Source organism: Cyprinodon tularosa, unplaced genomic scaffold (genome assembly GCF_016077235.1).
Source record: "Cyprinodon tularosa strain WSP-4 unplaced genomic scaffold, ASM1607723v1 ctg210, whole genome shotgun sequence".
Taxonomy (NCBI): Eukaryota; Metazoa; Chordata; class Actinopteri; order Cyprinodontiformes; family Cyprinodontidae; genus Cyprinodon; species Cyprinodon tularosa.
The window spans coordinates 1,770,900-1,915,078 of NW_024038779.1; the positions used below are offsets into that span (position 1 = coordinate 1,770,900).

Genomic DNA, 144,179 nt, shown 5'->3' on the forward strand with positions numbered 1-144,179 from the left:
AACACAAGGTGAATATTGACAACGAAATGTCGATTACTTGGCTACCAGTGTAATAGAGCTAAGACCTTAGTCCTGCACAATAAATATGTTTTCTAAGCATAGAAAATAAGCATTCCTCTTGCAATTCTAAACCACATATCAGATTTTTGTGGTGCAACTTCTCTAAAAGTTTATTGCTGATGTTGGACAAAAGTTTTAAAAATTAAAGAAAGAAGGGACATATAGCACCTATAACATCTGATAATGTCAGAAAAAACTCACAATGAAAGACACTATTTGCAACAAACACTCTCTTAGGGTGATACTAATGCTTTTTAAGTGAATATATTTGCGTTTACAAATTAGTCTAAATAATACTAATATTTGTTTTATTGCAAAATACAGTCCCAACTGTGTTTTAATGCGCATTCTTTAAGCATTGAGGTAAAAAGGCTGTCTCTTCTTCCTTCCTATTCCTAGAGTCCCATATTTTTAAAGTTTTGTATGAAAATTCCAAACAAGTTAGGCACAAAGTTGTCTCTTGGTGAGTTACAAGTCATGGTGGTGTTATCAAAAATATGCAAATCTGAATGTGGCCTTAGAGCATCACTAGTCAAGAGAGGGCTACCCACCAAAACCCAAAGTGGAAAAAGAGGGCATTAATCAGAAATACAGCAGAGAGATCAGAGGTAACCCAGAAAGAGTTGTAGAGACTGGAGAACCTGACCTCAAAAAGCCCTTCATAGAGGTGGACTTAATGGAAGGATGGCCAAAAAACCATCGGCGTGGTGATTAAAATATGACTGCCCGTTTTAATTTTTTAAAAGGCATCTAAATTACACCCCAAATGGATGAAGAATGGTGCTCTGGTCACGTGAGACTAAAATATTGGTTTTTGGCCACCAAGAAAAATGCTACAATATGTCCCATCCCCACAGTGAAACATGGTGGTTGCAGAGTCATCCTGTAGGAATGTTTGAATCATACTTGTGTCAATCTCCCTGTGATTTGAGAATGGGAAACAGAATGATCTTCCAGCAAGATGACAACCTGAAGCACACTGCTAAAATAACACTGAAGTGATTTAAGAGGGTATTTTTGCAGGCCACTGTATAACATAGGATTCTTTGCTTTGTCTGGCACAATGTTACATTGCCTTAAAACCAACAGAGCATAATGGTTTAGATTGCTGTCATCATCATACCAGCATTAAAACGTAGTGGTAGTGGTGTGATGATCTGAAATAGCTTTTTTTTCAGGACCAGGATGACTGACTGTACCTGGTGAAACCATTGATTCTGTTTTCTCCCAAAAAAAAATCAATGAAAAAATCCATCCATCAGTTAACAGAGTTAACAGCAAAATGATGCAAACCACACCAACAAAACCCCTATCCTATCTGTATTTTCCCTCAAAATAGAAAATGTAGGTTTGGGATGAGCTTTGCAGAAGTAAATGTACACAATCAGAAAAGCTTTATGGCAGTTGTTGCCAGGAAGTGTGATACAAACAGCAATAACATTTCTGGGGCATGTATGTATGGTTATCTATCTTTTTCCATGAATAAATTACAATATCATCTGCTGATTAAGATTCTCAGTCATCCAGGTCATTCCGTAAAAGTTCAAAAAATATCCACTGGACTTGACCAGGAAGCTTTCTCAAATCAAATGAATTGAGAAAGCTTCCTGGAGAGGTGGCGAAACATCTTCAAATCTGGGAAACCAAGTCCAGTGGATATTTTTTTAACTTTTACGGAAATACAATATCATTAGAAAAATATAGATTTTTTGTATTTACTCAGCCTATGAACAATTTTTCTATGATCTATAGAAAAAAAAGTAATGATGTATCAGATTGATATGAGAAAAAAATAAACAGCACTGCAATCATTAACCTTTATATGCATAATAATCAGTTTTTAGCCTAATATGAGAAACTTTTAGAAAAAATAAATCCTACATAGACATAGACTATAGACTAAATGTTGCACCTGTTCTTCTTGCTCCTAAATCTATTTACTGTTTCTCTCCATGCCAGCACCATGGACAGAGTTTGCTCCCCGAGGCACATGGAGGCCATATTTCGTGACACTGGATGACAAACACCTTTTATGAGATTCATATCTTATTCAACCTCATAAGATATTATACAACACGATCAGGTCTACTGATAGTGTTATCACTGTGACCGGCTCTTGACAACTGTGATAAAAAAGGAAAAGAAAACCACAACAGTGTGAACCTCCCAGATAGCATAGGAAAAAAATCAGCTTTATTTACAGAAGAAAAAGACCGTGATTGTGATTTTGAGCATTCTCATTGCTATTTAAAGCATTGCAGTGCATCATCTGCGTGCAAAACTAATTGTATTCCACGCTGGAGGCAGGCTGCCTGTGGCTTTGTTCAGGCCTGTCAGGGAAGGGTGGCTGCAGGGGGTCTCTATGAAGAAAAGCCCAAGTATGTAAAGAATGGCCTGAAATACAGTCAGCCCACTACTTCAAACTAGATGCAAATTAACAGATAGCTGCTGTTGTTTGTCTGTACTGCCTGATTAGCCAGAAAAATAGTTTATGTTGCTGTTTTTGTTTTGTGCAGACTTTCACTGACCTCCTTGCGTATTCAGGTGTGCTTGCACTGTGTTTGAGTTGCAAGCAAAGAAAAACACAGGGTGACAAGGAATGTTGTGCCTCCCTGTTAAAAAACACTGCATTCTTTTCACAGATCCCAGTGATAACATGGTTCTTGCCGTCTCTGAATAGCAGGTAAACTCATTATTGATGTGAAGCGGTGAATTCCTGAGCCATTCATCCATACAAGGCCTCCTTTTGAAGCCAGAACTGTGTTTGCTTGACACACAATTGAATCACACATGTTCCTCTAATGGGATTTTGCGTTCCTTTGAATTCTTCTTTTTTTTTTTATTAGTTACTTTATGTATTTTTTTTCTTTTTAGAATATTGTTTTTGAATTAAAATTTGTAATACAAGATTTAGGAATTCTGAAGAAGATCAAACTTAAATAAATCTTATTTTTATTCATTTTTTATGATCTCTTGCATTTTCCATAACAAAAACAATACAAAATAGTCATATGGTTACTGAAGTAATAATTCTGATATATAATCTTTATTTAAAAAAAAGAAAAAAAAGAAATTGGTTATATGAAAGCAAACATAGCATGCATCTCCCATATATATCCATGCATGTACAGTCTTTCTTTCAAAGCTGTGAGTCAGTCGCCTCTGCTCCCACACACTCCACATCCAGATTTAAATATAATCCGGTAGCATCTCCATCATCTCCGATCCTCCACATCTGTTTCCTCTGGGTACCTGCAGAGCTGGGGCATGTTGTTTTTTTTCCAGCTTTCTATTTGCAGGAACAAACAGAATATGTGGCCTTCCCTGATCGGACACATCTCTTAGCAACCCCTTTCTGCTGAAGGAGTTTCATTTGTTCAGGTGCTCGCCTTCTGCTCCCTCTTTCTTTCCCCCTCACTATCACTACTTCAGGCGTTCTCCTCCTCAGCCTGTGGCAACTGACCTCCGCCTGAGTGCCCTGCAGCCAGTGCTTGCTTTGAATTATTGGCTGCAGCTCTGAGAGAGAGAGAGAGAGAGAGAGAGAGAGAGAGAGAGAGAGAGAGAGAGAGAGAGAGAGAGAGAGAGAGAGAGAGAGAGAGAGAGAGAGAGAGAGAGAGAGAAAGACTGAATGTCAGAGGGTCAAAGTACGAATTAACAAAGTAAAAAAACATGTGACTGTTTCTTTTTCCTTTTTTACGTATACTTTCTTAAACTCACCTCAAGATGTTGAGCATGTCAAGACGAGGCCTTTTCTCAGACTGGATTTCAGGGCTGAAGAGAAGGAAACAGAAAAGTCATCCAAAAATTAATTGATTAAATTCATTAATTAATTATGAATGAGCATGATCACACTAGATGACACCAAATCCAACTTGCATGGTTTCAGGCAAAAAAAATTTATTTGTAGGGTAAAAGCTAACACTACACATTGTCGTTAACAACCTCCCCATGACGAAACATAGTGGTGGCGGCATCATGATGTGGGGTTCTGGTCTTTAACCAGAAAAAAGAAGATAAATTAAGAAAATCAAACTTGTCAGAGGCTTAAAACCAGGGACAGGGGTTAATTTTCAATCCAGCAGGAAAATGACTATATTTTCAAAAAAGGGGGTTCTACTGACATATGGGGGATGGGATACAGCTGCATTTTTCCCTTTAAAGTTTTTAGATGTGAAAACTATAGACTATTTTCTCATCTTGTCTGGAACTACTGCATAGAATCCCCAGAAAATACACTCAAGTTTGCAGATGCAACATGACAAAACTGGTAAACGTTTAAAGGATGCATGATTCTTCAGCTCACTGTCTACTTGGCTTTAAGGTGCTGACGATACAGCACCTTTTGGGGGAATGTGACAGAAGGTTTCAGTGCTACCAACACACAAACGTCCTCAGGGCAAATTGAATCAACCTTTGCAGACTTTGCGTCTGCCGCTAGTCCTTCAGGCCTCAGCAGGACTGTTTTGATGCTCACACCTGTAGACATGCAGGACGTGTGAGGCACGTTTGGGCTAAATATAGAACAAGCTGCTGTCTCACACCCCACCACTCCCTGTGCTTCTTACTGTAACTACCTGAACAAACTGTTTCTTTCTGGGTGATGCTCAGTAATGAATGCTTTAGATCCCAAACTCACCGGAGTTGGCAGAAACTGGTGCAGGTCTTGTCATCGAGCCTGGCACAGGTGCAGCGCCCGGCAAACCTTTTACGCCGCCGCAAACCCCCACCTAGGCCATAAATCGTTGTCTTACTGTGGAATAAAATGCAACCTCAGTGGCATAAACATACCGCAGACTTTGCTCTCTGTCATCCAGCAGCTGCATGTTAAATGACAAGGCAATAATGATAGGAGGGTCATTCAGAGGTTTTCAGAGAAGCAATAGACTGTAGAGGCATTTTATTCATTCTAGACAAGCTAAGTCACCGCAAAGAGTTCCGGGGTTGCTCTGAATTATTGCAAAGTATAGCAATCTATTTTAACATATAATATAAAACTGCATTAGGTATTTAATGTACCCACCTGGGTGTATTGACCCAGATGATGTCTAGGTGGCAGAAGTAGTGGCATTCAGAATCCAACAGGTTGCTGCAGGCGCAGCGCTTGGCCCTCACCGGGTGAGTCCCTAGACTGTCAACAGCTTCTGGCTCTGGCTGCCTCAGCACTGGGAAACCAAAACCTGAATGGTCCAGAAAAAAAATAAAAATAACAGACTTTGCAAATACAGCTTCATCCCCAAATTGCACTTCCATTATATGCATGTTTATTTTTTTTTACATTCAATTTCATTTTATTACAAGTGCTATGAAAAGCAATTTGGGATTTGATGCAAAATAAAAATAAAAAAGATTAGACACTAGAAATACTGAGTGTGAATTTTATAAAATAAAAATATCAGCTTGAATTAAATCCTGCCAACATAACAAAATAAAAATCAGAAACCAGGAATAAAAATGGAAATTTAGAACTTATGTTTGTTTCTTAGGCATGTATTTAAATTTCCTGAAGAGGCTGTCATATTTTGCCTAGGAGTAAAAATTGATTCACATATTGATCGAGAAAGTTTTGACTTTTAAAGGAGTGGCAGAAATAAAATAAATTAACAGAAAAAAGCAGAATCATAATAGATCATTTTCATGTGAGGATTTTTTAAGTTTAACTGCTGCTCTTTAGCTCTGAGGAAAGTGTGGTTAATTGTTAATAAGATTGATGCCTATTTACGTCAAACCACATACATAAAAACTAAATTGCTTTCAAATATATTTTTTTATGAAATATTTTCTAAACTTAAAAATAGAATTTAAGGCTGAAAACTTACCTTCCTGAACTGAGGCCCAAAGAGTAACCAGAAGGAGAAGGTTACTATGAGTAGGCATGGTTGATACGATGTAGGTGAGGCTCATCAGAGACTTGTTGCTTCTGCTCCTGCTCTGCTTGTTTAGCAGCTGATATCTGAACTTTATGCCTCTCCTCTTTAGTGATGTCACAACAAATTCTCCCTCCCTTGCCTGTCTGTGGTAGTAAGGCAATGTGGTGACCCAGGGGCATTGAAACCTGTAAAAAATTCCAGAAATGTCTGCTCTATTAAAGCCTTTGTGAGGCACAGGTTAATGTCAATTGCCTGGTGACATTTCAGGCTGTAGGCTGCCTCTGATTAAGGAATTATCAGGCTGGAGGGAAACGTGGGAAAAATATGAGATTAGAGTCCACTGATATGATCTGAAAGTGATGTGGAAGCACCACAAGGAAAGATACCAGTGACCAGTGGAACCGGGTGTGGGAAGAGATTAGAGCAAAGAAGTAGGACTTGCTGGAACAGAAAAATTTCAAATTAGGGACTTTCTGGGACAGGAGGACCAAATAATGGAAAAATAACGAGACCTTATTGGTAAAATGTAATCAAGTTAATATTACTCGAACTTTTTAATTTAGCACGAGACAATAGAAGAAATGTAAACATTCTAAAACTATAAAAAATAATGTAGTCATTTCAGCTTTATTTTATAGTACCTTAAAAACTATGAGAATTTTTTTAAATTGTAAAAAAAAGAAAAAAACATATATTAAAATAATAAAATAATAAATTTTATAATATATTTCTTGGAACAACTGAAAACAAATATATCCTTATAATATTAGAACAATTATATGCTCTATTTTAGGGAAAAAGGGCAAATTTTACTTTTGTAACCAGCTTCAATATTAACTCTATATCATTTACTGAAGAACATTACATGTATACAGCAGTTATATACTGAGCTAATGTTTAACTACTTACTTAACTATTTACATTGGTTCTTGTTGGATAACAGCTAATTTAATGGTGATTTAAATGTTAGAAAGTGCTTCAAAGACCCATTTGTCACAATTAACTGCTTCAATCAACTGTTTTAATTCATCAAACATGAAAAACAAAAATCCGGACTGTTTTGCTTTGGCGCCACTGTAAGGCAAGTAGCCTGTTTACGTCACCCCATATTACCTCATACTTGTATGTTGCTCATAAGTAGAGAACAACATTTGTGCTTTACACACTTGAGGCATGATTATTTTCTACACTGCATAGAAACACACGCACACACACAAAACACAACAAGTCTCCGTGTGAGGTCCAGGCATTTGGCCTCACAATGAGCAGTCGGTTCCCACTGCTTACCATTTCACCTGAAAACGGGCTCCACAATATAAGAGCACACATCCAAACACACAGTTATGTTGTTCCTGAAAGTTTAGATAAAAAAATATCAGCTCTCAGTCAAATAAAAATGAATAAGAAAAAAGCAATGATAAATAAAACAAAAAATAATGAAAATCATGACATAGATTTTCTGTAAAAAACAAAAAAACAAAAAAAACTCTACCTCACCCACTGCGGGCAGTCTCTCTTTTTTGATGTACTTATGGATCATGGATGTTTCATCCTGGACAGTGACTCTCACTCTCACTAGTCCTCGGCCTCCTTTCTTGCGGCTGCCGTACAGTCTCAGGGTGCTGGATTTGGGGGGCTGAATGTGGCTTGTATCTCATCCTTTGGCCAGCTTATTATTCCTGCAGGGCATCTGATTACTGGTAGAGCATAGCTAATTATTACCCAAGACTAATTCTTGCCATTGAGCTGGCTTTTTAGGACCTGCCTCACTCATTGGAGGTATTTGGCCATAAGCGCTTTCCTTGTCACACACACACACACACACACCCACATATATATATATATATATATATATATATATATATATATATATATATATATATATAAATTTTGTTGAGCAACACTTTAATTTACTCACTGAAATAAAGTGTAAAATTCATGAAATGTTCAGTCAGATTTCTGCACCTGTTTCTTATTTTATATACATTTTTTTCAAAGTAAATTTCAAAATCAATGTTTTATTTAGTAAAAATATAAGTTATGATTCATTTTCTATGATTACGATTTTTGTTTTTTTTTGTTATTTTATCATTTTCTTCAAGAACAGAGTATAGATCTATCTATCTATCTATGGCTGGAACCTGGTGTAGGAAGATAAAGGAAAAACGCAGGACATGCTGAAGGCATAAATGGAAAAAAAGCATGCATGTTGCATGTGTTGTGTGCTGAATTGTAGACACAAATTACTCAGGGCCCTCTTTAAAGATCTGATCCGCACGTACAAATATGTTCACACCTGTTCTAAGACACAAACCTTCAGAAGATAAGGACCTTGGTGGATTTTAAGAGAGAATGTACAAGCTGCAAAGTAAAGGAGGCCTGATTGGCAGTTAATGTGCAAGAACAATCCGGTGTCTGCCTCAGGGAGTCTGCTACTCTTTAAGCTCCTCCTGATTGGACTTGAGCTCCAGCTGTGACGAGGCACCCGCTGGTCACAGGCAAAAACAAATACACAAACATCTCAGAGCTTTACTGTCTCTATGAGGACTTTGCATGACATCCATTCATTTCTATGGCCTGACCCAGACCCTAATGCTAACTCGACCCATTAGTATGAAAAGAGCTCAATGACCCCACTTTTCCCAAATGACTTTACTTTGCTGGTAAAATAAAAAATATGGTTCTCTCTCAAGGATCATGTGTTACTTCCCATAGACTTTAACTGATTTTCAGTCATTTTTAACCATTTCTATGCACTAACCCTGACAATAAACCTCACCATTACAAGGGCAGACGTACCTCACCCAAAACGTAACCTGATTTACACATTAGCAATAAACCTAACAGCAAAATATCTCATGAGGACCAGTCAAAATGTTCTAACTATGTAAAAATGTCCTCACTACAAAGGTCAAAAACAGACACAGGTATTTACTTTTATTCTATAACAAGAGCACACATTTAACCACATGCACATATCCCTGTGGATGACAAGTTGTGGAAATCTTAAATTTACATTTTATTGATCAGTCTCTTCCAAGTAGATCTTAGTGAAAATTAAACAAAAAAATTATGAAAATGTCTGAAAACATAATATTATTTACTTTGTGTCACTATGAGTTTTTCAATTTTAACTTAAAAAATAAAGTGTTGATAAGTATATTACTTTTAAACTCTGTAAATTAAGAGCTTACAAATCACAATATAATAAGGAATTTTGCTATACAAACTGAAACCAGTTGACCCATACAGAGTAACCAGAAAAGCTGACTAATCCTTGCAGGCATCAGATAGGCTGGTCAGGTTCCACCCACATCACCTGCCAAGAGAGTGCAGCCACAGCGTATGGATGCAGATAGGCAAAAAATAGCCTTCATACACGGAAATACTGTACATACCTGTGCAGATGTAACATTTAGATTTAGATTTGAGAATGGATGAAAAGATGGTCATGCAACTAAAATCAAAATGAATTTGTTTTCTGTAGGGGGAGAGAACATTTTTCATAAAACCTGACACCTCTAAAGAAAAAGTGAAGCTCTGAAATGAACAAAGAAAAACAAAAATGATTTTGACCAAAATGCTGCATTTTCTCATATTTTTCTTAGTAGGTTATGCTGTCACTAGGCTTTACATTCAGAAATATGCCTATGTTCAGCTTAACAACGCTTTGAATTGTTTCCCGTATTAAATATATAAGCCTTCTGAGAGTCTCTTTTGTCTCTCTTATGTAATATTGTGTAAAGTTGTTGGTTTTACACAATTCTTGGTCCTCTGTCAAAAATAAATGCGTATATTAAAAGGCACGCTGGTATGAAATGAATAGTTATAGACTTTTAATTAACGCCCCCCAATAAATCATTGTTTCATTGATATTAGTAATGTAATCCTTGTTTTAAAATACTCTGTTGAGATAATGAAACATTGAACTGGTTCATACATTTATGCCAAAGTCGAGACTCTAAATGCTGGTATTGATCCCACTGTTCCATGAAATCGACATGAGGCTATGGTACAGTTGGTTTCAGGGGTCAAGCTGTTCAATGAGTAAATAAAGACTGAATACATCCTTAGAAAGCTTTAGAGGATCTTAAAGTTCTTCTGAGTGTAGGGGAACAGGCTGCACTGCCCCCTATTGCACAGAGAGAGTGCAATTAGTCTTTTTTCCTGGCAATTATTAAATTCAATTCAGTTTATTTATATAATGCCAGTTCACAACACATCTCAACACAACACAAGTCATCTTAAGGTACCTTACAGTTCACCAGATCATACAGCACAATCATACTGTATGATTATACTGATCATACAGTAGATAATACAATTATGGAAATCTGGCCTGTACAAACAGGACAAACGTTGACACAATTTTCTAGCATTAATTATCCCCGTTATTACAATAAACATTTTTATAAGTAAATGGTATCAATATAGTAACAATCTATATAACATAATTAACCATTAAATTGTTTGTCACGTCGTGCATGCAAAAAACAAAGTGCTCTTCCGATTCTAAATATTACACTATGACACATTATATATATAAAACAAATTCATTCATTGAATACTCTATTTGAATATAAGGCTGTTCTTTGCTGTTCCTGTATCATGTTCCTTCATCATTCGTGGGTTTGACAATAAGAACACTATCATGGGTAGAAAATAAAGCTCAACTACTGTGCCAAATGTTTTCAGTTTTAGCCCTCTGATGTCATTATACAACAGAAATGCAAGTCAAACAGCCTATCAAAAGAAACACTTCAATTAAAAACAAAGTGAGAATATATAGCAAAGAGCTAACTACATAAAAAAAAACATATAAAGTGTGTATATTTTCATGCACCACACAGCACATGTAAGGCAATTTTTTTTGGTCATTTATTTGAGGTGGTCTGTGCTTGTACAGTAGCTAAAGTCACGCAAAGGATTGTGCGATTTTTTATAGCTCCTTAGCACCAGATAGCAACATCACAATGTTACTTTGAAAAAGGACCTATTATAGGAAAGTTTTTTTTTTTCTACCTCCTTCCTTACTAACAGAACTATTTGGAATGTACTTATGATGGCGACCGCTGACACATTTCTTCTTTAGCTAAAGAATCCTTATATGTTTTCAGATCAGGCCAAAAAAAACCAAAAAAAAAAACAGAACCAACCAGAACAACCAGAGACGTTTAAACAGTTTATTGGAACGTGAAACAGCCGCAGGTCGGAAGGGATTCACCCGAGTCAGCAACCTGACCTTCTGGAAGTAGATTGAACAGTTGAGTGACCAGACAGAAACAGAGGGTATTCTCTCTGGTGTTGGACAGACGATGGAGGATTATCCATCATGGTGCAGCAACGTGAACTCAGTGGCAGTTCCTGCACTGACTAAATGTAATTTTGTGCAACAGACATCAAAATGCAAAGATTACACTATGAAGCAGAGCAGGTTAAGATCATTCTGAACCTGCTCCATTAAAAGTTTAGCACCTATTTTATTACATTACATGCTCACTTCATAGTTCTAGAGATGAATTTCAATAATATTTCTGTAACAAATACATTTTATATAATTCAGGACCTGATGATGCCATGTGTCTTATTGGGAAACAGTTATTCTATCTCATACGATTAGATTCTATTTCAATAGTAATGATTAACCTTTTAAAATTTAATTTACTATGACATTTTGTAGAGCTTTTTATTTGAGTCCAGTTAATTGCAGCAGGTCAAGGACTTTGCACCCGTCTCTCATGTTGGACAAGCACATGGTGACAGTAAGATATACCTGTCTGTTTTAACAGGAAAATTCAAGCAGATCCAGCCATACCTGACTGGGGTTCAACAGGATAAAGCAGATACAGAAAAATGAATGTCTTCATCCAAGAGAAAAGCAGTTTTGCTGCCATGAATAGGAAACACATACGTTATTGGCAAAGGTAACTCTTTCATTGACTGCGCTGGTGCAGATGATATTAAATATATTTGGAAAACAGTCCATATGTATGAATCATAGTGCAGCAATGTACACATTTAAACACAAGTACACTTCCATGGGACAGAATTAATGAGCACTTGGTTACCATGGAGACTCTAAAGGCATGACAGTGAAGAGACAAGCCTGACCAAGGAGTCAAAATAGAGAAGAAGAAGAAGAAAGAATATTTTTTTCTGCCTCAAGGAACACAGATGAGACAGCAGCTATTGGATTTTCAGCATTTAATGGGAGATATTACTTCATAAAAAATTTAAAAATCAGTGAATCATAGTACAATTTCTTACAGTCCCAATATTGTTAATAAATTACCTGTTTTTCTATTTGAACATTCATGCAAAAAAACTGGCTTAAATATGTGGTCCATACAGAAAAATTAGCATATCATTTTTAAAATCCTTCATAAGCCAGTAATAACCAGTTATAAGACAATTACAAACAAGTTTTATGTTATTACAGGCCTACAACTTGGAAGTGTTCTGGTTCTTTTAACTTATCTCTTGGCAATGAGATAAGTCACTTGTACACTCTGTTAATGTTTTTTAGATTAGTTTTGCTTAAAAACTAATTACTTAATTGTTTATAAATCATTTATGAAGGGTGTGTTATTATAAAATGGTATCTAAACTTTTCATTGTATTGACTACTATCAGCCTCTCCATAACACACCATTATAAACATGTGATCTCTGTACTCTAGTTTACTTTGGATGATTTGAATGAATTGGTCATTAGAACATCTTTTGACCTTTCATCAATGAACTTGAATAATATGCCCATGTAAGCTTTATATAACCCCAGTCCTTCTGTGCATTAAATATTATTTCTTATGACGCTTGTGAATCAAGTATGCTGCTGATTATGTGCAAATTGTACTGATTGTTGAACCTCTTTTACATAATGCTGAATGCATGCAGAGTTAAACTCATATGAGTCAGCAAGACAAAGATAGTTTTACATGGTAGGGTGTGGCCATGCTGATTTTCTTAAACAATCCCTTTCGATATGTGCAATATAAATCTGACATGGATTGAAAATGATTTACAGAGGAAACCAACAGCTGACCCACTTGTCCAGTGTTTATACACTCTTAGTTTTATGAAGGGTTATTTAACTTGGTGCGGGCTCTGATTTGATAAGGGAAATACTTTGGAAAGGATGTGTCAATAGTTTATCCATATCAAAACTAAAACTAAGGTAACTGAAGCGCAGCATAGTGAGTCTGAAACTGTCTATCCAAAAGCATTAGGTAGTCTGCTTTAGTACTGTAAACGACTATAATTCACAAGCGGTAAGATTAGTTTCTTATTTTGCTTTTGTAAGTGGTATTTATATTTATTTACATGCTAAAGTGGTGATGGGTGCTTTGTACTGCGGCTAACAACCCACACCTGCCTCTGCACCCACAGGACCTAGTGACCAACTCTGTCTTTGTTTTAGTTAGAATTTTAAGCTTTAAATATTCTAAAATGTCACTAAATTTCTGCATATAAGGTAAACAAAGTATTAAAATAATAGTATTATGAAAGGGTCTTTAAGGCAACATAAAGTGCGAGATAGGCCGTGGGGCAACAAGAGGGTGGCCACGGCCAACCTGTGCAATTCCCTGCCCCCCCCACTGGTCATGCTACTCACAGTGTAAGTTCTAGTAGCATCAGTTAGCATTTCATCCCATTATGCACGGCCAGCGACGTAACATTAAAAATCACACAAATAACCAAGATATGAATAGGTGTTTAATTAAGTCTTTATGATTTCTACAGGCAGGTTTACCACAATAATCAATTCAAACCCTAAAATTATGGCTTTTAGTGTGCTACCCCAAGATTTTAAGTGGTCTCATCTGGCCACACCTATGAAAAAATTTGTGGAGGCGCCACTGGAGATAGTAACAAAGAGCATCAGAAATAACTACTGCAAATTTTTTAGCAATACAAACACTAGCCCAAATGCATTTCTGTATAAATATATATATGTGGAAAACCAAGACAACATAGGTCATAAATGTTAATTCTGAAGAAAATTATGTGCAGTTTAAAGTAACATAAAAAACTCTTAATAATATTGTCCTTTTTTGATTCTGATACTGTCATTATCGGGACAGATGGACCCAGTATTCAAGGTGAGACAGTCAGTAGGAAAGTTCAAAACGTTTATTAAAAAAAAAACTTAACAGAAATGGGCTACTGTGGATCTATGGACCTGCAGCAACTGCGGGAAAAAGGGGTGCACCATCTAATAGCTGACACTCTCCGTAGCGAAAAACACAGGTAAGTGACCATGGTAATCTGACAGGAGATGATTATTAGTGTGAGTCACTAACCTGGTTAGACAGTTCAGTCCGAACTTTTTGAAAGAGGTGAGATCCAGCTGATGGGCTGGCGCCGCCCAGAGTGTCCCAGATGATGCAGCCTCAGAGAACATACAGGAAGCCAATCCAGGTCAGGGGAAAACAGAGCAGGCCGGAACAGTCCAGGAAGTCCACAGCTGATCCGAAGTTTCGACCCAAACAGGAATACAAGGATCCAGACCTCGAGGAATCCACAGAGCGTTCAGGCAGTTTCAGAGTCCACAGTCAGACCACTGCAGAAGCGTGCACACATAGACACGCACAGATGCAGACATGCAGGCTCAGTGGGAGAGAGAATAGAGACAAGACGTTGGATCAGAATTTCTGCAGGAAACTTTAAACTGGTCTCCTTCCAGGATTACAGGAATAAAACTGACCTTCTCTACATTCCGAGCCAAAACCCTGAGGGTGCCACCGAGAAGGACCAGTAACAGTAAAACAATAAAACACATGGAATAAAACTAAAATTACCAAACAGACAAACGGAAGTCAAATAATGATCTGTCCCCGATCGCTCAGGCCGAACCGAATATTCAGCATAGACACAGGTGGAAAAAGGAGTGAAAATTAGGAACCAGGCAGAACTAGGCAGGTGAGAGAAATTAACAATTAAGGTAAAGCTATCAGGCCAGATCATGAAAGATACTCCCTGATGAAATTCTACCAATTACTTCAGTCATGTAGCAAACAGAGCTTACATTGTTTAGCTAAACCACGGTATAAACACTGCCCTATGAAGGCTTCAAAGGTTTTATGTAAAACAGTGGCAAACGAGCTGCATCACGGAGACCAGGATACACAGTAGATACGTAGGTCAGGGACAAACATTAGCATGACAAACCTTGAACATTTTACACGGTCTATTGAAACTCCATGCAGTCTGCAGGAAAATGTAAAGCAAGGCTGCAAATTTGCCTAGACACGTCTATTTAAATTAACAGCGTATATAAAAGAATGATAATCAAAGTAGACAAGGGGTGGCCTATAATTCATGAGGAGCTGCAGAAATCCATGGCTCAGGTGTGGTGAAAGATTGACAGAATAACTGCTTGAATCTTGGCCTTGTAGAGGCCAACATAAAGATGAAACAACAGGAACTCACAGATTGCTCCTCCCTATAACTCTTAATGGTAAAACAAAATTTAATTTACAGCAATCAATAGTGTTTTTTTTTCTTTGAGGGAAAAACTAGATTTGAAGTTATAATTTATGAAAAAAAATGAAGTTATTTGAGGTTAAAAAAAAAGTTCTTAACTTTATTGGAAACTTTATCAGTGGTGGTTCATTTGCAAGTAAGTTTAACTATTGCTATCTCTCTAGTTAAAGAAAGTGGCAGATTTCAGTCTTAGACCTGATTGACAACTTGGCATTGACCTAAGAAAAGATGCTGCATAAGGAAATGGCTCCCAATATAAACAGAGGGAAACCTTTTTCTCTGTATTAAAGCAATTACCCCCATGCTTATTACCTTTAATTATCACATTTTCAGTTCATTCTCCCCGAAGATTTCAAAAAGCAAATCATTACGCATAGATCTAAAAGAATTGTATAACAGATTACAATGCTAATGACTTGTTTAACTCTGGAACACGTTAAAAGTCAATTCCCTAACTTTGGAAGAGGCACAGTGAGAGGCATTTTCAACAAAGAGAGAAAAGATGCAGCATGTTGTACTGTCCCAAAAGTGGTCTGCTTACAAAATCTACTCCAAGAGTGCAGTAACAACTCATAAGTTGAGTCTTAAAATAATTTGTAGGGCAGAATTAGATGCAGGGATTAGCCACTTTTTCACACAGCAGCTTGTTGGTTGTTTTTTTCCCCTCCGTAATTAATCAGAACATCATTTGAAAACTGCTTTTTATATTCACTCAGGATTTCTTTAATCTGATAACATCATTTGTTTGTCACAATATCTGTGTGTGACAAAAATGCAAAAGCAGAAAGCAGTTAGGGGGTAACTCATTTTTCATTGCATGTTTTTAACTAAAGTAATTAAAGCACAACCCGGTTCAGTTGAGTTAACATGTTATACAAGCACAAATGAATAAAACACATTAGAACATTGTCCACAGATTGTCCAATCCTTTATTTTTATCTTGAAAAACCTGTTGACTGGAGTTTGCAGCAAAATTCATCAGATAATGACTTTTGTCCAGTCTTCTTGCTGTGTTGAAACAGGATTTTGATTGTTAAAAAAAGGCACAACCTCATCAAAACCTGGTGGATTTCTTTTTATTATTATTTATTTTGCGACTAGAAATTTTGCTGTCTGAAATCTATAGGGCACTTGATCCTCTGGTACCAGCCAAATATATTCATTTATCATCTTTGCCACCAGTTCAAGTCATAAGACATCATGAAAAAGACAAATAGATGTAACAAAATAAAAAAATCCCCATCCCTACCCCAAAAAAGGATCAATGTCATAAATAAGGAGCAATTTCCCTTGTAAAGACATAAACTCTGAAAAAAACTAAATCTGAAGCATTTAGTTAAAGAATAAAAATAAAAAATGTCAGTGCATTTTCCTGCCATGTAATTTAATCACCCTTGCAATAAAGCAATGGCCTGAAGAACAAAAACACCAAATACCAACCCTCCATAGAAAAAAAAAAATTTTAAAATTAAACTGAATTCACAGCCTTCTCTTTGTGTATGTTTACATTTAAAATAACACAAAAATAGACAGAAAAGGCACAAAGAACTACAACTTGAGTAATACTAAGGGAATTTCTTTTTATGATGAAACATTTTGGTCATTTACAGATTTATTCATACTCCTTTTTTTTTTACATATATTCAAACAGACATTGAGATTAGCAGTATCCAATCAGATACTATATATATTTGTATATGCATATACATTTATATAGAGATTTACAGGAACGACAGAAAAAAGTGCATTTTTATAACAAACCTGAATATTTCCAAAGAACAAACATTTAAGTTAACGATTGTATTGAAATCTGTATAAAAAACAAAGCAATAAAAAAAAAAAAAAACAAGACTAGTGTAGCAACCAATAAACCAAAACTGGATGTCAGACACATCAAGGTGTCAACAATGTTAAGTGCTCTGTTCTGTGTCTCCTTTAGCGTCTCCCTCCACCACGTCCTCCCGCTCTGGTGGCGCTCCAGCCGCACAGCAGGCTACAGAGGCTGCTATACCGAGGGTAGTTTCTGAAGTCTTTGTGTCTCTGGCAGAGCCTTCGGTGGTCTCTGTGGTAGACCCTTGGGGGTGGACGAAGCTGTGTGAGCTGCCATATTGCTTTGAGTCTGTGGTCTCCAACTTGGGTTTGGAAAAAGTAGGGTCTGTGCTGAGAGAATGGCGGCTGGCTCCTGCTGCCTGAAAATCTGACCAGGTGTCTCCAGGAGTCCTTAGCCCTTGAGTCCTGGGGGTCCCGCCCCAGTGTGTCTCAAATCGGGACATCGATGGCCCCTCTAGTGGAGGAGATGTTGGAGATGAGGGAGTAGTTGGGTGGGACCTTGGTCTGGCCTGTACCATTTGGATCCCACCGATGGGTATCATCAGGCAGGGGACCTTTGCTTGCTGGGAGTGCATGGGAAGATGACTGAAAATGTGGTCTGTTGCTTGCAGGCCAGGATAGGCCTCGCAAGTAGAGAGACGGAAAGCTGATGGGAAAAGTCTGGTTTCTGAAAGTGTTGGCCTCTCTCTTGCTGCACCACTTTTCTCCTGCAGGGGGAGCACACACATTAATTTTAAAGGAGGCTCTAACTTTAAGACAATGATTATTTCCTCGTTTTAAAATTGAAATCTAATTATCACCATAATAACAAACTTTATTTAAAGTAAAGCTCCTTTTTAGACTTTTCAATCTCCGGCTTTATAATTCTTGCCTGTAGAGCCTTGTAAAAACAGCCATATTTGCTTAATCTTAAAAGGTTGGTTCTTACCACAACACAATTCAATGGTTTTTTAAGGGCTTAATAAGTCATAGATAATCTAAAAGTAGCAAAAAGTGTGAAAAACGAGGGATATATTTGTATTTGGTCCCCCAAGAGCAAACTTTACCATCATAAACTTTAAGATGAGCAGAATAGCTTGAATTAGATTAAGGGCTGGAGTTGTACCTGCCTATTACATATGATTATGCATTTATCTACACCAGCACTGTAGCCCAGGCTGTATGTTTGGAGTGTTTAAAATCTTCTACAGCCCATCTTTAGCTCCGTCCATCGTCCAATCCACTTTGAGTAGCTTCCCCATCCCTACCACCACTGTGCTTCACTGCACATTCAGCATCATGTGGAGATTTTTTTTACACCAAATAAATTATCAATCTCCAGTAAAACTAATGTAAGGCAAGGCAAGGCAAGGGATGTTTATTTGTATAGCACAATTCAGTACATGGACAATTCATAGTGCTTTACATTGATTAGATAATAAAATAGAAGGGGGGAAAAAAAGCATAATAAAAGCAAATAAAGAAAAGAAATGTAGGTTCTTTTCTGACAAAACGCCTTTTACCATGTTTGGTATATCCACTACATGACTATAAACCATTATTTTCCCCACTAGGGTGCAGTTGTTTTAGCTTTCTTCTACTTATTATGCTTTTTCAGGTTAACAGGGAACCTTGTTAGCTGAGGTACAACTACATGTAAGACTTCTCAAAGTAATATTTTTACTTTTTTTCTTTCATTCTTGATATCTTTAGCATGTCCTCTCCTTGCACTTAACACAAATAGCATGACTGTACTTTTAAGTTTTTTTAAAAACGTAATCTTCGGATATGTGGTGGGTACTACGACTGTATTAGCTGTCCTGTTAAAAGATGTGTTTTTGTTCACCATTGTTCACCTTCATTGAACAGATATATTTATGCTGAGATTAATGTAGAGTGAGCTATTTAGGTTAAGTTCATGCTACATTTACTTGAACAAAAGTAAGACATTTCTAATTATTTCCTTCCACTACATAATTATGCAATACTTTTTCTTGGTGTGTCACATGAAATATCAGTAAAATACATAAATATTTGTGGAATGTGACAAAAATGCAAACCTGTTTAATGCGGATAAAATATGGCCTTGATCGGATGAAACAACTAGATAGATACATTTGTGAATAAGCATCCAGAGCCTTAAGAAACCTTAGAAAATAAGCAACAATTTGTAATCTAGGTAACTTTTATAGAGTCTAAGAGAATATGGATGCTAGATTTGTGTTCAGTGCTGTACACATGGTATAATAAAAAAGAGACTTACTGGTTTAACATGTTCTCCCTTTGTGCCTGGGCTCTCCCAGGGAAGGTATCCAGGCGTTCTGTAAAGTGCCCCCAGTGGTGATGGAGGGGTCCCAATTGTAGATGGCCGGTAGCAGCTGGATGAAATGGGATGAAGAGGAGAATGCGCTCTGACAGGAGATGGTCTTCTCTCTGGAGAGGGTGAGACGTGTCTGCTAGGCGAGGACAAATCAGTCCTGGGGGACAGGCTGTGGATTGGTGAGGAAAGCTCCAGGCGGGGCGAGAGGCTACGGCTAGGGGAGCAGCTCTCATTGCTGGGGGAGAATGCTCTTGGGGAGCCCTTCCAGCCTCGCCTGGAATAAAGGGCCCTCCTCCTGCCTGGGGAAGCTGTCCGTCTGCCAGGCCACACTCCCCGCGGAGCAGGCTCCTGAGGGGGACCTGGATCCGGATCAGAGGTGCCCCGCTCTGAGCGCCTCCCACCACTGGTGTGGCCTCCTGTTGATGGATTAGTGTCCGATGAACAGGAGGATGGAGGGTCTTCATGGGATGTCGACTCCTCTTCCTCTTCCTCCTCGTCCTCCTCCTCCTCCTCATCTTCATCATCATCTTCCTCTTCATCAGATTCCTCAACATCTGAGAACTGATGCTCCTCCTGCTCTTCTGAGCCAAAAACACGCTCTTCACTGCCTGCTGTTGGAGCAGATAAGAGAAAAAAAGCAACTTTCAATCATTTCCTCTTACATTCATAGGAAATCAAAAAATCCTATTCAGAAAATCAAAAAAGACTTTACAGAACAACTTCCAATGAAAAACCCAAAGGCTGTCACGAAGGCTCGGCTCACCTTCCACCAAACAAACCTCTGCTTTAAATAGACTGAGAATGAAAAGGATGGAATTCAATTGAATAGGTCTTTTCAAAAACTATCTCTGCAGCCTTGTGAATGGAGGTATCGGTTCGTCCTTGGCTGAGCTCAGCTCGGTCTGTCACCGAGAGGAAGTGCAGAAGACAAAGCCACGGAGGAGACAGTGAGATGCTTGACTGGAAGACAAATGGAAGCGGCCGCCTCGGTTCAGCTATACTCCATTCTTAAGAAGAAGTTTTAGGAGCCAGGCTCCTGCAACAACTACACTGGAAGAATGGGACTCAGACCTTATTCTTTGATTTATTTATCTCACCCTTCTCCATATCCCTTATGCAACATCATCAGGCCGGAGAATAGAACATGCTGTTGCATAAGATGTCAGGCCCGAGCAGCTTCTATGCTTCACATGCAGGAGTTCACACAGCTGTGTCCCACCGGAGTGGAAGCAGAAACGCGTGATGTGCCTTCCCATTCTGACTGAAGTACCTGTTTCCTCGCTCTCTGGATCGTCCAGCGACGCCTCAGACACCCCTACTGCCTGGCATTTTTTCCCGTGAGCCTTTGACTTCATGTGTTTTGTAAGGTTCCCTGGAAAAGAGTTTGAAAGCTACTTTTAACTCACAGCGTTTGAGGAAAATATTTCTAACAGCTGAGCTAAAATATGCTCAGCTGAACAAAGCTCAATTCACAGAGCACTCATTTTTGGCTTACCTTTGGTTTTGAAGGCAAAGTTGCAGTGTTTACAGATGTATGGGCGGACATCGGTGTGCGTTCTGATGTGCTTTTTCAGCATGCTGGGCTTCTTGCAGCGAATGCCGCACTCTCCACATATGTACTTTCCTCGGCCACGACCTCTCACATAGACGTAGTCATCATTGGATTTGTAGCTAAAGCAAGAAGAAGAGAAACAAAAGATAAGAAAAAAAAGAAAAAGTTCCATTGCTTTGAAAAGTTCCATTGTGTTGAACTATTTATTCAGATAGTTGGTTACTCAGTCCCTGCTTTCCTAACTGATATGCACAGCAATGGCAGAAGTCCAGTTCAGTTATACTAAAATCTAATCATAACTGGGATAAATAAAGAAACAGCAAAAATATGTCAGAAAGAAATCAATTGTTTGTAGATACTTTTTTAGTTTGAGGAATCAAAACTCCCATTAAGCTAAAAGCCAAATATCTTTGAGAACCCAAATATTGGATTATAAAGTATACAGTATGATAATTTCTAACAAATGTATTCTTAGATTATTAGTATTTGAGTCACTAATTACTGTTTTGTGTGCAGGGCTTACCAGTGTTGTAATCAAGACCACACCAAACAAGAGCAAGGAGTACCGAGAGAAAACCATTTTGAGGCCAAGACCAATACATATAAGACACATAAGATCTTGGTCAGGTTTCAGCCTCTAAATGTCTTTGCTTTGTCTCGGTACTCCTTTTCTTGGTTGGTGTTGTCTTGATTACAACAGTAGGGCTTGCAACTTGTGTATGCATGTCATTTTGTTGGTTTAATTAATCTGGGTTTAGTTTAAAACACTGTATATTTATCATTTCAAAGGGAAAAAAATGATTATAATAATGCAGCAAGGGACAAAACAACCCACTGGGATAATTAAAGGCTCCACCAGACAGAATTAAAAAAAAGAAATCCCCAAAATGAAATAATTGTCTACGTTTGTCTGAACAATCTGCTTTTTATTTAAAAATGCTGTCCTTAGTGAAACAGAGAAAGGCTGCTATTGCTTTCTATCTGTTGTAAACTGTTATGTCTTCTGTCCTCGGGTACGCCCAGACAGCTTTGTGTATAAGAAAGCTTTACAGAGAAAAGCTGGAACTCCTGTCCTCACAATACACAGCAAAGAATGAAGCATGAAAAGTATTTTTTGTTTTTCTCAAAATAATAAAAAAAAAATCTTGAACTGAGCAGGAAAGTCAGATACTTTGCCAATGGAATAAGACAATATAAATTTAAAATAAGCAAAAAAAAAACAACAACAGAATTTTTTTTTTTCCAGCTGCATAAGAGCTATTGGCCTTACTTTAGGTGAAAAAATACTAATTCCAATGAAAAATTTACTTACTCATATTAAGGACAAACACACTTATTTAAGAAATCGTTTGCTTAATTTTAGATCATTTTTGAAGTTTATCATATGTTCAATTGAAAAATCTTTTGTAGGAAATAAACTTGATCCTGTCTGGCATGCAAAGTTAGGGACAATTACCAGTAAACTACATGTAAAACATGTTGCCTTAAATACAGCTGAAACCAAATGTTTTTATAGAATCCATTGAAAGATCCTCAAAAAATTAACTTTTTTTTATTTCCAATATACCAAAAATACTGAGAATTATACATTTTTACTGAGAGTTCATAATTTAACACCATCATGGGTTTATAATAAAGAAATGGCCCAACATATGGATCCTTAAGTAACCGTGCTTCAGTTACCATCCTATGGCATCAAGAGGGCACATTTTTGCAAAACAAATTCAAATCTGAGTGAGGAGCCCAGATGTGTCAGCCTAATGAACGCTCTGCTCAGAACGATATGTTGGACCAATACCCCTACTAATTGCTTGCCAAGATAAAAATGAAAATATGACTGCAGTATGACTATAAGTTTTCTTAAAGTTAAGATTTAAAACTCCAATAGTATCTCTAAAGTCACTTCGTTAAATCAAATAGGATTTGATTAATAGGTGTGTTTATGGCTCTTTCATTTATCTGAGTTTAAAGGTCCCTCTGTGTCAGTTTTATTCTGTACATTCAAAGTAAAAAAAACTATGATGTTCACCATTAAGTGCACATTTGGTTGTGATATTCACAGAATGAAAATCCCAAATCTGACCTAAACGTTATCTCAAAAGCCCAGTGAGTGTTCTCTTTTGCTCCAATAAAAAAAATGTATCACAGCAGCTATAACAACAATGATGGATGTGGACGCCACATGAATGCAGAACACACATTCACTGGAACTAAAAAAACAAAGCTTTCTTTGTCGAGGTGGGTTGGGGAAGCCCCACCAAATGCCCAGAAGCACAGACTCCCTTGGCCTTACCCTCCACTACACTTAGGGAGCACAAAGAATACCAGCTATTCTGCTGGAGATCGGCTCAACCCTGCCAACAACAGCAGCAACATCAGAGAGGGAAGGGAAGCCTGGCTTCAGCCAACAACCTAAAATAGACACTACATAATAAAAAAATCAAGCAACATATTTGTGTCGAGGCTATAAAAAGATGTTTATGCACAATCTCGATGTTTACCAAGAGACTATTTGCAGACCCGGCGGACCACATATCTTCTATATCTGAATGAATTGTCGTCTATGAAAAACTCCTGTGCCCGTCTGGCTGCACAAGAAGAGATGTACAATTCATTCTAAGCTGTAAACACCCAGTGTGTACCGACTGTGTTTAATTACAGGATACGCACCACAGCTACAAAACTCTCCGTTGTTCGACAGAACTGGCAAGACGAAAAAACAACAAACTGTTGCACAACTGTAATAGACTCTAAGCAGCGACACTGAGCTGGATAAATTCAGGACCTGGTTGCTGCAGAAGTAGCGCAACTTTCTTATAATACAGTTAAAAGTAACTGCTGGCAGGAGGGTGATTTAAATACTCTGCACCTCTGATAGATTCAAGTGACACTCAGGTTTTGTAGACCTAAGATCCATTTTTAATAGAATATTTTAGCTATATATTCAGTAGGATTTAAATAAACTTAAGTTAAATTATCCATGGATACTGCACAGTGTTTAGCCAAAATGTCTTTAATCTTTAAAATTTTTTATTTTGTTTTTTTATATTACAACCACAGACCCCAATATATTTGTTCGTTTTTTTTTTTTTTTTTTTTTTTTATTTATCCCCACCGAAAGGGTCGCTAGAAGAGCGAGACTTGGTTACAACTCAGTGTCCAAATGTTGTTTGTTTATTTTCTTTCTTGATTTCACACTTGAAACACAGCAGGTTATAAACCTGTGGAAAACACCAAAGTTGTGCTATACATTAGATGCCATGTTCAGATATCCATATAAATACACATAAATGTATCCATAAGCTATAAACTCTTATTTAGACACACACCATAAAGCGTCAGTAACTACCGTATAAAGATGTGCAGCTTGTATAAATAATTCATATAAATACAATTCCTCATTAAAACATAGCCAACAATATCTATAAATATAAACAATAGAATGCACAACAGCAGACACTACACTTAATCCATTTCATTACATACAAACACCAGAGCTACCACTGCAAAAAGCAGCTTAAAATAACAACAGGAGCCCATTTACAAATGCTAGGTGAGTGAACCACATCTCCCATCATGCATTACAGGAAACGACTACGACTTCTGCCCGACTACAACATCCAGAGTGCACCGCGAATCAGGAAGTAAGCGCATAGCGTCAAACGCGCTTCGTTTCAAAAGTTTGTACCATCAACTCAGACTAATAAACTTTAACAGTAATCGGCGGATTAAAACAATGCACTCGCCAAGCGACCACAGTGAAAAAGTTATAAACATCCTACCAGTTAAAGGGCAACAACAGTCGATCAAGCAGTTTAAAACAACCAGCGAGAGAATATTAAAACCCAGCACCTTACCGGTGATGTGCGTCGCTCTTCCAGCCATGCAATTGGATTCTGTCTCTGTGCGTGCACGCTCCTGTTTATCTACGCATCACTAGGAACACTACATCCAACGGCAAGCCAGCACACCAAACCAGGTAAGTGCCACCTCCCACCTAATCAGCTGTGCTGCGTTACACCTGATCAGGGGCGGATCTAGGATTCTAGGAGATCAGGGGCTTAGCCCTGAGGGTGCAGATGTTGACTCCTTTTTTCCATCTTTTTTTTTTTTGCCGCCTCGCACACAAAACCATAATTTGTGTGTACTTTAATTTACGCAAGCAGAGAGGCGCTGAGAACCGTCTCATCCAACCCAATCAACTTTATTTATATAGTACATTTAAAACAGAAACATGTTGACCAAGTGTTGCACATATAAAATACATAATAAAATAAAAAAATCATAAAATAATATAAGAGAACAATTAAAAAATATAATAAATACAATGAAATGAAATGGGGAAAATCAGCTAAAACATTAAACAGCACACAGTTCCTTAACTGTGCTTATTCCTCTCTTCACCAACAACAAATCATGTGGATTTGTTGACATGTGTGCATTATTTGCCAAAATTAAAGGAGGGGAACCATATATTTTAGCTGACTGAAATAATCTGTTCCCCCTTTTATGATCTTTATCAAATGTATTTTCTGTTATTTATTTATCTAAAAATTTACAAAAAAAAGTTGAAACTAAAACCACTGGACTATGTTTTCCTCCAGACATTTTAAATTAAGAATTAAAAATACATTTCATAAAGATCATCAAACCAACAGTGAGATTTATTTGAACTATTTTGGATTTCAAAATATTAAGTAATAAATGTTTCAAACATAATATATGAAAAATAATGGAGGATTTGTTTCTTTTTTTCCCATGGGGGAATGGATTATATCAGGTGGCTAAAATATTTAATTCCCCTCTCATAACTCTGGCAAAAAATGATCAAATGTATTCCAAATCCACAGAGTTTGTTGTTGATGAAGAGAGGAATAAACACAGTTAAAGTGTTGCAGGTGAATTAACACCCCCCCCCCCCAATAAATAAAGAGCAACTGTTTCCAAATTCCCAAAAATTGTTATGTGTGATATCATGTCAAATACTAAAAATTCCCTTAATCCAGTAATCTCTCATATTTCACATTGCCCTTTAAAAACAAAACGGCGTAAGAAGACCTCGTCTACTTATTTATTTTACAATTTTTTAAACAACAGCTGTCGTTTAAACTTGATGCTACAACCTTTACATGATTGTGAGTTATTTTTTACCAAGAAATGGATCAGAAGCGCAGATCCGCAAGATGCGCCTATCTGGCTTCAATGCGCGCTCCCAATACAGGGAGGACAGATTTAGGGGAACATAGGGGAACAGAATTTCACAGCAGACCGGGAGAAAAAAACGCTCTGATTCAGTCAAAGCTTCACATACCTGGGACATCAGTCTGTTTAGCAACAACTGGTGGTGGTGCTGGTAGTCCAGCTGTTTGCTTTTTAAAAAGGCTTCTGATATCCATTGATATCCGCCACTGGCCTATCCCTGTTTAAATTTGCTGCGCGGAGGTGCACGACTCCTGAAGCTGGCAAAGACGAGAGGGAAACACTTCTTCTTCAGCGTGGCAATGCTACAGGCTGCTTTCCTGCACATGCTGCCACCATCTGGTGAATTCCAGTACTTCACATTTTACTCAGATCAGCTCAAAAGCGAGGATCCGGGGCTTTTGGGGAAACATCAGGGGCTGAAGCCCAAGTAGCCACCCCCTAGATCCGCCTCTGCACCTGATCACCCGTGAGTTGACGTTGTTTACCCACCACCAAATGACAGTGCACAAAACACCTCCCACTTGACTGAATGATCGCAAGATCCAATGAAGTCACAAATCTTACAATTAATTAATTTCTCTTTCAGAGTCCTTCAAAGCTCTTTCAAGGGGTGTTTTTTTTTTTTTTTTTTTTTTTTTTTTCTTCCCGGGCATGATGCATGTTTGCGGCTCTTCATGACGTACAACTTTGATGGCATAGTGGCAGCGTTCGGCGTTCACCACTACGTCAGATTGAGGCTGAGGACAGAGGGTTTTGATCCTCCACCGGAAAAAGGACCACAAGTCTCCTTACATCCCTCTTGATCACAGTCGTGGGCAAAGGAGAGCAGCTCTTCTTGCGGCTGCCCGACTGTGATGCAGGGATGCCAGTGCAAGTCGTGATGTCAGCATCCCGGACGATCCCCTTGTTGTCAGGGTAGACAGACAGAATTCTGCCCAGGCGGAACTGACCTCTCAGAGCATTTGGGTCAGCTACCCAGACGAGATCGCCGACTCTGATGTTTCTCTCTGACCGGTGCCACTTCTGACGAACGACGAGATTTGGGCCAGCAAGCTCCCTCCATTTGGCCCAGAAGCGATCTACCCCGATTTGGATAGCTCGCAACCGCCGCCAGGAATGAGTCTCCAGGTCGAGACCGGTGGTATCTCCCCCCAGCGATGCTCGACCCAGGATGAGGGAGTTTGGTGTCAAGTACTCGATGGAGTCCTCCTGCTCTTGAGCTCTGGCGTCAATTGGCCGTTCGTTGGTTAAGTTGGCTGCCTGGTAGAGGAGGGTTTGTAGTTCTCCCCATGTGAAGGACCCTGTGAACCCACCAAGGTTCGTGAGCGCCCTCTTCAGAAGCTTCACGGCAGCCTCTGCAGCTCCATTCCTGTGTGGCGCATCTGCCGGGTGGAACTCCCACTTCCACTCGGTTCCATGTTTTGCAGCCACATTTTCCATGGATAGAGTCTGCAGGCACTCCAGGCGCTTGTAGAACTGCTGTAGGGCTGGTTTGGCGCCGGTGAAGTTTGTTCCCCGGTCAGACCAGAGTTTCCTTGGATGCCCCCTCAGGGCGACAAAGCGAGTGTATGCCAGGAGGAAGCTTTCTGCTGACTGGTCATCAGTGAGGTCCGCATGGACCGCTCTGGAGACCATGCAGCAGTAAACAATCCCCCACACTTTCTTGGAAGTCCTTCTTTTCACACTATCCTTAACCTCGAAGGGGCCAAAGAGGTCAAGGGTGGTGAACTCGAAAGGGCAAGCTCTCTGGGTGCGTTCTAGGGGTAGGTCGCTCATGACTTGCTGGCATAGTTTGGCTCTTTGCTTTGCGCAGGTTATGCAATTGTTAAGCACCTTTTTGACGAGTTTTCGTCCCTGTGTGATCCAGGCTTTTCTTCGTGTTCGAAGTAGGGTTGGAGCGATGCCTTCGTGATTTTCTTCATGGGCCTCCTTGACCAGTAGGGATGCGAGCCATGACTGGCATGGGACCAGTGGTACGACCACTTTATCCTCTTCCAAACACTGGACTCTCCCTCCACAGACAAGAAGACCCATGGTTGGTTCTTTTTGAACGACTAGACGATCAAGCGTTGTGTCTTGGAACTTGACGCCGTGTTGGGCCTCAAGGGCTAAGAAGTTGAAGGCAGCAGCCCTTTCTCCAGCTGAGAGGTAAGTTTTGGCCTCCCACTTTAAGGCTCCAGGGGTCTGGGTGCGTCTGCTTAGCCAGATGTCAACTGCTCTCTTCAGCCAGCCAAGAGCCCCACACAGACGTGTCAGAGAGCTGAATCTTTTTGGTTCGACTAGTTCCACGAGAGCGATGATATTTTGGGCAGACCATTCCCAGGGCGGAGCTGCAGCTGACATGACTGTAGCAGAGAACGCCTTCCTTTGGAGTGCTGCAATATCTCCAGTGACAGAGGAGATGACTTCTCCAGCAGTTTTCACAGGCCATTCTTCAAAGAGGAGTTTGAGGAATGCAGGGCCTTCCTGCCAAGCTGAGCCTTCATCAAGGTCCTCAGGAGGTGCTCCCCTTGTGATGAGGTCAGCAATGTTTGCTTTCCCTTCGACCCATCTCCAATTGTCGACATGCCTGGCCTTTTGGATTTCCCCTACCCGATTGGCAAAGAAGGACTGATAACCATAGCTATCCTTCTGGATGGCTCCAAGAATGGTCTGGCTATCGACTATGTGGACCCACTTGTCGACTTGGATATGGTAGTGCTTTTCAAAGTAGGACCTCAGGCAAGTTGCGAAGACAGCCCCGCACAGCTCTGCTTTGATGGCATCACCCTTTTGGTCTAGTGGGGTGAGTTTGGCCTTGGACTCAACGAGTCTGACAATGACTCCATCCACGGTCTCCCAGCGGAGGTAGAGCACTGCTCCACATGAAGCTTCACTGCCGTCTGAGAAGGTGACGCCCATGGGGCAGCCTATGGCTCCAGGGGGAGTAAGGCTTCTGGGGAACCTCACCTTGCCGAGTCGTACGCACTGCTCAAAGAGGGTTATTGCAGCCTCTCTGAGATGCTTTGAGAGGGGGTCGTCCCAGGTGTCTTTAACAGGACAGTCTTTTCCGGCCTCCTGAAAGGACTCTCTCACAAGTATCACACCCTTTTGCTTGACGGGTGAGGCTAGGCCAATTGGGTCATAAAACCCTGCGACTTGGCTTAGCAAAACTCGGCGGGTGAGAGGGTCAGGGGTTTTTGCACGAACCTCTTCCTCTTGTAGGTCCAACCCAGTTCTCATCTTTCCTCTCCGTTTTGAGAAGTTCACTGAGGTGAGCAGGCGGAGTTTGTCAAAGTCTGGCTCGTAGCCTAGACCGAGTGCCTTATTTTCTTCGTCCCGCATTTGATTTGGGAGTACCAGGGTCTTGGGTTCTGTTGCTCTGGAACAGTCAGGTTCTTTACCCCTCCCACTTTGGCCAGTGAGGACCCACAATTTGAGTGAGAAGCCGCCTGCTTTGAGTATCTCTTCGACTCCCTCAGTCATCCTGGTTAGAGCTTGGAGATCATTGTGGGAGGTCAATATATCATCGACATAGCAGTCTTCTGTCACAATGTGACGCTCTGGGATCATGGATTTGAACTGGGGCAGGTTGGCAGTCTCCCTCATGGCCACCTGGGCAATGCAACCGGCAGGCTTGTCACCGATGTTGACCCTGACAACAGCAAACTCTTCGATTTCTTCCTTGGGGTCATCCCTCCAAAGGAATCGGTGGAGGTGTACTTCCTCATCTTTAAGCCACACTGAGTTATACATTTTTTTGACGTCTCCGAGGGCCGCATACAGACCACTCCTGAATCTCAAGAGGACACCTCGGATAGGGTTGAGAACGTCAGGGCCTTTATGGAGCAGATTGTTCAAGCTCATCCCTTTAAACTCCTGGCTGCTGTTCCAGACTATTCTCACTGGCGTCGAGCTGGAGTGAGGATTGGGAGCGACCAGGTGGCTAATATACCACACCGGCCCGTTCCAGTCTTTGAGCTGCTCCTTGGTGAACTTGACAGCAGCTCCTCTTGCCACCATGTCATTGATTTGCTCTCTGTATGCAGTCTTCCACAGTGGTTCTTTAGCTAGCCGGGCTTTAGTGTTTCGGAAAGTAGCTTCCACAGCTTGGCGGTTGTTTGGCAGACTTTCAGGGTTCACTTTCCAAGGGTAAGCTGCATCCCAGTGAGGAGTATCGCTGTGTTTTTCTGCCAAAACATACGAGAGACAGCCTTTTATTTTCTCGAGTTCCCTTTCTTCTCCAAGGGTCATTTCCTGGCCACCCGGAGAGCATTTGCCGCACTTGCAGCTCCCGCATTTCGGGCTGCACGCTGCCCCGATGCTATCCCACTTGAACCATTCGAACACTTCTTTGTTCGTGACAGTGGTATTGCTGAGAGCGGTCAGTGGAAGCTTTTTGGCTGGGACGAGAATCTCTTTGTAGAGGCTTGACGAGGTCCTCATAGTCCGCGCAAAGTGGGTTTCGGACTGGTGGAGAGTCAAGTCCACAGACTCGAAAAGGTCAGGGTGAGTGCCACCGACTGTTTTGCCGAGCGGTCCATCCCACAAGACGAGATCACCCTCCCTCTTTAATGGTTGAGGGACCAGTCGACCCTCCCTGTGGCTAATTAGGAGATCGATGGCCTCAGGCCGGGCAAGCTCTGCAGCAGCGACACCAGGAAAGATTTTCTGAAGCTGTGCTGGAGTGACTGGGTGGCTAACCTCGGCAATGCTCTCTAACCCATAACAGAGTAGCCTATGTTCAGCCACTGTTCCCTTAGCGGTCTTCACTCGCAGGCGAAGGGAGTATCTCTTGGTTTTGACCGTTTTGGTCATCCCTCCGACACCATGCACCATCAATTGAATGCTCTCACCATTCAGTCCAAGCCGCTGGGCGGCGCAATGGGTGATGTAATTGGTGTCGGAGGCGAGGTCTATCAAGGTTCCAATGAGCTGGCCAGAGTTGCTTGTTACTTCCAGGAGCATCATCACTACTGGGTACTCGTCTGGTGTTTTCCCAGCAGTACAGGTTAAGGCGGAAGTCTTATTAGAAAAGGCCTTCCTAAATTCTTCTCTGAGCTCAGGGGCAACTTTGTCCAGGAGCTCCTCCTGCTGGCTAGTGAGACCTAGGCCTTTGCTATTTACTTTTCTCTTGGTACTTGCCAGAGGTGTGGATCTGGGGCACAGCAGGTAGTGATGGGGCTCTTCTGTTCTGCAGTCTGCTTTGGTGCAGACAAACTTTTTGTTGCTGCAGACGTTCTGCAAGTGAGGACCAAGACACTGAGAGCACAGCCTGTTTGCATGGAGATGGCTTTTCTTGCCCTGAAGATCCATTCCTCGGAATATAGTGCATGCAAAAAGCCTACCTGCATGGGCCGTCTCAGAGCAGGCAGAGCAAACAGCAGCCAGTGGCTTTGCCTGGGATCCCCTTTGGCCCGAGGTGGCTTTGGAGTACGCCTTCTTGGCTGCCTTGACTACTGGCAATTTTGCAGAGGGGATTGCCTCTCTGAGGCCTTCATCCAGCTAGTCTAGCTCCTCCAGCATAGCCTCTTGCTTCTGGAGGTAAAGCAGCAGGCAATCGAAGTGGGTTTGTGGGCTGAATCCATGCAAAGGTTCCGCTTTGTACTCGATCCACTTTTCTTTTAGTGAGCTTGGTAGTTTTCGCTCCAGTGACTGCGCAACAAGCCTGTTCTTTAAGATGTCCTCCTCTCCTAATATGACCAGGTTGCTCAGGGCCCTCTCCACGGCCTGGATTAATTAAATTGTCTTCCGGGGACTATTCTCCTTCACAGGAGGTAGGCTTTCAATGTCCTCGGTTTCTCAATTCTTGCCTTGTTTCCAAAACGATTGTCGAGGCGCTTGAACATCTCCTCTGGGCTTGAGCAGCTGGACAGAACCAAGTCTTTTTTCACCCTTTCACTCAGGCTTGCCAGCAAGTGGAACCGGGTGACTCCAATGGTTCTCATCGGGTTTCCTAACTGTTCCAACTCTACCCACTCGGCCCTCCAACGGTAATAGTCGGTCATATCTCCTGAGAAAACAGGCAGTCGGGTTCTTTCAAGGCTGATCTGTGGCTTTGAGAAGGGTTGCAGGCTAGGTGATAGAGAGGGCCCTGGGACACTGGTTGGTAGACCGTTTGGTGAACGCTAGCAGCAAAAGAGACGCTGGGTTGGTCAGCACTAGCTGAAATGGGCTATGCTATAACCTTCTGCTCTAATTCATGGATCCCTTCCAACAGGCCATCACGAAGGGCTTCAAATTCATGCTCTGGCATGTCTGCAACATTTGTATTTTCCACTTCCTTGTATTTTTCTTCTGTTCCCTCAATGTGGAGCAGAATCTCAGGCATTGCAAACTTTTTGTACAAGGTTTCTCTGGTGAGCAGGAGAGTGTCACTGTAGACGATGACACACTGCTCAACTTTTGCTTTAGTCCTCCTTGCCTCTTCTTCACCGTCCTCCACATCTTCCAGAGCCTCCAAGACAGCTAGCGCAGCGTCGTGCATCCTGTTGAAGTCAGCACTGAGTGCGCGCATTTCATCAGCAAGGGCTCCTTTTTCCAAGATGTCAGTAGTGAGAGAAAGCTTGTTAGCTCTCCTGGTGAATGCAGCTTGTGCAGTGGACCGTTTCACTTGTAGGTCTGTTATTTCGGTGGAATCCATTTTCCTTGTTTTGTTTTGAAATTTGATGAGGTGATTCGTTTAGAGGGATTTTGTTTTGTTTTGTTTCCTCTTTGTTGATGGCACCTCGGTTTATAACTGTTCGTTTTTTTTTTTTTTTTTATCCCCACCGAAAGGGTCGCTAGAAGAGCGAGACTTGGTTACAACTCAGTGTCCAAATGTTGTTTGTTTATTTTCTTTCTTGATTTCACACTTGAAACACAGCAGGTTATAAACCTGTGGAAAACACCAAAGTTGTGCTATACATTAGATGCCATGTTCAGATATTTACATAAATAACCAATACAAATTCACTGCAATATCAATGAGAAATCCATATAAATACACATAAATGCATCCATAAGCTATAAACTCTTATTTAGACACACACCATAAAGCGTCAGTAACTACCGTATAAAGATGTGCAGCTTGTATAAATAATTCATATAAATACAATTCCTCATTAAAACATAGCCAACAATATCTATAAATATAAACAATAGAATGCACAACAGCAGACACTACACTTAATCCATTTCATTACATACAAACACCAGAGCTACCACTGCAAAAAGCAGCTTAAAATAACAACAGGAGCCCATTTACAAATGCTAGGTGAGTGAACCACATCTCCCATCATGCATTACAGGAAACAACTACGACTTCGGCCCGACTACAACATCCAGAGTGCACCGCGAATCAGGAAGTAAGCGCATAGCGTCAAACGCGCTTCGTTTCAAAAGTCTGTACCGTCAACTCAGACTAATAAACTTTAACAGTAATCGGCGGATTAAAACAATGCACTCGCCAAGCGACCACAGTGAAAAAGTTATAAACATCCGACCAGTTAAAGGGCAACAACAGTCGATCAAGCAGTTTAAAACAACCAGCGAGAGAATATTAAAACCCAGCACCTTACCGGTGATGTGCGTCGCTCTTCCAGCCATGCAATTGGATTCTGTCTCTGTGCGTGCACGCTCCTGTTTATCTACGCATCACTAGGAACACTACATCCAACGGCAAGCCAGCACACCAAACCAGGTAAGTGCCACCTCCCACCTAATCAGCTGTGCTGCGTTACACCTGATCACCCGTGAGTTGACGTTGTTTACCCACCACCAAATGACAGTGCACAAAACAATATTTGAATTAGACTTTTTGCATTAAAAAAAAAGTCTTATAAGAAAATCACAGAATTGTGAAGTGAAGCATACATTTTGAATCTCCCAAATAAAATCCAGAAAAACCAACTGCTTTTAAAGGTCGACAAGTTAGTGAATAGAGTCCAGCTCTGTGTAGTTTATTCGCAGTGTAAATAACGTTTTTTTTTTTTTTTTTTAAAGCCTAAAATGTTTTTTAGAGAACATCAGTAAACAAATTGAGGGCTATATTAAGAATACATCTTACTTTTCTGATTATTGGACAGTTAAAGAACAAATTATGTAACAGTGACAGGGGTGCAATTAAAAAGAAACAGTAATTAAATATTAAAATCTTGGAAATAGTTGAATATTTAGCGTATTGTCCAAACAGCTACTACCAAAGACACCTTTTCAAGTAGAAGTACTTAACTAGTTCCACTTTTCATTAAGGAAGACTTCTTAGAAGTTGTACAACTTTGACAAGCCACTGCAACCCAAATATGACTAAAATATACTGTAAATAATTATACTCTCAGACTTTGCACACAGGAAGAAATTCAAAGTGTAGAGTTTAGGGAGAAAGAAATAATTGGTCCTAACAGAGTAGGGAAGAAAAGCGCTCTGCTGCGTTCACAACTATAGCAGCTGTGGGTTTTGTTTTGTTTTGCATGCATGCATGGGGAAATGAAAGGACATCAAGCGCTGAAAATGCTTGGAGACCACTAAGGAAAAAGGTTGGAAAAGCCAATAAAGCTTTCAGTTAGGAAGAATGAAAGGGGGACCAACATTATGTTGCAAGGAGTATAAGCAGAGAGGGAAGTGGCATGCAATGCGGACAGACAAAAAGAAGAGGGAAGAAAACAGTGATGGCTTTATGGCAGAAAATTAGCTTCCTTTATGTGTGTAAAGTGTGGCTGCGAATCTTGAATAATGGGAATTAGTGTCTTATCTTCTGTCAAGCAGACAACTGCTTCACTCTCAATCTGTTGTGTGTAAACAAAAAATAGAAGCCATAAAGGCTGTGCACAAAACTGCGTCAACATCCAGCACTAATTTTGTAGCTGAATATATTTTCATACCTACGTAAATCATTACCAGAAAATCAAATCACATGGGTACAATTTAAATCTCTTTGCCACTCGTGTATTTCCCTGTTTCCCTTTTTTCTGGATCATAAACCTGCCTTTGCTTAGTGTGAACGGTCTGTATATGATCAGCTGCTAGTACCTAAACTTAAAGCTTAAACACACTGAGGAAGCAAACAAACGGTTCTAGAAGAATTCGTATTAAGATTTATGCACCAATCTATTATTCACAGCTGCATATCTGAATCTTTTTTCTGGTATAGTTTGTTGTTTTGTTGTATTAATTAAATCTGTCAGCTTTTTAGATGCTAATGTCCACTTTTTGTTTCTCTGGGAGTGTTTGTACAATTATGCATGAAGCACGGTTTTGCCTTTTATATATTTCTGTGAGTAGATTGCTGTCTTCAGTCTTTCTGACTCGAATGCATTTTTACATGAATAAATCGAAATATTGATTAATAACTTCACTTTCTAGTAAGACCTTTCTCTTCTGCTTTACTGCTTAACCACCCTCTCCACTATAAAAAAAAATGCACATGCACAACCCTACACCCGCGACCAAGAGGCAACGCTAATTAAACGCGTGTGCGAGCATGGATGAGCCCATTTCTCCCCGTGCATGCTCTGTTTCTCATTCAAGCTTACTTTCCCCCAAAAAAACCAACTATTTTTCCACTATGTCAGACTCGCCACCGGTATGTGGAAATGGGGACGAGCACATAGGACGGCCTTACGTAAAAATATCACCAGAATGATTGACAATTAGGAGGATTACTTATTTTGATGACCAACCCAGAAAACGAACATCCTCCACTGTACCTTTAACTTTTTAGTTAGCTTTTCGTACACTTAATTTACACTGTTATCTAAGTCCAGTTTCTCCTGTCTATGAAGTTTTGAAACTGTCACATAAAAATTCCCACATTGTCAGGCAATAAAGGTTTTTCTATTCTATTATGTTATATTCATTTTTATTCTATTCTTTTTTATTTTATACTACCGTATTCTTTTTTTTGCATAGATTGCTACACCCTTCACAAAAACAGGTGAAGCGAAATAGGAACAGCATACATGAAAGAGATGCACACCAGAAATATTCTGTTTCATGCTGATATTTTCAGAGAAAAGCTGTTTTTGTTTATGTGACAACAGAGACTAAAAGGAGGGTGGAAAGTCAAAAATTTTAAGTTTGCTTTCCAGTTTGATTGGCTGAGTCGTATCCATCATACTTAGGGTCTTGTCGCTTTCCAACAGCCCACGTTTTGGACAAAAATCTGAAATCTGAATGGCACATAGAGCAGTCGAAAGGTGAAACCATGGGGACCAAGGTAGACAAACGACTGCACCTGTAAAAGGTTAATATCCACTGACGGTGTTTCGTGATGAACTACAACTGTTTCTTTTTATAGATTGGAATGAGGATACAACAACTTCAATGAATAACAAAAACTTAGCCACTCCTATTATGAGAAACAACAACGTTTATTTTAACTTAAGAATTTAAGCATAGGACATTCAAGATACTTAATGTTGTCTCGAATGGCCTTTTGTAACGTCCCTAACAAACACTATATTTGTTAGGGACATATACATTTAAAATATATGCATTCAAAGGCATTAGTAACACTGGCAGATTTACAACAAATACAATGGTTGTTTTTTCCAGATAAAAGTATATATAAAAAAAAGCTTGATCTAATTTTGCACTGTAAAAATTTAAATCTAAATAAGTAATTTTTCCTAAAATAACTTTATCTTGTCTTGAATTTGAGAGGTAAATGAGACATTTTGCAAATGGAACAAGAAAATTTACATTAAAATTAAGAAAAAGGAATTGCATTGTCTCTGACTGTATGATCTGGTGAACTGTAAAGTGCGTTAAAATGACATGTGTAGTTAATTGGCTCTATATACCGTAAATAAACTGAATTGAACTAAATTTCAAGTGCATATTATCTTATTATTATGCCCTATCTAATTTTAAGAGTAAATATACCCATTCCATTGGTAAATCATATTTACCTACTCAAATTAAGGGTAAATACACTTAATGTAAGAAATGTTTACTTATTTCTAGATATTTTTTGGAGCGATGAATTAAAAAAATCATGAAAAATTTGTTCATATCCTTTACAAGATTTTATTTACTAGCGTTATAACATTTATATATATCTATATATATATATATATCTATATATATATATATATCTATATATATATATCTATCTATATAGATATCTATATATATATATATATCTATATCTATATATATATCTATATCTATATATATCTATATATATATCTATATCTATATATATCTATATATATATAGATATAGATATATATCTATATCTATATATATATCTATATCTATATATAGATATATATCTATATCTATATATATATCTATATCTATATCTATATATATATATCTATATCTATATCTATATATCTATATCTATATCTATATCTATATATCTATATCTATATCTATATCTATATCTATATCTATATATATATATATATATATATATATATATATATATATATCAGTGACGTGCGGTGAGGTTCATAGCTGGTGAGGCACTGACGTCATCAGAATCAGATTTGCAAATAGATGCATAGATTGACAGCAGTTTACAGGTTATGTTTCACTTCTGCATCCTTACACATACAAACTGTAGCTCACAAAACACACATTTCCTTAAAAAACAAAACAAAATAAATGTTATTACTGTCTTACCTTTACTTATAAATGAATAGAAGTCCTCCTTATCTTCCTTCAGTTTTAAAAGTCTCTCTGTCTCAATGGAGATCACTGCCAGGGAAGAAAGCCTTCCTTGATCCGTCCTGTTCCTGCCTTATGTTTTCAGTCTCTTGAGCACCCCCTGCCATGAGGCAAGAGAACTGCCTGCCTCACCTCGAACTTGTTCTCTGCCGTTTATAATCGCTCATTACACGAAACACGTTACACAAACACAGTTGGTGACAAAAAGCTCTGTACATTATATACATAAGCCAAATTATTAGAAATAAGTTCACATATTACATTTGTTTAAACTATTTTATTGACGCCGTACAGCAACATGCTCTCTCCGCTTTGCAGCCAGCGCAGAGCCAGGGGTTGCGCAATCCAAGGTGAGGCAGAGCTCGCTGCTGCCTCACCGGCATCGCTTCCAAGCATTTGAATGGGAAAATAAGAAAATTCAGTGATTTTGAACAAATAAAAATCGAAATTGGTGAAGCTACATGAAAAATGAATATTTTTTAGTACAAACCACCGGATGAATATAACAATTTAAATTACTTTATGATTATATATTTTCTTTCTTTCCATGATGGCTGGTGAGGCACTGCCTCACCTGCCTCCCCTGACCGCACGTCACTGATATATATATATATATATATATATATATATATATATATATATATATATATATATATATATATATATATATATATATATATATATATATATATAACTGCTGAGCAGCGTTTTGCATGTTGCTACTGGTATTTTTTGTCATTCGTCAATGGTAATAAGCTCTAAGTCTTGCCTCCCAGCCATTGCCATAATCTTCAGTTCCCTACACATTTTCTCCACCAGATTAAAGACTGAACTCTGGCTTGGTCACTCCAATAGGTAAACAATGTTTTCAGTCAGAAGAGGCATGTTAAAAGATCAGTTTTAAAACCAAGTCAGCCAGGCGTATGAATGGTTTTGGGATTATCACTGAATACTGAATTTATAAGCCTACATTCAACATTTCATTGCCCTCTATGGATAAAAATATCATGGACTCTAAACAATCCCACACATACACACTCAAACGCAGCTGTCACTGCAAATGACACCAACATTCATGCCAGCAGTTAGAGGAAAAAGCTTGGCTACAGGTACAAGCAAAGTCCTCTGGGCCCGAGCGCCTCCCATCTGCTACGCTACTTTTCAACTTAGTTTAAGCTTTCTTGCCTTCATCAGGAAGAAGAAAGTTTGTCCTCAGACATGTTTCTGAGGACATGTTTGAGCCTACCCTCCTTCAAAGATCCGGACCCAGCTTGGTTCGCCTTGCTTGGAGGTGGAAGGAGCTTCCTCTTCTCTCTTCTCTTTTCTATTCTCCTTTTCATGAGTCTCCTCATCCTTCACCTCAGGGAGGGTACTGGGTGTGGTGGCTTGGACCTACACTCGAGACAAGTAACTTTAAATGTTACAAGTTTTTATTTTAAAGTCAAACACTTCTTTAATAGCTTGTTGTAAATCAATATCACACTTTAAGCTTTTTATCATATTTGCAGATATGATGAATCACTCAAGTGTTGAGATTTATCATCTTCGTGACTTATATTATCAAGTCTTTCTTTCCATATTCAACAAGTTTCAGAACAAGTTTTTTCTACAGTCTGCAGAAGTTTAAGTTCAAGTATTTTAACAACTAAAATACTTTGATTTTTATTAAGTCCATTACATTTCGGTCAAATCAATTACACACTCATCCTCAGGCCTAAATTATTAAATGAACATTTAATAGATATATTAGAAATAATAATTTTTCATAAGCAGTTATGTCATATTCTTCAAAAAAAAAATATTCCAGCTCGCAAAAAAACTGCCTAAGCTGCTTTATATTACAGAAAAAGCTCAATAGATAAAAAGCTATTCATTTTCACACTCAGAAAAAAATAAAAAGGAAGTTCAAATAAAATTTTAAATTTGAACAGGCCAACGACTGTTTATCCCATCCTTAATATTGTCCGTTCCTTCAATGTTTTACTTTAAACAGAGTTTGAAGGGGTTTCTTCTCATTTCTAACTTAATCATTTTTAATAATATTGGGAAACTATTTTTAAAAATGTCTTTTAAAACCTCTGTTCCTAATCCAAAGTAGTACAGATGTTCAGAGCACAGTTAAGCAAGTAAGTGAATGCATGTTGAAGGTTTGAGCAAACTAAACCAGAATAGCCTTTTTTCACCATTTCTATTGAGAAATAAACTTGCAATGGTAAAGTTAGCAAGTTATGTGTATTTTGCTCTACAGTTTTCCAATAAATTTTGTACAAAATTCAGCTGGATATACTTTAATATGGTCATTAATATGAGAATAAATTTAACATGAACAGATTGTTATGAGCCGTAAACAGCCCCAAATCCACAGTCACTAGTTAAAAAACAAACACATCCTTTTAAAGTAAGACATAGCTGTTTCGGTCTTTAGCTCTCAAGCTGTCTTCCTTTCAGTTTTCACTGCAAAAGATTAAACCTTTTACTAAGACTTGGATCTTAAGTCCAAGTTATGTTTGGTTGTCTTTAGATTCTTTAGTCTTTTATTTTTGGGATTTTGCAACAGCAAACTCCAATACAAATTACCATCTCTGTTTTACACTCGACTCTAATGTATTTTAAGGGGACTTTATGAAACACAGAACCACAAAGTAGTACCGGTATATAATTTTAAGAAAGAACAAATTAATTTGCATTGCTGAGTGCATTCACATATAACTCTGGTGATTTCTTTATAGAACCCCTGTTTACCCCAACTGTATCTGCAGAACAGCTGTACTTATATGAAGATTAAGAGGATTAAATAATTTTTTATTTCTTTAAATAAGTTATATCAGAAGACAATTAATTATATGCTATTCAGAGTTTTATAGAAATTAGAGTAAAAGAGTTGATAAGAATAGATGCAAAAATAAAAACAACTTTAAACCATATTAAAGTTTTCTACCTCTATTCTGCATTGCTCTGTCACATGAAGTCCAAATGCAAGATCTAGCTTGCTATCGTAAAATTACTAAATATGAAAAAGTTTAAGTGTTATGAATATGTTTGTATAAGGGCTGAGTTTTGTGTGTTAATGTTTACCTCTGATATATTTGGATTTGTGCTGCTTTCAAGGGCTGATTCACTGGCTGGTGTTGAGGCTGTAGCCATGGTGTATGTCTCAGAGCTATGTTTCTGTTTAGAGCACAGCAGAGACAGAGCCAGCTTAGTGCTGAGGCCTGGCAGGTTGGGGTTGTGTGCACTGACGCTCCATGTAGAATAAACCGAGGTACGAGGATCTCTCTCTGCAGATGGGTTTGGTTTCACATACTTCAGATAGCACCAGTTTACTGACGTGGAAGTATGGAGGCTGGGGTAAGCATGAGGACTTGGCTTCTCGACTCCCACTTTTGAAGTTGGTACCTCTTCCTTTTTTTGACTTTTCTTCTCATTTGATTTCTCATTTCCTTCTTTTTCTTCATTGTTATTTTTCCATGGAAGTTGTTTCTGCGCCTCCTCTAATTTGACTCCTGTCCTCTCTGTTCCTTCTGTATGCTGTTTCTCCCCCTCTCCCTGTGTTTTCTCTGTGTTATTGCTTTCTTCTTCTTCTTGGCATACCTTGGGTTCTACACCTTCTTCCTCTTCAAGGCTTTTGAATTGCTCCTCCTCCTCTTCTTTTACTCTTTTCTGGTGACGCATAGCTTCAGTGCTGAGTTCAAGACTAGCTGCAGGAGAAAGCATTCGTTTGCTTCCTCCAGGTCCCAGAGCACTATATTCTTCCACAGACACTGAGGACAGCTCCTTTGACAGGGAAAGGGGAGGAAAGTTCTTGATTGACTGAGATGGAACTTTCAGATATGATCTTTGCAATTTCTCCTGTTCTGTTTGTGCCATTATGATCATAGCTGTACAAGGGGTTGAGTTCTGTGAGCGTGTGGAAGCCAAAATCTGGGAGAGGGTAGTATATATAGCATTGGCAAAGGTTGGTCTATGGGTTTGGAGGCGCACTGGTACCATAAGTGATACCACTGGTGTAAGCTGTGAAAGACATGTGGCAATGACCGGTTGCTGTTTGTGATAAGATATGGTTACCAGAGAATGTTGGGTTAGAGTAGAAGACAGGGAGGAGATAGATGATCTAGTCTCTGTGGAGGACTGAAAAGGAATTTGTGTGCCAAGTCTTGGTGGAAAGGGACAGTACAGAGACTGACTACTTCTAACCCCTGGGGAGCTTGGAAGAGGAGCAAGGGGTGGTAGATGATGCAGGGGATTTCTCAAACGTTCTGGTACTTGGATCTGCCCTGGGTGGGATTGAATGAGACCTCCAGATTGCGATTGTAAGAAGGCTCTGTGAATGACTTGGGGTGAAAGAACTTCAGTTATGGCTGTGGTTATGGGAAGTAGCTGTGAAAGCGGCCCTCTTTGAAAAGCACGCTCATCTCTGAATTGCACGTCATGGGCAGTTGAGAACATTTCAGAATGTATTAGCTGTGTGGGCTTCTCTGTGGCATCCAGAAAGAAGTGAGGGTAAAGATAAGGGATGTTAGGGTGAGAAGGACCAGGAATTGGACTTTGACTAATACTGCCCACCATCTCCTGTTCAGGTTCACCTAGAGTGGCTTGTTTTAAAAGAAACTTTCTCTTCTCCTTCCAGGAGGATGTGGACTGCTGAGAGGAAAGGGACCCATAATCAAATGATTTACTTCTTGTCTCCGAGATCTCTTCAGTTTGTTGGGGCCTGGGAGGGGCCTGTTCTGAGGCTGAACGCCTCATCTCCTTGTGGCTTTGGTGGTGTTGTTGAGAAGCAGAGGGCACCATCAGCATTTGAGAGCTTTGGCTCCCAATGGCCCAAGAAACAGACTCTGAACGTCCTGTGTCCTCAAAAGAAGCCGAAAGGCTTGAGACATTGCTTTCTTGACTGGGACTGCGAGGCAGTGACATAGACTCAAAGCTTGACTCCCCAGAGGACTGAGCTGCTTCAGCTAAGCGGAGTCTTTTCTTCTTTGGTGGCAGCTTCTCTGCAGGTAGTTGAGCCAGAGTCTGGCTACGCGGAGGCCACTGAAACTCCTCCGGCTTCTCGAGTTCCTGCAAAAGAACAATACATTAACAAAATCTCCCAGGTAAGCAAAGAATTGCTAAATATTTAAAAAGTACAATGCAACACATGTCATTACATCTCATTTACAGGATACCTTGGACGAGGATGCTCTCACTGGTGGTGAAACCGACGGCATGTCAGCATCAAGCTCTAAAGTAACAAGGATCTCTGGCACCTGGATGTTTGGCTGGCGGATGAGGCGAGATGTGGAAGGTGAGGGTTTTGGCTCAGGCTGTTTTTGCTGCTGATTCTCTCTGAGGTCTGGCTCTTGGCTTTCCATAGAAACACTCTCTTGTTTCTCAAAGGAACTAGTGTGTTGGATGACAGAAACACCCTTTCGGTCCTGTTGTTGCTGTTGTTTGTTTGGCTCTGTGTTTGAAGTAACACCTAGAGGCAATGACCAGACAAAAAATAAAAACAAGTTGGCATCATATTGATTAGCTACAGGGTTTTAGATTTAAAAGGTTTTGCTTCTACAATACCGTGTAGCCTAACATAACCCTCTATCATTGTTCTCACAAGTATAAATTTAGCTTGTACCTCTAGACATTAAAAGGCTATATTTGAGGGGGTTGTTAAAATTTTCAGAAAATGTCAAATATTTAAATAAATATAAGATCCCCTACTCTTTTTAGGTACAGATAGCCTGTCAAAGTCAAGTAAAGACCTAAGCAATTCCACCTCCAAAGAGGAGGTGCTTAGCATCATATAAATTCCCCCAAATTGAACTGTTGAATCTTAATTTCTGAATAATGAATATATATACATATATATATTTGGGCAAAAAATGGTTCAGTGATTGTGACGAAATTATTGTTTTAATTTTTTTACTGATAAACGCTAAATTAATTAAATCATCACAAATGTATGGAGGTAGATAATTCTCAATTTTCCCAAATACACATATGTGATTGATACATGCACAGGACAAGATCCACACATGCATGGAACCATTCACACAAGCACAGAAAAAAATACACGCACACACACAATGGACAAGATCTACAGACACACAGTACGATTCACACAAGCACACAAGATCCACACATGCACAGCACAAGATTCAACAAAGTATTTCTGGTCCATAAACAATTATAAATTAAATTACAAAGTACCAGTGGTCTTTGGTCTGTGGGACCAAAATAGGCCACCTGTTGTCTAGTAAAAGTCTATATACAAACCTGAGAAGGCCTGGCTGTGCTCTGGTCTGCTTAGTACTGAAGTGAGACTTGCAAAGCTGCCTGACACAGGGACAGTTCCAGGACTGGGGGGATCCTCCTCCAGGCTCTCCTCTTTCCGCCTCTTTCTCACAGCCATTGCCAGTGCTCGGAACTTTGAGTGCATCAGTGGAGGTCGGTTCTCTCTGCACAGGCTGCTTGTACTCCCACCTTCCTCTTGTTTTGGTCCTTGACACATGCCTATGTGACTCTCATAACCTTCACTGTGTTGAAAACGGGCCCTACAAGATTTACATTCAAACATACTTTGACTCTTTAGAAGCTGATGTGGCTGCTTGCCTGAATTTGTTCCTCCTGTTGAGGAGGATGGGGATGCAGGACTGCCCTCTTCTAACATTGATTCAGCACCCAGAGGTACCTCTATGGCAGGCTGCCGTCTAAGCATGCGTTGAATGCCTCTCATTTCTGCAACAACCGCTTGCTGCTCGTCAAATGACTGGCTAAGGCGGTAACCTCTTGGAGACATGGTACCAGAAGGGAAGGGCTCTAGTTGGCTTGTAGCTGACGGTAATGAGTGACTTCTAAGAAGAGGCACAGCTGAAAGTTCCTGTGTACTCAATGGATCTGACTCAGAGTTCTGTGAGTGCCTTAAACTACTGGGGCCTGCAGCTTCTGTTTTTGGGTCAAAAGCATAGGGATCTTTAGGGGCGATAAATTTGGGTGTCTCCATGCTACTTTTCCTGGATAGGGAGGAGCGTCGAGGTTTCACACTGTCAATCTCACTTGTGTCCACCACTGCCTCATTGATAGTAATGAGCTTTGATATATGTTCTATCACTTGGGTTTTGGGTACAGCGAAGGGAACACTTTTTTCCTCAGTTCCTGTCGATGAGGAGTGTGAAGTAGGAAGCTGGTGCTGGTGAGGACTGCGCTGTTGCCCTCCGATTCTTCCATATTTTCCCAGAATAATTTCTGCATAGGTTTTGGCACTGGAATTTGGGGGGCTAACTTGTGAAAGGTCAGTACTTCCTGAGCCAGAGAAATATCCAGACTCTGTGCTTCCCTTACTACCAGGGCCTAAAGAAGAAGATGAGGTGGAGAGAGAGGAGGAGGAAGAGGAAGGGTTATCTGGTGAAGTCATGGGGCCACGTTTTCTAAGCCTTAATGCCAATCTTTGCCTGACAGCCTGAGAGTCCTCAGGTCTTTGGCTCTCCTCAGAGCCTCCAGGTCGCTCCTTTCCTCCTTTCCTTTGCTGTCCAAGCATCTCCTTAGAGGAAGATTTTTTGCACTCGCCTGTCTCATCTTCAGATTCAGTGCTTTCTCCCTCTGTGTGCTCTTCACGGTCTTCTCCAATACTGCTATCCTTTGGTCCACCAAAACTGGGCTGATCTCGACTGGATGCCAGACCTACTTTAATTCGATGTGCATGAGACTTGCGATGCTTGTACAGATTGCTCTTGGTCTTAAAAGAAAAGCCACAAGGAGCACAAGGGTAGGGTCTTTCTCCAGTGTGTGAGCGAATATGTTTCTCAAGAACACTTGGCTTGGCACACGGACGGCCACAATATGAGCACACATATTTCCCTGGCTTTTGGGGTTTCTTCTCCCCCTTTTTGGGAGAGCTTACCCCTTCTAGAACCTCTTGACTGGAGTGAGATGGCCCCCCATGACCATGCTCACCCTGGGTGGAGGGCATAGTGGTGGTGGATGAGGTGGAAGATGCAGAGAAAAAGCTGCCTCCAGAGGTACCTGGGGTGTCTGAATGCTGCCATGCTGCTGCTTGCTGCTGCTGTAACCGAAGCAGGTCAGTACGTTTTGGTTGACGATTTTGTAGACGGCCCAAAGCTTTATGTACAGGACGAGGATTGGGAGGCTGCTGGGGCTGCTGAGGTGGACAAGACCCTAATGAAGACTCAGATGTTTCATGCTGTGATTCTTGCCTTCCAGAGCGGTCCTCATTGGCCAGACGGCTGGGCTCAGCCTCCATAGAGTGAGGAGGATACCTCACAGATACTAAATAAATGGCTCTATGAGCCTCATTGGTTCAATAGCATGGCAACAAAAAGGTCAGAGCTGATGGAACATTGATAAGTGAGGACCTTTTTCAGTGTTGGCCGAGAGTTATTCAAAAGAGTCAACTGAGGCATCATTAAAATGTGCCCCAAAGCTGCACTGATGCAGGTAAACATGAAAGCCTCCTCTGTGCAAGGCAGCTAGGCCTTTGACTAGCCACGGCCATTCTAACAGTCCTCCCAAATTGTTTTCGACATCTCCTTTGTTGATTGTAAAGAGCTGCAGCTCTTTAGCTTCTGTGTGAATCTAAAGAAAAACAAAAACAAATAAAAGAGAGTCAACAAAGAGATATAAAGTATGAATGTTTTGCATTTGTTAGATGTACTAAAATATTTTTTCTAGCCTTTCTGGAGTCAAAACTTATCTTGACCCTATTCAGTATGTACTTAACCTCATTGACCGCAGGAGTTAGGCACCAAATGGTAAGATGCTAAACATGGATGGATGAATGGATGGACCATCCATCCATCTTCACTGGGGCTAGTGCCTACCTCCAGCAATGTATGGGTGAAAGGTGGGGTACACCCGTGACAGGTTGACAGCCTGTTGCTGGTCAACAAAGCAACACACAGAGATATACAATGATGCACACACTCACACATAAGGACAATTAAAAGACACTAACTAACCTAATAGTAAATTTTTTGGACTGTTGGAGGAAACCAGACTACCTACAGAGAACTTACACATGCACAGAGAGAATAGACAATAGACCTTAGTTAAAGAATCTCATTCTCAGCAACCCAGAGAGGGACTGATGTATATATCAAGCATTGAATATATGAACACCCTTACTGGACAACAGGGAAAAACAGAAAATAAACAAAACAATGTAGACACACACTGATAACTTAAGGCAAGTAAGAGACTCCTAACACACATTTCTGGAATCAGAGGAAGATAGGATGGGATTCATGGATGGGATTGAAACCAAGGATCTTCATACTGCAAGGCAACAATCCTAAAAACATTGGATGAGGGCTGGAACTGTTTTAGGAAAAAGGTATAATTGCACCTAATTCAAGGACCAAGGATCTACACCAACGGCAGGGCTTGATTCCCTTCAGCTCATTATCAGGGAACTGCACATAACAGTGGCTTCAGCAAGAATGAATATGAATAAATAAATTTGATCAAATGAACATTGATCTTATGAAAATTACAAACTGTTATTTGGTAGGGAAGTCAGAGAAGAACAAAACTATATATATATAATGATTCTACTACACACATACCGGTACATAGAATTCTAAGCTAGTTAGGAGTTAGGTTTGTTACAATAAAAAAGAGCCTGTAAATGTAAGCATCCCCATTGTTAAACATGTTGGGGTTACCAATATCCTGTGGGCCTCTTAATAGAAAAATGTGCTAAAACTCTGTTAGTGTGCAAGTCATACGTTTTTTGAAGTATCAGGACATTCTAAATCAGAATTAGGTAGCATCTGCTAGAAACTGAAAATGTGTTATCAAAAGGCTGAAGATCCAAAACCATGACCAAAACAACACGGGAAATTTTAACAAAACAATTTTTTAAAACAGAGATGTAAGCTTGAGGAGAAGAATGTTTAATCCTAAAGGCTATACTCTTTTCAAAGGTATATGTTTTGACAAAACTGGCTAATCAGAATGAAAATTCTGATATTAAAGATGAGATGTGCTGTCTTACAGCACTTAAAATAGAAAGTCATTTCTCAGCAGCAATATATGGGTTAATCAGCTCAAACCTTTATTTTCAAAACAGCTTTAGGAAGCACCACTTCATTTGTCAAAACAAAACAAAACAAAAGTAACATTAAACCAATAAAGAACTTTTATATTTTAAGACCTATGATCTTGACTTAGAAATAAAAATGCACAGGACCCGTGTGCATATCTCTAGACTTCCATAACAGTTAATAGTTAAAGAGCTTTTAAGTTAAAAGTATCATGTTTGACTAATGAGCAGGCCAATGTGTAGGAGTCATGGAAGCCTAAGACCAGCCAGGCAAAATCTACAATATGGGGGCCAAAAGCAAGGTCCCCAGTAGGATGGCGAAGAGTCAAAACAAATGTTGCAAATACTGTCTATGCTTATCTGATCTGGCAGCAAAGCAGAGGGAGGTAAATGGTCTGGGCTGCTGCCTAGATTTAGAGCTGCTGAGCACCACCTCCTTTCTCACACTACTGCAGCCAGACTGTGTTAGGATCCCTGGAAAATCTTTTAACAAGATGGATCTATTGTAATATTTCCCACTTAGACACTACTAGAGAGCTGTGTTTACGAGGAGCTAAGAATAGCTGATCACAGGGACTCAGAGATGAGGCTGGAGAGAAATCTCATTCTTTATCAAGATCTATGTGTTGTAATATTTCCTAAATTGCGACAAAGGCTGCACACAGACTCAACTATGAACAACGGATTCTTGAACTATGGCCAAAAAAGAATATTGAGGGGAACGGACAGAGCCAAACATAACATTTTTAGTTAGCAGCTATACTTGACTGCTGAAAGACTCTCAACAGGGGCTCATCCAGAATATCATTCGCTTACTGTGACACACTTCAGCTCTCTAACCCTTTCAGACATTGTAGATTATCGCTTGGTAAAAGGAGGATGCCTTGTGTGTTCCTTTTATAGTTGCAGATCTCTGCAGTGAGGGAATATTTACACGGGACGAATGGCGTCAAAAACATGCAGAGCTTTCTTGGAAAATTTTACAGTGATGTGTATGGCAGAGGAAAAGAAGAAAAGAAAGAGATGCAAATGATGAGATAGTGCCTAAATAATCAGAACCAAGAGATGACTGCAGCTTACAGTGCCGGCAGTAATGACAGCTTTTACAATGAGAAAAACACAACACAGTCAGCCTTCATTAAAGCCTGTGGAAAAAATGAATAAATAAGAAAAAGAATCACCTTTCCTCTTGACAACAATTTGACAGATTCTTGCCTCAGTCTCTACATTTTTCCCACAATCCTGATGAGGGCCAATCAACTGTCCAGCTTGTGTTTCTTTAAAGCAGGGCAGCCTTTCATTACAGCAGATTTTCAGCAACAACACTGGGCCATTACGCAGTACAACAAACCGAAACACCATTAAATTTCACTTCTGTGTTTTCTTTTTCCCTCCTACACAGTTTGATGGCTCCCACAGCTGTTTTTATCTTGGGGTATTTGAATGAGGGCCACGTTATTCTCCTGGACTAGAAAACCTGCATCAGTAAAAAAAAGTCAGAAAGACAGAGAATAGTTAAATAGGACTATTAATTATGCATCTCAAATAAGGAAAAACAACAGATAAACTGTAGCAAAATGGACAAACTGGGGTGTAGCCATGGTAGTAGTCTGTTTTTGAAGGTGGGCCAACTCTATTAACTTCCTACAATTGAGTCACACCCAATAAGTATATATATTCCACACATAAATGAGACACTCTATAGATGTCTATAGGTACTTTGTTAGCGAACCCGCCAGTCCGCCATATTTTTCCACGAGGAACAGTCTACATACGGTAGTTACAGTTCAGATATGCTGACGAATCTGCATAAACGGTCCGTACAAAGAGCAGCCAATATCCGTCTTTCCAGCATGCATGACCTTCTGCGCAGCTGTTGCGCATCCTGATTATTCCACACAGCGCTTCTAGAAAAATTTAATAACTAGCAGACAATTCCGTGCTGAAAACCATCAAGTAAAAGCAAAAGCTCCTTCCGGAGTGGGTTCACATATATAAGCGTCAATTAAAATGTTAGGATTTGGACAAAAAGAATCACTGTGATTAACAGATTTAACATCTCCTAAAAAGGAATTACTATTACATTTGGATGTCATAAATAGCCACTGAAAACATACAGTAGAAAACAATTGCCTTTTCCTCGTCAACATGTATGTGGTGTTGTAGCTCTTGCTTTAGCTCGCTCTCCTAGAGTGCGACAGAATATAATGTACTGTGGGAGAAAGCTAAACAGAGAATAAAATGCTGCAAACTTTGTTGTTGCCAACTTTGTGCAATGAAACATTATGCATGTTTCATTGCGCAATGTTGCAATAAGCATAAACTAGCTTTTACAAATTTTTGGAGGCGGGGGAAAATCAGGTTGCACAAAAGCCATGTGGAGGGATATAGATGCTTATACGACATAATTCTGCAACGCGGCACCGTACGGACTTCTGGGACAGGTCAAGCATAAACGAGAATTTACCAAAGTAAAGTTAACTGCTTATTGGCAGCAATACAATCTGTTGTGTTGTGTGGCTTTAAAACATAGTAGACATGCGAAAACACCGAAACACATTATTGGATAATAGTTGTAAATAGTTATATTGAAAGTGATGAGGAATTGTAGACTGCTTTCACCACTGTAGGTTGCATAATAGAGAAATTGTGTTTTCCAAAAAGTTCTGACATTAACATGATTGCTGGTGCCTTTTTTACTGCTTCTTCATGCACAATTTACTGTTGTTTTGCAGCTTTACTGCATTTATTTTTCTAAACAGTACAAATCGCTAAAAGAAAATATGCCTGTAATTAAAAGTGAGAGTAGAATAAGAATCTAGAGAAGGTGCACTGCCCATAATATCAATCTGATAAGAGCTTCTATTTCTGTATATTAATCTATGTAAAATAAAAAAAAAAAATTGAGCAAATATCTGCTCTTATGTACAAACTGGGCTAAGAATAAACCGTCCTACTGCTCTTTATCAGTGATAGCCGCTTACCAGCTAAAATGACAGCGAACCACCTGTCACCTGTTAACCACCTTAGAGGTTGCACATTTGATTTAAGACATCTAAAGTGGTAGGAATATGTAAAATTGCCATGTAGTTTAGAAACTTAAAGTAGTTTTTCCCCTTTTGCTTGCTTTAATTAATCTCATTTCAATGCAGTTCATGGGTAGACTGTACTCGTATGTCAGAGTTGTCAGCTGGATAATTTTTCTAGCTTTAACTAGCCCAATCTTATTATAATTGTTAACCTCCAAGGTCAACTAAATATTCACCGGGTTGATAAAACGTTTGGAACCTTGAATGTGAAACCAGAGACATGAATACATATATGCCTCTTTGGGCACTGGCCTGAACGCAGACGTAACCACCATATTGAATGTGGCAGAGAGGAGCTATAGAAAGAGATTGCCAATAAGAAAGGATGTCTAATTCGGGTGCTTCATTGAAATTTACGGAGCTTTTTATAGTAAAACGCTGTAAACTCCTGCTTAATGTGAATCCCATGGGGAAACTAGCTAACGAAAACACAATATTATTTAAGACACACTAGAATAAACTACTTAAGTTGTTTATTGTCTGGAAGTTTTACAAAGAAAAAGCTTTAAAAAATCTATGTGAAACAGAAAGTGTGGAGAAAAGATTTAATCAGTTCAGTCCAATATTATGAGAATTAAGTGGTAAATTAAGAGAAAAACATCAAGAGAAAAAAGTGGGAACATCAGGTGAATATAGTCATAAAGTCCTTTGCAGGACCAGTTCAGGCCAGGCTATAGATCATCCTATTTTCAATTACAAGATAAGGTCATGACGGAAAGAAGGATCGGTGCAGCATCGGCAGTGATGCGGTCGCTGTATCGGGGTGTCGTGGTGAAGAGGGAGCTGAGTGGGGGGACAAAGCTCTGGATTTTCCGAACGATCTACGTTCCCACTAGAGACTGACATTTTTTTGGGAATCCCACGGGTCACGGGATTCCTGTGGGATTCCCGTGGGATGGGAGTCAGTATTAGTAACGATCACGCGATTGGGGCGGTACAGGATTAAACATTAACGTTAGCAGACGGGAGCGGGAGCAAACCAATATTAACTAAAAAAAACAAGGATCAATGCCAAAAAATAAAATAAAATAGAAAGAAAAAAAATCCAGTACTGGCGCCGCCGTTTTGTAGTTTTTTTCCTTAAAGCCTACACTATAATGCGAGTCAAAAAAACTACACGACCCAAAAACCAACAGTGCTTCCGCTCTGAGTTTTTCACCCGCGCTCAAAAACAACAGTGGAGGGACCAAAAGTTACTACAGTTAGAAACAGGAACTTAACTGACCCTTCATAGAAATTCAGATTCAATGTATTGGCAGAAATCTTATTGAAGACAACAAGAATGGGAGTGGTGCAGGAGCGGGAGTCATTCTTAATGGGAGCGGGATGGGCGTGGGAGTAATTTCACCAGGAGTGGGATGGGACAGGATTTAGATTTCTACTCTGGCCCGGGATCGGGACGGGACACAATTTTTTTCTGTGGGAGGGGGACGGGACAGGAGTGAAAATCCACTCCCGTGTCAGTCTCTAGTTCCCACCCTCACCTATGGATATGAGATCAGGGTAAAGAGCGAAAGGACAAGATCACGAAATGAGTTTCCTTCGCAGGGTGGCTGGGCACACCCTTCGAGATCGGGTGAGGAGCTCAGTTACCCGGGAGGAGCTCAGAGTAGAGTCATTGCTCCTCCATGTCGAAAGGAGCCAGCTGAGGTGGCTAGGGCATCTGTTTCGGATGCCTCCTGGTCACCTCCCTCTGGAGATGTTCCAGGCATGTCTCATTCGGAGGGGGCCTCGTGGAAGGCCCAAGACACGCTGGAGGGACTATGTCTCTGAGCTGGCCTGGTATCGCCTTGAGGTACCCCCAGAGCAGCTGGAGGAGGTATGTGTGGATCGGGAAGTCTGAGCATCTCTTCTCTATTTACCCACTCCAAACTCTTCCCCTTATAAAAAAAAAAAAAAAAAACCCAGACTTCCAGGTTAAGAAACACCTTGCTTAATTAAAAAAAAAAGACTAAGATAAAAGAAACACTTAAAACAGCTCAGATTATATTTTGAAAATTAACTTCTAATTCATAGAACTTTCCGTGAGCTACAGAGGGAGGATGTTAAAGTTATAGAGGAGGATTTTCATTAATCTTTTAAAAGACCCGCCCTCTCCACTTTAGAAATTAAATGCACATGCACAGCCCTGTACCTGTTCCCGAAAGGGAACGCCTATTAAACAAGAGCAAGAGCATGAATGAGCCTATTTCTCCTTTTGCATGCTATATTTGAACGTTTCTGTTTGCATCGCTCATTTAATCTTACTTTCCAAAAGAAGATTTGCAATTTTTTCACTATGTAAGACTCACCACTGGTAGGTGAAAATGGGGACGAACACATAGGACAGCCTTAATTAAAGATATCACCAGAATGATTGACAACTAGGATGACCACTTATTAGGTGATCCACCCGGGAAAAAGAACATCCTCCACTATACCTTTAAGTAATTCCAATGCTGACGTTAGTACTTCTTTTTACTTAAAGTTAACATAAAATTTCATTAGGTTGACACTAGAACTACACTCCAATTATAGTAGCCATCATTCTTAATGTGGATTTGATCTCTTGTTTGATGGAGGCTAGATTCATTTGATACTGAGAGATGCAGAGAATATCTTTGCTTCTTCAAATTAAATATAGAGATTTTTTTATCTAGTAGAAACAAGTTATTCCTTCAGAAAGATATTTGAAAGAATATAGTACATAGACCATGAGGCTTGTTTTTGTATATTAACAAGAGAATCTGTCTGTAGGCAGACAGAAAAGGCTGTCCAGTTTTAGAAAACGGAAACTGGCCAGCCATAAAATAATGGGAAGGAACAGTGTTGGTAGGAAAAGTGGGCAAAAATGAGATAAAAGTGATGTCCTGGATATAAATAGTTGAGACAAGACAAAGAGAAAAACACACACTCCTCCTCAACATCCTCTGTAACAAATGTCTCAGTTCACATGATTGTTAACAGAGTTTAGGTTTAATGATCTCAGGACCGGCTATTAAGGCCGCCCTTAAACAGGGCAATTAGAAGATTTTTAAGAAGGTTGAGGAAGAGTGGTGATTCCATTATTCATCAGAGTCTAGACTGCAAGGTCAGCATGAGGAAACACACAGTCGGAGATGTGCCAGAAGAATATGCCAAAGGAATGCCAGAGCATAGCCTACTTTAAGACAAAGTATGCACACCCCTAAGCACAAATATAGTGTACAGTAGAAGTGCAACTGGAACAAAGGCATGCACAAAGCCCTCAAATCTGTTTCAGTGAAGGTGATTGGCCACTGCCCTGAGGAGGCTTACCCTGATTTTAGTCAGGGGGTTTCCTTTGTCATAGACCTCGTTCAACAAAGCCGACATCCCAAAAAAGAATCCTGTTACAATAAACTACAAAGAATTATGGCTTAAATTATTCACTTATGGCTAAAAATTATATTAGAATGAGACACACAAGCCTTCTGTTACTGGTGTGAGATGAAAAAGGGCGTTCCTGGTGCTATTTTTAGGCTGAGGTGTGTGAGTTTGTGTGTGGGGAGGGGGATACATCTGTTTCACAGATTTAAATCCTGCTTAGTTTAGGTTAATTCAGACTAACTGTGTCACAGCTTGTTAAGTAATCGATGTTCAAACTTGTTTCTGGTGTCTCCGTCCGAAATGTGACTAATGACTCGTCGGCAGACACGAGAAGACAGAATGAAAGATGAGTGTGTGCATGGCAAACAAAGTGATTTCGTCAGCATTAATGGGCTGTGAAGCAGGCACCCAAGGGAGCCCCTGACACATGGAGGGGGCTCACAATGCATCTCCTACACGTGTGTCGTCATGCACATCAAACACTGTCTCCTGACAACAAGTTTACTGGATCTGGTGAGTTCCCCAGCATTTCTAAAGCTGCAAAATCTATAAAACATTTATCTCTGTTGGCTTTGCTTTGCAGAAAGTGTTTTTACAGTAAACTGACTTAGTACTATTAGAACTATTAGTACTATTAGTACTACATGTTTAAGCCACTTTATATATTTTTGGCTGAGTAATTCTGAGCTTTAAAATAGGCATAAAAAAGGGATGCAAATGTCTTGGTTGTAGGATAATCCATTTAGAAATGCATTATTAATATTCTAATTTCCATCGATTAACTATGATCAGTGATTCACTGGTTGAATAATGATGAATCTGATTTATTTTCTATGTGAGATAAACATCAGAATTAAGAACTCTAAGCATGTTCTGTCTATGAATGCATAAGTAACCAGATATGACGTTTATGAATTGAGTAAAAACCAGTTTGTCCTTCGTTTGATGTTTTATAACAAAAGTTTACCTTTAAAATAAATATTGACTAGTATCAGTCCTTAGAAAAAAAAAAGAAATTGGGTTCAAATTAGGGTTAGCAAGTAAAAACAAAAAAAACAAAAACTAATAAAAAAAACCTGTGTTAAGCAGGAAAAGCCTGATTAGTCATCTCCATGTTACTGTATTATTTACCCGTATTTCTTCTGATTAATTTACACATTAACTAAATAAATAAATATGCTTAAAATAGTCTTGTCATTATTTTCATGTAGTAGTCCTAAGATAGGCAACAAAACAGATTTCTGGTTAAATTGTAAACTTTTCTCCTTAAAGACTTTAATACTGCATAATACTAATACTTTAATGCTGCAGGTTGGTCGATAAGTTTAACAGTTTTGATCTAATCATTAATCATGTCACCCAAACCCTTGCCTGTTTTTTTTTTTATTCCATGCAAAAAATGCATCAACACAACTGCAACTGACTGATGCATTTCTAGGCAAATAAATGATGACAGTTCTTACTTTTAATGCATTATTGAGTAAGGAGAAAAGATAGGTAGGTTGTTTAGAAACTAACATTGCTGTTAAAGGGAAAATCAGTGCTAGACCCTGGCCGAACCTGCGCAGTATCTATAAATTTAACATCCAATCAATAATGTGCCTAAATCTGAAATCAAATCTACATTTTATGAATATTTTCAACAACAAAAAACTCCAATTAAAAACAAATAAATCAACAAAATAAACAAGCTGCACAAAACAAACACACTCTGCTTCTTTTTCTCTCCTACTGGCAGTAGCCTGGTGTAAGTTCCCATGGAAACCATTCCTACTCTGAAGCAACGGCAGATGGAGAGGGAGCTGGAGATCTAAATTTATCTCCCAGCATCCTCTCCGACCACATTACGCACACTGGCAGCAGGAAGTGAGGTGGAGAACGGTTTCGTTCACCATGCAATAGAACGCTGGCATGACCTCTGACTTTGGCCTTCCAATCAGAGCAAAGACAGAACCACGGTCCCAATTACAGTAAGCAACTCTTGATACTGTACATGAGGTTTTTCAGAATTCCCAACTTGAAAACCAATAAAACATTAAAAATCACACCCACTAAAGGCTAGTAATGCACTTTGCCAATATTATCAAAGGTATTGTTCCCTATACCAAAAAAAATCTAGATTGAATATCGATGAAAATGTTTAGTTAAATCTATTGAACAGCAGAGAAGCTTACTTTTATGTGAATCCGTTTTTGACTTAATAAATATAGTCAATATAAGCTGTTTACAGCTCCATGATTGTTTTTAGTATGTAATTTATCGTATTTACATGATTTACAGTTGCCTTTTGGAATATACATCTACATTCATACTTATTGTACTTCCTTATAGAAAGTAGTTTCTGACAGTCTCTTAAGAAATGTGACAATGAAAACATTAAAGCAAACAGAGCTCTGTTATCAGGAATGTTTCAGGTTCTGCAGATTTCCAAATTGAAGTATCAGAATGAGAGTGAACTATGTGGAATTTGTGCATCCGTAGTCCAAAGTGAAACCCAGACACAAAATCCAAAAGAGCTCTTCAGAATCAAAACCCACCAACAAAACAGGCCAGAAAACCCTAAAGGCTGCGCCTCACATCCAGAAAGGGATATCACTGCATCTGACAAACCTCACATACCAGAGCCCTCGCTCACAACCTCTGTCTGGGATTGCACTGTGTTTGCTGTGCCTTGCAGGCCAAAGGATGTAGAGAGGGATTTCACAGAGCTCCGATAAGACTGACACCATTCAACCGTGGCCTGATTCGCTATGACCAATGACACAACTTTGTGCACTGCAGGTAAATAAACAGTTTAAAATTTGTGAAGGAGTAAAAGCCGGAGATGCTCTCCATTCACTTGGAATTAGAATTATTATTGCTTTTTGGTTACATACTCGTAAATTTACAATGTTCAAATAGTGATTTCTCGGTTTTCTCATTGCGGCCTCATAGAATGTCTAAGAAAAGTTATAAAAAATTCAAACACTGGACATCTATGGACATGTTTTATAGCCCTTTTTTTAAACAAAGATTCTACAAACCAGATAAGGTTTCCCATTTTCTCAACCCCAACAATCTCTTAACTACACGCAAACATTAAGAGAAGTGTTTTGGTGAACTTTCTGTCACCTTTCACTTCTTAACCATGATTTACCAAATAATGTCACAATTTCAAAGACTGTAATGTAAATGTAAAATATTTGAAGAGGATACAAATCTGTCACTTAACACATGCTCAGTTTTGTAACTTTACCCCAAAATGTTGAAATCAGTGAATTTATACCCTTGCCGAGCAAAATCAACATTTAGAGTCTCCTTTTAAAAGACTCAGACACCACTGCAAAAACACTGAATTAAACGTCAACCATTAAATTAATAAACCCACATATTTCTATTAAATCTTTGGATTATATGAGTAGTTGCAGTTTCAAGATGGTTTATGCAAAATAGAACAACAAAACAGAATGAGAAGAGCACAGAGTGAAAGAGAGTTTAGATTACCTGACAGAGCAGACCGGTCTTCCCCCTCAGAGACGCTTCACAGACACTGTGAGACAAGCAGGGAGAGCCAGAGAGTGCGAGCGGATATGACTGCTTGAGTGGGTGTGTTGCCGAGAGAGAGGGAGAGAGAGGCAAAAAAGGAGGGATGGAGAAAGAAGGAGAAGGGAGGACACTGAATGAATGTTTCTACTGTATAAATATGCAAGGAGGAGGAAGATGTGTCAACGAGGAGAAGAAGCTTCATACGAGACTACAGTGGACGGTCTGAAGGAAAATTACCCTGATTACTAAACTACTGCAGTAATATTATCATTTGCCATCAGCACTCATATGGAGCAGGATCGTCTGTGAACACATTTCGCTGCTCTGGCACAATGCCCACAGACTAGATAACAAACAGGTCTTGCACAGGGTTTTCCCCTCCAACAAACAACCTGGAGGCACTTCCTTGCAAGTCATCATCACCTCCTTATCAGTGAAATGTCCTACTGTGGCGCTAAATGAAACTCTAGAGCTCTCTTCAAATTTGACAAAACATTCATCAAGCGTGCAAAACCTCCCAGTTTCATCCAGTGTGCCACATCTGTAAATGAATTCCAGAGTGGGATCCGTTCAGACTATAATGCAGGAGCCCCCTGGGCTGGGCCTACCAGCACTGCAACGCCACAGAGAGTGAGAAAGGAGAGTTAGAGAAACAGAAAGAGAAAGAAAGGGAGAATTGAGAATGAGCGGAGGTCCTGCTGTTCCATAGAGATTTGCCTTACTGGCAGAGAGTGCAGGAAGTGTGAGTCACACGTTCTAAAATAAACACGCTCAGCACAGGGTCGAGCCGGCACTCGAGAATGAGCGGATGGCTGGGCTGCTGATCAGAAGGCAGGCAGAGGGGAGTATGAATCCATGCAGGCCGGCAACACGTGGTGACCGGGTGGGACTTGCAGCCAGGAGATGGGATGACTCAGGAGGAGATGATCCTCTCTTGCTCTAATTGTGTCTTTTTTCATGCTCGTCTGCCTTATTGTTTGCCTTTTCTCTCTTAAACGCCCCATTTTGTGCTTCCTCCATCCCTTCCCCGTGTGATTCTTGCATTAACCACGTGCATCTTCTATTTTTACACCTCTGCTTTGTGATTCCCCTTCCTTTAAACTGTCACAGTCAATAGGAGTGTTGTTCAGAACTTGGTGATTACCCCAGCTCAGTGCAGCCGACGGCTGTAGATGGGGTTGTGCCGGCCTGATGCCGCTGGCTTTGCAGTCCCAAGCACTGTATTGTGTCTGCCTGAATGTGCTCATTGTCACCATTTACAGCACACACCTTCCATGCTGTACTGCCATGTCAGAGACCTTAACCCATCCGTCACCCCATTGTCCTCTGTTCCCCAGACCAAGGGTTTCTGATGGGAAGATGTCAGGAGGTGGAAGAGGGCGAACAGAACTGCCACTGTGGCACCGATTGAGAGGAAAGTTGCCCGGCATAAATATAAAGAATAGTAATTCGCAGGCCTGGACAGCTTATACAGAGAAGGAACTTACAGTAGGTACAATCACGAACACAAATTGTAGATGGTACCAATCCAAATCAAATACCCATCTCATTCTTGGATTGAATCTAGGGCAAATATTTGGATCCATTTTATTCTTGAAGCTTAAGCCAGATTAAAGATATGCCCATTTTAAAGATATGGTGGCTAGTTATTTTGTCCTTTCAAATAACTTTTAGGGGGTGCGTCAGAATAGTCCAGTCTGCTGCAAAAAGTTTTCTAATAAAGAGAGTCACTATGTGCCCATCAGTTGTATGTGTTATACAACAAGACATCAGAGATTTTGACATTCTCTTAAAAGGCCTCAGTCGACAAAAGGTTTGTGTGTACAAAGAAACATGCAAACTTCACAGCATTAGCAAAACTGACATACTAACCAGACACAGCTGGAATTACTCTGTGACATGAGCAAAATAGCAGTCTTAGTCCGTCCATTTAGCATGTATGCCTTCCAGGCTCGGACTGGGAAAGATTTTTTCGGCCCTGGCATTTTTCCATCTACACCGGCCCACTTAAGGACACCCCCCCACCCCATTTCCATGATTTTTAGCCCATCCACTGAAATGAAAATATAACCGAAGCAACATCCACAGCTTCCGTATTCCCATGAACCAGCGCCACTCACCACATCAGCAGGGTTGCCAGATGTCACTGACTCATGTTTTCCAGACCAAAAAAAAATCATAAATCACCTGGATATACGAAATCTTGCCCAATTTCAACCATATTTTATCCATAGACGAGCATCCTAAACTGCCAGATTCCGAAACATCCCCACCTGGCAAAAATGCACGTAAGACGGAAAACGTTAGCCCTTAGATGCAAAACTCGATCATGCACCGCAACATATTTCTGTTAAATATTCGCACATAAATTCGCAATATTAGAGGAACATCCTAGTTTGGTTTAAAGAAAGCATTTTAGTTTTATTATAATTTAGTTTGTTGCAAGGATTTTACTGTTTGAAGAAATAGAAAATTACACCATATGCCAACCGTCACAAGGGCATGACAAGGAAGGGCTATATATATTGCATGCATCATTTAGGTAGTTAACATTGTATTACTTCTTGAGCCCCTTGGGTTATTTACTGTCACAGCTAAGTGCTTAGGCCTACGAGTTAGTGTTGGGGCTGGTATGATTTAAGGAGGGACGGCCCTCACACGCTGAAATTAGGACCGGCTCACCAGGCAAATGCCCGGTATCACAGATTACCAGTCCGAGCCTGATGCCTTCATGTGTGTGCAGGACCTATGCTGATCATCAGAACATGCAAAAATCTGGGAGAAGGTTATGTGGATCTAATGACCCTCCCCTTGCAATTTATCAAATGTTTATCAAACCTGAAGAGTTCTGTTTATGATGTTTAAAGTCAGGTGCACACTAAAATGCATAACTGTGGGCATTTTAGGAGAAGGCATAAATACAGTAGCAGATGAAAGAGAAAAATAATCTTCTGGGCAGATTTGGATTGTAAAACATACATACATATGGTCGATCAACCAATGCTGCTTTGGGGAAAACTTATTTCAGCATTGCATTTTCCTGCATAAGGATGCATCAGTCCAACTGATTCATTTTAGGCTAGCATTTTAGCTCGCCCTAGCCACTGATGCAAAGTGAGCATTCTGTTGCTCTGTTTTAACTTATTAAACATAAATTAATTTAATTTAACAACAGGAAGGCAAACTAAAACAAAGGAAGTTGCTTCATCTTAAAATTGACTTTAATGTGCTACTTATTATGGAACACGAAGGACTTGGAAGCAGCCTGTTAAAAGACTTTGAATCAGTACAATTTAGAAAAATACCCAGAAAGTCTGCTGTTATAATGGTTGTGCTAGTTATAAAAAGCTGTGAAGAGAAACTGCTATAAAAACCTCAACACCATAGTCTTGTCTATGTTTAACTAGAATAGGAATCTAGTATTTTATTAAGCTGCATGGTGTGACTCTCTTTCAACCATAATTATTAATCAACAGTATACTGGTTGCAGAGGGACTTGCATGACATTGTATGTACCAACTTTTAAGACACCTTTTACCAGCATTTCCACCCTGATCCAATCCACAAAGTTCACAAAAAAACAAAAAAACTTGTAGTAGTGGTGCCTCTTAAAGCTACAGAATAGTTGAGAGATATCAGGAGAGGATCAGAATCTAAAAGCTCTGGGTTACAGAAACAGGATTGGATAACAGCAGCAGGGCAGATAATAATCAAAATAGCAAGTGCAGCGATTGTGAAGGTGAGAAAAGACTGAGTTTGATATTTTTTCATGACCATATGCTACTCACTGGCCCAAAGCAGTTCAGACAGTATATGCAAAGCTGTTAGCGTTTACAGTAAATGGAAACAAGGACTCCCCTGTGGTATGATCACGCAAGGCAATTTCCAGACTTTTGCACACATGTTATAAGGTAAGTAGAAGCAACACCTAGAATGTAAACATCATGCTTTATAAGAAACTTTGTGCTGTTTTGGAGCAGCCGCAGACTATAATTTAAAACCAAAATAAGTGGTTTGCACATTTACAGAAAACTGCAGATTACATATTTTTGGACATTCACCCTGTAAACTGCAGACACTGGCAGTTAAGTGGGAAAATATGTGAGCATTTGGAGAGAACTCACTCTGTTCTGAGGCAGTATTATTTTAGACATGTGGTTTTCCAGTAAACTGACCCATTCTGTTCATAAGACTGTGGTGTTATGATAGAAACCTGATCCATGTAAAGAGGGACCCTACCCAGTGTGTACGAGGCTCAGCAGCACTATCCCTGTTTGTATTTACAATAGAAAAACTAAAAATGAGAAAAGACTATACTTGGAATTAGATGTCTGCTAATCCTTTGGGGTCAGACTGTTAAACCACTAAATCTGTTCATTACTCAAGTAAATGTACTTTTACTGAATCATCTGTCCGTTTTGTCTACTAACATATTTTTTGACACCTATTTTGCAGATTTTAAACTCTTGTGTTTTACTGTTAAACACCAAAACCCAATCAGTGGCAGAAGTAGCGAGACTTTTCATCAACAGTTGAGTAATTCTGCAACTGTCGTTTTTTTTCATCATCATGAAATGGCTCTAAATTAGCTCATGTAAGATGCAGACACAGCAATCACTGAGCCTGTTACCTACATATTTATAGGAGTTTGCTCATCACAATGGAAAATGTAGGGAGGTTAGAATAAAAAAAATAAATCAATTTCACTGGCCTTTAAGCTCATGTTGAGAACTAACATCTTCACAAGGTCTTTTGCTTTAGTTTCGGGCCTGATTTTCTGATTCTATAACAAAACACAGGACACCGAAGGATACATAACTGTCTGCCTGCTGAAAGGCATTACGGCTTGATGTTCTGATACAATTACAGCTGTAATGTGGTAATTGTTTCCAGTGACAAAGATTGCAAATATTCAATATTGGATAACATTTTGACAATTATTTACCTTTATGGAAGGTGAATAAGTTTCACTCTTTACCTCTTCTGAACAAAGGAAGTTGACTGTTCAGCAGCAAACTGTCGGCTGGCTGCCTGAGCAGATAGTCGGGCTAGTAAACCCTCTTGTTTTATTTATATTGAATAACTGCAAACATTGATTACATTATGTATAATATGCAAACAAAAACTAATACTTAAAAAAAACAGGTATGTCTAAAGCATCAAATGCATGTCTGACATGAACCAGCCTTTAAAGGATGAAGAAAAATAAAGGAAAGAAAAAACAAATGCAGAAATTCCTGTCAAAGATTGATGGGGCTCTGGACGGCTCAAAATGCAGCTGGACTGATGTGCAAATGAAGTAAAATAGTGACAAAGCACACAGGGAGGAAGGTGATGGGGTATGGATAATTATAGAAAGAGGAACTGACATTTTAAAAGCTGTCGTCCTTGTGCCCACAAGTTTCACTGATGTGTGGACGTCAAGATCACAGTGCAAATTCTCCCACGCAGCTTACTGTACACGTCCTTCACAGCTGCTTTGTATTTAGCTTTTTCTCTGTCACGGTGAGAACAAAAGACGTTGCTTGTTTCAACACCGTGATGAGAGGTTGCCAAGCTGGTTAGTATAAAGTATAGTGTAAAAAATATTGCATCTTTCACTGTGAATATTTTATTTGTATATTGTTACAAACAGTTAGAAATAGGATAATACAACACTCTCTGCAGTGATACATTTTAATTCTGCTTCCACATTCTGGTCAGTGGAGTTCCAGCTATATCTTGTAACAGCAATCACTTTAGCGCAGTTATTTTAATTTTTGCTGAAGTTATGTTTTTTCTGTGAAGTCACCCTTGTGGATTCCTCCCACATGATGGGAAAACCAGTAATATTTCCCCATTTTTGCAGCTGTTCTGTTGCCTTCTGAACAGCTACAGAAGATTTACCCTTTGGTTCTGTACACGACCTTGGTGCCACCACTTATCGCCACATCGCTGCAACCTGCGGTTACGTTAATGCAAGCTGTCATTGCTTTAACTGCTGCCTGCACAAACACAGAAGCAATGGAAAGAGTCAATATGTAAAAGCCTGGCCTGAGAATGTTCAAATATGAGGATCAGACCCTCAAAACATATCAACAAAGGGTCCTTCTGATTGTAGAGTTTACCCAAAGCCAGGCTGGTCCAAATAAATGCTATCCACAGTGACAAACAACTCAATTCAAACAGCTAACATTTAAAGTTTACTCTTCCTCATCAGCCACGTCCCTGCTGCCTGTTTTCGCTTAATGCCATGCTGTATTAGCGGCCTGTCAGCAGAGACTCTCCTGATGCCTCAACGCTTCGTCAGCTTCCCTTCAATGCAAATATATATATATATACAAATGCTACTTGCTATGCTACTTCTGTTTATGCTTTTTCTTGGCTGACACTGGAAGTGACTGTGAATGTGTGTGTTAGAGAAAGAATGCAGCTGTGTTAGTATAACAAGAAAGAAAGAAAACAACTTGCATTCTATTGTGAAGGAAAACCTTTGAAGAAAGACCCTGAAATGTGGCTCTCATATCCCAACTTAGCATCAGTTCATACGCCATATGATAGGTATTAATGATGCCCTTAAAAAGCATGAGTCTTGATATATTAGAAATGTTGCTCCAGGAGAATGTTGGAAAGTTAATCACACATGCACAGTAATCAAAACAAAAAAGTACTGTAATACATGTGTAATGCATTGAATTTGAACAAATGAGCAAATTTAAAAAGTCCTAAAGGTGTCAACAAAATGCTGCTAAACCATAATTGCATCATAAACCTGCTAGTTTCACTGCAGTATTTGGGTAGTTATTTACAAAATCTAAAGTATGTTTGTAAAATTACAATAAACTACTTTTCTGTAGAAGTTCTTCTGATAAATACACACAAAGCATAATAAAATCCTATCAATGGTTACCAATTTAGTTGGTTACTAATTCAATTCACTGATTATCTGCCATCCATCAGATAGGTGTCATTATCAAGTCAGTCGAAGCATTAAAGGAAAGAGCCAACATCTGTTCCAGTCTGAGGGAGTAAAAACCAAAATATGTTTCGCACAGATGGAGAGATCCAGATAATAATCATGACAAAAAAAAAAAAAAAAAACAGCTTAGGCTAAGCTAAAAGAACAATTTAGTAGAGAATTATCTTAACATACATCCATCAGATCAACTTGATGACCATTACTTACATATGTCAAAACATTTTGGACGTATGATTGGACGTACCATTTTCTAAACCTCCCCAGGTAGTTCTATTATCATGTAGTATATTTCCTATCGGCAAAGCAGCAACATTCTTCTGATATGTTGCAAAGGTATAAAACATTAAATGTGACAGAGGGAGCGACACAAAGCTCACATTTGCGTCCAAGGCTAGTATAGTGCTAGTGATAAAGACACTTTTCACTGGATAACGTCTGGTTTTACGGCACTTGTTTTGGCAAACAGCATGAAAGACCAGCATGTCTACTGCTAGTACTAGTTTGCGCAATTCAGACTCATTTAGTGTTGGTCAGAGGGACTGAAGGCAGCAGGTGTATGGTAGCCTTGCTTCTGTAGGTGAGCCCCAGGGAAGCTGTGGATATGTAATTCGCCACCATCTCTGTGTGTGTGAAAGGGTGAATGACTGAATGTAGTGTAAAGCGCTTTGGTTAAGTCCTCTGACTTGAAAAAAAGAGTATATAAATACCGGCCATCTACCATTTATAGAACTTATGATTTTGGTCTGTGTTTAACATGTTCGGAGCCACTCTTCATTGGAGAGGGTGCTGCCCCCTTCACAGTCCGATCTGTCTTCGAAATATATTGTCCTTTCTGCCTTGCTGTTCATGAAACAGATCTTGGGTATAGGTTTAGCGTTTTCCCCTGATGTATAAGCTGTCTCTCATATTTTATGTCGTAAGTTTGCAAAATTAAGATCTTTAGTTATAGCTCCAAAATGATGTCAAATTTTCCGAAATCTGTAGAAGTCTTGTTTAAAGTGTCTAAGGTGTTCATGTAAGAGATTACAGTATGCTGTAATACCTTGCTGCGCCCACCTTATCAATTGAATTAAGGAGAAAATTACTATTGAAAGCAATTCAACTCACTATTTTGGCGGATTCCTGTATGTAACAGCTTTTGAGTCTCTTTCCAAATTTTCAGGGGTAAGATAATATGGGGATTTATCTCTTTAGAGAGATAGTCCAAAAGTTTTACATCCAAAATAATCGCTTGCAGTGGGAAAATAATGGGGAGTATGAGCTCCAAGTCTTTCCACCATGCAAAATAATGGGGGTTACATCAACATATAAGAGTTTTTTTTGTTTGTTTGTTTTTTAGCTGTAAGGTTCAATATTTTTTTGATTCTTGTTTTTCTTTTCACCCTCCCATACATACTGGGATATAATTTAGTTTCACTCTATAAATTATTGTTTTGTCTTCTATAGGTAGTAATTGAAATAGGTACAGTGTGCTGGGCAGAATACTCATCTTGACAGATTCTATTCTTGAACTTAAATGTAAAAATAGATCAATATTTCGTCTTCTTAAATCTGCTTGTTTTAGAACTTAGGGGTTCATATGTATGTCCTTTGGTAGATGCAGACCAAAATATTTAATTGCTTCTGTTTTCCACTTGCTTGACTGTAAAGACCAAAGCTTGTTCAAGAAGTCAACTTATAGTACCTTTTCGTGCAATCTCACTGCAGTATCACTGACTGGAAAATAAAGCTATCATTTGTGAACATTCTGCTGCTGCTCCAACAAATGAGGATTTTCCCTATAACTGTGTTTTCACCTTTTTTCAGTTATGTTGACTAAGAAAGAAAGACTATTAGTTTCTGTGACTCACCGCTTGTCTGTGTTGTGTGACTTGGACTGAACTATGTTATCTCCCGATAGCTGTCCATTAAATCAACTCATTAAATTTTATGAGGTCCAAAGCAAAGATCTAGGGTTATGAAACAAGATAACTTTTTTTCCCCCTGCCGTTGTCAGCCCACTATTAACTGAAATGACACCAACACATGTAATGAGCCATACTTTATTATCAACACGCTATATCAAAATGATCATGTTAGCCAAGCTGCTACACATAAAACTAATTCCAGTAGGACTACCTACCATGTAACTGGAAACAACTAAGAAGTTATACAGGGTTAAAGTGTCAGAACATTATAGTTTCTTTTAAAACCTTGAAAATTAAGAATAGTCGATTTGTGCATCAGAAATTCTTGTTGGAACAAAATATGTGTTGCCTTCAAGAAAAATGGAAACTAATGGACACCATGACGAAAGATTTTAAACCCATGGGTTTCTTGCTCTAAGGCAACAATCTCCATTAACTGTGTTGCTATGTCAATTAGGCCCGATAAAGGACTTTTTTTTTAAAGCTAATTGAATTGTGAATCACCATATAACACCAAAATATTTGACAAATAAAAAAAAAAAATACTTTGTTGGGCCTGGCAATGACCAGATATAATGCTATGTGGATAAAAAATAAGATCTTAATTGTACCAAATGTGCAAAATCATCACACTCCTCCAGCTGTGGTCACCTTAAGATAAAAAAATTCTCACTTGTAGAGACAAGTTAACTTTACTGTGAACACAAGGTTTATAATGTCCGGATTAGAGCCAGTTTTTGCTGCTTGCTTATAATAACACAATCTCAGTGACCGACAGACATAAACTTAGCTGTTTCTTCACTGCAACTCAAAGCTGATAGAGTTGAATAGCATACAAGAGCAGAGTTACTGTAAGTGGAGATTATTTGTGATTGCCTAACTCTTCATGCCTCTATTAAAAGCCTGGAAAACCCCAATGTGCCAACGCTGTAACTAAAATGTGTGCTTCAAGCTACTGCAACCAACCGGCCCACTTTGCTTTACCAGACACAAAGAAGTGTGTCAACAACTGCCCCATTTGTCATTGGGAGAAGCTGTTTCATTTGAAAAAGAAATAAGACCACACTCAGCTACACTGGCTTAGAAGTATTTAAAAGTATTAACTTGACAGTTATTGCTGCAAACAGATTATAAAAATTACAGCATTTTAAATATAGTTGCCATGAATTAATATTCTGACTAGAAAATCCATAAAATAAAGTGTGCTCCAGGTTGTATAGGTCACTAGACCAAAGTTAGGCATGCCTTCATCCTGCTGTAATGGAAATATCTGATTTAGGAAACCTTTAAAACCATAGGCATTCCCTCTTTTCTCCTTGCTCTGCGACCATCCTTCTCATCCCTAGAGCTGCACTCTCCTGTTTATGACCCTTAGCATTTAAATATAATGCAGAGAGAAGACAGTTTTCTCCGGAAATAAAGATGCTGTATGAAAAGCGTATCGCAGTGAAAAAAGCAAAAGACAAAGAAAGCATAAAGAAAAGGAAACAGCATAAGAAAAAGACAGACAATATGGTGGGCAATCAGCACACATATTTTATGTAGGATATAGGTGGCTGATTTGCTCTTTCTGTTGTGGTAACTGGTTTGTCATCTTTTACAGGTTGAAACAGCTTCCCTGTACTGAATAAACCCAATTCAAGCTTTGTTGGTTTCAATATACAGATATCTGTCAGTACGTTGTTAAGTGTTACCTGTGGAAAAGCTCTCCCTTGTCAAGTGCTGGTTATAAAACAATCTAAAACAAACTAGGCACAACATTTATGCCTCTAATTTTGTCAATTAACTATCTTACCCACACTGAATTAACTAAAATTATGTATTACATTTACTGTAGTACCAAGTAAATAAATAAAAAAATAATTTTACAAATAGTAGCAAGGTGTAGTGTGAGCGTTGATGTTGGGTGTGTGTGGACTTGGTTTTATGACAGTGTGGGGACTTTAATCTGTTTACGTCTGTCATGTCATGGGGAACTATGTCCTTATTGGGACCAAAATCCTGGTCCCCAGATGGTAAGGGTCTTTTCTTTGAGCCATGGTTAGGTTTAGCACCAAGGTGGGCATTCAGTTTAGGTAAGGGTTAGGTATATGTTGGTAATAGTTAGGGTAAGGGTCTGATTTAGGCCATAGTAAAATGAATGCAAGTCAATAAAATGTGCCCAATAAGTCACAAAAACAAGAATGTGTGTGTGTGTGTGTGTGTGTGTGTGTGTGTGTGTGTGTGTGTGTGTGTGTGTGTGTGTGTGTGTGAGGGTAGGGGGAATTTTCTTTAATTCCAGTATTGAAGTTTAAAAGGTAATGTCCTGCACCTTTCAGATGTTTGTGTTTCAAAACACCTACATCAAATAGCTGAAACTTCAGCAAGCAATTCAATTCTCCAGAGCCCTACTAATTACATGATCATCTAATTAAGATACACGTGTAAATGATGTAGGACACAAGATCTCAAGGTCTGGAATTGAAGACACCTGGTGTAGCGCCATAGCCAAAAATATTTGTGACAATGCTAAAGCTCGAACCCTTAAATCGTAAAGTAAATCTAATCTAATCTAAAGTAATTCTTACTTTAAGACATGCCTTCCATACCTAAAAATCATGACCTTCAGTTGCCTTTATTAAAAACAATTTTAGACTGCTTTGTATTTTTTTTTCACCACCACAAAACAAAAAAAACTAAGAGATCTAAAACTCAAGAGTGCGTCTTCTAATGGTGATTACGCACGCTCAGGGGAAGTTAAAAAAGCGAAGACTAATGAGTCATTTATTTTCTCATCATTGCTAAGGGATATCTACCTAATGGCATAAAAAAGCCAAATGCTTTTAAGAAAATCATGTTCAAGCATTTTATAGTTACATATAGGTTATTTGGTCTCTAATGAAGCCACAGGTATTTTGGTAACACAAACAATAATAATAATTTATTCTGTTCACATGGACAGTAAATAAAACTATCCGATCAAGATGTGTGTATACGCTTACAAAGCATTCGATTAGATTAAATCATTTAGGCATGTGCAGAACTGTCTAGTTCTCCGGAAAAGCGTCACACTGACATTGCACACATGTGGAGGGCAAATTTTTTAGTCCAAAGATCTGAATGGGTTTGTACATGGACAGCAATCAGAATGGCATTCAGCAAAAACCAAATCCCTCTTTCTAAATAGAATTCCTTTCGATCAGTGCAAATCTTTAGTCTGGCATCATTTTTGATCTGATCAGGCCTTTAAACCAACTGTTTGTGTTTATATAAACATAGCTAACGAAATGTTATTCCCGTTAAGTGCATTATTGATGAGTCATCCATTGAATCTGTAGTTTTTTAGTACATTCTGTAACATTTTAGTAACTGTACACGGCATTCTGTTGTTTTTTTCAATCGATCATTCTTTCAATCAATCTACTGATAATGCCTTTTTCACTTTGACTGCTCAGACTAAGAGTAGCATTGCTTTTACAAGTATCATTATTAAGAATTACGTTTATTCATCCAACTTTATACTCAACAAGAGCCTGTGAATGCCCCCAAAACTTCAATGAACACCAATTTTTCATAATGTCCATGTAAACATATACAGGAAAAGAAAAATGTGTATGAACCAGATTTCTGGATGTTTATTTCTTCACAGTTTGTATTAATAGAGCTTTCAATTGATGTAGTAAACATGAACTTAGATGATAAATGATTCATCTCTTGAAAAAACTGTCACAAGGAAGAAGAGACCTGATTAGAAACTGTGGATGAACCTGTTTTCAAATGACTGTTCCATGGTGATGCAACCAAACTGTTATTTGGTTTCTTGTGAAAGTGGGAAATTTCCCTTTTCCTCTTGATATACACAGTTTTAGGCATATAAATGTAAATGTTGGTATTACATCGATACAAAGTCGGCAATGTCAATATACTGAGGTGTGTTGATTTACACAATTTAAAATTATGAAGGAATGAGATCATGTGAAACAAGAACAGATGTTATTCAATATTTCTAGCTTTCTCTTGCACTTCCCTTTAAAACATACCACCAATAAGATTCATAAGACTTGTTAGCCCACTAGACCCAACAAAGTATTACCAAATTTTATTAATGCTTTTGTCGTTTGTGAAAAGTGGACAGAAAGTGAGAAAAAGAGAGAAGGTTAACATGCAGCGTAGGTCCAAATGGTTTGAAACAGGGACGGCTGCGTGAGAGACCGAGGCAGTATTAGCCATACGGGCTATGTGCTGCGGTTTTCATTTCATTGCATAGCAACAACCAACTGGAGTTTGAATAATGATCTATAATCTCAGGGAAATGTGCAAGGAGACGTATTTTGCTATCTATGGTAAATGCTAATACCAGATGTTAAAGAAAGTTAATGTTTTTTTTTATTTTTTATGAATAGTTAGGGTGTATTAAAACCAACAAAGTGCTTTGGTCTGTTTGTTTGGTCCAGAAGAAAACTTGGACTTTACTCCTTTTGTTAGACTTGATTTGTATTCAAATTGTACTTTTTGCAAGTGGACTATAACTTTAAAGCAAAGCCACATGTGTGATGATTATTGCTCCCATTGAAGAGAAATATGTTGGGTGGAACAGAGCACAGACCTGAAAATTGAGGAGTGGTGCATGTAGCACCTCTGTTCTGCATGCTGACGCTGTTACTACAGCTGTAAAACAGTGGTGAGAGTCAAGAGCAGCTATTGTGTAATATTTCCTTTTCATTTTGGACCATGGTCAAAGAATGCATCACTCAGTCTGAAGGATATTAGCAGCAACAGATGGCGGATCAGGTACGACTTCAATACTTTTTTCATTCCTACTGTGGCTCTCTAAGTCCAAAGAGATGTATGGTTTCTGTATTTGGGTTGGAATCGACCCTGGTGTGTATTCACACCTGAAGCGAACCACAACAGAGTCCATGTAGGAGCACACTGAGACACTCTTAAAACATGTATTTTGGAATTTGTTGTTCTATGAGGTAATATACATTTAGGAGAAGAAATTGAAGAAAATGTGTATCCTCTCTTGTCCCAAAAAGGATGATGGATCATGTCATACTAATGCCCCACTGAGGAGGCCTGGCTATGCAAAATATTACAAGTAATAATAGTTTTTCCCAATCCAATCCAATCTAAAACAGATACCTGTGCTGAGATTAGTAGATACCCGACATTGATCCAACACTAATATTGAATGATTGAACAGTATTATACAGCTTGGTATGTGAGCAAAGGCATCAGGTTTAACATGAACATCATTATAAAAAGTTAAAAAGTTAACAGATATAAATTATAACCAGTTACTGTGCACGGTCTGCATGATGACGAAATCAGAGTTGCAAACAGGCGCGCAGGTGGCCCAGTGGTACGACCCATGTACAGAGGCCTTAGTCCTTGACGCGGCCGACCTGGGTTCGAATCCGACCTGTGGTCCTTTGCCGCATCCCCCTCCCTCGTATCCCCTACTATAAAAAAAAACGAGGCACTAGTGCCTTAAAAACATAATTTATCCAATTCAGTTAATTAATCAATATCAGTATGGGTATCCAATCCAGGTATTACAGGTGCTGGTCATAAAATTAGAATATCATGAAAAAGTAGATTGATTTCAGTAATTCCATTTAAAAAGTGAAACTTGTATATTATATTCATACATTACATACAAACTCATATATTTCAGATGTTTATTTTGTTTAATTTTGATGATTACAAATGACAACAAATGAAAATCTCAAATTCATCATATCAGAAAATTAGAATATTGTGAAAAGGTTCAAAATTGATGGCCCCTGGTGCCACACTCTAATCAGCTAATTAACTCAAACCACCTGCAAAAGCCTTTAAATGGTCTTTCAGTCTAGTTCTATAGGCTACACAATCATGGGGAAGACTGCTGACTTGACAGTTGTCCAAAAGACGACCATCGACACCTTGCACAAGGAGGGCAAGACACAAAAGGTCATCGCTAAAGAGGCTGGCTGTTCACAGAGCTCAGTGTCCAAGCACATTAATAGAGAGGCGAAGGGAAGGAAAAGATGTGGTCGAAAAAAGTGTACAAGCAAGAGAGATAACCGCACCCTGGAGAGGATTGTGAAACAAAACCCCTTCAAAAATATGGGGGAGATTCACAAAGAGTGGACTGCAGCTGGAGTGAGTGCTTCAAGAACCACCACACACAGACGTATGAAAGACATGGGTTTCTGCTGTCGCATTCCTTGTGTCAAGCCACTCTTGAACCACAGACAGCGTCAGAAGCGTCTTGCCTGGGCTAAAGAGAAACAGGACTGGACTGCTGGTGAGTGGTCCAAAGTCATGTTCTCTGATGAAAGTAAATTTTGCATTTCCTTTGGAAATCAAGGTCCCAGAGTCTGGAGGAAAAGAAGAGAGGCACTTCATCCACGTTGCTTGAAGTCCAGTGTAAAGTTTCCACAGTCAGTGACTTGTAATATACAAGTTTCACTTTTTAAATGGAATTACTGAAATCAATCTACTTTTTCATGATATTCTAATTTTATGACCAGCACCTGTATATTGGTGCATCCCTGCCTTATAAGGCTGAACCCACAAAATCTTAAACAAATGAAAGGATAAGAACACTCTGGCAATGGTGAAATTAAAAATATGAAGCTGGCAAAATTCTACTGCAGTTCCTAACAACTTTCCATTACTGACATTAAAAACAAACTGCATACTGTTTGTATTACAACATATGCAGAAAACTGGATGCAAAGATCCATCCATCCATTTTCTGTACACGCTTGTCCCAAGTGGGGTCGCGAGGGGTGCTGGTGCCTATCTCCAGCAGGATGCAAAGATCAAGCTGTGTAATTTATGGTCACACACACACATCCACACAGACACAATGTAATCCAGTAAAACCGTATAAACACAGATATAGTCTGAGCACCGTTTGATTTATTTACAAGCAAAATCCCTTTATCCAAGTCTTGGAACCTACCAGATTTTGTGTTGCTCGCTGTGGTTTGGCAGATTATCAATGTGTGTCTGTATAGAAGAATATGAAAGGGATTTTTCCCGATATATATAAAAATTATAATGTCTTCTAATAAGAGATGTTGATGTTGGCTTTTTTAAAGATGAATAATTACCTATAATGCCCATTTTGAACAGCAGCAAATTTGAATTATTGGACCAGTGAAAATTTGGGAGAAAAGGGCCACTCTATGATGGAGTTGTCTTAGAGCATTAGATGCCTTACCAAAGTCCAAACATGAAGAGAGATCTTAACTATAACTGCAACAGATAAAATACCATCCATCAGTATTGATGCCTAAGGTAACAACATTATGAAGAAGCTTAGAATCGATTAATTTGCTAAGAAATAATCTAACCCTATAAAAGGAAAGTACATTTTTTCTACTGTATTGGAATCAAAATCGACAATAGAACAAAAATTAATGCAAGCTAACAATCTAATTAAAGTAACAACAACTAGAGTATAGTATCTTTCCCTTACACAGCATTAGGCAGTAGTTGCTGGGGGAAATACAACAGTAACGAAACAGAGAGGCCTGTGTACCTGAGCTATTATTAAAAATAGAATAAAGAAGAAAAAATATCAGGTTAGGCATTTTTGTTGATCTTCTCATCTAAATTACCCATATTTAAAATTAGAGCAAGTCAAGATTAAAATAAATAAACATCTGGAGCTTTGACAAAGAAAAATTTAGACATGAATTGTGCATTTCTTTATCTTCCTCTCCTTATTCCATTTCATATAGAAAAAAATATTTCTTGTCCATAATGTAAAAAAAAACATGGAGACAAAGCTTCCTATGTAACTATAGAGATTCAGAAGGATCTGTTCTTACCATGAACAGTGGTAGTGCAGTGCGGTCATTCTTTCACGTTAGTGCACTTCTGGTTAACTATTAGAAAGTAAGATACTACATTTCTGCCTTGACTACCAAAAGGACAAAATGATCTTGTCCTTGTCCCTATCTTGTCCTATTAAATTTAGCATAATATGAATGATAAAAAAGTGTGTATCCTTTTCTAAACCAATATACTGTACTTAAAGTTTTGATCGTCCATGCAGAAATGCCCCAAACTGGCACATGGATGAGAAGTAACCCCGTTGGTGGATGGCTCTATCTTGTACCTGAAAAAGTGAGCTAGGAAATGTTGATGAGTTTAAATAACCACATTAATTCAAGAAAGTATATATCGCTGCTGAAGTAACGGAACAATTACATTACATAAACCACAGGCTCTTGATAGTATAGCTTCGAGTTATGAGTTTACCCCACCTGTGACATCATTAAAGATAATACACACATGGTTAAAAAAAAAAAAAAAGGGTTTCTGTTTATTTCTGGAAAATTTACATTTGTGTCCACGCTTGTTTTAAAAAAAGGGGGAAAAGTATAGAAGTTTTAGCAGATGAGAGACAAAACTAAATAGAGCAGTTTGTTTCAAGTGAAAAACTGCACTGAAGGTAATCTGATAACAATGCAGTTACACAGAAAAACAATAAACTGCGCATTACAGGGATTGATGGGATGAAACCCTGATGATACAAGTGAAGCAAACCACTGCTTTAGAGATCTGCAGTTTTTCCATCTCTTGAGCAACCGCTGCCTGGCTTGTGTTTGGGAGATGCTGATAACATGACGGGCCGGGTGAGGGAAAACACAGGCTGTGGCCAATGAAAGAAATACTGTTACAACAGGGACAGCTCACTCTCACAAGACTATCCATCCCACAGGCTGACAAAGACACATTATACTTTTGCACTGACAGAAAATGAGAAAAAAAAAATCTGCAGCAGGTTTTAGAACAGAAACTTAGCCATCTGTCGGCACCAGTACCTTCATATGTCTCAAACTCATCTACTCCTACAAATTGATTTCTCCACTATACATCTTCCAACCCCCTGTTCTCTTGCAACACAACTCTCGCCGGGGTTCCCCTCTCTCATCTCCTTCTTCTGTGTAATTTGGACACTCCCACTGTAATGGACACCCTACTCAGGAGCAATGGGAGGGAATCCAGCACCACTGCTCCAGCAACGGTACTCAGAAAGAGTCCTAATGAGAGCCACCCACCCAGAGAATCTCTGAGGATGGAAAAGAAGAAATGGGGATGTTGTGGATGATAGAGAACAAAGAGAAATGCCTCATTCTTTTGTTAAAAAGATCTGGCAGGTATGCAGCAGCCTATAGTACCTAGATATCATATTAAAAAATGTCATCTTAGCCGGAGCCAGCGAAGAGCACCACGTGACCCTCCACTTTACCACCCCCTGGCCCAGCTGTCAATCAGCTGACACCAGGGCAAGAGCAGGGTCCTCGGAGGACAAAGGTAGCACCATTAAGCATATTAGAGTTGCAGAGCATTGGAGAAAACCTGAATCCTGCTATGACTATGCTGCCCTGGCGCTGTGCTGACAGTGCAAAGCAGGGAACAGGGAGGAGGTGCCCCCTATCTGGATGAAACCACAGGGACTGCTGACGGAGGCGGTTAAGGATTGCATGATTACATCTTTAAAGCAATCTAACTCTGACCTAAGAGGAGCTCCCTAAAGCAAGACTCCTTCTGTAATAACTCCTTATATCTATTGTTATAGGACCTATTGCTAACTGATGGCAAGATTCATTTGGTCCAGTCCATTCATTTACTTCCATGCATTGGTAACTAATATTTACTTAGACATGCTATGATCAATAAAGCATTCTCTCTTTGAATGGGTGTGCGCTTTGTTTAAGGTGGTTAGACATAACTCCAGAGATAGAAGGAAAGGTGATAACAAAGTAGGGTTTATGAGGAGCCCCACACTTATTGGCCTGTCTGTTGTTTACATCCATGCATCCATCTGTCCATCTCTCCATCTATTTATAGTTACTACATACATGTGCTCCATTGTCCATCTACTGCTTCATCCATTACATTTCATCTTATCTTTCATATTTATTCACCTTTCCGTCCATCCATCTTCAAGGTCTGTGTTTTTCAATGATTTTATATTAAAGACTTTATCGTAAGTTTTTTGTTAATAATAATACTAACCATGATAACAAACACAATAATAGTACAGCTTAAACTGCAATATCCCAAGTTTGACCCATGGAAAGGTTCAAAATGAAAGTTGCTCATACTGTACATCCTCATTGGGTTTGACTATAGACAACACTCACTGCAGTGAAATGTGTCACTGAGGGAAGAAGGGGGCTGGAACACAAAACATCCTTCCTAGAAATGGTGTTATTACTGTTTGAACATATACCCAGGAAACTTGACTTATGTATTTTTTTTTTAATCAGATGGATTTTCTGTCACAACCGAATATTTGATTTTCTTGCAAACAGATTGAATTTTAGAAGACTTGCTCTCGTTATCTAGAAGTAAAATTTACCATAACAAAACCTTACATATCTGATGTGTTTGGCTTTAGCCAAAACAATGAGGAATTAACAAAAGAAACATAAAACATGTAATAAGAATTTTAATAGGAAACTTGAACTGAAGATCAGACTATGTACAGTAGGAGTTTTACTTGATTCTAATCCATCATGTAAACTTTGCCTACAACATCCAGCAGCAGGGGATAAACATTTAGCTCTTTGAGGAGTGGCAAACCTTTTTCCCCCATCATCTGTTTATTTTCTCAATTACACTCTGTACGTCTATGGCAGTGGCTATGGGTTTTGCTTGGCAAGAAGCAGGAGGGGAGGATCCTCTCCAGGGGACGTTTGCATAGGATGTATGATACGGCAATTTATGTGTGAGTGAGCCCGTGGCACTTAGTCTTTTGGGACAATTTCTGAATTATACAAAACTTCACTATGACTGTATGACTAATATCTCACAAAAAAACTATATATTAGCAGAAAAAATAAATGTTTGCTTCCATGTACATTGTACACTACAAACAAAAATATTTCCAAATGTAATATAAAATTTAGCAGCTGCCTGAAACCTGTTGTAGATCGATGTAACTATTGCTGTTTATGTATAAAACAGAGATAAAAAACAGAAAATATCAGAATTCTGGATCAGAGTCATAAACTAATCCAGCTAATTAGTCAATATCAGATCTAATACCCCATTCTAGTATCGGATTATATAGTCATATTTTTTAAAGGGCAGCAGTATGAGCAATGATACATGATAAGTGCTCTATATTAGGCTAACACTTGAGTCAAAGTTGGGCAGTGTTAAAACAAAAAAAATATTTTATCTTGTTTCCTTAACTGTATGTATATTTACTCCTCCAAAAATCAAAGCTATATAAAAGCTTTATGGCGAAGACAAACTATGAGTTAATTACTGACTGACTTCTGCAGCTTGTTTCTTGTCTTTCTACCAGTTCTTGAACGCTACAAGGTTTAACCCCATGCTAGTGCTTAGAGTATAAGGTGCATCTTAACCATCTGCATCATTTAAGTTACTTCAATGGCCTCATGATTCAAAAGAATAGTTCAGACTGCTTTAAAAACATCTGAAAATCTACAAATATTTTCATCGAAAATCCTGCAGGATGTTAATGAGAACATGACAGGCAGTCTGATGTTTAAAGCACAGTGTAGCCTGTATATTCTGTTCAGCCTAAGGCTCTGCAGAAAATGTGTCTGTAGGAATGCTCATGCAAATATTGACCTTCAATTAGGTGAAACAGACACCAAAACTGAGGGTCCGAAATATGGCATCAGCAGAAACGCTGGACACATAAACAACTACACAACATACTGTGTAAACACGCATGGTTTACAGAGTCTGAACACATGTATGAAAGCACTTTCCTTTGCAGTAAACGTGCTTCAAATCCGAGACAGGTGCAAAACCCATATGCTTTCTACTCGTGGTTTTCCACCCTAAGACAGGATGTCAGCAGAGCATCAAGAGCAACACAAAACCACAAGAATATAACATTTCTTTTGTACTTGAAACTAATTAAAATCTGTGGAGTTTTCCTTCTTTTTCAAGGAGGAGGAAAAAAATGACCTTCATGGCTGATGGCAGTCGAACAGCCTACTGCATAATTAACGGCATATGAAAAGAGGTGGGCTTTTTTTGCACAAACCTAAATGACGACGTAAAGAAGCTGCCCTCTACAAGAGCAAAAAGCACAAAAATACAGTGCCTAAAAAAATGACCTAAACTAATTAGAGAGCTTCGTCACATTACAATTGCAAACTATTTTACATTTTATGGGGTTTTATTTGTGCCCCATATTTAGCTCCATTAATATTCCTAATTAGTTTAATCTGAACAGACCACCTTTTATCAATTAGGAGAAATCTAAAGAATCCTATCAAGGGATTATTGGGTTAAAGTGGACAAGATAGGGTTAGGGCAAGATTACAAATTTTTTTAATTTGTTAAAGGAGTCATGTATAATTTCCTCCTTCCTCCTTACAGTAATTTGTAATTGTGTGCTTTTTTTTTTTACATTAAATCCCAATTAAATACGCAATGGTTAGTGAGTATAATGCAATTGTAATAAGACCAAATATTTTAACAAAGGAGAAGAAAATAATAAAATTTTAATAAAATATCATTATGGATAAAACATATAAAACCTTTTACTTAGTGAGTCATTAGATCGCACTGCAGCCGCCCTCAAAAATAAAAGAAAGCCTCAGAGCTCTCTGCAGTTTCTCCACAATTCAGAGCCGGTAAGGTCTGTTCCAGGTAAAGAACTGTTCCTCAACTGTTCCTAAGCCTGGCACACAGCAGACTTCCAGCACCAAGAGTCAGACAGAACAAATCTGCTTCTTATTGAAGGCTGCTCCACAGATTTTTCAAAGCTTTTAAAGCGTACAGCTATAGAAGGGGGCTGTGAGCTGCTGGTGGTGCTGGTTATGGATCTGCAGGGTTATTTCAGCCTCTCCGCTTCAGTGACAGAAGCACGGCTGGGCGAGGATTGCATCGGAGCAACGCTGTTGCCTTGATTTGCTCCGCAGATCCGCAGCAGGGTTGGGAGAATTTCTATTCGGAAAGCACTCTTATCCCCCCACAGTGCAGAAAAGACCTCCAATTCTCACTTGCAGTTTCTCCAGGGGTACTATAACACCATGAAACATAAGAACCCTTCAGAGCAGAGAAGAGAATGAGAGAACTTAAAATTTATATTTATAATATATCCAAAATAGTTAGAAATGGTAGTGTGGCGGGTCTCTTTCTGTTCTTCATCACATGCTCACTAAACAGTTTTACAGGCATTACCACTGCTGTGTTAGGGCTATGAAACAAAACAGATGAGGGATGTAAAAGCCATGGGATTTCAGGCGAAAGGTAAACAGCTGCCCTCTTTGTAGGTGTTTGCTTAATGAGCACAGATTAAGTTTATGGAGAGGCATCTGGAGGCTGTGATCTGAACAGAAAACCTCTTTGCGAACGGGTGTGGTCTGAGAGGTGTCATGGGACCCAGAGGGAGAATGCCTGTGATTTAAAAGAGGAAACGATATCCTGTTCGGAAAAATAATACGTCCTTTGCATCATCAGCCATTACAAAGACGGCATCTTTCGTGACAATGTGCAGCCATGCTAAGTTACACAGCTTTAAAGAAGTATACTATCGCTTGATCCTTTACAGATTTTAGGTTACAGCCACCAGCTTTAAATATCTATTTCAGTTGAACTTTACAGTTTGAAATAAATTCCAGTGAAACTGACAGCCCCCCAGCAAACATCAAATCAGCATCCACTGTACGCTTTTTTTTTTTTGCAGCCTCTAACCATTTTTTTCGAGGACTGAATTGTACTAAGCTTCAACCATGTTCCATCCCACTAAAATTATTTTTTCACCACTAGGATTGGTGGTCTTCATGGTGTTCTATGTGAAACATAAAGCTCAAGGTATACAGAGTATATTATTTTACAATCTAACGTTGCTTTGGACTTCACAGCATTTTTCTCTAACCTTTCGGTCGTGTTCTTTAACTCTACATGATGCATGCAGCACCTTTGAATTTTTTATTAATTAAAATAAAAAATGGAGAAGCTATGCACCACTTTATGTTGTCTACTGCATTAAATCCCAACGTAATACATAAAAGCTTGCTGTTGCAACAAGACACAGTGTAAAAAAAAAATAGTGTTAATACTTTTTAAAGGCACATTGTTTGACCATTTTAAACCCATACCACCTAATCTTCCCAGTGATATTGTGACCCATCCCTTTTCAAATATACCTGCGGTGTTCAACTCAGATGCTTACAATCACACAACAACAGAAGTAGTTTCACAATTCTGGCCTATAAGCAGAAAAAGGAGAGAAAAAAAGAGCCCTTACTGTTGCTATAAGAAGAAAACAGAAGGATTACAAGATTTACAGAAGAGAACAATACAGAAGATAAATCAAGCTACAATTGCATAAGAGTTAGTGCAAAGTTGGCATTGCTCTGATGTAATAAACCCATGGCCTATTTCAAAGTTGGAGTGCCATCACAAACAGCAAGCTCACTAACATTCCAGTAGCCTACCGACTTTGCAGGAGTAGGTAATGATTAACTCTTATGCAGGGAGTGTTTCAATGAACAGCTGCCTGTTTTTACAGTATGTGCATTCTCTGTCCTGCAGAACCTGCACTGCCGCGTACATCATTTTGTGCATTTATTGTTACATAACCCGGGGTGAACACACATGGGAGAGGGCCAAGCATCCGCGCTGAAACGTCCAGACACCAGCCCATGGCACATAGGGGAAATTTAATCTGCAGTTAAAGATGCAGCCAACACGTCGGCCTGAGGACGGGGTGGATAGAAAACCGAGCCCCTTCCACCCCCAACAACTACGCACCCTGACACAGTTTGATACAAATACAGGTGCTGGTCATAAAATTAGAATATCATGAAAAAGTAGATTGATTTCAGTAATTCCATTTAAAAAGTGAAACTTGTATATTATATTCATACATTACATACAAACTCATATATTTCAGATGTTTATTTTGTTTAATTTTGATGATTACAAATGACAACAAATGAAAATCTCAAATTCATCATATCAGAAAATTAGAATATTACTGAAGACCAATAAAAACAAAGGATTTATAGAAATGTTGGCCAACTGAAAAGTATGAACATGAAAAGTATGAGCATGTACAGCACTCAGTATTTAGTTGGGCCTCCTTTGGCCTGTATTACTGCAGCAATGCGGCGTGGCATGGAGTCGATCAGTCTGTGGCACTGCTCAGGTGTTATGATAGCCCAGGTTGCTCTAATAGGGGCTTTTAGCTCTTCTGAATTGTTGGGTCTGGTGTATTGCATCTTCTTCTTCACAATACCCCATAGATTTTCTATGGGGTTAAGGTCAGGAGAGTTTGCTGGCCAATTAAGAACAGGGATACCATGGTCCTTCAACCAGGTACTGGTAGCTTTGGCACTGTGTGCAGGTGCCAAGTCCTGTTGGAAAATGAAATCTGCATCTCCAAAAAGTTGGTCAGCTGCAGGAAGCATGAAGTGCTCTAAAACTTCCTGGTATGTGGCTGCGTTGACCCTGGACCTCAGAAAACACAATGGACCAACACCAGCAGATGACATGGCACCCCAAACCATCACTGACTGTGGAAACTTTACACTGGACTTCAAGCAACGTGGATGAAGTGCCTCTCTTCTTTTCCTCCAGACTCTGGGACCTTGATTTCCAAAGGAAATGCAAAATTTACTTTCATCAGAGAACATGACTTTGGACCACTCACCAGCAGTCCAGTCCTGTTTCTCTTTAGCCCAGGCAAGACGCTTCTGACGCTGTCTGTGGTTCAAGAGTGGCTTGACACAAGGAATGCGACAGCAGAAACCCATGTCTTTCATACGTCTGTGTGTGGTGGTTCTTGAAGCACTCACTCCAGCTGCAGTCCACTCTTTGTGAATCTCCCCCACATTTTTGAAGGGGTTTTGTTTCACAATCCTCTCCAGGGTGCGGTTATCTCTCTTGCTTGTACACTTTTTTCGACCACATCTTTTCCTTCCCTTCGCCTCTCTATTAATGTGCTTGGACACTGAGCTCTGTGAACAGCCAGCCTCTTTAGCGATGACCTTTTGTGTCTTGCCCTCCTTGTGCAAGGTGTCGATGGTCGTCTTTTGGACAACTGTCCCGTCAGCAGTCTTCCCCATGATTGTGTAGCCTATAGAACTAGACTGAAAGACCATTTAAAGGCTTTTGCAGGTGGTTTGAGTTAATTAGCTGATTAGAGTGTGGCACCAGGGGCCATCAATTTTGAACCTTTTCACAATATTCTATATAAATCCTTTGTTTTTATTGGTCTTCAGTAATATTCTAATTTTCTGATATGATGAATTTGAGATTTTCATTTGTTGTCATTTGTAATCATCAAAATTAAACAAAATAAACATCTGAAATATATGAGTTTGTATGTAATGTATGAATATAATATACAAGTTTCACTTTTTAAATGGAATTACTGAAATCAATCTACTTTTTCATGATATTCTAATTTTATGACCAGCACCTGTATACTACACACACAGGCCAGGTCTTAATAAAGCACCAGCTCGGAGTACCCTGAATTCCAGGGAATAAGATTATTAGGCTAGTGGGACACTTGTGAAGCTGCCAGAATGGCACTCCTGGCCTCCGCTCTGCACTTTGTGCTTGTGTAAATGTGTATCCAATGTCTTGTTCCTGGTTCAGTCTGGTCTCCCAGCACAACAGTGGGTCTATTCTTCAACGGAGCTTTGCCGAACAGGATTAATCAGCGACAGCATGGACATCAAGAGGTTTCAGTCTGCCAGCAAAAAGGATTTTATGACTTAGGTGTGTGTCACAGTTTTATTTTATTTTTTTACTGTCATCATTCTTACTGAGCAGCTCACACAAAGTTAAAACTTAAACAGGCTCACACATGCCATTTAATACTTTGAGGAATGTGTCACACAACTAGTCATGTTTTAAGGACAGTAGACTATGGAGATTTTATTCTAAACTATAAATACTTCCACATTAGGAGAACCCTATTAGAAACAGAGGAGCAGCTAAATCTTTATTCCATGTCATCTTACCTTTTTTCATATCTTTCTTACAGTAATGGTAGGAGTATTTTCTGACGGTACACCCCCCATCCTCCCTGACCTCTCCTCCCAATTGCATTTTTTACAATTGAGTAATCGGGCGTCACATCCAAACCCTGTTTATTGTTGCAAGGCCTTGTAAGAAGCACTCATAGCTACACTTTGTTATATACTATATGCACTTTTCTTCACACTTTTTTTCTGCAAACACAGATAATCGTTTTGAGATGTGTCTCAACATTTTTTTAATCACTAATAACGAAAACTAAGATGTCTTGATTTTGTTTCAGAGTATCACAGTTTAATCGGTTATATATGACTGTATATGTTACATTTTACCGATTTCTTCTGGAAATAAAAGAAATTCATCTCCACTTAAAGAAATGAATCCCAATAAAATAAACCAAAGTTTCTGCTGGTAATGGATCAAATGTAAAAAAGTTTAAGTACTGTCAATACTTTTCATGATGATGTACAAGGCTTCTTTCAATCTGCAGTCAGTAGTGAGAGTGAGATAAAACAGCAAATAACCACAGACTGACACGTGTGACTGAATTATACACTAATTAGTTGCAACAGAGGTTTTTCTCATATTGTTACTGTGAGAATTTCTATTAAAATGCAGTTTGTTTAAAAACTGGCTCTTGACGTATGAATGATTACAAATGTAGTTTCAGATTTTAAAGTTAGTTGTAATTCTTAAAGAGAATCCAAGTTAATGTTCAGCTAACTTTCAATAAAACAGCAAGCTTCTAGCAATGCCTTAATGTAAGATTTAACATCTTGATTTCATTAGTAGATTTTTTACAAAATTATATATATATTTTTTAACAATTTTGATATAATTACTGCTCTAGGTGGGTTGCTCTGTCAGCTAAACACAAGTTCTAGAGTCTCTATACAGTTAATGATTAATTGATTACTTAGTTATTTCAATAATTGGCTAATCACGATTAATCTGATTAATTGTTTCAGCCCTAAAACCTAATATCCTAATATAGTTATTAAAATTAGACTCCAAAGAGTTTTTCTCTGAGTTAAATATTTTGTTTTTGGACAGGTTTGTATGTTTTTGAAATAGATCCAGCATTTTACACTGTGACATAACCTACAAAGCAAAAAATTAGAACAAGCTCAACAAAACTGTAATAATATGAAAACAATATTTGATTTCTACAAAAATAATCCAACTTCCTTTTTTTCAACCAAATAACAAGATCAGTTTATATAATTTTAAAACCAGCGTGCATGACCTTAATCTATATATAATTATGTTTCAATATTTTCGAACCTAGCGCTATCAAAGTAAATCTTACTTTACTTGCATGTCATCCATACAAGACCTACAGTAACTGTACTTTCTTGTTGAAATGATATTGACAGTAACACTAAGTGTTGAAAACAGTGGAACATCATCAAAAAGTTTGTGTAAGCCACTCAGTCTAAAAAGTGAGACTTGTATACATAAGTGCAACTTGATTAATAATTTATAACAATCATGGCCTACAGTTTGACAAAACCTCACAATGTTTTTCTCAGAAAGTGGGAATTTGAATTTAGATTTATATCGTATTAATGTTATGCTAGTATTGTTGTTATGGCTTAGACCAGGGTTCTTCAATGTTTTTTGGAGAAGGACCCCCAAACTGATGGCAAGATGGAGCGGGGACCTCCTAAATATATAGAGTTTGAAATTGTGTTTTATCACACTGGTCCTATAGTCACTCTATTACAGATGGAGTCATGTAATGAAAGTAATTTTGCCCTCAGATTATTAAAGTATTTCTGATTCTGATTCCTAGTTGATGGGACAGGTGTTGTGAATGAAACGGTGCCCAGCTTGAAAGAGCTGCTGTGTGTCGCTGAATGTGTGCATTGATGACTGAAAGACATCTTCTGTCGTCATTTAACTGTTTACTACAGTCTGTTGAATTCATGTTAATGTGGATTTACAGACATTTCAATTAGTGGAAAATAATGTCTAATCAATGAAGTACCTCCGTGGATCCCCTGATGAAGACCTCTGGCTTAGACAATCAGTGGAAAAAGTGCTGTCTTAATGCGAATCCAGTCAGTGAGTGACTCTTTCCATAAGGAGTTAAAGTCACCGAAAGCCTTTGCTAAAAAGGTCGGATGTACAAAGGGTTTGTTATAAAGTCTATTAACGGAAAGTTGAGTGAAGGGAAAAAGTGCGTTAAGCAGCAGCCATGACCACAGACTGAGGAATGTGGCGAAGCACATCATATTCAAAAGGTTGGTAGATATTCACAATGCTTGAACTGTGGCTAGAATCAACAGCTATCAAACATAGAACATATCAAAAGAGTTTCATTTGATTTGCAATCAAGGTCTCAGAGTCTGAGGAAGAGTGGAGAGACACCCAGTCGCTTGAGCTTGAGTGAACAGTTTCCACAATTATGACCTACTCTTGACCTAATAGATAACCGGAGGAGCGTTGTCATGAGCAAGATGAGAGAAACCAGACCCAACAATGCAGAAAGCTTAGGGCTGCTATGACAGCAAACTGGGCTTTCTTAAAAAATTCAGCAGAGCCGATTACCTCCAGGCTCCTAAAAGGCTGTAACATGCTGTAATCAATGCGAAAAAAGCAACAAAAAAGACTAAAACTAATACAGAACCAATAAACTATATCTTTCAGTGACATTTTTGGATTTGAAATTATGTTTTTATTGGTTGTGTGAAAACTAATTTGTGTTTTTTATTATCTATAAGCTTAAATAATAAAAATTAGCCAAAAAAAAAGAAAAGCATAAGACCTAACTGTATATAATACATCTCTGTAAGTTTTACTTTTTGATTTTCTAAAATAAAATGTTCAAAACTTGTTTAAAAATCTTTACATGTTAGGGTATTTTCTACATGTATGCAGAAATCTTAAAAATTTTGCCTGGAGGTTCATTTGCATGCTCAACAAGTCAGACTAAAGAAACACAGTCATTACATTTTTACATGGAAACCCTTAAGAGACACCAAAACATTGGATTAACTCAGTCCATCCATAATGGCAGATCATCAGTAAAGCATGATGTCATCCTCCTCAAACCCACAAATTGAAGGTGCAGCCCATTTTAAACAACCTCATAGGCAAAATGATCTGGATCTTCTCCTTTATTTTAAAAATACAAGATCATCTTTCATCAGCTGCTTCCTAGTGAAGCCCAAAGCCAGAGAGGCATGCTGTCAGCTGGGTGTGCAGACCCCCTAACCACCACCCCAGATGATCGGTGCCCCAAATCCAGCTGACCCTCCTGCTGCTTAGCTCCTCTATAAGCAACACATCTAATAAGCAATCACACCAACAACACATCAGTCCATGCAACTCAACTTTAACACTCAACCAGAGAGGGAAAGTAAAGGGAGGGATCCACTCCCAACTTCTCACCTCCAGGAGTCACCGCAGCACAACCGAAACCAACTCCCGCAAAGGGCAGGAACATCTGGGTTAATGTTTACCAGCTCGATACACTGTGTGCGCTGCAGTCATCTATCCCGAAGCGAAAGGGCCCGAAGTCCGCATTTCCTGGGTTGAGATGCGCCGGACGCGGCAGCTCCGTGTTAAGGACGCAGAGTTGAGCTGCGGGGTGAGGCGCCTCCTGCTCCTCCTGCTGCTGTGTCAGACCGGACGGCGATGCCACGTTCAGCTGATCGCCACAACAAAACAACATCTCGCCCTACGCAGCACACGCTCCCCGCACCACTCCGCACAGCGGCTCCCTGCTCGCGCCGCCCTCAGCCGGCCTCCTCCAGTCAGCTGGCGCGCCTCATCAATAAGCAGAAGCTGGCGTAGGACGCCATTGGCTGGCAGCTTCGCTTCCTGCTTCACAGTATTCTAATTAGCAGGCCGAGCGCAGCGCAATCACAAGCTCCAGGAGATACATTGGCTTTGATGGGCTGTTTTATTTATTGAAATATGTCTTTACAGTGCGCATGTACTTTGCTTATAAACACAGCAAAGGAAAATAGGAAAACAATCCAATTATTAGGCTTGAAATCAATTCAGTTGTATAGTTTCCAAAGCAGAGGAACCAATAATCATCCGATTTTAAGAGATGCACAATATGGTATAACTATTAGAAATTCCACAGCATCAACATCAAAGTTATGTTGCCATATCTTAGGTATCATCAGCTATCATCAACACATCTTTTGTCCAAAAAAATTATATTTTGCACTATGTAATACCACCATTATTATTTGAAAAGTAATGTGTTTTTATATGAGTAAAGTTTACTTCACTTCCCTCCCAGTGGCGGAGCTAGATGGAGGACCAGGGGTGGCAATGGTCACCCTTACCCAATCATTGGCCACCCCTAACATTTTTTACCCTCTAATACAGATGGTGGCAGCAGTAATACTCTCAAGTGGAATATTCAAAACATATATATATTTTTTTGGTTAATTATACACATCAATATACTAACATCAGAGATAAGTACAGAATTAATTCTCTTTTCAGAACTAGATTTTGCATTGTATGGGGTAATTAGAAAATAATGTGTCTCTGCAAGTTATCTAAGAGTCTTCAGTGACATAATAGATAAATAACAATTTTAATTAAAACTTATCAAATAATCAATTTATGTTTGTAAATATCAATTTTATGCAGAATGTTTATTGATACAAGTGGGTAAGTAATGACAATGGAAAAGATTTACGCCCCAGATCTCAACACTGAAAGAGTTTTATCCACTATACCTTTTATCTAGAAATTACGGATCTTTAAATATGCGTCTATTTGTTAGCAAAGGCTGTAGGAAAGTATAGTTTGTCTTTATTTAGAACATATGGATGTTGTGCTCGTTAATTTTCCTGTTGGAACAGTGTAGATTGATCCTGAGGTTCTGGCGCCTATCCACTTTCGGCCCCCCCTCAGTGTACATTGGTTCAGAATCAGAATCAGAAATACTTTAATAATCCCAGAGGGAAATTACTTTTGTTACACGCTCCAATTGCAGTTTTATATAATATATATATACACATATCCAACTATACAATATAATAAAGATTACAAAAAAATAAAATAAGAATAAAAAGAGATCAAATATATACACATATAGCTCTTCTGTATATATATATATATATATACGTATATCTATACATATGTAAAAACTAAATCCAAATAAAGTTAAAATCCAATTAAGTGATAAAATTATTGCCTGGCCACCCTCTTAGAAATGTTCTGGCTACGCCTCTGATTCCTCCCACTCATGTCTCATTTTGCTTTTTCTACTTGCAACTCAGATCATTGTATGGTAGGGGTTCTTTGCTGGTATGTGAATTAAGAGGTGCGAGTATAAAAAAATTTGTTAAAATTTCGCATCACTGGTTTTTAACTGTAGTTTTTTTTATTATTATTATTATCTCTGTTCTTTGTTTGGATTAGCTGGTTCTTTATGACAGCTTAGATAAAATTATGCTTCCTCTAAACCACCTATAACATGTTGAGACTTCGTTTTCAACACTATTAATCACAGTGATTACTGGTTAAACCAGTTATATACATCTTCGTTTATGAGGTGGGAAATGAAGCCATCTACAGCAGGAGGGTTTGGCTGAGCTTTGGCAGTCCCAAAAACAAAATTATTTTCTGCCTTTTTCTTCTAACTTACTGAAGCTGATGTGAGTCCATATCAGCACATTTATAATATATAGATAATATATAAATATCATCTAGCTCGAGGCAGCTTGGGCTTGTTAAGGTTTAATTATAGGTCTTATTGTCTATAAAAGCTAACTGGACTAAATAGGAGTCAAAACCACAATATATGACGATATAGAATTATAAACTAAAAGCTTCTTAGATTAATAAATGAAACACAATTTGAGAAGCTTTGAGTATTGTTATCAGCAGTTATCTTAATGACTCTGCAGTGTCCAAACCTTCTAGCAGACGGGTCATCGCCATGATGAAAGTAGTAGTGAGCAATTTCAATTTGATTTTATTTTCTATTAAAGATGCAAAATATAATGTTATTATAATTAGTAAACATGTATTTTATTAAAATAAACAAGGTATTCAGACGTTTGTATAAAATTGATCCTTAACTGAGAGTACAAAAAAATATATTAAAAGGAAAAAACAAAACAAGAACAATTTCTTTTAAAAGGAAATAAAATATATGTTTGGCTAAATCTAAATGTGGGTTACAAAATCTGCTCTTAAGTTAAATTCACAAGATATTCCTAATCCCAGCTACTCTGAAATTAGAATAAATAAATAAAAAAAACTAATAGATACTGTATATATGTTTATATATGTTTATAACGTTTCCCATTTTAGGAAGATTTCAATTTGACAGTAAAATACCTCACCTAAAAACAACTTTTAGAAGTATCTCCTTTTCTATCAAACTGACATTTTGGTATCATTCTTGAATTGCAATCAGGGGCCACAGACATTCCTCCATGGACCACAAATGGCTCCAGAGTCCCTACTAAGATATAAAATAAAATAAAATAAAACATGAAACATGGTGCTTTGACATAATGTGTAAATTATCAAATTAAGAAGGGATTAAATGTGGTTATGAAAGTAATAATTATGAGCAAGTTAATAGTTTGTGCTTTAGTTCATTGTATTCCTCCAAAGTGATGCTTTTACTTGGGGGGATTTTGCACACATCTTTTTACTCTCTCTACATCTCCTCCTGACCGAATCCTTTGTCCTTCTAATACCTGAGGGACAAGGAGAGGAGCAGAGGGTCAGGTATAGCAAAGGTCAGTGGTAGATGCAGCCCTGACTGGTGCAGGCATTGGTACCGAGCAGATCAAACGGATCCCAATGGCCCAGCAGGCTGCAGCAATAAGAGCCTCAAACATTAATGAGAGATAAACAGCAACTTCAAATCCGGTGTGATATGAGCTGAAAAACCTGAGGTGGAATAAATCACATGCACTAGGATATTTACGCTCAGTGCAACTTTGTGCCTCATATTTTGAGGGCTGCCTCTGTATCTGAATCTAGCACTCTTGAACTCTTTTGTTCTCAGTGCAGAGAGCGGCGCTGCAGCAGAGAGGAAAAGGAAGAAGAGGAAAGGAATGGAGGAGAGAGAGAGTGGTGTGTGGAAAAAAAAACGAGGAGGACTGAGGAGCAAATAAATTCAGCAGGAGAAAGCAACAGACAGAGGAGGAGACAGAGAAGAGGGTAGAGCCACGCTGGGGTGTGAGGGCTCTGTGCTGCTACAATATGACTCTGACAGGCTTATGTAACCAGGCAGGCCTGGCATTTGGCTCACAGCAGACGCAGTCTGCGCTGACTGTTATATAACTGCATTAGCTGCTACTCTGAGCTGAGCAAAAGCATGCGCATTGGAGAGCCCTACTAACACACACACAAATACACACAAACAAACTTTCCCACCCAGAGAGACTGCTCTGTAACCAATCTGCAGAGCCACTACAAGGTTTTCACTAGATTATAACAATGCAGTGCTTTGGAAAGTATCCCACAGTGGTATGTTGCTGAAAAACGGAAACCATCTAACAGTATGAATTCTACCCCTTTTTAATCTGATGCATCTAAATAAAATCCAGTGAATTCAGTTGCCTTACAAACTGGATTAATTAGTGTACATATAGTCCCCCTCTCTAAATGAATAACCTCAGTAAAACTCTATCTGCTCCATAAAGGTGTCAGAGGTCTCCACAGCTCAGGTGGGAAATTCTGTCAGCAAGACTAGGGGTTGTACATAAATCTGACAGGATGGGTGTAGCTAAGTACATGGCTATCCTAACAGAAAAGCTGTTAACAAGATGACAAAGACGTCAGATTGGAGAGTATGGTCACCTTCCAGCAGGACAACCCTAAATCCATTCCCTTCCCTTCGTTTCATCACATAAAAAAGAGCAATCAAGAGGTGTGAATACTTCTACAAGGCTTTCTGCATATATCCAGTAAATACGTTTGGTGACTGAACTACTGTGGATAAATGGCACAGTCAGCCTGTCACCCATCAGCATCTCTACATCCTATCATCCAGCAACAGGTTTCCCATCATGAAAAGCCTAATTGGGGCTTAATGTTGGGGAAATGTTTCCAGTGCACATGCAATATGCCAGCAGGGCCCAAACCCAATTAACTCCCCTGCATGCAGAATATAATTTAATGGGGCCTGGATTCTACTCTTAAAACCTAATTACACCTCAGACAGGCATCTCAGGTCGCTGTGGCCGAGAGGTGGTCAGGGAGGCATGCCTTTCCTAAAAGAAAGTGCATCTAAGGAGGCACCACTGCAGCAATTTGCCTTTTTTATTCTCAGTCAGATATCTCAATCATCTATGTGGATTTTTTTTCCATCTGTGTGTGTGTGTACCTGTCTTGCCCTCAGAGTGAGGACCATTTTTCCAATTTCACCATCAAATTAAGAACCACTTATTGCAAAGTGAGGACATTTTACCTGAGCTCACATGCTATTTTGCTAATGGTTAAGTTTAGGGCGAAGGTGTCAATTGGGTTAGGGTTAGGGTGAGGTATGTATTGGTAATGGTTAGGTTTAGGGTTAGTTTTAGGCGTAGGGCATAGAAAGGGTTGAAAAAGAAGGAAAATCAATGGGATTCAACACGTGGTCCTCACTACATATAGCAGAACGAGTATGCGTGTGTGTGTGTGTGTGTGTGTGTGTGTGTTGCTGGGGGGTTTTCTTGATAAATGTAACATGCAGGTAGCACTGACATTTCTCAGCTAATGTGGAAAAATGAAAGCAGGGATTAAGGTCAGGCCAAACACAGCAAGTCATAACAATTGTCTTAGTCAATCTGCAATAAAAAATCCCAGGGCAAAATCAGCTGCAGAGTCACACTAAGTGGCTCATAATGGACACATTACAGCCTTTGATCTCTATTTACAGCGACAAATTGCATCCAAGGAAAGCAGAGGAAATTAAGGTGGGATTTATGACCCTGGAGCCAATAGCCAGAGACATAATACCTTAAATCTATCACTGGAGAAAAATAGTGTTTGAGTTTGCATTTGTGCACCTGAAGGTAGCGGTGAGAAATAAAAAGAGATTGATGATGCTTGGCTAATTTGTTCTCAGATAGTGCTGGCTGGGTTGATGAGTGGCTACATTTCAGATAGGAGCAACAGAAGCGGAGCTGAGCACAGGGTTCCTCAGGTTAATAAAACTCCACCTGTTGCTTCTGACATTCTAACTAGAAGCTAAACGGTAAAAACAATCAAGATAAAATCAGCTGAGATTTCTGAGAAGAGCTGCAAGTCTGCTCCCGCTGAGGAGTTTCGTGAAATCTTAACAGTAGTTACTTTTCTACAGACGCCTGATTGTGCAAGCCTTCATGTATCTCCATGCTCTACTGTGCTGTGCTAAATCTAATCAGGATATTAAAGTTCTGACATAAGAATGTATAGTGGGTCATATTTTTTAAGTTTTTGCCTCATGTGGGTATTTTGTGATTATCAGTTTATAATCTGCAGCTCTACAGTTTTAATCAAATAATAAAAAGCAAATGTGGATGTTTCATATTCTTTCAAGGTTTCAAATGAAAGGAGAAATTCTTCACAGTAAGGAGTTTAAACATACTTTAAGAAGAAAAATGGGATAGACAGAAAGCAACAAAAAATATACATGTAATATATGAGCAAAAAGAAACTGGCCAAAAGAACAAATGAATTAATAAATGATCAGAATCAACATTTTTTTTTTCAGTCACAGTTTTCCACAGCAAACACATAAAAGATATAAATCAGCTACCGTATTTATGGACTGATAATTTTTTTTCTTTTTTATCTTTAAGATGCCAATTGCAATTTAGGTAAATTTCAGTTAATAATTAAAACAATTTTAAAATCATAAACACATAATTTAAGAGTGAAAATAACAGAAAAATTTGCTCGTTTCCAAATGTATCTGTTTCGGCGTAAAAAAAAACCAAAAAACCCCCAAGAAAATGTCTCTTACTTTATCTAATAAAAATAATCTTACGTAGTTTTAGCAACTGATAAAAGTTTAACTTTTAGAATTAAATAAGCAAATTGATTGCATTTGACTTTTCAACCCCTTGTAAGAAGAAATCTAAAGAAAACAAACATTTAATTAATATTCATCACTGCATCAAAAGAAGGAAGAGATCCTTTATTAAAATAAGATCTTTTGCATATATTTATCAGAATTTCAGTTTGATGCAGATTAAAATATAACCTTTTGATGACCAAATTGTGACCTTGGAGCTGCACAGATCTTTGTTTTTCCATTTATGTGACAAATTGCAAGATATTTTCACAACTCTTCTTAAGAATCAAATCAAAGTAAAATAAAAATGTTACCTATTGGTTTTAAGCTTCAGTTTTGAAATCATATTGCAGCCATAGAATAGAATGAGACCAGGACCACAATAGGATGCTGAAAATTCATCCTGCCAGTAAAAACATTTTTACTCATTTAAATGTAACCAAAAATATTTTTTTTTGCAGAAGTGACCAATATCCCATAGATGACCGCAAATTATTCATCCCCCAAACTTCAGGAAAATCCATGCCTCTTTTTCTTGTACAAAAGAATGTTTCCTTGTTTGCTGATCTACAAATTATTTTTGTATTTTATTTGAATAAAAAGAAGTTGACTAGACCCACCAATATTTTCCAAGTGACAATAAAAACAAAAACTATAAAGAGCACATACATGCAAGCAGGGGGACAACTGTGGTGGTAACACCTCGTCCTGCTTTTGAAATATGGTGGTGGCAGCATTATGCGGCGAAGTTTATTCCAAAAAACACTAAATACTCGAACATAGAACAAATAAAAGCACCAACAGACCACAAGGTTTTATTAATTTATTATAAGTCTTTGTAGGCTAATACAGCAGGTTTTTATTTTATTTCTTTTAATCAGACAGGGCACAGAAACCACACTTTACCTGCACAGGCAGAAAACCGTACCTTTATTAGATGTGATTTTTTTTCCTATGCATTGAATACAGTGTTAAATCACATGACAGAACCGTGCCTGAAGACATGCAGTGACTCACCACAATGTTTAGGCAAGGCATATAAGCACATCTTCCTTCTGAAATACAGGACCACAAAAGGCACTGTTTTGGTATAAAATACGACATATGAATCAAAAAAGGCAAATTATCCAAAATAAAACCCTTGAATAAAAGGGATGAAATGTAAAACTGTAGAAGAAAAAATAAACTCATGTCACATTACACATTGGTAGTCATCACAATGGATTTAATTATTGTAAGACAAGAACTAAAATGTAGGCGTAAACTAAAAACTGCTTTGATATCTGCAAACTAGACTGATTTGAATTCTTATTTCAATCAGATTAGAAATGAGGTGACTACATAATGCATAAGTATCATACCAGCATTACAACCATCAGACCACCACGAAATTCAATACGATTTAACAACAATTCCATCTTTTTTGAAATTCAGTACCTTGTTTGCACAAAATATCTACAACTCTAACTCCTCTTCTCAAACGTTTGTCATTCATAAAAACTAGTGGTAGCATTGAGCTAATGCTGCAGCTTCTGGGACTGACGCTTGGCGCACTGCATGGTGCTGATTAGCTGTGGATCAATAAAGGTTTCCCAGCTGCAACAGACTTCAATTAAAGGTAAAGGTTGTTGCCCGTGGCTGCCTGAGCCTGAGTTCTGTCAGAGGAGGAAGCTTAGCACCAGGAATAAACCGTCTCAAATTAGAGCAGACGAGGAAGTTCTACAATCAGACCAGCACTCTCACCAGCTTAAGATGTAGTGACATGGCTATGCATATAGCTGAGCTGCACGAGGGAAGCCCTGATTTGATCTGCAGGGCGTGCCTTATTTGCGTTATCAAGCTGTCCCACTCCCCCTACCATGGGGCTTCTAAGCAGGGCTCCCCTAATTCCCCCATCTACAGATAACCAGGGGTTTTCCGGACCCGTCTAATTATAGATGTCTGATCAGAATCACTTTTTATAGAAAATCAATACATGAAATATCTGAGGTACTGAAAGTGCCTTGTTGCTTAGTGTTAATCATAGTGCAGAAACTTAACTTCAACACAACAATAAATGATTACTGTTAACCACATTAAAAGTGGGGAAAAAATAACCCAAAATTACACAAAAAGTGAAAGCAAGAGAAAAAAAAAAACTAAATTAGAGAGAAGATACTTTAAGTCTTCATATCACCCTTTTTAGATCATTTTATAGCATCCTTTAAAATTTCTGATATACAAGGAGGAAAACAAAAAGGACAAATACAGCTTGAGGACACCATGTGCTTAGCTGAAATCCCTGTCAGGGAAGATAAGAGGGGCAATGAGGGTCCAGAGGTAGAGCAGGAGGCCCAGCCAGCTAGAGCACATCTTCACCCACACGGCTGGCATGATGCTCTGCATGGCATTGGTGGTGGTGTCTGGTCTGAGAGGGCACACACGAGAGGCAAATTAACAATTCACTTCTATTTGAACGTTTTCCAGCCATTATAAGGTAATCAGGGGTGGGGAAATAATTTTTAAATGAATTATAATAAAAACAGCTTATGGTGACCCCAACACAGGAATTAACCACAGTTTGAAATTTATTTTTGAATTCAAATGATCTGCTTTGATAAATATAAAACCTACAGTCAATGTACTTTAAATATTCTCAATACAAAAATATGCTGTACTTGCCTTGACCTTTTAACCTGAGTCTTTGGAAGAAAAGCTATTTACTGAGTCACTGATTGGCATTAAACTGGCCGCCAATGATAACGGAAATAACTTTGGTGTTATTTCAATCCTATATTGAAGAGGTTTCTAGAATTCTCTTTTTTCATCTCTGTAACGTTAGAAAAAAAAAAAAAATATCTATCTATCTCTATATATATATATATATATATATATATATATATATATATATATATATCCATCTGTCTATCTATCTGTTATTCAATGATGATTATAAACACTATCTATCTCTTGTCCGAACTGTAAGTGAAGCTAAAAAACTAGCACATGCATTTGTTACTTCAAGGCTGGACTATTTTGATTCTTTACTATTAGGAAGTCTATAAAATCTTTCAGCTGATCCAAAGGGAGATAATATTCCTCCTACTTTAGTTTCAGTTTATTGGCTCCCTGTTAAGATAGATGGAATTATAATTCCAATTATTGATAAATAAAGTTTATAAATAATTATGAATAAATAAAGTCTAACTGGGCACTTTACATAATCACTTCTCCACCAGAGCTCGCACTTTACACCTGTTAGTGTTGCAAGAGAGTAGCTGTGATAATGCAAGTCCACGTGAAATGCTACTCTGAGTCAAGAGTTGGTACTTGGAGAGCCTTGTAGCTCAGTCACATTTAAAACAGTTCAGCATGAATACCCTTTCCTGTAGGGAACTACTTTCCCACCGAGCGGTGTAGTGTGACACCATGTATGAGTTCATAAAGATTTTGTAGTGCATATATCCATCTTAGTTTACATCAGCTAAAGTCAGAGGGGCTTTAAATCGGAAACTTTTAAGCGATTTGATTAAACTCTGCAAACGTCTTTGAAATGATGTGGGTTGTGAATTAGTGCTATATGAGTAAACTCAACTCCTTCGAAAAACGACAGAAAATTTTGAGATCTTCCTTGTTTTACATAATAGTTTCCCATTCAACCACCTTGTTTTATCTCTAGACTATAACACCCCAATACTTACTGGTACCAGTTTGTCAGCGTCATCATAATGTAGAGCGAAGCCAGGCAGAGATGGAAGTGGAAAAAGGAGTAGCTATAAGTGACTTTCTCCTCCTCATTGTCCACAGCCCTGCACACGCCGTCCTCCCCGACAACTCCCTCTCCACAAGACCCTGTGCCCTCCTCCGTCTGCATCAGCTTGTTAACCTGAGCATTGCTGGATGAGCGGATACTGAAGGGCACAAGGGAGGAGGAAAATTAGCAACAATAAGAAGCTATAAAACACATTTCTGAAAACATAACAGGTAAATAAACCATCAGAAAATACTAGCTTAAGACTGGATCGGTTTCACAGGTTTTATGACCGAATGTTTTGTTTGAACAGGTTAAAGAGGTAAACGTTAATTAGGTATAAAGTCAAAAGTATCTCAACCCCTTGAGCATTCGTCACAAAGCTCAGTGAGAGCAAGTGTTAACACCTTAACCCCTAAGCAGTCTGCTGTGTTCCATGATTCCTGATAACGCTCATTAGTTTTGTCATAAACTTCATCATCAGACTTAAACAAATTTGTATACATTGCAAATACAGGCGCAATATAAAATATTCCAACGGGATCCCAAAAACCATGCTTTGTGCAGGATAGCAGCACATATACAGAGTAGGGATGGGACGATTAATGAAAACCGTCAGAATCGTTCGGTTCGACTGTCTCGGTTCGGTTCGCGTGTGTTTCGTTCGGTTCATGCGCTGCTCCTTTTTCTCATAGAGGAAGCGATTACACTCCAGAGCAGAAGGTGGCGGTACTGCGACCAAAGCCAACCGCCAGTAGTAAACAAGAAGAAGAAGCGAAGCAGCTTAGCCGGGTGTAGCAGGGAAAAAAATCAGTTGTTGTGAAGAATTGTGTCAGACTGGCGAGTGGGAAAGAACTGGAGTTGGAAGACGCGCCAGCAGAACTTTATAGGTCTGCTGTATGGGAGCGCTTTGCATTTAGAGTGACCTACGATGACGGCGGAAAGAAAGTTGTGGATAAAAGTGCAACAGTGTGCAAGCATTGTGCAACACGTTTTGTTTATGCTAACAGCAACATGTCATGCTAACCCCGAAATCCCTCATACTCCGTCAGCAACCCCCGCTGCGCTCCAGACCGGCTGCTCAAAGCAAAGCCTACAGCCCCCATTGTGGCTTCGTCTGCTCCCCTCCGAGTTCCTTGGAGATGGTAGAGAGCATGTAACATGACAACAGCCAGATGCATGTCTCGCTCCGCCTACATGAGCGAGACATGCATCAGGCTGTTGTCAGAGAGCATGCGCCAGATGATTAAATTCAAAGCAGCAAAACATACGGAAATGATCCAGGGTTTCCGCGGATCATTTAAAATAATTACAATCCATTATTTTTGGGGGGATTTTTTCATTAATTTCATTATTTTTTATGGAATTTCGGTGTAACAATAAACATGTATCGAATCGAACCGAAAACCGTGACCAGAAACCGTGAATCGAACCGAACCGTGGATTTTGTGAACCGTTCCACCCCTAATACAGAGCTGTCAGAATTTCCTTAACCAAATGCAGGAGAAATTTTGATACTTTTTTTGCAGTAAGAGAAAATAAACGTGGGATTGTGTTGTTCTGACTACTTTAAGCATTCTAAATGGGGCTGTGCCAGGCTTTGAGAGCGGTTATTGCTTTCTAAAATTATACTGCAAGCTAGATGTGGCAGCAGACCATTTTCCCACTCCTATTTATTCATCTTTCAACTTAAGGTGGAAATAAACGGTATAAAAATGGGACGCATCTTTGAAATCAAGTCATTTGGACACAACCAGAGTTTGATTTATTTTAAGTAGACTCTATAAACCAAATAAACTGCATTTTAAGCTGGCACAGTAAGAAATATAAAAGTATGCTTAGATCAATTGCAAAAACCCCCCAAAAAACAATTATATTATATAATGTTCCTTTCACATAAGCTATGCACCACTTTGTGCTTTGGTGCCTGTAACATAACCACAGGCATTTTATCATTTCCTGGACATTGTGTGAAACTTATCACCCTCTAATACCAAGGTGAATGTTAAATGAGGGGGCTGTTATATCTAACCCCCTAGGAGTAAACAGATTTGTGTAGGTGGATTTAATTAAACAGTATTTTGATGATTTTTCTATGCAGCAGAAAATCTACAGCACTCAGTGTGTGACTGGTGACACTGCTAAACCATCTTATGCATACATTTTTATAAGTGCTGTTTCACACTTATATGATGTATAACATAACCCCATTAAAAGTAGTTTTGTCAAGAACCCAGCAGGATAATTAGCTAAATCTATCCTCTTTGAATTGTCCAACCAAACAAAAGAAACACTTTGATTCTCTCATTACAAATCAGGCGGGTGAGGATGATCACATATGCAAACATAGGTTTTTGGACACCACAAACACTACTGCATGCACCTTCTTTTTCTGGTACTTAAAGCAGGATGCACACAACGTTATGCTGCCCACTTGTGGCCACTTTACAAAATGCACCTTGAGAGAGTTGCAACAAAATGCACCTTGAGAGAGTTGCAACAAAATGCACCTTGAGAGAGTTGCAACAAAATGCACCTTGAGAGAGTTGCAACAAAATGCACCTTGAGAGAGTTGCAACAAAATGCACCTTGAGAGAGTTGCAACAAAATGCACCTTGAGAGAGTTGCAACAAAATGCACCTTGAGAGAGTTGCAACAAAATGCACCTTGAGAGAGTTGCAACAAAATGCACCTTGAGAGAGTTGCAACAAAATGCACCTTGAGAGAGTTGCAACAAAATGCACCTTGAGAGAGTTGCAACAAAATGCACCTTGAGAAAGTTGCAACAAAATGCACCTTGAGAAAGTTGCAACAAAATGCATCTTGAGAAAGTTGCAACAAAATGCATCCTGAGAAAGTTGCAACAAAATGCATCTTGAGAAAGTTGCAACAAAATGCACCTTGAGAGAGTTGCAACAAAATGCACCTTGAGAGAGTTGCAACAAAATGCACCTTGAGAAAGTTGCAACAAAATGCACCTTGAGAAAGTTGCAACAAAATGCACCTTGAGAAAGTTGCAACAAAATGCATCTTGAGAAAGTTGCAACAAAATGCATCCTGAGAAAGTTGCAACAAAATGCATCTTGAGAAAGTTGCAACAAAATGCACCTTGAGAGAGTTGCAACAAAATGCACCTTGAGAGAGTTGCAACAAAATGCACCTTGAGAAAGTTGCAACAAAATGCACCTTGAGAAAGTTGCAACAAAATGCACCTTGAGAAAGTTGCAACAAAATGCATCCTGAGAAAGTTGCAACAAAATGCATCTTGAGAAAGTTGCAACCTGCACTCTGACAAGTCAATGAATCCCCTCAAAACAAAAACTGCCAGGAAGATCTTCTTTATGTAAATTTATGTGAACATTTCAAAGTTTTAAGAAAATGTTTTATGCTATATCAATGTTACTGTATTGTAGTGCTAATGTATCCCACATTTGGTTTATCCAGAATGAGGATGCAGTTCTTGAATTGTCTAAATGTAAATGTATTACTTTTTTAATGTGTTATCCATATTTCCTTCTTCTTTTATAGACGTTTTGTTAGATTTAAGGGCCTTAGACGCACAATGAAGCTTAATTAAGACCAAATTTTTGCTTTTGTGTTTACCTGGCATAGAGAGTACAGAAGAGAAAGATGATCAAACCAACGATGCCTTGAGCATCCCACCACTGCACGTGTCCTGGATTAGTGTCCACAGATGGCTGGGTGATGTTGGCGTGAGTGACCAGACTCAACAAACTTGGATTGCATTTCCGATCTAAAGGATATAAAGATACACACTGTTAGAAATCAGCCACACTTAAAATGATTTTAAAAAAATTACACCCAACTTAAAGTTAACCTGTGGCACGCCAAAGGCTTTTAATAAACAAAGCGTTTAAATTCCATCAACACTGTGGGAACCATTACCTGTTTTTACTTCTAACAGTATTTAAAGCTACAGTGTGTAATTTTCAGCGACATCTAACGTCCAGACTGCAGACCGCAGCAACATGAACATCTCCCCCCCACCGCTTCTCCCCCCCAACAGTACGGCGAGCGTTACGGGAAAAAAAATGTCTTCCACGACGTCCCCATCACCTACCTTCTCAAGTGATGAGGTTTGTTTACATAGATAATTTTACAGATAGTATTTCATTAGTCTGTGTAGGGTATAGATTTCATGTAGACTTAAGATAATAAATATACCTGTTATTTTTTCTACATCGTTGTGACGTTTTGGTGAGCTGCTTTGCATGCTGATATAAACAGACGAAGTACCGTAAATCCTCTAATATAGGCCCGGGCCTTTATTTCACTCAAGTGCATCACGGTCCAGGCCTTTATTGGAAAGAGGCCAGAATTAGAGACAGGCCTCTATTGCTATTTGAGAAAAACAGACTACCAGTGGAATGAATAAAAATTAGATTTTGTGTCTATTTGAACCTATAAAACATTATGGTTTATTTATTGAAAAAGTACAGTTACTATGTCTCGCTTGGTTTGAAGTAAAAAAATAAAAAAATAAAAATTCTCCAATTCTGTTTAATCCTCCTCCTCAGTTTCCTCCTCCTCTTCATCTCTCCCTTTAATCTCCTCATCACTCACGCTCCTCCTCCTGTTCTGCTGCGTGTCTGTTCTCTTCCTCGCGCAGACGGGCAGCAGTCAGGGCCTGTCGTCCAGCAGCGCAGGGCTGTGGTACTTGTATGTTACTACCACAAGTATAATGTTGAGGTATGCCCAGAAAAAACTTTTATAGCCCCGGCCTGTATGAGACACCGGCCATTATTTACCTCCTCTGACAGCGAGACCGGCCAATGTTAGAGTCCCGGCCGCTAATGGAATACAGGCCAATATTAGAGAATTTACGGTAATTGTAGTCATTAGTTTAACAGCGAGATTGTGTTCGCTGGAAGAATATATATTCCCCGTTTACAGAGTCCAAGTCTTGTTTGTGGCACGGGGGTTACAAGACGAGGAAGAGGGAGAGGGCAGAGAGGCCGGGGTGGGCGTGCAGCCAGGGCCAGGCGAGGGAGAGGTGCCAGCGGGGTGACTAGAGCAGAGGAGGAAAGGCTTGAAGATCTCCAAAGGAGCCGGAGAGAAGTAACCGAGGTATATATCCAGAAAATTATTTTACAGAAAATTACTGAATCATTACCTGTGAAACGTCAGGGACGTTGCTGAATAAGTATACTGGAGAGTAACAGCATCATCACGCAGCATGTTATTGTAATGGGCGATCTCGCAATCGCTAGTTTGTTGGCTCTGCGCTGCCGTAGCGCAAAGATGTCTGCCTCCATGGCTGCGAGACCCGCTCCTATGTAATTATAAATAACGAATTCTATGGCAACGCAAATATTAAGGTTAAGAGGCTGAGCTCGTAGATGATGATAAATAACATAGTTATGTATAATATATTACATTTCTGACTGTATATCCCTGTAATTATTACACACTGTAGCTTTAAAAATTTTTTCCCTCAAACATAAAACAGCATTTTCAAATATTTATAAATTATTTAGTTAATTGATACTTTGTTTCAGAACGGCCAGTCAAAAGATTTGTATGTTTCTCATTTATCATAGAAAACCTTTATTTTCGTTTATTGGCATTAAAACAAGCAAACCCCTATCATTATCACACATTAGGTTTTTTTCTGATACCATTTTGATTATTTATCTTTGGCGATGAGATTTCAGTCTTTAATGTTGGAAGGCCTCCTTTAATCACTCTAATCATTAGCTCCATCCACAGACTGAATAATGTAAAAAAAAAAAAAAAAAGCCAAGTCGTTCAAATTAAAAGATAACTTTAAACTTAATCTGCTTTAGGTGTCATTTTAGGTTTAATTGTATTATTGCCAAATTTCCCCTCTCCAAAATGTATTAAAATCAGGCAAACTTTTAAATACTTTGCTTTCTTTACACAGTGGCAATTTATTAGAACAAAACCGTAGCTTTATTATTCATTAATATTGCATAAACTTTCAAACCAGAATATTTAGGTTGTCTACATCTTGAACCCATTCAGACACGTCTCTAAATAATAACCCCAACCTATGTTTTAAACATAATAAAAATACAGCGATTTGTAAGAATAATAAACAGATGTTGACAGTACATATATCTCAGGACAGTATAACTAAAGGACATCCTTAAAGAAAACAGAAAACTATAAATACATATTTATATTATTCACATGTCTAACATGCAAATGGCACTAAAACAAAAATCCTGCAGGAATTTTGAAGAGGATGCAGAAAACTAAATGCTAAATTTATCATATCTAGAGTTTGTTTTTTTTCACTAAGGAACTCTAGATCACACAATGTATATAAAATGGTATGGATGCTAAAATTAGCTACAACTCTTTACCAATTAGACATTATGCTACAATAAAACTCACCTTTTTAAGCAAAAAGCTGCAGCACATTGACAAGCACATGTAGGAAACCATAAGCATGAGAATCGTTGTAAATAAAAATAAGAGGGATTGAGACTTCTGACTACTCACTTGGATTGTTGGTCATTGCAGACCAAGTCACATACATGGTATAAAGGGAAATGAGTGATGCCTGGAGGAGACCAGAGTGTGGCTGAGCTTTCTGTAACCAAGAAGACAAAAAAGGAAAGACTAACAAAATGCACAAACATTAAAATGACCAGGTTATTTTAACTGGAAGCTGGTAGGATTTATTTGCTTTGAAATAAAAGTTTAGAGGCAAAAATCCATTTTTGTCTCAGAGGTATCAAAACTGCAGACACCAATTAAAAACACAAGCTAATTCACAAACACAGAAGATTTAAAATCCCTTCCTGAGGTCTAATAAACAAGCAGTTACTACACCTGTATCTTTGGTAGGATGGACACAACAGAAATGATGATGCAGAAGATGAGGTTGAGGCTGATGAAGGCTTTGTGCTCAGTGCAATCATCTGGCTGTGTGTAGTAAATGTAGAAAAGCACCACAGCAGAGAAAGCCAGTGCATAGTTGATCAAAGTAAAAGTCAGGAGCCCTGAAATAAACACAGTGAGACGTAAACACGTCAAATAAAGTTGCCTCTGGTTCACACATGCCACCAGTTTTATTTCGACACCAGCTAGAATTACTGGACATTTGCATAGTTTTTCCAAAGCAACAGTTGGCATAGAGGTTAAAAAAGGGATCTTTTGGTACAAAAGGATCAGTCAGAGGAAGGGTGCAAACATTTCCACAGATCTTTACATGATCAATGGCAGCCGGGTCACCAACAGCTGTAATAAATGTGGGACCATAAAAAGACAACCCTGAAATATTCAGGGAGGCTGCAGAGATACCTACAGCCACACTGAAGAGCCTGTAGGACAGTCAGAGTTTCTACAGTTTGCATTTTTCTCCTGTATTCTCCACACGACAGAAATAAATGCCTGAACACACCGTACGACTTTTTAATCCCTGATCCGATTTTTTTCCCACAGCGTATAGAGAGGCATCGACTAGACAGGGTGGGCAGATCTGTACATATTTTTTTCAGTTCTGTCTCTGTGCCACATAAATGAAAACAATTTCCCACATTTTACTTGGACAGATTATGAAAATTAAAAAAAACACTATTTTATGACTTAAGGAGTCTGTGCAGCATCTCAAACCAGAACAGATAGAGAATGTTCATATGCCTATATTAAACACAGAATGAGATCTAAGAAAAGAAAAACACAGCAATAACCGTTGTTTGTTGTTTGTCTCAGAGAGACCTGGGAAGTTTATCCAAGTTTTTCCTTTATTTTTTTAGGATTCATTCTTTTAATGGCTTATCCAGAGCACAGAAACAAATCAAACCAGAACAACTAAAATAAAAAGTCACTTTGACAGAGTAGTGAGCTAGAGGTTTGATCACAGTCTGATAGATTTAGAAAAAAAACTTTGAAAGAATCTGAAAGTAGCTTGTCTAGACATTGGATGCTGGTAGAGTCTCACAAAGCAAGATTGAATGATGAAACTAATTTAACAAAGATTTAGTTCAGGTTGTGGAAACTTATGCTACATGTCTTATTCTTTATTATTATTTATTCATGTTTGTTTTATTTTAAGTTCACTTTTTTCAGCTTAATTTTACAATAAGAAATTAAAATAGGAAAAAGCATTTGGAAAAAGCTTTGAATTATTCATTATCTAAAATTTTTTATTTTTTTTTATTTTTCACTCAAAAACCCTACTGGTATTTTATGCATCTATGCAAACTACTTCAAACCACAGTGGATAATCTGCATACTTCTTTCTGAGACGGAAATCAAATTGAGCAGCAAAAGATGACATAAAAAAATTGAAAGAACAGATCTTCTGCATTAAAAGAAAAATACACCAATAAATCCAAAAAAAAATCTAATCTTAAACAAGAATTAACTGTAGTGCCAAAGGTAGAGTTCTAAAGAAACTACAGGAGTTATCAAGCTATGAGGCAGTTGTTGTCGTAATAGTAGATTTGGTCAAAATTAGCCGTTAATGTAATTGTTTTCAGAGTTTAAAGGACAAAACCTGCAGCAGACGCATTGAAGCCTCCTCCAACAACTTCCTCATAGAGACTGGAGTTTTCCTTTTGTTTTTAAATAAAGCTCTGTTCTTACCCTAAATTTTGTTTTAATCTATACAATATACTTCAGAACTCTGCAACATAACCCCCCCCCCTTTTTGTTTTCTGTTTGTCAGGTAAGAACCCCTAACAAATGGGACAGAAGATTTTGAAAACAACCCATAACCAAATGTGAAGCTTTGAGTCAAAGATTTGTTGAATGCATTGTTTCAAAACTTTACCTGCAAACCAGCATTGGTTCTGAGTTTCTTCGGCATTTCCAACCCAGATCTTATTCCAGGAATGGGCGAAGTCTATCAGGAGAATAAGCTGAATCAAAATAAAGATGAAGGACCCGGTGACTCCGAAGTAAAACCACACTGTCAAAGAAAACATACATTTATCATTCAGACATCTTAACACACATCTTAAACAATGTGTGTAGAAATTCAAACACAGAAAGTGTCGGTACCGGTATGAAAGGTTCCATCTGGGATGAAAAATGCTCCGACCGTGATCCCAACCAGGATGAGGAATTTAAAGAACCAGAATCTGGAAAATAATGAATTCAGATTCATAACTGGACAATGAGCACACCAAAGTATTATAGCACTGATGTGTCATCTCCTCCAGCGTTTTCTCTTACCCATTTTGAATCGCGGCTCGTGGGTCTCGGCTGTTTCGGACACGAATCATTATCATCGAAAACAGAAAGAAGAAGCAGGCCATGGCAAAGCACAAGCGATACACAGATTTGTAGCCTACGATGACATCACACTTGACCTGATTTTCAATACCAAATACGGTCGTTCCTCCCTGGCAAAATCCTGGGATCTACAAAAGGAAAAAAAAAATTGGGAAAAATATAAGCCCATACTAGTACACAAAAAAACACCAGTAACCCTGCTCTTTAAATTAAATACAGCTCATTGCAAAATCCTTCCTTCCCCTTATAGGGGTCATAGAATACAAAACTGAGTTTACATTGTCATAGATGAATAATGATGAATGATGAATAATGATGAATGATTGAAACCTTCTTTCTCTGCAAATCTCACAATTCTAAACTTCCACCATGAAACGGGCGAATCCAAACGAAGCCCCGAGTTCGCGTAAACTCTTGGATGTTGCCTTATGTGGTTCTGGCCTCTGCTGGGCCGCTGGCTGGACCGGACCTCAGCAGAGAGCCATGAGCCGCCCATCAACAGCCAGAGGAGGGAGGCTGGGGGGGGGGGGGGGGGGGGGTTCCTGTTCCTGGGGGTAGCCTGCTCCAGGCTACCGTCACCGGGTCGGGTTCTGTCTGGTCAGAGCAAGCCAAAAAGATCATCCTGGTGGAACTGACTGTGCCTTGGGAGGAAGGCTGTGAGGAGGCCCATGAGAGGAAGAACCTAAAATACCAAGACCTCATCATGGACTGCAAAGACAAAGGCTGGCAAGCATGGCTGTTTCCAGTGGAGGTCGGATGCAGAGGATTCCCAGCACAGTCAATGTGGTCTGTGCTCACTGCACTTGGAATATCTGGCAAGGAGAGGAAGACAGCTGTGCACAGGATTGGGGAGGCAGCAGAGAGAGCCTCATGCTGGTTGTGGTTTAAGAGGGAGGAGGGGGGCTGGAGGCCTGGAGATCATGGGCAGTGACCTGGCCACCACTGCTGACCCGCCAGCTGGAGGGTGTACCGGTTAAGGGTCGAAACACCCTGTGAAGGTTGGGCACCGTCTGATGACATCAACTCCAGGCCAAAAACCACCCACAGTCACATTAGGGAGTGGCTGTATGTTAGCATCACATGATGTATTCAATAAGTAGTGTTTTATGTACTCTTTTGAAATCAGGACCAGAGTAGAAAAAAGTCTGAATTTAAACTGTAACCCTTACACCTTTTAAATGTAGTCTTTAAAAATGTTGAGCCTTACTATCAACCATGCTTAGCTTGGCTGTGTTAGGTTTCCTTTCTTCTGCCTACTTCCCCCAGAATTACAAGTGGTTCTAGATTAGAGTTCTGTGGAATTATTAGCCCCTTCGACTCTAAATGGCTAAGTGCAGGAATGGCTTGGGACAGGTACCTCTAAAGCTCAAAGAGACCACCATCTGCCAGGCGATATGATAGAACATACAGCAAGAGCCATCATGAATAAGAAAATACTTTTCCTTCCACTTCACAGCTCTGCAGTATTTTATCCGTCTATCACAAAATTCACAGATAAAGCCCATTAAAGTTTGCAACGTGACGAATATGGTATATGATAAGCTCAGCTTCCAATCATTTGTCAATTAGGACTCCCATTTAAACCGAATACAGCACATCAACATAAATCCAAAGCAGATTTGAATCATGATGCATTTTAGGAAGTTGTGTAATCAACATTGTGAAGTAAATTACTAATTATTAGAACATGCTGGCGATAGGAGGAGCTCACTTTGCGGAGTTGTGTTTCCATTCCAGGCAGGATCATGATGACGGATACCATAGTTCCCAGAAGCAGAAAGAAAGAGAAAACCAGACGGGTGATGGTGGAGCTATTGGAGGACGGACAGCAACCACACAGCAGGCATGGCGCTGAGCCACACAGACAGGAGGCCTGGGGATAAATACAGAGAATGATGGAAGGTTATAATAAAATAAGAATCAGTCAACAGCAGGTGCATGCTTCTTAAATAGGCCAAGTGATACCATAAACAAGTTCTATTTGGAAATACTTTTCCAGTAAATAATTAAACCAGACTGTCATTTTCCACTGCATAAGATCCCATAAAAAACACATAACATAAAAAAAATGTTAGAAACAAATTAGAATAGCTTTTTCAAATAAACATACATTGTACTAATCCTTTTTGTCAAAGTTAATTAAATCAAAAGAAAGCTATCAGATTATTACCTACTTGCTTGTCGAACTTGTTAGAACTGATTTTTACCGTCGGTTGCTGCTCTTATTTTAGAGAAATATTTTCATTAAAGCGGGTAAAACTTGATCTATTTCAATGTGTAAAATAACATTAAGTATGAGGTAACGTTCAGGTAACTATGTCCGCTCAGTTCGGACACTTCCTCGGTCATTATTAATAAATGCTGACATTACCTTGCCAAACACCATCTGTTTCAATATATTCGAGCTGTAAAGTCGAACTAAGATATGATTTAACCTGCTAAATAACTAGTTTCTGTGTCAGGTTAACGTTAGCCATAGCTGTCAGATAGAACCAACAGGTAACGTTAGCATCAGTTTCTGTCCACCGCTGAGAATAAAATATTCTTATTTGAAATTTGAGATAAACAAATAAATATCTATAAGCAGAGACTCACGCAGCTGGCCAAGGAGCACAAAGCCATACAGGCCCCCATTTTTCCACATGAAACAGCCGAAAGGATGATGTTGTGTCGCTTCTTCCTCAGCCTTCCTTGGACTAATGCGAGAAAACTTCTTCTTCTTTTGTTTTATGGCGGATCGCATGGTAAGGTGCATAGCGCCACCTACTGTACATGAGTGTGTAGTAACAGACTCATATCCCCCTACATTGTTGTTTTTATTTTTTATTACGAAGAAAAATAAACAATGCTTCCCTTACTGAACAAATGTTCTCTACGCTTTCTTCTGTTCCCAATTTTCCTTTTAGACTCCATTCCTAAATGCGAGAATGACCAGGAGTGTTTGCATTTCAAAGAAAAGTTTTAAGAGACTCCAGATCAAAATCCAACAATCCTGCCCTATAGAGCTGTTCCTCTCAAGCGAATTTAATTTAAACACACTCTAATTAAACTCAAATTAATAGCAAAGTAGTAATAATTAATCAAAATTGATTAGTAAATAGTTTAATAAAATAATTTTCTATCTTTAAACTGTTGGAAATTTTTGTTTAATTAAAGCTGTATGCATTTTTGTGTATTTCTTTTTATCAGGACTTGACATCTAAAGCCAGCATTTTTCATTCACATAAGATTGAAGATTCTGTGAACATATCGTTTCAAGTCCTGACACATTTGATCATTGAAATGAGGCCTTAAGCTTTTCTAAAATGTGATTATGCTGTAAACTACACCAGTCCATAGAGGCTCTGGCTTTATGTTAGTTCAATCTGAGAAACTCACACGAAGAGAAAAGACAATTAGAAGAAATTTATTGATACAATTTTATTTTGTCTTTGGCGCACAGACCTTGGCAGGAAACATAGCGCTGAATTTTGATAGATATGCATAAACAGGAGCAAAGTATAGGGCTGTTTCCCCCCCAGGCCTGAAACTAGTGGTGGAGTGGAGATAGAGGAAGTTGGTCAGTCTGTAGACTGCTGGTTAGCGAGACGGTCTGCTGAGCTTTATGGGAGATCCAGTGGACTGCGTGAGCTGATACTAGAGCTTCACTCAGGGACCTGGAAGATGGAAGTCCAGCTGGATAACACAGGTTGAGAGAACCTGTCCGTGATGAGCAAGCATAAAGCGACAGTGGAGAGAAAAAACTCCCCGTTGGAAAGAAACCTCTGGCAGAACCGACTCAACATGGCGGTCTTCTGCCGGACCGGTTAAGATGAGACAGGGAACGCAGTAAGAGTCCGGGAGGAATGACACTCTGATAAAGCTTTAGCTACGATGGTGGAGGAGGGGCTGGAGGTGGGTTGAAACAAAGTCATCTGAATGAAGTCACACAGCGCATCCGCCGCCTGCGCACAGGTGCAGAAAAGTGCGGATCGGAGGCCTTTTAAGATGAACTTTTGATGCCAATTGGCTTTCTTGGAGGTGTGGTTCAAAGCTGATTGGCTGTGTCGCAGGTGGATGTAGGAGAGCAATCAGTTTCTTCAGTTGAACTTCCTCCTAGGCTCCATTTTTCATTGTCCTGCTGGAAAGTAAACTAACATCTCAGACTGAAAAGGGCTGAGTAAATTGTGGCCTGTAACGGGTGTCTTGTTTTCTTACTTTTGTATGTGTTTTGTTTCATCCATCTTCCCATAAAGTCTGAGAAGCTTCCTTGCAAAATAAAGACACCCTCTTTCAGGCACCTCATAAGCCCTGATTTTTTTTAAAACAGCCTCTGATCTCACAGAAGAAGAAATGTAAAGCTTTAGGATACATCTATGATAAAAAGGTGCATTATGCTCAAAAGTTACACCAGATTTAGTAAAAAACAAGAAAGAAAAACATCTTTGCTGGTGGCTGGGCCGACCAATGTTGCTGCACACCTGAGAACATTTCTCATTCAAGGTGACTAGCTTGTATATAAGGGGGGAAGGATCATCTCTCTTCACTGGATGATTATCCCTGGTGGTATTCCAGCTAAAGAGACATGAAAATAAGAAAGTTGAAATTTGTGTTCTTGCGAATCTCTTTAGTGTGGACTCTGTTATGGTTCCAGATAATCAGTGAACCTCGGTTTGTCTCTGATGAAAAGGTCTTATCCGTGTGCAGAAGCTCTCAGCCTTTATCAACTCCCTGCCCGCTCTCCTGCATGACGTCTCTTGCATGTACCAACACTCTCCAAACTCACTCACATTTTCTTCTGAGGTACAGCCTGCAAAGCATGCTGAATCAAACCCATACACATCCATGCTACTTCCCCTTCATCTAAACCAATCAGTCATCAACCAACTCCTTCCTGATCAGTCTACTCTCTCCCCTCATACCAACCAGAAAGTTTATCTGACTCTCCCTGCAATTCTCCAAGCCTCCAGATTCTTGTTGCTTTGGTAAATAAAATTTACTGGTTCTCTGTGTGATTCTGCATGCGGGTCATAAAACTACAAACCAACATGACAGCAGCTCCTCCAGAGCTATCACTCCTGCTTCAGTTTAGCTTGACAAACATGACTCAGTAGGTCAAACTGTTTATGCACTTTACAATTTGAGATGATAGATTAAATCTTACTTTGTAAAAATGTACTTAGCTCAGACTATTGTTTTTTTATTTTTTATAGCATAACTTGTTTTAAACTTGTCCAGCAAAAGACAGATGTTTTTCTAGCTGTTATATGAACACTGGTGTTCTCCACCAAATCTTTGTTTAAACTATAGTTTTATCTAAATTGATGTTCATCTTATCATGCTTATCTAAAATTAAGGGTCGTCTTTGTGTTTATAATCCTTATATTTCACCTACTGTAAACTTCTACTGAAATAAACATGGCAATAATATTATATTGAGGATAACTATAGAATCTCAATAAAGAATATCTAAATTAAGCAAATTGTGAAAAAAAATCTGGAATTGCATATGTAGTCTAAATTTAAAGATTCTGTGCGTGTGTCAGCCTTTGCCAAAGTAAAACTGAGAAGAGCCCTTTCATTGTCCTTATGTCCACAGACAGATGGGCAACACAAGTCTGAAACTTGCCATCTGTCCTTTCTTCTAAACTTCCCAGGAGCTCTGAGTCTGTTGTTCAAAGCTGCTAACAAAGGAACGCCTGTCAGGTACTGGCAGAATCCCTAAAATCTAGTTGATTTTCTAACATTTCCTAACCACAGAGATTTGACTCTTACTCTCTTATTAATTTTTTGGGGCCTCTTTGAGCAGTTGGAGTTGCAGGGGTACTGAAGCCTGTCACAGCTGTGAACAGAGCACAGCAGGGGACAACCTAGATAGGTCATCAGTACATCAAAGGGAAATTCAAGGAAACACAAAGTAAATGTAAACTCTACAGAAAGTTATAATAAGCCTGAGGTGATTTGTTCACTTATATGCCTTTCAAGGTGATTTTAAACTGCCATTACAAAATATAATGTAAAAATAGTGCCCTGCACAACCACTTCATAGTTCTTGGGCTATTCCATACTTGACTGCAAGTCCTCTGTAATCACCTTTCTTTTGACAGTAGCAGATAACTCAGCTGTCAGCAGCTAATGCTGGCTTCTCTGTTTGTGGAAACAGTCCAGTTTCCCTCTCACATCGTCACACTTTGATTAACCATTTTGTTTCAGGGATAAACCCCCTTTTTTTCTTTTTACTGTAGCTAAACATATATTAAGCAAAAAACATATTTTTGATAATTGTTTTTTTTTGCTGGGATTTGGTGAGGTAGAATTGTGGCTGGTGATATTCTAATACTTTCTCCCATGAAATGGTTATGGTAAAAAAAAAAAATTAAATAAAATTTAGATTAAAAAATATATGTTGAAGAAAATGGACTCCATTGAAATAATGTGCATTTGGAGTAAGAAGAGAAATTGTCCGGGAAGCCAGTATATCTAAATGAAGTGTATCATCCCACTTAAAGCATTAAAACATCCCTACAGAATTACTCCAGGCAGCTACATGTTTTTACAAAATGGGACATGATTTATTTGCATCACTGCATACTGTCAACAGTGTGATTTAGAGAAACAAAATCCACAATTCAAATACATTTAGACAAACATTTAGACGAACCTGGATACAAACTCACATACATAGTAAAAAACAAAGAACAAATGCTGTATATCATCAGGATGTAGATTTAAACAAAGAGACACAGGGCAAACAACTTTTTTACTCAGTTACAGATAAGATATTTTAGATATACCAATTAATCCTAGATGCATGCTTTAAACCATGAGTGGGTGCTAAAATACCTGTAGAAAAGCACACCTTAATGGTAAAAACAGGCAGACTCCATGAGACTCCATGAAAAGTTACATTACTTTACATAACATTGTTATGTTACATAATAATATAACAATTTATGTGTTTTTTTTTTTACACATAAATTACCTCTTATGTAAAATCTAGAAGCTACATCAAAGCAGCAATTTCATTTGGACCACTGTATGGAAATATATAAAATAAAGACGTACTTAACTTCATAAAGATTTGTTAATTTAATATGTTATCCTCCAACAGAGGAAAACATGGATAAACCGTTTTATGCAGCACTACTTCCTACTGGCGCGCTCCGATTTGTAAAAGCCTCGGTGATTGGCTGGTTTCGACCGATGAGATCACGTCTACCACAGTGACGTTGTAGATGCTTTGTGCGCGAAGGTGCAGAAGTTGGCGGTTTGAATAGAGACAGCACAAGAGGTGAAAAAGAAGGTTCGTTGTTTTTCAAGTCGAGCTGCACTTGACGGTGAGAACAGTTTCTCTCATTTCAGTATCTACTTCAGTCAATGAGCGCCCAAAGACGCTTTGGCAGCGTTAATACTAGTTGTTCACCGTTTATTCTGGCTTTTATTAAGCGTTTATAAACTAACTTTATAAATGTAAGGAAATTGAAATGGTAATGGCTTCCATTCAAAAAAAAGTTTTCCAGGACATGAAGAAAAACTACACTGTAAAAAGCTTGAGCATCTTTTTCATGTTATGGTGGTATCTAACCGTGTAAAGTCAATTAGCTAATTTACACAAACATTGACTCAGGCACGTGCTGTTTTTTGTTCCAGTTAATGTTCTGCGTTTCTCATGTTTTTCTTTGTGTAATTACATTTCGTAGACTCGGCGCCTTCATTATTTGTTGCCTTGCAATTGTATGCAGGTGTAGTATCATACATTTGTGTATTCCAGGTATTACAAATACTGTGTCAAGTCCCCCCCCCCTCCTTCTATACACACAACAAAATCTGCAGCCAGTTCTGCTGCACCTCCCCGCCATTTTTCTACGAAAAAAACTGTGCAGCTTCTAGCTGCTGCTGCTCAGCTTTTAACCCCCTTTCTCTCACGTGAAGCAACTTTGTGCTGTGCACAAATAACAACAGATTGAGGCGTTAAACGATGGAAAGCCAGTTGTGACTGCTGATACTACCATGTCCTGACTGTGAATTGTACATGTTTAGTCATTTTTATTACGTCTCTTTATGTTAATTTGGACTTCACCTCAGTAGCTCTATAAAACTCATAGATTCCCATTTCCCTTACTCAGCTTTGGGTTTTGATACGAAAATGTATTTTTTTTTTCTTTATTAGGGACACCTAAATATTTAAATATTGCATAAAGTTTTTTTCTAATTAAAGCCCAGAGGTATTTCTTTTTTACTTTAAGAAGTAAATACCCAAACATTTTTAGAAGGGAAATATCCGTTCTTGTTCAACAGTGAGGAAATGTATGCATTGCAGTTGCAACGTGAACAGGTACATGGAAGCCTATGAGGGAAAAAAAATGGAAATAACTCATTTTAAAAAGTTAAAATAACTACAGTGAAGGAAAAAAACACATTTCAGAAATCTGTGAAGTTAATACAATATATACTCTGAATAAATGGAAAAGCATTCCATTATAAAAGAGAAATTACACAAAAATCATAATAAATTTTACGTTGTTGCAAGTAGCTGCAAACATTTTCCCATAAAAGTGATAAACATGATTAATACCGTTTCTGATAATTAGCCTCTGAGAGAGAAAGGTAAGTATATAAGTTATACACATCTTTATAATCTTATATCAGAGTAGTGCATCAGGACTTAACATCAGTTATCACAGTTTATCTTGAAAAAAATAAAATAGAACACTATCCATTAATACTTCAATTATAAACAGAGTGTTTTTAATGAGTTGTTAAAGATATGATTTTTACTAATAAATATGAGTTTTTGTTGAAATTTAAGTAGTAAAAATTAACCGAAAAATCACTTTTGTTAGAAGACCAAGTTCATCACCATTAGAAGCCTGCCTGGTCCGAATATATTTATTAAAACAACACCATTTAGCTATAATATTAGGAAGAAAAAAAAGTATATATAGCCACCAGCACCAAAAATAAATAACATAAATGACTCTTCTTACTACTCAGATAAGTAACCAAGGCAGGGTATCAGACTTTTTATGTATTTTATTTATTTTCCCCATGTAAATGTTTACTGATAGGGTTGCACTCTAGCTCCCTCTACTGGCCTACTTTCATTGGTCTAAAGTTAGAAAGGTGTGCATACTTTACTCTCCTTAACATAAAGCCTTGTTTTAAGTAAAATGCAGAGTTTTTTAGTGCTTACATTCAAGTGGATAAGAGAGTACTAATTTCTGTTGCTTTGTCTTCCTTTTCCACAGGCGATTAAAAGACAATCTTTCTGCAGAAATGGATACCACCGATGGTAAGTCTAAAAGTTGCATCTTGACCAGCATTTACAGATCACAACATAAAAAAATAAAATAAAAAAAACTATTTCTGAAAAATTGTTCTTGAGGTTTTGATGCCAAATCTGAATTTAGGAATGAAGGCCTTTTCTCATTTCATATAGTTTGGCTGCACAAAGTTTTGATAATCTGTCAGTTGGTAAACAAATAAAGTAAAACTTTATTTGAAATGTAAATGGGTTCACGTTGTATTATAATTCTTAAATAACAAATGTGCTATAATTAGATCACCACTGAATTAAAAAACAGTAAATGGGATTCCTGTTTTACAGACATTCTAGTAAAGGAGCTGAGCAAGCGTGCGTCAGGCCAGGCATTTGAGGTCCTCCTCAGCCCCTCCACTCCTGATGCCAAGGTGGAGTTCCCATTGTCTCCCAACAAGAAAAGGGAAACTTCTCTTGATGAAATTAAGAAGAAACTGGAAGCTGCAGACTTGAGACGCAGGGTATCTGAAATAAATACAACATAAATGGCTAATAGTAAAGAAAATATTTTAGCCATCATAATTTCTTATCTAAACACAAAGGGCTTCTTCTCTCTTCCCATTAGAGCCACGAGGCCGAAGTTCTCAAACATTTGGCTGAGAAACGAGAGCATGAGAAGGAGGTGATCCAGAAGGCCATCGAAGAAAGCTGCAACTTCAGCAAGCAGACACAGGAAAAACTCAACCAGAAAATTGAGGCGAACAAAGAGAACCGCTCTGCTCGCATGGCAGCTCTCAACGAGAAATTCAAGGAGAAGGTAAGCTCCTCAATCTCTGTCCAGATATTTTCTTGTATATTTCCCCAAAAAAGAAAAATGTAACGTTAATGTTGTTTTGAAATGTTCACTAGGATAAGAAGCTTCAGGAGGTGAGGAAGAACAAGGAGGCAATAAAAGAAACTGAGAACTAACCTGTTTGTGCTCTTGGTAACGGTTCTAATGTGTCCAAAGATGTAAGCTATCTATCAGAAAACCTTCTAAAATCATAGTAAGGCTAGGTGTCATGATGCTGTAGACTGTTCTGGTTAGTGTTATATTTGCTCTGTTGTTTCTTTTCCTCCGGAGTTCTGTTTGGCAGCTGAGTTTTTTTTTAATAAAGGTTTTTAATAAATTGGTTGTCATATTTACCAATACAAAAAGAAAAAAGAAAACGTTTCAGATTTTTCCAGATTGTTGACAATGCTGTATATCTTAACTGACTGTTTAATACAATGATTAAACTTAGATTCATTTCCAAAAGTTTGGACTCTTCTGTTTGTGTTATTCCCCCCCCCCATTCAATTTCAGCACGTTGAAATGTCTCCATTAGGGGAGGGCTGTTGGAAATCAATTGAAAACAGGGCTAACATTCCAGACCTACTAGGATCGATCAAATTTTAACCTTTAATTTCATCATGATGTTAATATAAGAAATGTCCTATCAGCTCACTGTAACACTTGCACATACGTAATAGGGTACATGACAAACTGATATAATGCTTTTTAAGTGATAGTGTAGAAGTAAACAAAGTGCCCCATCATGGGCATGCTGCACAAATGCAAAGTTCAGTTCTCCTGAAATTATGTTTCCCTGACATCAGAGGTAGGTCCTACAGTCTCAGCAAGGTTTCTGATCAAGCTGTCAGCAAAACAACAATCTGCTATCTATCTCTCAATTTAGGTTCTCTAAAAGTACAAAGAGGTTCTTGCTCTTGACAGTTTTGGGTTTATTTTCTATTACTGATTTCAAGGCTAGCAGCTCATTCTGCCTGACAAGAAACTTTCTGAATGAACTGGAGCTGTCTGTTATCTTTGTAATGTCAAGATAACATTGGATATTCACATGAATCATAATGTTTGATGAGATAAAAAATATATATATACTTAATCACAAATTCGACTTAATGGCTGCCAGAGGAGGTTGTTTCAAGATACAAAAAACATGAATGGTCACACAACCATATATAGAGGCTTTGGTCCTGGAGGTGGTTGTCATAGGTTCCAGTCCTGGCCTAATGATCTTTGCTACACCCCCCCCCCCCCCCCCCCCCCCCCCCCCCCCCCCCCCCCCCCCCCCACACACACAAGCACATTTGATGTCTAATTTAAAAAATAACTGCAAATTGTGCCTTAAAATGATAATAATCCAGTAATGTGCAAAATAAGAAATTTCTAACATCAAGGCAGCTAACAGTGAACTCAGTAACATATTTCAATATCTGCAGCATCAGGTGCTGGATGAATGTGTGTGTTTTAATTACATTTTTGCAAATTACCTCTATTAAAAGACAATACCTTTATTCAACCTAATAGGTTTGATATTTATAAACTGGTTTTCAAATTACCCTGTGATACATTTATAGTAAATTTGATTAAAAGAAAAAAGAATAAAAAGGAACAGACTATTTAATCCAGAAGAACTTTAGATTGAGCCCTCTCTTTTGACAGAATCAGAAGGGTTCATTATCGAAAGGATGCCCAATGCTACTTAGTCTTCAGGAATGCTCAAAACTGTACTTTGTCAATACTGACACCGTGTGGCCATCATATATTAATCTTTTTTTTTTCTCTTTTTAAATGAGCAAAAGCTTCTAAATAATAAATGGTTTGCTCATGGATAATTTCAGCATGTGTTAACCCTAAAGACTTTCCAGGTCTTTGCTCTGTGGGGAATTTGTAATAATGGATAACACAACAGAGTTTATGGATATTTTTTTTTCAGTCTTTAATTTGTTAATAGATTCTCCAAAAACATTACTCTGCTAATCCCACTGATGTTTTTACAGCAATAATTCTAATGTTTTACATTTGCTACAATCTACGAGATAGAATTGAAAAACATTTAATCCAAATTGACAGACCTATGAGAATATTTACATAACGTTGTTTTAAAAGCAGAGTTATAACATCTCTGTTAAAATATTCAAGTGGGTTGGTTAATTTGGCAGCCATGAGTTTTGAATTATTTCTTAGATTCACCTAGAAAACTTAATGGACATTTTGACCTGATGCCTAAAATTAAACCAAAATCACTGAACAATATTAGTTTATAACTGTTTGTAACTAGGTCATCATTGGGAAAAACAACACATAGGCAGAACCTGATTAGCTTGATCTGCCATGTTTGAGGTTTTATGTGTTTATATCTGTTAAATTCTAGCTCAGGCTTGCAGTCAGAGACACACCTGTACCCTGAGTTGAAACAGTCCCATGAGATTACAGCTGTTGTCTGTGTGGCCTTAAAGGAATAGTACACCCAAAACATGATTAGCCTTCATTTTCTACTCACCTCCATGCTGAACAACACTCTGGAGTACTTTTTTGATATCTCAAATGCATCTGGAGATCTGGGAGACTTCTTGCTGTCTGCTGACATTCAAATAATGGAGGTCTATGGCGCCCGAGACAGAAAGGTCCACAAAAGTCCACAAAAACTTGTCAATATTCCTCCATACTGCTCGTCCAATGTAATCCAAGTGTCCTGAGTGGGTAGCATCCAGAATTTACTCGAAACGAAGTCATTTAGAACGTTTTAGAGCCTAAACAGTAGTGTATAGGATTTCCTAATAGCGCCCCCATGCGCGCTCACGATTCTACGGAAGCCGGCAGACCAAACCAGCGCATTCAGCTCGGCAAAGAACTCATGCTCTTCCTCAACACTGAAGTCCTCAGACATTTTTCTTTCGTTGTTTCTTTCTTTGCACAGGTAAACAGCACATTTCTTCTTCTACGCTTGCATTATCGGCAGACCAGACGCTGAATGCGCACTTCCTTCCGGTTTGGTCTGCCGGCTTCCGTAGAATCGTGAGCGCGCATGGGGGCGCTATTAGGAAATCCTATACACTACTGTTTATGCTCTAAAAACATTCTAAATGACTTCGTTTCGAGTAAATTCTGGATGCTACCCACTCAGGACACTTGGATTACATTGGACGAGCAGTATGGAGGAATATTGACACGTTTTTGTGGACTTTTATGGACCTTTCTGTCTCGGGCGCCATGGACCTCCATTATTTGAATGTCAGCAGACAGCAAGAAGCCTCCCAGATCTCCAGATGCATTTGAGATATCAAAAAAGTACTCCAGAGTGTTGTTCAGCATGGAGGTGAGTAGAAAATGAAGGCTAATCATGTTTTGGGTGTACTATTCCTTTAATTAATTTTATAAACGCTTTTTATGTTTTTCTTATTTTACCTATTTGAGAATTTTATTTTCCCCCTATTGTCGGAGTTTTGATTTATAAAACGTTCATTACTGTGTATGACCTTAGCTGTTTGTTGCTATCACTGATAAAATGTGTAAAAGGCTTTAAAAATGTATCACATTTGCATACCCTCACACTAAACAAATGTAGCACTCAAATTTTTAATTCAGGCACATTTAGTAATCTATTTATCGTTTCCCACATACCTGGGGTCTGGCGACAGAGGCAACAGCTCCATGAGGAAACCCCAGACTCTCCCAAGCAGCACCCTTCAGCTTCTTATAGAACAGGGATATGTGGGGATCTCTCCAGAGTTAAGCTAAACAAGTCATTTAGAGACACAAATATAAAGTTACATTTTGATAAAAAAAAACAAAAACAACATATTGTTAAATATCTGCTGTAGGAAATATGTTGGAATTTTAAACAGCCAAAAATTTATTTGTATTTGAGGCTTTAAAACCAAGGGAAACATAAGTCATTTTATTTAAAGGAAGCTTGGATTTTCTTCTACCTGGAGAGAGCCCACTCAGGGAGAACATGCAACCTCCACATGTGTAATTACAAAGTTTGCAAAGTGGGTTGGTATTGCTGTAATGCTTAACAAACCTTAACGCCATGCTCCTCTGTCACGTAAGAAATTGTTGGACTCATCAAGCCAGAATGTCTCATGGTCCAATTATTTCTATGCTTACAATCCATGTCAGTCCATGTGTTTAGAGAATATACACTATGTAGAAATATTTTTAAATTTCACAAACAATATGGTATTGTCAGTCAGGGGGGGTAAAAACAAAGGAAGCGTTATAGCTCAACGCAAAACAAGGAAGAGCACAGGCAAGTGATTTCAGCACGCCGACCAACCATTGCTTGTTTTAGTGACTAAAGAATGTTTTTACTGGGATCTGAAAATGCCCAACAAAGTTGCAAAAGCTTGCTAAAGTAGCACTACACTTGGAAAAACAGCCTTTTCCTACACCAGGGACGTATTCACATTTTGTCATATAGCCATAAACCTTAATGTACTTTACTAAGAATATATCTATTAAAATCACACAAAATAGCTAATTTTTGTTAACTAGTTGAAAGCCATACACTGTTTTTAACAAAGAAAATTCGAGAACATGTGAACTGTGGGCAGAGACAGACAGACAGATAATAAATATATGATAGATAGATAGATGATAGATAGATAGATAGATGATAGATAAATATAGATAGATGATAAATAGATAGGTGATTGATAGATGGATGATAGATAGATGGATAGATAGATAAAAAATGATGATGAAAGCAATAAGGACAATACTTGCTGAAAGATACTGAATGAAAGTGACCATTTAAACCTTGTTGTTGTGGGTGTTGGTTTCCAAGCAACAGTACAGGAGACCAATCACCATGGCTGCAGGTGAGATGTCCACACGTGGAAAAAGGAACAAAGACATGTGTAAAGTTCAGGGTTATATAAAAGTTTGTAAGGTGATGCCAGTAAACAAAACTCAGAATTTACATATATTTGTGAAAGTGGCATTACGAAACACGATCCTATATATTTATCTTACTGTAAAACCTGTGTAATAAAGTTTAAAATATTGAGGACTAAATAATAAGCAGTAAACAGTATCACTGATTAGGATCAATACAGTAATATCAGCACCCAGGCGCATTGAGACAGAATAGCTGTGGGTGTATGAGTGAAAGACAGTGGAAGTCTTATAGAGCAGAAGTGAACCGTGATTGGTTGACATAGAAGCAGAGGGGAACAACGTTCACGGTGATTGGTTGGAAAGGCTTTCCGTCAGAGCTGGTTTCCTCCAGCAGACGAGCTGCGGCCGCCGCTGCCTCAGTGACGGTTATCTTCTGCCAGTCCGGCCCATCAAATAATGATATCCATGCTCTGCACGGCTCTACTTATTTCATCGACGGACACACCTGACTCTTCCTACTGATTCTCTCCCGGAAAGGTAGTTTTTCCTTCTTTCTTCTGTGCGACCTGATGGTTTGTAGCATCAATGGTATCTCGCCGCTTAATATCAGACAGCATACCGAGAGAGAAGCGCCTGGAAGGCATAACCCGGACGGCTTTTTAACGCTATTCAGCGACTATCGTGATGTTAATAAACGTAGAAAAGGCTTCATCAGAGAAAGCACTAAGCCAAGCGTTGATCTTAGATTAGACTGGAAATTTAGTTTCCGATTATTTCAATTTAAAAAACCGCGGATCAGGTGCAGATCAGCTCCCAGCAGCAACAGGCCCATTTAGGCCCGGTTTTAATTCGCTCAACCAACATAAATCCGTCTCATTTTGTAGTCGACGTTGTTTGTTCTCCCTCATCTATTAATATTTTAAAGGATGTGAGAGCTTTCTGGACGCTGAAGGGCGTGGAGCTGTGATGGAGCTATGTTACGTAATCCTCCATTCATCTGTCACGCCTCTCCTCCTCATCCTCTGCACATGTTCATCTCTCTGAGGCTGATCTGCGCAGAGAAGGGAAGCATACAAATGGGATCAATAGCAGACATGTTGGATGTATGGATTCAAAATCGAATTGCTAGACCTTCATTAAAGGCGAACTGGACATGGATGCACGGATAAAATAATGCATTTTACAACTTCAGCCCTGTTTTAAAACGTGATGGCATTCTTTAAAGGGTAGACCAGAGTCCTCAGGGGAAATTCTGATGAAAGCAGTAAATATCTGATTTACAAGATAGGATCTCTAAAATATCTTTATTTTAAATTCAAAATTAGTAGGAGCTTGAGTTAACAAACTGATGTTGTAAGCAGAGGCGTATCCAGAACATTTTTATAAGGGCAATAATCAATGTATACTGAGGGGGGGGCCGAAAATAGATAGGCACCAGAACCTCATGGTTAATCTACACTGTTCCAACAGGAAAATTAACAAGCACAACATCAATATGTTCTAAATAAAGACAAACTATACTTTCCTACAGCCCTTTGCTAACAAATAGATGCATATATTTAAACATTCGTCTGGATAAAAGGTATAGTGGAAAAAATTCTTTCAGGTTTGATTTCTGGGGTGAACATCTTTTCCATTGTCAGTACATACCCACTTTTATTAATGATCATTATGCATAAAATTGATATTTAAAAGTTTGTCAAGTTTTTATTCAAATTGTTATTTATTTATGATTTCAATTAAGACTCCTAGATGACTGGCAGAGAGACGATTTTCTCTGTAACTTATATATAATGCAAAATCTATTTCTGAAAAGAGCATGAATTCCATACTTTATATCTTTCATTTTAGTATAATGATGTGCATAATTAACCACAGTCTTTTTGATGTCAAGTAATTGTTTATATATGAAGAATTTAAATGTTTTAAATATTCCACTTGAGAGTATTACTGCTGCTACCATCTGTATTAGAGGGAAATAATTGGTAGGGGTGGCCACAGCCTGGCCCCCCATCTAGCTCCACCCCTGGTTGTAAGCACATGGACTTTTAGCTGTCTGAAAACAACTCACAAAAATGACTAAGCATTTTATACAAATTATGTTTTAGAAACCTTTTAACTATTTACATTAAATAGGATGTTAATACAGAAGCTGATGGGTATTTAAACAGGAAATGAAGGTTTGAGCTAATGCTCCACCATTGATCTTCCTGTTTAAAATGTCCTACAAGGAGACCATGTAAAGCACTTCTTGTAGAGTAACTGTTTGTTCTAAAGCAAGGGATGTAAAGAGCATTTCAGTATAAGTTTCATATAAAAACATCCTTGGTTGTGTACTCTCTTTCCGTTTTCTCAGTGATTCTGTGTGAATAAACATCAAAAAAGAAATCACACAGATGGTTTAAATACCAGTATTCTTTGAAGATTAGGGTTGTTTAACATGGTAGGAGTCAGAGTAGCCTCTTGAAGGAGTACTTTATATTTACACAAAATACAAACGTCAACAGTTACTGTTGTTTAAATATCAACTGCTTACAAACTTTTAACAGAAAACAATAAATGAAAAACTTTTCCTTTAAGACAGATCCTAACCCTCATTGAACTACAGTTACTACTGAGCCTATACCAACCTTAAGCAAAAGATTATCAAAATTATTTTCCTACAAAACAGATCAGTTTATGTGATGTTTGTATATATTCGCTAACTTTAACAACATAACTACAACTTAATGGTATAATGGAGGATTATCGCGAAATTTTTAAAATGCAATCCACATGCACAACCCTGTACCTGCTCCTGAGAGGGGACGCCTATTAAACGCATGCGAGAGCATGTGCAAGCACATTTTTTTCTTGTGAACCCTCTGTTTAAAAGTTGTGGTTTGCATCACTCATATAAGCTTCTTTTCCAAAAGATTTGCCATTTTTCCACTATGTCAGTCTCACCACCGGAAAGTGAAAATGGGGACGAGCACGTAGGACGGCCTTACATAAACATATCAGCAGAATGATTGACAACTAGGTGGACCACTTATTTTGATGATCCACCTGAAAAAAGAACATCCTCCACTACACCTTTAACTACAACTTCAGTTACATATTGTCCCAGCATCCCCTTTCTACATATCACACCCTAAGATGTTTAGCCCAGCCAGGCTATTGCAGATCTTTCCATTTTTAAAACATTATTATTTAAATGTCTCATTCATATACTGTAGAAAGGAACAGTTACTTACAGGAAGCAAGTTTATCTCTGCACATAGAAAAGTGCAAAGTGACAATAGCAAACATGGCCAACAGAAACTTGGAGATGAAGCCAGAAAGACAAGGAATTAAAATGAAGGAAAAGGCTGTCGTATTTTCATAAATCCACCAAAGTACACAACCCAAGTTTGAGATTATTGTCAGAGCTCTTTCTCAAGCGGAAAACCTCAATCTCCTCTGTGGATCTAAAGCTTCTTTCATCCACTATCTCATCTTCCTTGGTTTTCTAACTAGCATGACTAGTGTCCACTGCTGACCACAAACAATCATCCGCCCCTTCAGCCATCACAGCATACATGTGTTGAACCATATAATAACTGCAGTGCAAAGCACTTCCTGTCTGTAATGTAGGGTTGAAACAATTAATCGGATTAATCATGATTAATCCATTATTGAAATAATCGCCAACCAATTTACTAATCGATTAATCGTTAACTGAAGTTTAGAGACTCTAAACCATGCCTTTATCTGACAGAGCAACCCACTCAGAGCATTAGGCTGTAATAAATAAACATTTTGCAGAAAAAAAACATTTTCTTCTTCCAATATGCTGTATCCAGAATTCCTCAAGTGGAAAAGTCTTAGCTTCACCTGGTTTAATTTTGTAAAAAATATTCTTTGGTGAACCCTTGGCTATGCGATTATAACTGCTACACACAGCTACTGTTACCAAACTTAAAGACTGCTTTTAGTAGCTTTTAGTTCCCATTTTCCCAGTTGAACAGCAGATGGTTTGAGCATACAGAATGGGATCTTTGTCTATTGTTTTTTTTTCCCAAATCTCTCTAGATTGTTTAGAGTCCTGGGTTGTCCTATGGGGCTATTTCTGAATTTCACATGTTTTCTGCCCATTTCAGGTTGATGCTTCTGTGTCTGGTTAACTATTTTTCTTTCAATTCAATAATTTCCTCAGGATGGTTTTCCTGTTGAGATGCATTTTCATTCTTGTAGGCAAAGCAACAGCATTTATTTTGTATGTCTTGCTATTTAAATGTTTTAAATCTAAAGGGGTTCTAATAGCATTTCCTATCCTCCACTATGCTTAACAGTTGTCCGCCATACTTTGTTTGATATTAGACCTTCCTTAATTAATTATTGAGTTTCCAAGGTTTTTTTACACCCCTTCCAATCCTCTGTATTGCATGTGGTTCTAAGATAAATATGGGTCCTCATCCTGCATGGTTTATCAGTTGTTTTTTTTCTCACCTTTTTATTTTTGTTCTGAACAAATATGAAATTTTAGGCAAGTCACTCTATTGTGATTGATAAGATTAAACACTCAATAGGCTTACCTAAAAAATCCCGGGGTTAAACTTTAACACCTTTGTGCAAAGTAAAATTGAAATATAATCACAATAGCAGTATTGGTTGAAAAGAATGGCAATTTAGATATTTGACCAAGTCCCTCAGCCCAAGTTGTCAAAGTTAAAATAATTTCCTGCCTAATAAAATAATTGAATTTACTTTTTTAGTCTTATCAGCAGCTTCCCTTGTTATTGATGTTTTGAGTAGCAACTTTTGGCCTTTGTTGTATCACATTTTTCTTTCCCCATTAAACCAAAAGTCATGGACTGCATCAGTTACATTAGTGTGATAGGAATGGGTTGGGGTGTCAGTAAGTAGAGTTTGTTCATTTAATGCAATGGGATTTTTTCCCTCGGAGTAATCAAATAAAACATAATTTTTTTTATTATTATTATTAGTTTAGAATAAGATTATGCCAGTGTTATTATTTGGTTTCCAGATGCATATAAATACATTTGGAACATTATTGAATATTGTATGATTTTTCATTAACTCAATTTGCTTAATGAAACACAATAATCACACACAGTCCGATGTTTTCAATTGCCCTTTTTTAATTCATTATGTTGATTTTCTCCTTACGATAAATGAAAAACTGCTTTTAAAGTCAAACAAAATTGGAAATGTTCTTTTTTCCTTCATTATATAAACACCCTTAAACAAACAATGATTTTTTTATCCTTTTTGTGCTGCTCATTGGTGCTGCCATCTTGGCATCCTCATCAACAAAATAACACACAGTCACTCAAATCCCATGAGTATATCCATAGTGGTGGGATACCAACTGCATCAGGCCTCGGAATATTAACATGAAAGGTAATGATCCAACTCAATAAATCTAAACATGTCAAAAAGCCACCTGTATGCAAAGGGAAGTGGGGAACAAGCAGCAGCACGGCTACAGTTAATCAGCACAGAATGACTGATGTGCTTGCAGCTTGATGGGAAGGTGTGTTTGCACTTTACTTAGTGCAGTTTGAACGACACGTTTGGGCTTCTGGTTCAGGTAATAGATCAAGGATATCTTTTAATCTACTTTTGTTATGTTTCGTGGCATGTAAATTATTATGTGGCATATGTCAGTTATAAATGTATCAATGCATGTTAGCAAGAGTGTGATTTCTTATGAAAATGATTTCAAATCATTTGACTTCAATTCTGTAGAGGATTAGAATATTATAAGATACCTTTAAAGATATTAATACAGACATTTGGGCTTAATAAAGATTGTGTTCAATGTTTCAAACAGTATCTGTAATCTGACAAACTAAAGCCTCTTATATATAAATATCGTTTAGATAGCCTTACAGTGACACAGTGTGAGAAATCCACTTTAATAAGAACAATGTCAGTTTGTTCAGCTGTAATAGTTAATTATAACAAACTCATTACTTCCTGTTACCGAAGTGGTAGGAAAAAAGTTTAAATAATCCTATTGAATTAGCCAAAATGGGAATTGATGGCTAATCAGCCCTTAATCTACATAGAAAACAGAATTTAGCTGACTAAACTTTGTTCAGTTATAAACTTAAGATTCCTCTTCTGGTTTTGCATAAGATAAAAGGAAGTTAATAACAGACTACACCTTTACCATGCAGGAACTATGGAGGACCAAGAGGGTCACTAAAAAACAAAACCAGTTTAAAATTTTACGTTTTTGCAATTTTAAAATATGCGATTTGAAATCCAATTTGAAACTTCTTATCTAATGTCACATTTTAAACTGAATTAATTATTAATTAATTATTATTCTGTTTCCATTTTCTTGCATTGTAAAATCTGTTTTGACACTTTCTTTTTGCTTTACCTGCTCCATTCAGCTTTTTTTTTTTTAACCCTTCTGGTTCCAGAGCACACTGGAAAGCAGTTAAACTCTCCCATTGGTTAGGCTGACACACCTGTTTAACAAATGAGGGAGCTGGTTACATCTGAGGAATTACTGTGATTGGTTAAACTGGTTTAAATAACCAAATGTTCTTAAATAACTAAAATAAAAGCAAAATGTTAGAGCTCAGAAGTGTTTAATGAAGTTGTTTTATGACTGGCTTTATATTAAAAATGAAGATTTGTGATTTTATTTGCTGATAGACTGGCGACCTGTCCAGGGTGTACCCCGCCTTGACCATTTACTGCTGGACATAGGCACCAGCTGCCCTCACGACCCTAGCAGGGATAAGCGTGATGTAAAATGGATGGATGGAATTCATTTGTCAAGAAGATGTACCAAAACAAGAGATCGATAGATACAAGTTTTCTTTAGGGCCGATCTTGAAAGCAACTATTTTAACATTAGTCTAACCAATCCCTGATATGTGGGAGCACATTTTTAAAGCTGATGTTTCTTTTCTTTCTCTATTTGCATCATACAAATGACACCGTGGTAACAAATGTTACTCTAGTCTACATTTAAACAAAAAAGCATTTATTAACAAATCAAACAAAACATTGACAGTAGATAGCAAATGAACGAAGGAGCAATGCACTTCACGTGATCTTAAGTCATGGCTGCGGAATACACAAACAAATCGGTGAATGCATGCACATATATCAGCCAATGTCGATAAAAAAATTATATCAGCCAATGTATTTTTCTAACTCTATCAAATACATCATATTTTCCCTGGTAAACCATGCCTCTCGCATTAGGCCTTATCCTACAAGGTAATACAATGAGACACACAGAAAAAGTGTAGCTGCAGACCTTTTATGGTCTAACTAAAACATCTTTCTTATCTTTACTCTGGGTAATTTGCAGCAGATCTGTGGTAAACTGACCATTCAGCTGCTGTCCCACTGACAACTTTACAATGATAGCTTTTACCTATGCAAACACTTCCATTAGCAATGGAGCTAAGGTCACCTTTATAAATGGTAAAATAAACACGCTGAACATCCTAAAGCTCAGTCTTCAACAGTGACTTCTTGCATCTCTATGTAAATGAGTCGATATTGGAAAACCCAGGTAACTAGATATGCCTTACCTAATATGACAGCAGCATAGATAATATCTAAAAATAATCATTAAATGTTGAGTTGAAACCATCCAATCTGACTAATTGGATGTATCAATTATTATTCACATATGTCCGCAAAACAAGCCTATTTTATATAGTTGCCTAACTTCTTATGCTTCAGCAATTTTAGTTACTCTTGGCACAGATACAGTATTTCCTCCAGCAGCAGAACCTAGTGAGTGAAACTGAGCTCATGAGCTGACTTCCGCTTTTCCAGGTGATCACAGCTAATAAATAAAATAAGAACTTCGTTTATTATGTGTGTCTTTTAGTGATTGCAAACACCAATGGGTAGATATATCATTTTTGGATGATCTTGTACCCTATATGGGCTTTTCAGTCTTGCAAATGCAATTTCCAACGAAAACACATTATCAGCTAGTACACCTCTACTATGAGCAACAAAACTCACTAAGAGTACAAATCAGGACATGAACGTCTGGTCACAATTTACATCATATTCTATGTTCTTATTTAGTCCCAGGTGTAGAATACCATCTGAGTGGACGTTCTTTGCCTGGAGACAGCAGATCATTCCCTCTTATTGGTTAATTTTTTTCTCTTAACGAAAAAAAAAGATAGTAATGCACTGCATTCAGAAAGAAAACTCAGAAAGCAACTCATTTACCAGCAGCAGTCCGATAGATAAACACCAACATATTATAATTTATTTCATAAACTGTTTTACATAAACGTAAAGCTCAGAAATTAAAATAATCAAATTGAACATATTTTAGTTCATGTTTAGGTAGTACACATATTTCAGTTCTTAAAGGAATAGTACACCCAAAACATGATTAGCCTTCATTTTCTACTCACCCCCATGCTGAACAACACTCTGGAGTACTTTTTTGATATCTCAAATGCATCTGGAGATCTGGGAGGCTTCTTGCTGTCTGCTGACATTCAAATAATGGAGGTCTATGGTGCCCGAGACAGAAAGGTCCATAAAAGTCCACAAACAAACGTGTCAATATTCCTCCATACTGCTCGTCCAATGTATTCCAAGTGTCCTGAGTGGGTAGCATCCAGAATTTACTCGAAACAAAGTCATTTAGAATGTTTTTAGAGCATAAACAGTAGTGTATAGGATTTCCTGAAAGCGCGCGCCAGCGAGTTCACGATGCTATGGAAACCGCGGCGGACCAAACCAGATGAAAGTGCGCATAATCAGGCTAATCATGTTTTGGGTGTACTATTCCTTTAAGTGTCGTTTAGTGTGGATGTGCTAATTTGAGCATCATTAGTAGCTAACAATTAACCAGTTTAAAATTTTTTAGCAAGGAAAATCATTCCTTTCTTTTCTATTAGGTAGCATGACCCTACTACACAAACAGAAAAATTTTTGATATTCTTTAAAGTAATCTACTTTGTATCCAAACTGACCAATACCTCAAAGAGCCTCAGGAATAGAGGAGGAATCAGATTGCACCTTGATAGACATACTCCCCTTTGACCGGACATGTTAAGCTGTTTTAATATTGTATCATTAGGAACACCAAATAAATGTGTTTCTTATAATGCTAGATATGAAGTCACAAATACACACACAAGTTTTTTCTCTGTCAGATTCAACTGTTCATTTCTTCTTTCCCCTCTAGTCTCCTGGTTGCGATGGCCACAGTAGTGATGGAGCAGATTGGCCGGCTTTTCATCAACGCCCAGCAGCTCCGACAGATCCCTCAGCTGCTTGAGTCAGCCTTTCCAACACTGCCTTGCACTGTGAAGATTTCTGATGTCCCAAGGGTGTTCCGCGAGCGTCACATCCTCACCGGCTACAGGCAGACGGATCAAAGCTGGCGGTACTACTTCCTCACCCTCTTCCAGAGGCACAACGAGACCCTCAATGTGTGGACCCACCTTCTGGCAGCCCTTATTATCCTCGTGAAGTGCCAGGAGATCTCAGAAACGGTGGATTTTCTGCGTGATCCCCATGCCCAGCCCCTCTTCATTGTCCTCCTGGCAGCCTTCACCTACCTCTCCTTCAGTGCTCTTGCCCACCTCCTCTCTGCTAAGTCAGAGCTCTCATACTACACCTTCTACTTCCTCGACTATGTCGGGGTGTCTGTCTACCAATATGGCAGTGCTCTGGCTCACTACTACTACGCCATAGAGAAGGAGTGGCACAGTTCAGTGCAGGGTTTCTTTCTGCACACTGCTGCATTTTTGGCTTGGCTCACTTGCTTCGGGTGCTGCTACGGCAAATACGCAAGGCATGATCTGCCCAAATTTGCCCACAAGCTCCTCCAAGTGGTGCCCTCTGCCTTGGCTTACTGCTTAGACATCAGTCCGGTGGTCCACCGTATCTACAGCTGCTACTGGGAGGGCTGCTCTGACCCAGTAGTGTTGTACCATGTCTACCATGTGATCTTCTTCTTAATCAGCGCCTATTTCTTTTGCTGTCCACACCCTGAGAGTCTGCTCCCTGGGAAGTGTGACTTCTTTGGGCAGGGCCACCAGATCTTCCATGTGCTGGTGGTGGTGTGCACCCTGACGCAGATTGAAGCCCTGCGAACTGACTTCACAGAGCGCCGCCCTCTCTATGAGCGCCTCCACGGAGACCTCGCCCATGACGCAGTGGCGCTTTTCATCTTTACCACCTGCTGCTGCGCTCTCACCGCGTTTTACGTGCGTAACCGTGTTCGTGCCTCCCTCTATGAGAAGAAGGAGTAAAGACAGTTTATCCAAAAGCAAAGGGTATTAATTTATTTGACTTTTCAGTGATGGTTTTAAAATAATTAACGTTTTCGTCTAATGGAAATATTGGTTTGTGAAAGGGACTTTTGCTTATCTCTTCTGCCAAACTACAGTGAAGTAACGTGACTGAGGATGTGATTTTGTGACTTACAGAGAAGAAAAGGGAAACTTTGAATTTGTCAATAGCCATGCCAATTCTTATTTAACTGCTCTACTTAAAGATGCAACAACTTTTATTTTATACAGCTCAGTAGATGTATTAAAAGTCTTTTTAAAATGCCCTCTTAACTTTATTCTCTATCAGCTACCTGCCTTATTCAGATTGTAGCATTTAAAGTTATTCAATACGTTCACTACAAATTTATAAAAGAATTGAATCATCCAAGCAATATCTTTTTACCTACAGAGTTTTGCCCAGCCCTTTAGTATTGAAGCATGTGTATCTGTGATTTAAATGGATAGTCTTTAATTTTTTTATGTGAGGTTCTAAAAGGCTATAAATTCATTATCTCTCATAAAGGATGCTAGAAGTACATAAGGTTGTAAAAAAGAAATCCCCAGACAAGTGGCCTCACAATGAGACATGTTGAAAAACTTACCTTTTCATTATTGTTATTTTTTAAGTTTAAGCTAAAGGAAGCTTCACTGTGTTTCACAGAAAACTACACAGACATCATTTATTGGAGAACGCTTATTCAAATGCACACAAAAATGATTTTCTAAACAAATCTGAAAAGGTAGAATATTCCTCTCAGGGTTAATAAAGCGTTCTTGATGAAATCTGGCCTTAAAAGTCTGAGCTCAGAGGAAGCAGCGTGTACTTCAACCAATCAGAGGCAGATTTGGGGTATTTAGGATAAAGTGATTGGTATGCTTTTCCTTTAGAAAGCTTTACTGACTATGATTATAGATACAGTAAACCAGATTTTTATTTACTTAACATCTTCATTAATTTTCCATAATCAAAATGTTCCCACCAATTTTAATTTTCGACATCTAGATAGCTTTATATATAGATCAAGCTTTCAAATGCAAGGGGAGTAAATGTTTATCCATTAGGCAGAAACAAATAGGGTCAGCATGCAGAGCCTGCATGCATGCATAATATGCAAATCAATATAGGATGCTAGCTGTTCTCTATTATATTGCACATGTTAAGATAGAAAGGACATTTCAGTAGATGTTAATGCTTTTTCGTTTCATGTCCGGTCTTTTTTTCTTTTCCAAAAATGGAAACGATTGGTTATTTGGGATGTTTTCATATTAACATTTTACAAAGTTGTAAGAAATATACAGGAATTTCAAATTTAAGGTCTGACATAATCTGTGCATTCAGTAACAAAATGTCTGTCTGCTATGATAAACCTTAACAGGTCAATAACCAACTTAACCATTACATCCTATTAAGGTCATTGGCTTCCCATAGTTTGGAGACCTAGATCTGCATTCTCAGATAATAAGGAGTTATTTTGGTTTATCCTTTTTAGATTTTCCACGTAGATATTTGAAGTGATCTGGAAAAAAGCAGCGAAAGGTTAAAGTTGACATTTGAGGAAGGTTAAAGGAACTCTAACTATATACAACTTAACAGAACCTCTATTAAAAGATTAAAACTATCCATTCATTTTATCCAACTAATGACAAGGTTACGCATAATTTAGAACATTTTAGAAATGTATTTAAAAACCACATATTGTATTTATAGAAGCCAAAATATTTATTAGGTTACCTACTTTTAAAAATGAGGCCGGTACTCTGTATAGGTTCATCGATGGATGACTGGAGTCTTTTTCGTTTAACGTAACAAGTATGATTTCTGTCGTTTTTTGATCTAAGGGCTGAAACATCAGCTTTTGCCTCACATCCCATGATGTCAGTGCTTTGCGTGCATGTTTTCAATCAGTGACGGTGACGAGAGTTGATCCACAAATGCCAAGTCTGAGTCGGAATGTTCAGGTTTTAGATGTATTTCGTTTTGTTTTGTTTCGATCTTTTTTATGTGCCTCTACGCATGTCCTTTGGTACATATGTGGATGTTAAGTGTGTGAATGTCAACGACAGCTTAGCCTTGCACTTTTTACTTACCTTGTAAATAAGTTATATTTCTCCAGAGAGAGAGAGATCTAGGTCTCATTTTTACGACATCTTACACAGTTTAGAACTTTTTTTTTTTTTTTTATGGAATACGGTACGTTAATATTTTTGTCAGATTTTATTGGTACTCATACATTGTTTCATACTGCCTCTTTGTTACTCCAAATGAGACATTTATTGTCCTCGGAGTCCTTGGTTGAATTTTTTTTTTCATGAGACTATCTCACATGGCTTTATCGCAAATGTCACTTGGATTTTTATCATAAAATCTCAAATGTCAGAGATGATCAATATTCATTACCTCGCTCTCTGTTCATGACTGTGTTTAATGTGCCAATGAATCTGTTATTACTTCAGTAATGGCGGTACTACTGAGAGATATCTGATCAGAAATTTTGTCTCGGCCTGACTAAGATGCTGTTACTGGTGCGATTTAAGCGTTTAGGTCCAAAAAAAGAAGTGAAACAAGTGACGTTAAATATGGCATTTCTATCTCGGTTATGCACTGCCTGAATCAACATTGTATATATACTGTAACTGACAGTGCTGGCTATGTTTACGTGCAGGAAAACCGTATCCGGTTCTTCTTATTTTGTGTGGGTTTTTATGGAATGATTTAGAGCAAAGGGAACCCTGGAGGAAAAAGGCTGGATCCCAGTTCATTTTCTTTAAAGAAGTGAACTGTTTTGCAACGGGACCCAGGCTGTTTTGATGCAGCCTAATGCTTTATTAAAAGGTGTCATTATAGGCAAATGATTTCCAGTTGGTAAATGATGTCTGTAAACATCTCACCAGCCCTTCTTGTATAGTAACATAAGGACCAAAGCAGCAACTACACATTTAACTTAATGTCCTCTGTGAATTGTTAAAAAGGAGAGGGAACAGCTACAAGGCTCATAGCTCAGATAATCTGATAGATTATTTGAGTTGTGTAGTGACAAAACTTGACAAAGATCTGTACAAGAATATGGCCAGTATTCTCTGTTTGTGTGTGTAAACAAAGCCTCAGATGGTACCTAAGGTTTTTCTCTCTTTCTTTCAGAAAAGCAGGGTCAGATGGATCAGAATGGATTCTGTCTCTAATTATATCTGTAACTGACTGTACTAATATTATGTGCTATTTAAGAAAATAAAGTGTTACTGTAATTTAAGAAATGATGTGTTTTTTCCCCATTTAATAAACATGTCAAATAATCAATTCAAAGTTACTTTAAATTAATTAAAGAACTGATAAAGCCACATGTGAGACTTATTTATTTATTTTTCTATAGAAAATTGAATTAAAAATTACAATTTCTCAAAAGCAAAAAAGCTGGGTTAAAAAATATTTATATCCTTAATAATTAGAAGCACAAATCGTTATTAGCATTACAGCTATCAAAACTTTTCTAATTGCTAGCCATCATATTGCCTGTTTTTATCTGTATTTTGTAGATTTATCTTACTGATGAGCTTCAGGTCTTGCAGTTTGGATGACCACTTGTAATCAACCTAATATTTGGCTTCCTTCACAGATTCTCCATTAGATTAAAGCTGGATTTTGGCCTCAATATCACTTCCACTAAAAATGAATGATGTTGGTTCAATCTGCTTAATGTTAGTGTGTAACTTCACCGTCTGTGAATGAATAATGTTGCTGTGAAATGTTTACTTGACCTTAAACATTTAAAAACTCATATTAGCTGAAATATGTTTGTACATCATAATTAGTGGTTGCAAGGTGCAGAACTTTCCCAAATGTGATGCATGCATTGGATGAACAATCATAATGATAATTTAAAATGCACCCAGGCTTGCACGAACCTAAAAACATTTATCATACACCATTGCCTGCATTAAATGAATAAATCTTAGAAATAATAGGTTGATAAAAAGTTGTCTATTAAAATATTGACAACAGTTTTTGAAAATCGTTATCAATATCATGTATATTACTGTTAGATTATCCAATGAATCGGGGGGAAATTCTACTCTGAAACAAAAGAAACTGAGATGCACATTTAATATAGCAGTTAATTTAGATGAACCATTCTTTAAAGAGCTGGAAGACATCAGTAAAGTACCTTGATATAAAGTTGCATTCATTCGATCTGTAACTGGCAATATATTGCTTTTAATTAAGTAACAGTAGGAGTATTTGAAAAACTGGCCACTCAGGTATCTGATTATAACGTTGAATATATTTAAAGGTTGTGTAAAAATGTAGGTACATTTAAATATCATTGAAAATATGTACTAGTTAACATTTCTAAACTTAAAATTCGAAATGCATAAACATTTTGATAGAGTAAAACAAATTCTAGTTTACTGTATATTAGCCTGACCTCCAAGCAGCTCCGCAAACGGGGGAGATAGATAACCTCAGATCAACGAATCTCAAATTCAGACAAGAAGTCCAGTAGCTGATTGATTGATTGACTTTATTGATCTCAATGTGTAGAAATTTACTGCACTATTTCCTTCAAAAAGTTACCTTAGTTACTAACTTATTCTAAATAACTAATACAGTAATTGAGCCAGCACAAACACATCAAACCACGCCTTAAGAACCATAACATTGAGAATCATCCTATGCTCTGAGGGGATGGGCTTGGTCTTCCGGCATCCCTGTGATGGCAGCATTGATCCTACGTTAGCTCACCATAAACAGTCAACAGGAGTTTTTTTTTTCTTTACAAATAATTGATTTCAGCCGTTTTTGAGGTTCCCCCACCTTGCAGCAGGAATATGTTAAACATCAGGTCCTGGGCCTTGAATTTATTTGTGACTAGTTTCATAGACATAACCACCTGCCTAAATAGTCAGGGGTGAAACTGAAACAGAGTAAATGAGCTCTTCCAGCCCCAGGTTAGAGGATCTGTTAAAAGGCAAACTGTCATGTACTCTTCAAACCTGACCTTCATGGAAGACTGCCAGTAAGGAAGCCATTGTTGAGAAGAACCAATCAGGAGTCCTGTTTGCAGTTTGCCATAAGCCATGTGGGGCACAAAGCGATCATGGAAGAAGCGGTTTGGTCATTTGACATTAAAATTAGCCGACATATCTTTTGTGTGCTGCTAAACTTGCATGGTGAACACAACAGGTCAATGCAGCAATGATGGCAGAATGATTTTGTGGGGAAGTTGATAAGTTAATGTTTAGAGCTCTAATCAGGAGGATCAGTAAACTGTGAGTTTTGCGGCACGGTGTTGAAAGCTAGAGTTACAGAGAAAATTGGATCAAAGCATATGTTAGAACGCTCTGGTTAATCTGGACTAAAACCCCCAAAGAAAAGCAGTGTCTTTAATATAAATGCAGGTTGTTAAGATTAATGCATTGTCTTTAAATGCGCATTGGTTAAAAAATATCCAAAATACTTGCACAGGTATTTGGAAGTATTACATTTAAAAAATTTTGTATATAATTTTTTATTTTTTTGCTTAATATGTAATATGAATCAGAAAGAAATTCCGGTGGTGTGTAACATTTTTTCAACACACTATTACTATTGTTTAAGTTAAATTGTCCAAAGAAATTTGATATTCAACTCGATCACAAAAATTTTAACTTTAATAAAAACATTAATTGAAGATGAGCATGGACACACCCTGCAACATCAGAGGACTGAGAGATTTCCATCCAAGTGATGTACTTCTTTTTATATTTGCGGTCTACAAATGCTTATAAAGTGGTTGTTATATATACATATCAAAATATATATATATATATATATATATATATATATATATATATATATATATATATATATATATATATATATATATATATATATATATATATATATATATATATATATATATATATATTTTGTTTCACATCCGTTATCTCTGCACCACTAGAGGGCAACCTTGTTATTTGGTAAGAGTCACCATCATTGGATAATGTAAAGATGACATTATTAGGTGAGGTATTTTGGAATAAAATAAAAACCATTATTAAAACGAAATTGCTAATAGGTTGATTGAAAATGCAGTAAATAATAACATTAATTTGTATATTTTATTCGTGACATTTGTGTTTTAGTGATACTGAAGAATGCAAACCCTTACTGTTCATCATCAGTCATGTTGATACTGATGTACAGTAATCTGAACAGAATGCTTTAGAACTAAATAACAGATACATCTACAATTACTCTCAACCAATAAGGTAAATAGTTGTTGGGAAAAGAGAACATTATGATTTGGACTTTCTGATTGCAGATAAGCGCCATAACCCTTTCAACACGTTTTACATCAGCAAAGGTGACGTTTAAACAATGTTTCTACCCTATAGGGGGCACAAGAGATCCTTATGTGTTTCTGAATATGACCCTTGCACATTACTGATGTGTCCCAGCACTTTAAGAGAAAAGTGAAGGTCAGTTAAATTACTTTGGTTTTAACTGATCACAGCATTTTGTTGTGAGCCATGATACCCTTAATTGATCAGCAATGCTTTGCATACTATTTTTGTCTTTGGAATCCACCTTAAGTGGAGATAAATAGATAAATAATTTGCTTAAAGCATAAAATAATAGTATAACCATCCAAACCCTGATCCTGGAACAATATCTGAAGCATCATCTAGCCCACGCTGTGGGTGGCACATATGGTTTAAAAATGAAAATATGCTTGTTTGTATGTTAAGCAGGAGTTGAGCAGGCTGTGGTTTTAATGCAAATTTTTATTCACATTTTCATGCATTTTTAAGATATTTCAAAGGTTTGTGTGGGAAAGAAGATCACCTTGCCTTTTATATGCATTCATGAGGATCTTAATTTATAATGATTAAGTTGACTTTATGCACTCCATGTATGTATAATTCACATTTTCCCCTGCATGGGTGTAATTTTCTATTTGGTGTTAATTAGAACAAGCCTGATATGGACAAGAATCATTGAATTCTAAGCCCAGAAATGGGATCTTGATATGTCTGCCTTGGATTTGATTAATTCACAGTATTACACACTCAGACGGTCCTAAATCAAATGGCAGAGATAGCGATAATTGCCTTACAGGCTGCTTCCTGTCCTCTAACTATCAATTTCTTCCTCAGAGTCCATCAATTTTCAGAGGTCTGCTTGTGGAGCCGATGAGCGGCCCTCTCCTGTGGGCGAGTTGCTTTGCACCAGGGTGGCTCGTCTCCATTTCTTTTCTTAATGCTTCATTTCCTTTGTGCGTTTTGTGTTGAGGTTATGGAGGAGGCAACGTTGGCAGGCCTGCTTCATGTTTTGTAATTAAAGGTTTGACATGTGGAACAGAATGGCCCTTCTCACAGCCATCATAGTGCTTTCTATATTTGGCAGGTGACAGACAGGCTGAAGACTTCTATTTCCACTTTAGTTGGACAAATCTCCATTGTGCTGCCATCTATTTTCCTCAAACACCTTTCAGTTTTTGTACTATTTTAATATGTTCTCCTACTTCAAGAAAAAAGAAATCTGGTAAAACTTTGAAAATGATCTTGCTTTGGAATAGTTTAGAAGCTGTGGAGAAAGGTTCTTTTAAGAAGATTATAAACACTTTTTACTTGGATTATCCTCTGGTGTTTTAGTGTTATAAAAAATTAGAGATGCTTCGACAACTAATATTTAAAAAAATGTTCTAACCTTCTGATTGCATTTGAACCAATTTCAGATTTCTAATTATTAATAACAAAAGTTGAAAATGATGTGATTATTTTGGTTGCAGAGTTAATGCAATATGTCTTTGTGAGTCACAGTAAAACAGGTTCTTTACTGTTATTTCAAAACCTAAGAAGGAAATCATTATTAAGTCACAATTTTGATAATAATGTGATTAATACTGCTGGGATGGCTGCTAGATCTACACAATCTGTCTTCCTGTGCAAATTCTGGGAAATATACATCTTTATATTTACAGACCAATTAGGCCTTCCTGTCATTTGATAAGTGTGAAGAAGTCTCAAAGTCTAAATGAAAAGCAGACATGTTTTGGGATAGAATAGATTTTGTTGGAATGCAACATTTTGATGACAAATAAAGCTGATTATTATTATTATTATTATTATTATTATTATTATTATTATTATCAAGATTAAAAAATTCTTAGTTTTAAGTCTTCTTCTCTCAGTATGAGTTGCCTCATCAAACACTGGTCTCTGCTCTGTGCAATCCTTCATCAACCTGGGAGTCGAGCAGTTCTGCCACCAGCAGATATCTCAGAGCATCTGATGAGTACATCAACATTGGTTGGTGTCTTTGAGATTAGAGATGTTTTAGCTTCCGTCATAGTAACTGGTAACTTATCCAGAACTGGAATGGAAAAAAAAAAAAAAATCAGGCCAGGATTTTTTTTTTTTTCAAAACTGAGGCCACCACAACCTGATTAACAGAAAAGAAATTGACCAACTGAAATTAACATTCTAAGTTATCTATTTGAAATTTTAAATTAATGAATGAACTGTTTAATTTAATAATAGTTACACCTTACTCTAAAGGCATAGCCTAAGAGGTCAGGAAAGAAACAATAAAGTCTGTGGAGCAAAGCAGAAGGTTCCATCACAGCTTCATCCCTGACCCTTGGAGAGTTTTGGAGTCAAATGACCCCCTCAAGGTCCTGCCTCACACACCATCCATCATCCTTCTCCATCACCCAGGACAGTGCTGATTACTGATTCTGTCCCAGAGGTTAACATCCTTGTCCTTTTTTTTTATTATAAACAATTAAACATTTTTCAACCAGATTGGAATTATGCAATATATAGCATGTGTATACTGGCGACCTGACCAGGGTTACCCTGCCTCTCGCCTGTAGACAGCTGGTGATGGGCACCAGCACCCCTCGCGACCCCAGCTGGAATAAAGTGTAATGGAACACGGATGGATGGATGGCATGTGTACAACTCCATGTTTTTGTGATTATTTGCTTTTTTTTATTCATATCTTCTTTTAGTTTTCTAGATTTGTTACATTTCTGAGAACAATGCTTTCTTCTTTTCATATCTTTCTTTAGGACTTGCAAAAAAAAAAATCAAAAAATCTTATCCAGATATATTTGGGTGATGCAGACCTGAAAGTCAACAAAGTGAAGCAGTTTTATGGTCTAAAATTGTGACTAAAGGTTCCTGCTCACCTTACTGGATCTTCTTTCTTTTCTTTTCTTAAAAAAATTGATCAAACATGCACCTAGAGTTCCATCAATTCAGATTCACTTGTTGACTCTTTATATACTCTGGAAATGTTCATATAACAGCAAACATGTTTTTAACCCTGTCAGGATCTTTTATTGTTAAGTAAAAATGTAATAAAATTATATAATACAAGGATTTTAAAGTCTGTAGATTTTGAGATGTGTTCACCAAAAATCTGAATTCCTGGACATTGCAGAAATGAACAAATCACAGCCTAATATTAATTTTGTCCTTTGTAAAAATACTCTTTTTTTGTTGTTTTAAATTTAGTTTTTGCCCTTTAGGTTTCTCAAAGTTAGCAGCCACCCAGTACTCACTGTACTGGGTGGCTGCTCAACCAGCGCTCCAGAAACAGAAATGAAGGGACAAGGGGGTGTTTCATCTGCTTCCTAATGCTGTTCAGTTTAGGGGAACAGAGACCTGAGTAAAATGAACAAATGTTAAGCAAGCATTATTCAAACAGAGCCATTGGTCCCGCCCCTTCTAGAACCACCTTCCAAGCCAGGCCAGCAGTTATGCAAGCCAGTGGGAGATTTCCCAGCTCTCCCGATGGCCAGTCCACCCCTGCCTCAGCTCATGGGACCTCTGTTCATCTGATCTTTATTTATAATAAATTCCCCAAGAACATGATATACAGCACCTAAGATTAAAACGATAATAACAGCTTATATTTTTAAAACAAAATCCTACTTACAAAAAACAGGACAACTCCTTCAAGTCTTCCCACTTTATTGCTTAACATTGAAAAATACTTAATATAATATGCCTCCTTAACTCTTTTTGTATTTTTGATTATACATAAATTTTTCACTCACAGAGGCACTGATGTCTAAACTAAGGGGAGAAAAATGACTGGTCTAGAATATTTAATTGGAACTAAACAAAAGCGAGATGACATTTAGGACTCTACTGTCTCACTCAGGAAGGATTTTGAAAAATGTGTTTCTCTTCTTGTTGACATTTAAATAAATAGTTTGTGAATAACGTCCCTGTGCAGAAGATCAATACTGCTTGCATGCTGTGCTTTTAAATAAAGAGCAAGAGGAGAGTTTAAGGGCTCAGCCTTAAGACTTGATACAAGGAGAAACAGCAGCAACAGTATTAAATTATATTAATATTATAAAACACATTTTCTTTATTATTGAGTTTAGGGAGCCAAGAACTAATTGAAACCGATTTTAGTTTAAATGGAGAAATGCTAACCCTAAATTATGTTGGAATAATGATCAACTTTTCTCACCTTAACATGAAAAAAGCTTTTTGCTGAATTTTTGGAAGAGTAGCCAACTGCGACCTTCACTTTTATTGGCACCCCTGATACAAATTTGCAAATAGCTCAAAGTAAATGCATCTTATTTATGTAATGTGAAAATGTCCTCCAGAGATGGCTTTCCCTTCTTTAATTTCCTTTTCACCATGGTTTCAGCTTTCTCAAATATATCTCAAATTATAGAGTGTAGCTTGCAGAGCAGATATGTGTAACCTAAAGCTATATGCTATTTGCTTGTAGTTATTTTCTGATTTCAACACATCGGCACAGATCTACATTGAATAACTCTAACATTTATGCATTTTTCATTTGAATAATGGCCAATAGAAGCTGACCACTTTATCACATTATATCAGAGAAAAACAGATGACAGGATTGCAAAGAAGTATCTCCTCTATGATTGTGTATATAAACATATCATATAAAAAATTATTCCGATGTCATAAAAACACAACACATATGCTTCTGTACATGTTTACCAGAAAGCTAGGTTTAAAAATCAAAAATAAGATTAAAGAAAATCTCCTTAAGTGTGGAATAGTTTAGTCTCAAAAAAACCGGTTGAAACAATATGTGCAATACAATTTGGCCATGTTGCCATTGGATGCATAAAAATGATAGTTTTCAACTTTATTTTCCTAATAGATACATGTTTTGAATAACTCCTATAAAACATCCAGAAAACAGCCCTTAAATATCTAAAGAGTAATCTCAAGTCAGATGCTAACTTCTGGATCATTAACCAGCCTTGTATTTTCTCATAGTCCCCAATCCCTTTGTTATTTCAATTACAAAAAACAATAGAAAACCATTTTGGGCACAAAATAAATACTGTCTTCATAATTTTCCACAGCCAGAGTGCTTGTGGCACCTTGTAAAACATTGGGCGCCTTGGCAGTTTGCCAAATCAAAAACATCCAGTGGATGAGGGTCCAAATCATAAGAATGTCACCTTGGTGAAACAAATGAGCCATGAAAAAACAATCTAAAGTGTGCGAGCACTTTTTGAGTTCATTTCTTATTCACTATAAAGGATTTCAGGTTTTCCATGCTTAATAACGTAAAAATGTTAAGCTCACAGCTAAATCAAAAGCACAAAAGGTAGAGTATGATGCAAAACATAAGTCAAGCTTTTCTCTCTTATTGCATACAGAAAATTTCAACGAGGATAGATAAATGACAAAGTTATAGAGAAAATTATGCAGTGCAAAGAAAGAATGAGTTGGAAAAAATCTGTATGTCTCTAGGTGTCTCAAACTTTTCAAAAGTGTGGTTGATTTATGTCCAAGGTTGTCGCAAAGCCACTTAAATGTAAAAAAACAGCATTTATAACTTTTATCATAATGTCGCATTCACTGAATAAAGTTTAAACAACAAAATCCATTAGTTATTGAGTTTAGAGCCAGGGCCATTCCTAACACTACAGGTTTTTGTTGATTATATTTGATTGAACTACTGATGAATTCATTTGATTACATAAAATAATGATTAAGAATGCCAGCTTAAAAGACTCTTTATTTCGACTCATTCAACTTAAAATAAGGAACAAAATAAAAGATTGATGACAAATGCACAAAAGTTTGAAATCAACAGACATCTTGTACAATTTAGCCCTTTAAACACAATAATGTTTAAATGCAAATAAAAAAAATTAGAAGTACTCCTTCTTCTGTTCCTAAAATAGACAAACTTCTGTGTCATATCACCATACATTTATCAATATATTACCTAGCTGGAAAAAAGTATCAGTGACTACCACAAATTAATAGAAGTAGCTTGTTCTTATCTTACCCAATAGCCATTT

General features: G+C 38.3%; 5 protein-coding genes across 6 annotated transcripts; 2 read left to right on the plus strand and 3 right to left on the minus strand.

Moving 5' to 3' along the window:
- Positions 1 to 3,311: 3,311 nt before the first annotated feature.
- LOC119783820 (endothelin-2) lies at positions 3,312 to 6,081 on the minus strand. Its single transcript, XM_038285509.1, has 5 exons — positions 5,877 to 6,081; positions 5,081 to 5,237; positions 4,697 to 4,810; positions 3,778 to 3,831; positions 3,312 to 3,576 (listed from the first exon to the last, which is right to left on the minus strand). The coding sequence occupies exons 1-5, from the start codon at positions 5,959 to 5,961 to the stop codon at positions 3,489 to 3,491; spliced, it is 498 nt and encodes a 165-aa protein (XP_038141437.1). The 5' UTR covers positions 5,962 to 6,081; the 3' UTR covers positions 3,312 to 3,488.
- A 10,558-nt stretch (positions 6,082 to 16,639) lies between these two features.
- LOC119783739 (transcription factor HIVEP3) lies at positions 16,640 to 87,486 on the minus strand. Of its 2 annotated transcripts, none has more exons than XM_038285387.1 (9): positions 87,148 to 87,486; positions 44,182 to 46,497; positions 43,095 to 43,387; positions 41,005 to 42,987; positions 39,176 to 39,321; positions 21,037 to 21,212; positions 20,812 to 20,913; positions 19,485 to 20,152; positions 16,640 to 17,949 (listed from the first exon to the last, which is right to left on the minus strand). In XM_038285387.1, the coding sequence occupies exons 2-9, from the start codon at positions 46,163 to 46,165 to the stop codon at positions 17,323 to 17,325; spliced, it is 5,979 nt and encodes a 1,992-aa protein (XP_038141315.1). In that variant the 5' UTR covers positions 46,166 to 46,497; positions 87,148 to 87,486; the 3' UTR covers positions 16,640 to 17,322. The 2 variants fall into 2 exon arrangements, with proteins under 2 accessions (XP_038141315.1, XP_038141316.1); XM_038285388.1 differs by lacking the exon at positions 87,148 to 87,486 and adding an exon at positions 57,865 to 58,018.
- A 7,052-nt stretch (positions 87,487 to 94,538) lies between these two features.
- Positions 94,539 to 109,425, minus strand: serinc2l (serine incorporator 2, like). Its single transcript, XM_038285389.1, has 10 exons — positions 109,287 to 109,425; positions 108,403 to 108,564; positions 106,632 to 106,819; positions 106,458 to 106,537; positions 106,228 to 106,365; positions 104,283 to 104,452; positions 103,950 to 104,040; positions 101,064 to 101,214; positions 97,411 to 97,620; positions 94,539 to 96,137 (listed from the first exon to the last, which is right to left on the minus strand). The coding sequence occupies exons 1-10, from the start codon at positions 109,323 to 109,325 to the stop codon at positions 95,999 to 96,001; spliced, it is 1,368 nt and encodes a 455-aa protein (XP_038141317.1). The 5' UTR covers positions 109,326 to 109,425; the 3' UTR covers positions 94,539 to 95,998.
- Positions 109,426 to 113,890: 4,465 nt separating this feature from the next.
- On the plus strand, positions 113,891 to 117,194 carry stmn1b (stathmin 1b). Its single transcript, XM_038285391.1, has 5 exons — positions 113,891 to 114,007; positions 115,919 to 115,962; positions 116,278 to 116,450; positions 116,555 to 116,746; positions 116,839 to 117,194. The coding sequence occupies exons 2-5, from the start codon at positions 115,947 to 115,949 to the stop codon at positions 116,896 to 116,898; spliced, it is 441 nt and encodes a 146-aa protein (XP_038141319.1). The 5' UTR covers positions 113,891 to 114,007; positions 115,919 to 115,946; the 3' UTR covers positions 116,899 to 117,194.
- Positions 117,195 to 121,965: 4,771 nt separating this feature from the next.
- On the plus strand, positions 121,966 to 132,695 carry paqr7b (progestin and adipoQ receptor family member VII, b). Its single transcript, XM_038285390.1, has 2 exons — positions 121,966 to 122,134; positions 130,782 to 132,695. Exon 2 carries the CDS (start codon positions 130,795 to 130,797, stop codon positions 131,851 to 131,853), a length of 1,059 nt encoding a protein of 352 aa, XP_038141318.1. The 5' UTR covers positions 121,966 to 122,134; positions 130,782 to 130,794; the 3' UTR covers positions 131,854 to 132,695.
- Positions 132,696 to 144,179: the final 11,484 nt, after the last annotated feature.

What these genes read in the sequence shown, in the direction of transcription:
- LOC119783820 (XM_038285509.1), bottom strand. Translation starts at nt 5,961, where the DNA reads ATGAGCCTCACCTACATCGTATCAACCATGCCTACTCATAGTAACCTT. An exon ending in TTGGGCCTCAGTTCAGGAAG is followed by an intron (nt 5,238 to 5,876) that starts GTAAGTTTTCAG and finishes TGGACCATTCAG; the next exon opens with GTTTTGGTTTCCCAGTGCTG. An exon ending in ACCAGTTTCTGCCAACTCCG is followed by an intron (nt 3,832 to 4,696) that starts GTGAGTTTGGGA and finishes CCTTCTCTTCAG; the next exon opens with CCCTGAAATCCAGTCTGAGA.
- LOC119783739 (XM_038285387.1), bottom strand. Translation starts at nt 46,165, where the DNA reads ATGGAGGCTGAGCCCAGCCGTCTGGCCAATGAGGACCGCTCTGGAAGG. An exon ending in GTCCGGATCTTTGAAGGAGG is followed by an intron (nt 21,213 to 39,175) that starts GTAGGCTCAAAC and finishes TTCTTGCTTTAG; the next exon opens with CTACAAATCCAATGATGACT. An exon ending in CTTTGCCTTCAAAACCAAAG is followed by an intron (nt 20,914 to 21,036) that starts GTAAGCCAAAAA and finishes ACTCTTTTCCAG; the next exon opens with GGAACCTTACAAAACACATG.
- serinc2l (XM_038285389.1), bottom strand. Translation starts at nt 109,325, where the DNA reads ATGGGGGCCTGTATGGCTTTGTGCTCCTTGGCCAGCTGC. An exon ending in GAACCAATGCTGGTTTGCAG is followed by an intron (nt 104,453 to 106,227) that starts GTAAAGTTTTGA and finishes TGTTTATTTCAG; the next exon opens with GGCTCCTGACTTTTACTTTG. An exon ending in TGCAATGACCAACAATCCAA is followed by an intron (nt 101,215 to 103,949) that starts GTGAGTAGTCAG and finishes TATATCCTTTAG; the next exon opens with ATCGGAAATGCAATCCAAGT.
- stmn1b (XM_038285391.1), top strand. An exon ending in CTGCAGACTTGAGACGCAGG is followed by an intron (nt 116,451 to 116,554) that starts GTATCTGAAATA and finishes TCTTCCCATTAG; the next exon opens with AGCCACGAGGCCGAAGTTCT. An exon ending in ACGAGAAATTCAAGGAGAAG is followed by an intron (nt 116,747 to 116,838) that starts GTAAGCTCCTCA and finishes AATGTTCACTAG; the next exon opens with GATAAGAAGCTTCAGGAGGT.
- paqr7b (XM_038285390.1), top strand. Translation starts at nt 130,795, where the DNA reads ATGGCCACAGTAGTGATGGAGCAGATTGGCCGGCTTTTCATCAACGCC.